Source organism: Bombus flavifrons, chromosome 8, assembly GCF_040668555.2.
Source record: "Bombus flavifrons isolate JBK064 chromosome 8, iyBomFlav1_principal, whole genome shotgun sequence".
NCBI classification, from domain to species: domain Eukaryota; kingdom Metazoa; phylum Arthropoda; class Insecta; order Hymenoptera; family Apidae; genus Bombus; species Bombus flavifrons.
Window position 1 is genome coordinate 7,703,573 of NC_138449.1, and position 107,676 is coordinate 7,811,248.

The 107,676-nt window shown below is 37.5% G+C and overlaps 1 protein-coding gene across 5 annotated transcripts; it reads right to left on the bottom strand.

Moving 5' to 3' along the window:
• Positions 1-1,379: 1,379 nt before the first annotated feature.
• On the bottom strand, positions 1,380-97,137 carry kn (EBF transcription factor knot). Of its 5 annotated transcripts, none has more exons than XM_069118552.1 (14): positions 96,066-97,137; positions 86,670-86,823; positions 80,956-81,019; positions 74,776-74,831; positions 65,201-65,274; positions 64,590-64,658; positions 14,264-14,345; positions 11,620-11,752; positions 7,648-7,802; positions 7,369-7,495; positions 6,601-6,903; positions 5,650-5,892; positions 5,071-5,308; positions 1,380-3,649 (listed from the first exon to the last, which is right to left on the bottom strand). In XM_069118552.1, exons 1-13 carry the CDS (start codon positions 96,134-96,136, stop codon positions 5,178-5,180), a joined length of 1,662 nt encoding a protein of 553 aa, XP_068974653.1. In that variant the 5' UTR covers positions 96,137-97,137; the 3' UTR covers positions 1,380-3,649; positions 5,071-5,177. The 5 variants fall into 5 exon arrangements, with proteins under 5 accessions (XP_068974653.1, XP_068974654.1, XP_068974655.1 ...); XM_069118551.1 differs by having other exon boundaries at positions 3,573-3,663; XM_069118553.1 differs by lacking the exon at positions 5,071-5,308.
• Between the last annotated feature and the right edge of the window lie 10,539 nt (positions 97,138-107,676).

The window sequence follows — 107,676 nt, forward strand, 5'->3', positions numbered from 1 at the left end:
TTTTTAAAGAATTTCCATAAAATTACTCCTTTTGTTTCTCTCTCTCTTTCTTTTCTGAGTGATCTCTCTCTTTTTAGATTCCAATTAGATCGAGCGCGACATGCCTCGTATAGAATTTTACGGGATCGCACGTGCCAAAAAAAAAAAAGTAAGCTGACTGCTCGTGGTGGATTGGTGGGTAGAAAGGACCATGCTTGTTTGTATCAGAGGATCGAAACAGCTGAGCGAGAAAGCCTATTAGTGTACTGAAATATAAAATGTACAACATAAAGGCACTTCAGCATTCAACGCTGTTAAAGTCTGCTTTATTTCTCACTTATTCAAACGATCCAATAGCAACGTTAATAATTAATTTAGGAACAGAAAACACTAATTATCGAAACAATAGACATAAAATGAGAAGATTGAGAAAATGATTTGCAGTTGTATTAATAATTAATCATCGAGCGTGCCGAGTGCGCCGAGTGTCGCTATATCGCACAGGAAATAATGGCAAACTGACGGATCCTCGATGAAAGAACGTGTTTTTGTAGGGGTTGGCACGGAAAGAAATATTGCAAGAAGAACGATTTCGTATTGTATCCACGTTGTAACGTTTGCAATGGGACACGTGGCTGCCATACCGCGTGCCACGTGTCGACCAATCTAAATCTAATAACACAAACAGCTTTACAATAACGCGCGCCGTACGCGCTACCGTTTGCTGGCCGAGGTAACAGGACACCATGTGAACTAATCGGACCGAAGTGGTCCTCGAGATCCTGTTTCGCTATTTGTTGATCCCGACGTGGTTTCTCCTGGGAGCTATGCCGATGCTCGCGGCGATTAAGTTGTTATTTCCATGTAATGCGATAATTATTATTAGATTGCTGGTTCTGATGCAATTCTATAATTTGCCAATAGAACGTAGATGGAAGTTTACTTCGCGAAATTAATTTTCACAAGATTTGATAAACGATTGGAAAAATTGCGAAGGAAACTAAGCTCCAAAATATGAAATAAATACGACTTTTTAAAGTGGACAATTTCATACAGTAATGTACGAAATTCAAAAATTAATTAAACATAAGAATAATGTTACTATATAAAATAGTAATATTAACTCAGCCAATGGAATAAAAATTGTAATCATTAGGCAAATATATTATTTTATAAAAATACACAATATTTTTTGTGTGTTTCAAAGATAATATTTCATCATAGGTTTATTAGAAAAATTACTATATTAAAAGTAATAACAATGTGATTACTTGTTTGTTCTTTTTAATAGTTGCCACTATTTAGAAAATTCCACACTAAATTCGCTAAATTAAATCGACGTAAGGGGAGTCACAAATAAATTTCGTATTGTTGATTTTAATTCTCAAAAATGTAAGTTTAATTTATTTTAATATACATCGACGAGTGTTTGTACGCGCGTATACATGCTCATGTGCGTTCGCATGCGTACAAGAACGACGCGCCATGTAAAAGATGATGACATTGTGTGATCGAACGAAAGTGATAATTAATATTATAATCAAGATCACAAGATTACAGAGCGTGTGTGGCTCCGGGACAAAGAGCGCGTCTTCCACAATGGAAGTCAGCTTGCCAAGTCGATATGCAAAAAGGAACTTTTTACAATAATAACTTTTAACGACATTCGTTTCAGAAGAAACAAACGATACGGTTTATGCTCGTAAACTGCTGCAAAATCTGAACTAATTGGAGATTTCAATTCTGCAACGGTACATGCTTCGTATACTTTCGTGAGATTCGTTTTCTGTGAAATTAGTTTTGGGCCGGCTTATCGAACGATTCAAATCAACTATACGTTTCTATACAATTGCTACGGACGAATCCAATTTTTAACGTTTTGTCCTAATTCATATCGTTATCCGTGATTTTCCATTCAGACATTCTAATCACCGTTTCTTTCTTTCTTCTTTCTTCATGAATACGAATCAGTATAAATGTACACGTTGGAAGAAAGAAGTTTTTTTTTTACCGATAGTAGAAATATCAATGGAAAACAGCTGGGAGTATTTATTTATTTATTATTACGATCACGCGGTCGATTTGCCCGTTAAAAGATTGGATCGCCAGCGTATTAATCAATATGAATAAAGCTATGACGCTCTACGATTATTTACATCTATATATAATAATTTTCGCCCTACAATCACGTTAATATCGTTTCGTTGGATTCCTGGAAATAGTTTTTATCTTTTTGTACATCGCAACAATATTTACAAGGAAATTTACAAATTACGAGTTAGACGTTACGCTACCTAGCCGATATTGGGTAGTCTCTTAAAACGTACGGGTAGGAAGATAAAATTTCAAACTCGAAAATGCTTTCTAAAACTATGATGTCTGTTATTCACTGATAAGCGATATGTCCGTCTAGTGGTGTCATTTTTATTTCCTAGACCCTCGTTAGCCTCTTTGCTTGCTTTGATATAAAATTGCTCAGCACCCTGTGAACGTCCCCGCCTGCGTATACTATTGCCTCTTCTGTAACTCTCGAACAACTAGGCGTTTATATCGTTAGAAACATCGTACTACAAAGTTGAAGAAAAACACCTTGAAAATACTTTGTCGCAAGTTTTACAACTTTTTTAATAATTTCGTATACGAGAGGAGACGCAGGGCAAAGGAGGTACTCGACTCTATCGATAAGAGTGATCTTTTCGTATCGAGATAGCTAGATTAAAAATAGCGATATCGGAGACACGAAAAGAGAATAGTCATTCGGCTGCTTTTCAGAAATGCAAATGAATCCTCCAAATTGCCATTTAATGTTACATTCTATGACAGAATAGAAACCTCGTTCCTCGAAACATCGATAGATGGATCGATCGATTATTCAAACCATCATTATTAATTGTAAATTCGATTACTAGAACAACACGTTACGATTCGTTTAAATAATCATGGTTTCACTTATTAAATAGCAATTTGGATGAGTTTCTGTTCCTTCTGTTCAAATAAATGTCAGATCAATTTCTATGTAGAATACAATTTTACGAGAAATAATTAGAAATATAAAAGAAATAATTTATTAGTTAAATATTATATCAGATATTTCTTAACAATGAAATGGATGTAATCGATTTCATTCTCTAAAAATTGTATTATACATGTGAACCGAACGACTATGTCAATAGATGAAGAAAACACCCCTATGTGCTTCGATATGTATCATTCCTTAACTTATTCGATCATCGTTAATGATAAAACGTTATCGATTTTTGTTTGCTCTGGTTTCGATATACTCTCACACTAAAACTGAATTCATCGCTCAGCTCCGACGAAAATCATTACACAGATGCTTCTCTGCGACGATTTCTTCTTCCGTTACGCGGCAACTGGAGAAAAGATAAAATGCGTGAATCGAGAGGACCGATTTCGATTCAAGAAAGCGATTGTCAATCGCGAATACGATGATTATCAGAATATCCAAATTCGTTGAAATCCTGCGCATCGATGGATGTCGCTTCCGTGAACATATAACCCCTCGATATTTTCGTCGGAGCTTACATCTCGTAACACTATTTGCCGTTCGACGAGAGCAACGGACTGGCGGCGTTTGAATATCCTTGACTGCAGGTGGGCAACATAAATGGATTCATGTTGAATGGTGAACCGACCACTTCTCCTAGTCCTGCAACATACCCACTGTCGGTTATATGTTAGTGTCATTCACTATAGCTTACAAGTTAAGAAGTAATTAATGAACTGGCGATTCGAAAACATGTCCCTTTTAAATTGTTCTGACATAACTATAAATGTGAAGATTTAACCGAAGCGCAATTATATGTTTAAGAAAAATTGAATCGAAAATATATACGGTCAGTCGCAAGAGATTATGTGTTTACACTCCTCTAATGCTATATATTAAAAAACAATACAAAGTTGGATTATAATATTTGAGTTGATTATAATATTTATAGAAAGAGATTTCTCTTGAATTAAATTCTTTATATTCGTTCAGCATGTTTTTCACGTTATTTTAAAATTACGCCTAAAGAATGTGTTCATTCGTTCGATTAAAATTTCCTTATTTATCCTCTTGCGCTTGGCAACGAAAATGGAGTTGATTAAAAGCGGAGACAGATCAATGCGAGGCCGGATAAGGGGAAGCATACTTTATAAAATCGTAATATGAAGTGCGTTCTGGAATCACCAGTTCAAGTAGAACAAATTAAATTATACCGGTATAGTTATTTAATTGTTTCTAGTGCTTGTAGTACTCTAATACTTTACTATATGTAGATAAATAAAATAGTAAAAAGTTTAAGGACAGTAGCAGTATAAATACGCAGAAATAAAATTGTAATTTAAATGTAAGAGATAATAAGAATAAATGTAGAGTAATTTTTTCATGCATGTCTCTGTTTAAGTAAATTTGATATCTGCATACTCTAATTGTAACTTATATGTATCATAGGGTTTAATAAACAGGAATAATTTTATATCGATGACTAGTGCTCATTACAAGGTGAAGGACTATATTTGGAACTTCGTGCTATGTCGCGTCGTTTGGACACGTGCCAACAAAACGACCGCTCTAACGACGCTAACGTTCATTGGTTAAGTGGCTTTCTTAACAATCGACGGCAATAAACGATATTATAACGTTTCGTCTACAAGGATATTCGCATATCACGATAATAATAAAGCTACGAGAAGTGTTTCACGCTTTCAGCAAATAATTTCATTTTGTAAATTTGTTTTAAAGTATTGAACAATAAATATCGAACAGTATAAAATTTAATACGAAGCGATCTTGAGAAAATTCTAGCCACTCTTATGATTTAGTACATAGTCATAGAATAATTTTAAAATTGATTAAATATTTGAAAAATTGCATAAAAAATTTCGAAGACCACATAAATTACATCCGAGTCATTGTTTATTGTCAAACATAAAAAATTCAAAGTAAAGATTCAGCTGAATATCTACATAATATATCTCATAATAATGATACATACAGAGGCAACTGAGACGTAATATCCAATTTAATGAAATCAAGGACGGGATAGGGATTATCAATTATTCATAAATGAACGTGTGTGTACATACATCCTCGAGTCTCGTCTCTCGTGCATGTTTCTCATAATTCTTTAATCGCAGTGCATAGGGTGGTTGTGATGGTGATGATGGTGGTTGTGATGGTGGACGGTTAGCGGTTACTGGGCGGCTGTGGCGAGGTGGTGCTGTGTGGACCAGTGCGGTGGGACTGAGGTGGTCGGTGGTCGTACTACTGGGGCGAACGCACTCCCATCCCCGGACGTATAGAAAATGCCATACTGTTCGTGCGCTAAAACGAAAATTTCACATAAGGGAAAATCATAAAGTGCGTGCGCCAGAACCATACGTATACGTAACAAGCGCATGCGTGCCATAGTTTCACGTGTACACAAATTCACACACAACATGCATATTAAATTACAGCTCGAAATGTATCGGGAAGGTACTTTTGTTAACTTTCTTTTCATTCGACCGGAATAAAATAGAATTTTCCATCACTCTGTTAGTACGGATACACGTTTCGAATTGTCGAGAAGTTACAAAAATCATGAAGCGGAATCGACAGGATTAAGTAAATAAAATTGGAAAATACAGAGACAAGGTTGATATCATCGAATGAGATATACTTACGCGATGTATAAAGAGTCGGGCTACCAGTGTACGGATTGGCTACCGAGTAACTTCCGTTTGTGCTGTGACTGTGAGGTGTGCTAGCCGAACTTCCGCAATAACCACCACCGGTCACGACTCCACGTGGACTCGCGCTACTGCTTTGCCTATAGGCATCGGCGCTGCCACCGACGCTTCCTCCGACGCTACCACCACCGCCACCTCCGCCTGCAGCACCGGCTCCTGTCGTCACGGAACTACCGTCTAGAAATAGAAACCTGCCCGTCAGACGAACTCGTCAGTATTTCATCATTCTGTTCATAGCGTCTTGCCTATTACACCCGAACGAGGAGGAGATGACTTATAACGGCGGATAAACGCGTTTATTTCGAGCTAATTTTAAGTTTCATATCGTGTTATCAATATCGAAGCAATTGGAGTCAATTCAATCGTTCTGTTGTACTTTGTATAATATGTATAATAGTATATGAAAGACGCTATTTAGACGTAGAGAAGTGTTATATATATTTCTATTTTGATGCTGTTTGTAGAAGAAGCTGAAGAAAAGAAAGAGAACAAGTTTAAAGCTAAAGAAATAGATTGGCTTTACGCGTCAGTACTCGATTAATTGTTTAGCAAATGATGTTGGGTCAAGTTATACATCGAATATTAAATGCGCAGAACTAGCTATACAAGTTCAATGAAACAGATAAGATTCGCGTTTGAGATCCCGCGTGGAACGGTGCAATAACTCATTATATGTACTTATTAAGAGATATTTTAATTTTGAATATGTTGTTCACCATATATATATATATATATATATATATAGACAATGTTAACTTCCGCAACAGATGCTATTTGTAATTAGCGTGACACGGTATCTTGCACCGCAATCGTTTCGCGTTTCTAATTGTTATAATGACTGTGTTATCGTGTGATCTAGACATAGAATATCGCTATAATACTTACCGTCTGTCCATTTCGCCGCGCTACCGTTTTCCTGTACTGTCACTGCAAGTTGTCCTGTGTACGAGTTGAACGCTGTTGCCGAACTAGATGTTGGTGGTGCAGGTGGATGGCCCGATCCTGGACTTCTAGGTGCTCCCGTAATTCCAGCGTTCCCGCTTCTCGGCATACTGTATAAGGCTTCTGCAAGATCCGCCGCCCTTTTTAATATGATTTCTTTTGGTAATTTTTCAGGATCTCCTGGATGACGTGGAATAAGTTTCTGTAACCTTTGGAAGCCGTAGTCGATCGTGGGTTCATTTAATGCTGAAAAGTGTGTCAAACTTTACATTAGTAATAATCTATAGGATCATATACGTAATTATAGCTTGTGCATTCATTTGTACTAATCTCTGTTAATTTCCAAGTTTTATGGAAAAAGGGCTCAGAAGTCAAAATAGTAAATCGAATAAATTACGTTGGAAGCTTCACAACTACAGAACTTTGTTTCTTTATGTTTATAAAATAAACCATAATGATCCATAATAATTCCAGGAAATATTCTGTCGTAATCTATTACACATATACGTATATTTAGGTACCATAGACCTATAGACCCTTTGTTCAGAAAGCTCTTTAGTTATCTTTCGCCTTTTACGTATTGATTGTGGTATTCATAATATGTATAAATATATATATGTGATATAAAATTTAATTATCATTTCTACCTACATTGGAACATAAATTATATGAATCTCTTATCTACATAAGTTATACAGTTATTATACTCACAAACATAAACAAATCTACCAGGTGCTCCTTTACAGAATTGTTTAGTTTTGTAGGATAACGTAACTTCAACGACGCCTGGTATCTGTCGTGGTGGAGTTTGTACTCTAATTGCGTTTGGTGTAATTAGCTGGAAGAAAAAAATAAATGAATGTGAAGCAAGATACGTATGTATGTATAGTGTAAGATATACATATATGTAATGTACATCTTGATATTTAGTTCAGTTACAAATTTTTTTCTATTCCAATTATCTTTGTTAAAACATAAAATTTTACATACCTCACTCCAAACCAACATCGACCCAAAAACGACTTGAAGTCCGTCGAAGAAGTTCTCTCCAATGATTATTACCGTGGATCCACCGGATGTCCAGCCTTCGTTTGGTGATATCGCTTTTATGCACGGTGTTTGAAGAGGTACAGGCGTATAGAGACCTGATTTTGCGGATACACAATATTATTAGTTTAACATATTGATATAATGATTACGTTTCGCTTTAAAATGTCAATATAATAACATTTATTGTCTTTCTTCAACGAGTATCCTACAACTTTTCGTATAGTTATACCTATATCATACATGTATAAACGACGTTGTTAAAGTTATTGTGACTTTGTGAAATTTGAAGTTAATTCCAGCGAAATATTGCTTTAAATTACACCTTTCTGCAGCGCCAGTGAAAATTATATGCAATGTTAATATCTTAACATTATAGTATGATTAGCCATTTACATTTGTATGCTTGTAGTGTTGCGCCATAGAATTATTCTAAGCATTAACATTCTAACTATGTATGACCTAATTTACTCTAAAATAGATTTTATGAAATGTATATACATATCAAATTTCTGTATACGGTAGAATCAAAATGCAAAATATATACATATATCAAGACGAATATTGTAGACTTGTACGTATTTATGTCAAATTTGGGAATGTAAAAATGCATAAAATGTACACAGGTAATAAAGAAAAACATATAAAGTTTCTAAAATATAGCGTTCTTTACAATATTTAATAGGATTGATAAAAACTCTTTACATAAATAAAAGTATAAAACAGTGTAATTATCACGTGCTGTACAAGAACAAATGATTTGTCAACTTATAAACGGAAGTGTAATATCGGTGTTATATTTGAAATCACGAAAACAATAAGAAATGATATACAAGAATGAAAAACTCGTAATAATGGAAGTTGAAAAATTACTCGAATACCTCCGATCGCACGGAGTAAGCTGAGACAGTTAGTTAGGGGGTGGGATACGGAAAATTATCTGAATATTCTGTTTATTCGGCCGAGGCCGCGTGGTAGATATATTTCCCGTGGCAGCGTGGCAAGGAGAAAGAGTAAGAGAAAGAGAAAGGGGAGGAAGCGGACAGGAGAAAGAGGCTGAGGGCTGGAGTGGCCGGAGAAGGGTTGTAACAAGAAGGAAAGGAGAGGGGGGCGATCGGGACGCTGGTGTCTCTGCTTGGAATTTATAACCCAATGATATCATTTTGTACCCCAGCGAAGCCAAGCCACCCCCGGTACCAACCCTGGCAGAGCGGAGCCACGGCAGAGTAGCTGACATCATGGTATATTGCTCCCAGTGATGCTCAAACAGTTTCCACCTCGAGTGCTTACGCTTCTGTATAAATCTTAAAAGGTTTAGGAGATCTTGACAGTGGACATGGTGTGTGTGATCTCAAAAAGTTAATGACTGTATTCCAGAAGTGGTTTACATTTTGGAAATTTAATAATAACGATACGATTATTCCTATCGACTATTAAATATTAATAAAAAGAATTAAAATTATTCGTACCTATTGTAGATAAAGATATTAATCGGCATTCTTATATTGCAATGTTTTGCACGTTTATACCGTCTGTTTGTAATAAAGTAGAAGAAAATTTAAGTACTCGAGGACAGTACAGCGTTAAAGAGTAGCAGTTTCCGTGTAAATGGAGATTCTTGAATGGGACAAAGGTATTTATTACATTCAATGTATAAGAAAGTCGTTAAACAGAGTCAGCGACGTTGGCAACCACCCTGCTGGAGAATTGTCGGGTGCGATGGCATGGGGTAGAAGAGTAGGAGGAGGTAAAGTGGTAAGAGGTAGAGGAGGGTTGAAAAGAGGGATTCTGTGGAGGAGGCCGGAACAAGCGTACCAACCCGGAATAAATAAAATCCCCCGTGCCACTAGCGAGTGGTAAGGGATGCTACCCTTACTACTCTTTCCTACTCTCTCGAGTTCCTCTTTTACCACGAAACCATGGCCAAAGTCGAAGACTCGTTGTACTCCAACACGTTCGGCCCGATTCTCTCTGATCACTGTGAGATCGCGCGATAACTTCGTTTACCCTGATAAAGACCCGCGAACTTCTGCAGAAAGAAATTGCTTTCACTTTCACCGCGAACGGCGTCATTAAGCCGATGTTTTATGGCCAAACTGCTTTCTCTTTACCTAGGCGACTCGCATAATTCATGCTCCTTAATTATCGTTTATATCTTTGTAAATAGAACCACGCAAACATATATATTCTAATATTTAATTAAATTTCATTCAGAAACTTTCCATGGTGTAATTAGAGAAAATACGATAGTAACAAATGGACTGCGGGTGCTTATGGAAAATTTAAAATTGTAATGAACGATGTTAGTTAGAGCTACTTCAGTGAAATAAAACGTAATTTCGATATTGGCGTAAGTAAATTTGGTAAACACTATCTTAGTGTTGCAGCTTTGACAGATCTAAACTCCGATTTCTAAAACGGATAGGAAAATTCGATTGTAGTTACGAGCTATCTTTTTGTCCGTTTCCTCTTTCTCTCTGATTTTGTCCTTTCAGCGCGTCTTCTCCTTTTGTCTCATCGGTATGCCTGTTTCAGCGTTTTGGGAGTTGCTCGCTAGGGAATTTGGAAAGAGTGCTAGCGGTATAGCGTCACAGCAGTTGCGAAAGCTGAGAGGATGAGATAGCATAAACTTAGAATTCACAAACCAACACCTCGCAGCAACCACTGCTAAAAGAGAGAAAGAGAAAGTGGGGAGAAAAGGAAGAAAAGAGAGGTCAATCCCGAGTTTCCTCTCCTTCTTTGTTCCCTTTTGTTCCTGTTCTACTTGTGTCTTTCCGCTTGATGGCAGCCAGCCCGGCAAAAAAAGAAACGAAAAGATACGGTAGGGTGGAAAGAAAGCTTGAAACCTGCGGAGAGGAGCGAGAAGAGAAACGGAGGAAATAAGAGCAATGGAGAAAGCACAGAGAGAAACGTGGTGGATCCCTCGTTTTCCCGCATCCCATTGATTTACATCTTGTCTTGGCGCAGCAAGGAAGAAAGGTTGGAAGAAGAAAGCTAGGAGAAGAGGAGAACGCGCGTAGTCAAGGGGTGGCCGCACGATATCAGCCGTTTGTATGCGCGACCGACGCCAAACTTTGCTGAATTGCCCTATGACTCCTTATATCCTATCCTCCGAGCATGCCCCTCCCTCTCCTCTTACGATTCCACCCTCTACTATGGCTCTCGAGTCGTTATACCGATCTCGAAGAAACCAACTCACCCCGCTACCGTACCCTTCCCTTTCATTCGAGAATTCCGTAAGGAAGGGAAACGCTGCTCGAACGCCCAGGATCTTCCAATTGTAAATGACGACTATAAATCGGTCGAAGAACTATCGTAAGATTACGTGTACGCGATTAATTGCGCGTCTCGTGTGGAATTTAATTCACTGTCATCTTATTTACATGTTCTACTTAAAGCAACATTTGATAAGTATTCATAGTTTGCAGGGATATCACTAAAAATTGTAATATTAATATTTAACGTTATTCGTATTCACATAAAGTTACAAGCCTTTCATATACTTTTATTATTTCTAGGCATATTACATTTTTTATAATCGTTGCAAATGAACTCTGTGATAAATCATACATTGCCATTAATCATAATGTATTCGTAAAAGAATGAAATATCTGAAATGATTGATCGTAAGTATTTAAGACGTCACCGCGATAAAGACGGATCGTTACAAAAGCTTTGCTTAAACTCGATTACCAGTGTTATATTATTTTAATTACGTATTGCAAGTACAATCACTTTCGTAATCGCACGTTATTATCATCTTCGTATAATATTACAGCAAATTAATAGCGTTCTGTATCGTACGAAATGCGACCTTAAAATTACACTTCCGTCGCGTTTGCTTAGTAAAAATCTATTTCTAATACGATGCTTTTACGCATCATTTACTTTACAATCGTAGTTCATGGTACTCACTGTTGTATTCACCAGGATCACTGGGATCCAATCGTTTCGTTCTACGTCCGTGTTTGCTGTTGTTGTGAACGAACATGTTGTCCGAGACGGCCAGTAGCGGTCCCTCCACTCCTACTTGCGTGGAAATGACCACCTGTTACGTTGAAATTCGTTGATATAAGATTTTACTTTAAAAAAATTAGTAAAATTATAACGTATATTTTTAATTCCATAAAATAATCCAAATTAATGGGACAGAGAAATTACATTCCCAAGATAATTTCGAATCTTACATAAGATGAAACATTTTTCTTGTTATTAAAAGAGGTCAAATTATCAACATTAATTTGTCTATCACAGATTAAAGAATTTCAACATCGCATTTAATTTTCATATCGTTTTTAGATTTACAATAATAAATATATAAATAAAAATAGATATCGAAGTTCTAGTTTCACGTCGTAATACAGATAAATTTTTAGTCTCCGGTATAGTTTAAAACATGTTAAGCCATCGTCAAATAGAACACAAAAGGGTGTGTATACAGAAACTATGTCGTACAACACGTTGCGTAATTTTATTTACGTATTATGTAAGTACAGTGCATGTATATGTTAATCATATCTCTTGCGAACAAGCAATGTAACCTGATTTACTACATTGCATTATGTGTATTCGCCATGCATTCCGTGACTCTCGTGACCCCCTATTTGCACGTATGATAGATACTATCGTACAAATGTATGAATATAATCTCATTAAAGCTGAGCCTTGGAATATGGTTGCCTCGTGTAAGCAACCTAGAGCATTGTAAGTACTATTAAATATTTTTCTTATTTAAATATTGCGTACTAATAAAAGGAAAATTCATTCTCATTAATTATAAAATTATCTTCTTTTAAAATAAATTTATAAAATATTAGTTGGAGAACCTTTACAAATATAATTATACAATAATTCTATTGATATGTGATGTGAATAATGTAACTTTATTGGTGACGTATGTATATTTCTTTCACTTCCATAATATAGAGAGCATACTTTTGCGAATGGAAGTTTAGACAAATTGAAACAAACCACGTGGTTAACCTCGAGTTTGCCGGATGCAAACAAGAGAACGATGATTTTCGGGAGAAAGTAGAAAGAACGTTTATAAAATCGACTGGGCGGTTGGTAAATGCCTGAAGTTTTGTCCTTCCGCAACTTCTCAACTTTCTTGGCTAGTTGGCTGTGGTACCTAGCGCGTAACGTCGTGCAAACTTGGCCAGCACAAGGGTGAGTATAACCTGGCTGCCCTTCGCCAGAGAAATTTTCAAGGAAACGGAAGGAGTACTGCTAAAATTTTAATTCGCTACGTCAAGTAATATGCAATTTCTAAACAAATTCGGTGAAATAATAAGCACTTTAACTTTGGTTTACCTTTGAGTGGTCGAATACAAAAATGAGTCCATGAAAAATTGAAAGACAAGGTTTGGAAATTATATAAAAAATATACATTGATATTATATAAAAAATAAATCATATTAAAGTTATCATAGGTGTAATATATTATACAATGCTTTTAGAATTTACAATTTTTTTTTTTCTTATATATATTTCTTTTATCGATAAAGTTGAAATCATCAGCATTTCAAGTCAAACTAACGTCGATTAATTATATTAATTGGCCAGAGGAACGAAGACGAGAAGACGAAAAATGTGTCGGAATAGCATGCCGGCGTATCGTTGTATAGTACGCCTAGAAATGCGTAGCTTCCACTTGGAAGCATTCTTTTTTAATTTCGAAAAAGAAAAGAAGAAGTTGGTCGAGGAGACAGCAATTTCCCGATGGTCGGCCATCGTCGGAAGTTGAGATCCCCATCCAAGAGACGTAATCCAAGGGGTTGGCAATTAGCTCAGCGCGGCATCAACCAACCCACCCCCGTATCCGTTCACCCATTCCACCCCCACCTCCGTATAACGGTCTCTCCTACTCACCGACAGCCGTATCTCGCCACCCCGTCCGTATCCATTTCCACAGACAAAAGGTAGAATTAAAAAATAAATTACCAAAAACTTTGCGCTCTGTCTTTTCGCCTTCTTCCATTGGTTCCGTCCGCCTTATCGCACGATTGTTACGTTCCCTTTCTGTTCAGCCACTTTGTAATCGAATAAAAGAGATTCGAGACGCGGAAGAAAATCTAACTGTTCACTAATTTCTTTCTCGCTCGGAAATAACATTTTATGCGTTCGGCTGCTTCTCGGATTTTTAATGTAAACGTTACTTAACAGTAATGAAATTACGAGTTTTTATTTTAGGGTAATGTTTAGGATTGATTCGTATCTGTGGTTTACTTGTGATTTATATGTGAAACTCGCGTACAATTAAAAGATTATTGTTATAAAAGTTCACGCTACATTAAAATATGAAAATTAAGTTACTGACGATTAAAGTATAAGGTTTGTACCTATGAAATGAAAATGAAGATATATAAGAAAATATATAATGCAAAGAAGACATTTCTATCCATATATTATACAGAAAAAGATCATTCAAATTCCTGAAGATTCACTGTTATATATTCATCAAATTTTTATCAAAAATTACGAATTTGACATTTTGACCACGCTGGCAATTTTTTCTTCTTAAGCGTTTCAATTAGCAAAAATTGATACGTTAACTTACTTGGAAGCGTCTCATATCACGTGGATTGCCGGCATTCTTAAGGCAGTTCTGGTTGCACTTGAGGAAGAACTTGAGGAAGAATCTGAAAGCAGAGGGGACCGGAGTTAAACGGTTGACAAGGTGCTTAACGCTCTTCGACGCCGAGAACTTAATTAGAACGCGAACTTGGCTGGAAAGTAAGTCTGAATATTGCATAAGCCAATCGTAAGCCCTGTTCTACTCGCCTCTATTATTCAGCATTTCTCTAGATTAAACCCCCAACCACGTGTTCTTCGACCTTTAGGACCGTACGGCATTGTATACTATGCCAACGTACGTGGCTACTGCGCCACTCTATCCAAAATGTCAGATCGCGTATTTTTATAAAAATATATTTTTTTGTAAATCAGTGTAAAAGCTTCGTTTTCGTTCTAAAATACAAAAACAGATATAACGTGTAATTGCAACATATTTCTGATCACCAAAATCAACGAATGTGTATTAAAGATACGAATGATTCGAAGAATAAAGAATTATAAAATAATATTAATCTATGTAAGTACATGAACAAGACGATGGTAACATACGGCTTCCAAAAGAAATTTAAAAAAGCTCACAGAACAAAAAGCAAATTTTAAGGCGAAAAGCCGACAATTCAATTTTCATGAATTATGTAGACTGTAGGGGAAATATTGAATTTGAGAAAATTTTTGTAGATGCGGGAATACTCGTGTTTGCATTGGTGAGAGTGAAAGGCAAAAGAAGAATTCGCTGAAGAGACAGAAAGAGCGAAATACGGAATATATTTGTGTTGGTAGACTGAGATAGATCGAGAGAGAATGGAGAAAACTCGTAGGAAACAATCAGGAGGACCGAGACGATGAAGAGTTCGACGGATGAAGGGGTAGTTTTCTGGGTGGCTGGTAGGCCTGTCCTCCCGTGGGACACCATTGTTATCCCCCTACGGACTGCGTCTATACGATCCGGGACTCCATCGAAAAATCAAACGCATACCTTCTAGTAGTGACGCCCGCTTTTTTCTTTCTCGTTTGCGCGAATCGTCCAAGCGAAACTGTAGGAGGAACTCGTCTGATTTCACTTCGTCGCCTCGATTCCTATCGATACCACGTTCCTTTCCTGTTCCTTTGTCTCCGCTATTTTCCGTGTTCTATATACGTTAAGAGATAAACAGAGGAATGAAAGACTGCATAGAACACAGTAAATGTCGGTTCGTTTAATTTTATGGACGCTGGAAGGAATAAAATCGTTTAGGTGTTGTGTTATATACGCGTGATCCATCGTCCTTATCGTTGCGTTGATTTATCTCGTGCCACGTCTCATCGTCTCTCGCGTCACCGTTCTTTTTATTTCCCATAAAATTGAAAGAAAATAGAGCAGCGGTAATAATAGTATAAATAACGTCTAGTATACAAGTTAATGAAGTCGGTAAACTACGTTGAAACACGCTTCGCCGTAAGTAATCATAATAGTGTAAACTTATCTTTTATTACACTTATTAAATTCGATTAACGCCATTTTGTAACATCTTGTATATGTTACTTGCTAACTTTTACAAAACTCATCTCTCTTCGTAATCTTTTTACGATTATTTCAAATACGTCCGTATATATACTACGTTATATACTCCAAAATGTCTATTGAAATTAGTGTGTAGTTCGAACAGCAAGGTTCTATTTGTAGATATATCTTCGTGCCGTACTAACAGAGCCGTCAATTCATTCCTCTTTGCGATATCGCACGCGCGCAGATAACGACAGCGTGAGCGCGCATTACACGTGGTCGGATTATCTAAACGACACTTTTATCGTCGGTTGCATGATCCAGAGCAAGTTGTCAACCGAGTGGAACGTTTGGCACGGAATCCATATAGTTGGAAAAGTGAAAAGTAAAAACGAAAACCGATCGGGAGATAGCCCTTGTTCGCGTAGTGAGTACGGAAGGGAAGTACTGCTGGCTGGATATAAAGAGAAAAGGCGGAGGAAGAACGGGAAGGGACGATATACAGAAAGAGAAAGGGAAAGAAACGTATCGATCTCCTGCTTCATGCTTTTCGTATCTATCCGTATTCATGGACTATGCTCTAGGTTCGTGTTAACGGTTACGTTCGGCCGCTCTTAGAACGCCGAGCGAATTTAATTTCGTTTACTCTTAGAGGACGTTAAGATCTTATCGAGATGCTGGATGGGTATTCAAAGCATTGTACTTTACCTTATCATCGTTGTGGATCTTGCTCTAAACACGATGTCTCTGTCGTGCCTGAGGCGCGGAAAACGACGACGCTTTCTAGTCTTTTGCAGATACGAATCCTATCGACCATACCTGTGTATACCTACGTTCCTGTAAAAGCGACATGAAAACGTCTAGCGTGTTAACGTTTTTAACGGGAAGGAGGATGACCAAGCAAGTTGTTTCGACCACGAGTGTTCTATTTTTCTTGTAGCTCGTAGTAACTGTTTGTTTATCGATTTATTAGATATTATGTACAATATTTTCTTTCTTCACGAGTCTAGCGATGAGAAGTACAATCAATCATATTTTAAACTCGACTAATAGACGTTAAGTCGTGTTATGGTTAGTGAAAGAAATATGAAGAGGTTTACGACTCTTTAGGGAATTCTATGCAGTAGAAGTGGAATGCAAGTAGACAAACACTTCATAATTAATTTTGTAGGTTGTGTACACGGTCCTTTTTGAATAGTATTTATAGTTTTACATATATATTGATATAGACTATAAAATATACATTGATACATCAATGATGAAAGTTATTTCTAACAATGTTTTTATTGTTCTTTTAGTGGTTTTCAGTTCTTTTTTTATATAAATATAATGCTAATAATTCTAAACGTGATATCTTATGTTTTTAATATTTTAGTTCGAATATTTATACAACGCGTACACTTATAATAAATTTAGTAATGAAATTTTCTCATTTCCTTTTTTTTAGCAGAAGCTTTATATTCCAATAAATAAAAAGACATCGGAGAAATAAAAATCATTCTTCTAAACATTTCGTGTAATGACTTCTTGTTGCATAGAATATACTCATACGTAACACTAATCATTCGCGACACCCTACGGTTCGTATTGACGTCTATCCATCCCTCCATTCTTTTTCCTTTTTAGAGTCGTTTTCTTCCACGCTCTCCTCGGAGTATTGGCTGTTAGGAGCTAATGGATTGCGTTACCGACTGATTCAAATGCGAACTGGATTTCATTCTAAGCTCGATGGGGCGACAGTATCGACGATGTTGTAACGCGAACACGAGCAAGAAGGGTGGAAAGGCCAGTTTCTTACAGGGGCTCAAACTCGATTTCGATCATCTATTAGATTTTTCTCCTTCAGCGATGCTTTCCGCGAGCTTGCGCCAGTTTTCGCGATAAAACCTATTCTGGATCGTCGCTTAACACAGCCGGGAGGTGTATTTTACGTCATTGAAACGTTTGATGGAGTTAAAGATCGTTTGTATCAACAGTGAAGATTTATATACTCTACAATAAATCACTTAACAAAATATATATATTCCTTAAAATACCCGAATGTCAATATTTTACAATTTAATACAAATACATATTAGAAATTGTAACTATTCGCTTGATCTTTAAAACATATATATTGTTCGAAGACGAAGATCTTTGACAAATCTGTATAATATAACGAATTCTTAAAGATAAAACAAAAATTGTCAGCCCAAATCCTTCTAAAAAATTTAGTTTAAAAACATTAAAAAATGTAAAAAGTAATGAGCAAAAACTCTTAACGTTAATATGCTCAGAAGTGGGATGATCAGTATCGTATGAACGTAAATATTATAGTTTCGTAATTAAAATGTTTTGTCAGTGAATGCGAGGAACGGATCGGTTGATTCTTGCTGTATTGGTCGTTGTTCGGTTGCTAACGAATTGACACGGAATAAAATATACAGAGGCCGACCAATTGAGAAATCATTCCCAACCTACCTTCCGATCTGTAGCATACCTTTCCGTTGCCTCTGCTAAAATGAAAATAAAACGCAGCAACGCGCAGCGGAAAGCGGAGGGTTGTATGCGATGGGGAGAAGGGGAGACAGAATGGCAACGGCGTGTAGCGAGAAACGTGCACCGTTCGCTGTTTCCAGTTTTACAGTATACAACTTCGCAACGTCGGGATGGATGAACGAACGAGCCAGAAAAAATAAACGACGTCAATGAAAAAAAAAGAGCTAAATATTGGAGGTTCGCGGTGAGAGGGAGAGGGAAAATGAAAGGAAGAGAGAGGCCAGGTAAACAGAACCGAATGAATTCAATCAAACCTTGCAGTAAATCATCGGCACTTGTGCAGCGGTTTGTTAATATTTCCCGTGTACCAATTAGCGATTTTTCTCACTATATTGAAGAGGATGCTTCTCTCTCGAAGAAAGTAATTTGTGTGGAAATATTTTCGAACCGAAAGATGTTTCGTGATATGTATTTATCGAAATGTAAGGGTGGAAAAATATGAGGATTACTAATATTGGACGATTTTGTTATTATAAAAGTAATATAGAACTGTAAACGCAATCTAATTAATTAAATATTCATTAAAACATTTTGTTTTTTATTATACTTTTATGTAATTTTGTATTAATCGTGTTGAATTATTATTAGATCGTAAGATATGAAATTTGAATTTCTCACAACGAACATGTAATTATTTTTCGATTTATTTACACGTTATCAACACGTACACGGGTGCTAAGGCGAAAATAGATGCCTTCTGATCTACTAAATATATTTCGACCAAGGGTGAATGGATATAGGGGGCTTACTTGGGGACTTACGCGTAATAGTTCCAAATAGGGTAGCATTACGCGTATCAGAAATCCATTTCCTCCTACGTTGGAAAATCTTTAATCATGTTTTCGGCTCCCTAAGTATAGCCCCTTTTTTGTTACCATAGAGCAGCGAATAATGTAATGTCAGGTCAGCGCGAAATTCAAGAACGTCACGTTTAATTCGCTCTCTCTGTTATTTCATTTCCTTTTTATTTTATAGCGAAGATAGTAAGTAATATTGCAAATTCTTACTTGATCCATTAAAGATTGTGTACAATAAATTGATAAAGTTAAACGATTTTTATGTCAAATAATTAAAAATTCATTTTGTAAAAAAATACAAGATATTTCATTGTTAACAATATTAATAAATATCTTGTTAATCGTTTTGAATGATTTTTGTAATTACAAATTTCTGTTTCTTCAAATTACAATTATTATTTGCAAAATATGTTATTTAGACGTGTCCTCTGAGGAAAACATATCGATAAAAATAAATTATTTTAGACGTTAATGAAAAATTCCACTGTGAGAGCCTCTAAGTCTCAGAGGAATATCAGTAAGAAATTCTGTCTGTTCAGTGGAATAGGAGGCGTGTTCGATAGAGTACTAATCACCTATCCAAACGACAAACCTCTACTCAGCAGTCGTATTAACAATGTATCTCGGTTCTAGGTACTCCTTAGGGATATCTTCATTACGTTCATTGTTACTAAGCTTTAAGAGAATTCACAATCTCATTATGGTACTAGATATTAGTTATCAGACTGTTGGTCCATTGAATCTGATCAGTCTTATACGTAGTCCGTCAAATAATGTACAATAAAGTAAAGCGTACGGATGAGGAATATGGGTTGTATCCACTGAAAAAGATGTTTCCATATTGTGGTTCAGCTTGATAAGATATAGGTCAATTGTGAAAATTGCGGTCTTACAATGAATATAGATACTAAATATGAGAATCAATATCATGTTTGTGATTTTTGAAAGCAATATCATCTTATGTGATAACAATAACAATAATAATGAGTTCACTGAGTATCCTATTTAACATGTTCATGCTACTCCATATCACTAACATCAAAGCCTTTAGGTAAAGAAGTTTATTTTTGAAAATGAAAGAAAATTTTCTAATTAAAATCCATAGATGTAAAAGCAGGAATACCTAAGAATTAAATTGAAGTAGCATTTAAATTCATTCGTAAGTCAGATAAACTGATTTCATATGGGTATTTTCTTCTTTAACATTTTCGTATTATTTCTGATGCTACATCGATGATATTAAAAATAAAGAAAAACATTCAGCGATAAACTACAAGATACAGGATAAAAGGAAAGGCCTGGAGAAAAGAAACGCATTTCCATTATCAAAAACATAGAAACGTACACACGTAGACACATAGATAGTACGTAACAATTTGCTATTTCTCTCTGAAAAAATACAGCGGTACACCGTTCGATTGGATATATTATTTTAGTAAGAAAACGCCCGGGAGTAATCGCAAGTGCATAATGCAGACGTGCAGAACGTCAATTAGTAAGAATGTATACGGAGGTCCGTAAGGCATAGGAAACCACCTAGAGCTGTATACCTTGCATACACCTTAACTGGGGTTAGTAAGGGGTTAGTAAGGTATCAGGGGATGCTTAATGTTTAACTAGCCTCCATTACGCCTCCTGCATTGGTCTTCTTGAAACCCCCCTCCCCCTTTGCATCGCCGTCATCCAGCATCCACCGACTCGTTCCTTCAGATCCTCTCTACAGGAAGTATTATAGATAGGAAACAGCTAAGAAGGATCATATGTAAGCTATCGGTTAAATTAGGAAATTATTGTCTGCCAATGAAAAGTTTATTTATATAGGTCATTTCCCAATTTTATATCGTCACCGATATAACTGTTTTGATTACAAAGTTATTGATATAAGTACGAGTTTATGGAATAGAGTTCGATTTTCTTTTTTTAAGGATACGTAAGTACAGTTATTCAGGAAAATATTTGAATACTTGGCATAGAAAATTTGTATTTGTAAAGTTTTCGAGTTTCGTTGACGCTGCAATAATATACACTATTAAGCTTATATTGGTGAATTTTGAAATGAATTCGATTAATAGTTACAAAACAGATACGTGTCAAAAGTGTGTATTAGGTTGTCCGCAAAGTTTTTTACAGACCCGTCTTTTACAACGATGCATCTTTATACAAACATGAAACCTCATCTGTCGAACGTTGTGATCTTTATTTTGATAGAACAAAATGGATCATACGTAATTCGATAAAATAATATAAAACGGATAATGTTGTGCATCCATTATTTCCTTATAAAACGAAAGAAACTTTTCGGACGACCTAATATATTGAATATACTCTTTAGCATACAATAATCTGTTCGTTCATAATAATTATATAAGTAATCTAAATGATCATTCTCTTAACTTCATCCTAGCATTATGTACATAATCAATTCCTTAACCATATTCTTTTAAGTATCAGATATTAAACATCACCGAAATAGTAAACGTATTACGTTTTATCAAGTAGAGTATTCTAGTGGACGTCACGGTGAAGCGAACATTAATTTAATTTACAGAAAAGTCAACATTTTAGACAAGCTGAGAAAATAATATGACATGACGTGTGAGCAGCATAGGACCGCAAGCCGGTCCTTATGATATCGCTGTTTAATTTTCTCTTACGAGAATGTCGACGTAAATAGGAGCCGGACTGAGAGTGCAAGTAGAATAAATTTACGCTCGAGCAGACAAGAAGTTATGAATGTCCTTAGATGCCTTCAGCCACGCTTTTTCTACACTAAATATTCAAAACGTACCACGTGATATCGATGAAAACGTTACTTTTTACAACCGGTTTTAAGTATCTTGTACATTTTACGAGATTCTGAAATTTTAAACTGTGAGATAGTGATGCTTGTGAAAAACATTGTTCGATTGACGATGATACCATATAGATTTTTTTATAGATTTCGAAAATATACTACGAAACTTACAAAAATATTTCTGAAAGAATGCTATTGGTGATTAATTTAGGAACTAGATTTATTTTTGTGGAAAACAGTCAAGGAACTTCAGGCGAGAATTTTCGTGACTTCGTCTATTAAAATATTTTTAAGTGAATCGATATATACAGTAAATAAAATAACTTCGTTATTATTCGTTCGTAACGAGGAAGGCACTTGTCAAGTTTGTCAACCTTTCAAATAATAATGGATTCTATTAGTCGAAAGCTATACTTATAACATAGTGGAGTCGACATTATAAAATATGATTATTTAATTAACCGATTCTACGAAAAGTGTTATCACAAAGTCCACAGCTTTATGATACTAATCAGATATAATTAAATATAATCATAAGAGTTATATATATATATTTATATAGATATAAATAGGTTAGATAAAAATTAGATATAATTCTTCTACAATGTAATCACAGACATCCTCCTCTTTAAAGTTATGTAATGTGATGAATATTCTGTTCAAAAACAGAAATATGAGATATTAGAATATCCTTTTGCTTCTCTGAAGAAAAACAAAGACGTAAAATGGTCCCCTTTGATGTGAATTCTTTAATTGTCCATAGCATCTTTATTGAATATTACGAATTTTATGTACTTTTCTGATTCATATAAAAAGGTTTATATAGTTCTATCTTCAATTAAATAGCGTTCCTTATAAGACTTGGAGTTCATGAGAAAAAGTATATTCGTCCGTCTTGTTGAAACATGGTTACGAAACCAAACACGGCTGTTAATCGACAGTCCCGATGTATTTTGTATTGGGACGGTCGTTTTCGTGTTTACAAAAGGAAATCAGGCGCCCGGCAATGTGTAAAGAGGGTAACTTAACCGAATTCCTGTCAGTAGTAAGAGAGAGTTCCGTTTACCTAAGTCCTAAGATGGGAGAAGCTAAGGCTATTCGGCAGGTACTACCAAGGTACTGCATAATTCATACGTAAGTAATACGTCTTACTAACTAGCATATCCCGAGCTAACGTACCCTGTCGTGGTTCTATGTTGTGTAGCCCATCCTCCCTCCTTGCTCCTTGTGCGTTTCACAGTCCCCTCGTCACGACAGCGAGATATCCCTAATGGCAGTCTATCATATTAGCTACAAGACGGCTTGAGAGGCCGGCTGCTGTAACTAGATTTGCTTTGCACCTATGGTACATCAACTGACGATTTACTATCTATCGCATAGTTACTGTTACATAATACGAATGTTAACACTAGTCACGTAAGTGACGTGACTGTTATGGAATTCGCAATGCGGTTTAATGTAAAGTTTTACTCTGCGTATATCGTGATTTCATACGAATTATGTTATCCTTAAAACGTATTCAATGAAAAGGAATTGCGTATCCGATGTAATTGTCTTCTTTATGTTTTTTCAATTGATCGTATAAATTTATAGAGATAATAAGGAAGGAATCGTATAAAAATAACAAATAATCTAATTTAACGTCGGATGTAAAAATATACAATAAATAATTGAATAGTTGAATAGTTTATAGAATTTGTAGATTATTGTATGTAATTCTTTTTTTACGTCATATAGTAGTAAAAATATGGTTTCCTTCAATTCAATCCAAATAGATTGAAAAGTTTTTTATTAAAAAATTTCAATTATCGAAATCACATCCGAATGATAAAATTTTTGTTATTGCAATTTAATTAACTACAGAAAGCATTATCAGTTTCTATAATTTCCACCCTTTGCAGATACGACTGTCCGAATGTTCCCACTGAGTAGAGGGCTAGCCGAAAATTGTTGAATTATGTCGTAATGCCTTAGGCGTACGCTGTCCGAGCAAGGCACGAGTCATTTCCATAAACGCATCAGAACCTCCACCAGCGTAAACTAACTTACCGCCGACGACGATTCGTACACGAACGTACGAGTGTGTCCGCGATTTATTAATGTCTGCATTTAGATACGGAGCCCCTGAGGGCTCGATGGGGATGGTTGGGACCCTCTCAAGTTGCTACTGTCAAATATCGACAAAAACGACCGTAAGTCGCGCATGCTCCGGCACACGTGTGTTCTTACCAAAGATAAAAATGTCACGCAAACCAAAAACATCCTGTACCGTGTGTTTCTAACAAGAAGAATTTCATGAACAGTATTTCTACGCCTCTTTAATAATGCTAGGTCAGGAACGAAGTGTCATATTTTATATTATATTCATACTCTTTTAAATATGATCGGATCGATATATTTTTAATAATTTAGACAAATTTGTTATATCTATATTTTACTCAGAGAAAGTCTCCACAAGTCAGACTGTATTTGTACTTCCATAAATTATTCAAGTTTCCATAAATCAGGTTGCATTTATGAAAATGGAGATATGAGAAAATGGGAGAAACGGCCAGTCAACTTCAATAACCATATAAAATTCATTACTGACAAACGATTTAGCGATACGTGTCTGGGTAAAGTAACACAGTGCTGTAGGTTTTCCGGAAGCTCGCTTAATCTCGGTTAACCTTGTTGCACGGTCATGGAGTTCGTCGTCGAAACAGCGAGGGGTAGGGGGTGAGGAAAGGGCTAAAATGTGATTTTAATATTCGCGGCCCCTTTGAGGAAACTCACGACTCTTCCTTAACAGGCTTACGGAGGGTACCCTGAACCTTGTCTACTCCCTCCCACGAGAACGGCATCCCGCTTTGAGAGGCACACCTAGTTTCAAACTCGGTAAAATCTGCAACTCTGTCTCGCTTGAGAACTTCTCTTTACCTTCCTTCGTTGACATTCAACCATTCTGATTTTATTGGATGCTTCGTACCAGCGGCTTGTTACGCTGCTTTTTTTATGTACATATACATCTTTACATTCATGTCTTTAGACATCAAACGTTTGCAAACTTATTACGAGCAAGATTAACTGAAAATTGGAAATAGAATAAAATCGCTATTATTTTCAGCGAAAACTGTCATCCTGGTCTCTCTTTGAATTAGATTTGTATTTCTGATAAAGAAGACAAGTATGAATATTTCTAGTATGGATTCTTCAGTAAGGCTCTCACCTAACAGACACAATGTGAGAGAAGAGAGAATGTTTCGTCCAAGATCTGCTAGTATGGACTCTTCAGTAAGAATATTTCTAAATTTAATCTAAATTGTCAGGATAAATACACCGAATTATCAAGTCGCCGGCAATGAAAGCTATAATCTATTGATTTCACGGCATGATAAAACTGTCCGTCATGAGCTACAAATCAATTTTAATCTACTGCAGAATTTATTGGGCCCAATACAATGATTTTAAAAACTCGATACTGAGAAAAATTCTGTAATATAATCTTGATTAGTCTAATGCAACGAGTAATTGTTATACTAATTAAAAAGATACTCTAAAGATTTGTCACTATAACGTACTCTCAATCATAAGTCGTATATACTTGCAAATATCCGACATGTATTCATACACGTTTACACTAACACCCTTGCGAAAGAAGGAATCTCGTGATGAAGGTTGTAAACCCTTCTGGCTCGGATCGAGATAAGGTCCCTGTGTATCCCGCGGACGATGGTTCACCGCGTTCCTTTGAAAACGATCGTTCTAACGAACGGGTACGTGGGTCAAAATCGCGCGCGACCAGAATAAACGAATTTTCAGAACGGAAGATGAGAGGGTGAAAAAAAAAGGTAAGCGACACGAAAGAGAAGACTTCTAGGTTATCGTCGACAGAGAAGTTTGGGAGGTTAGCAGTCGCCATGCTAGCAGGACATGGAAGCACGCAGGACACGACGCCGTGGCGGGCCGTACAGGGGTTGCCATGGTGATCTCATGGGGAGGGCATTCGCCCTCTCTCACCCTCACCCGACGAAGATAATGCCGCCTGCCTGCCTGCCTGCCTTTCTACCGATGTTGCTACCAACTGCCGCGATATCAGAAGCTCTGGCAATAAAGCAAACGTCCATGCTCGCACGGAAGTTTACGAGAGACCCGGTTTTCGAGTCGCGCGATTACGAGGCGACAACCTGCTCGATACTTCGTCTTTGTCTTCCAGACTGAAATTTCCTTCGGCGTTTCCGCATTCGAGAAATCACTTCTCCGTATCACGGCGACAAACGCCACGCCAGTAAATAACCCATGATTTGAAATTATGGATTTAGCTTGGAAATGTCATTCTTATCAATAAAAATTAAATGTAAAATTTTAATATTTCATATTAATCCTTGAAGGCTGTCGTGGGTAAAATTTCATCGCACACGTGAATTTCATTTTAATATTATTGTTCTGTAATAATAGCATTATAGTGTTACCTGTAATCACTAAAGATGATAACATTTTTATTTTCCTTGTAGCAAAAAATTCATATTGAGTCAGTAGAAAAATCGTACTAGAGAATATCTAATTGCATTTATTCGGTTGTAAAATAAAAAGATCAACTACGATTTCATCCCTGACGATATTAACGTTATTATACTCTAAATTAGGAAATAAATATACTATTTAAATTTCATATTATTTCATATTTAAATTTCATAATTCATACATATCTAGTAAAAATTGAATAATTTCATATCATCGTCATAACCTTTTCTCCGTGGAGGGTCTGTACGAGGTTTATTTTCTACATATTCTGTTGTAAATCTCCTATTTCACTCGCATCTCACTTTATAATTTTTCATTTTCACTTTCTTAATTATGAAATATTAAGGAGACGATACTTTTAAGTGTTAAAATACGTGATTAAATTCAAGCTGTAAATATCTTGACTTACATCACTATGATTTCAAGCTCTCCATATATGCCTTCTAATGTAAATCTACATAAAGTAATATTTGGTAGACTTCTCCAATAAATGTAATGAGTAAGTATCCCAATACTTATAGCCGGCAATGATCATCATGATAAAAATGAAGTTAAAAACACAATGGGAACTACTGTTCGAATAATTTAATGTAACGAGTTAATAGATAATTTGAATTACACTTAAACTTGAGCAGAAGCTGCAGTAACTTTCTTCGCTCTTGCTGCCGCCTAGTCGAACATTAAAACGTACGGGACACGGATGCTTCGACAAAGTGTCGTCGTATTTTTGGTTTACAGCGTCTGAAGGTTGCCGAGGAGAGACGTGGAATCGAGAGGAAGAAGGAGGCGGTCGGCGGTGTGAGGGAATACCTGAGCGCTTCAACGATTACGGGGGTGGAAAGTGGGTGGTTTGGTGGATACGGGGAGTGATACCAGTCCCAAAGGTGTCGTTACAATTAGACAGCGCTGCCAACTGCTACGGCCTCAACCGCTAAATAACTTACCGGTGCTGACAACCCGACCGCACACTGTTACCGCTCATTCTACCGCATACATTTAACTGTAAGTCTCCAAACTGTAAGTCCTTCCAATCATTGATGAGACTACTTCTTTCTTATTAAAACAAATATTCCTTTTAGAATACCTTTTATATAAAATAATTGGTATAGAATAATTCATATTAACCTGTTAACTGGAGAAGACAAATTAACTCGTCATTCAGATTGACAATCTTTTGGATATAATAATTCATTTACTTAAAGATCCCCTATTCTTTACGGATATAGGAATATAAAATATTTTTTTATTTGTGGCTATTACATTTCATTAACAATACCTTGGTGTAAATAGATGATTAAAAGCTATGATTGCAACAAAATTTCTCATTGATAAGTATGATTGTTTTTTTTTCAAAATGTGCTATATATCTGCTTTGAATATATGTAAATGTAATTCATTCACGAAGAAAATATAAAAAAAATTAGGACTGTACTTAGGGAGAAGGGACGCGTTGCGCTTGCGTCGACTGTTTAGAACTCGAATGCTGGTAGAAAGAGGTGACGAGGAGGTGAGGAGAAAGAGGATAGACCTCTGAAGGAGGAGGATGGGGTGTCCCTGGAGTATCGACTTGCCCCACGGGACTCGGCAGTCGATAGTCCCGTGGGATTCACGGTCTCTTTCTCGATCCTCTGAATTCTGATATTCTTTCTTCCTTCCACCTTCTTCTGTTCTTACAGTCTTTCTTTCCTCCTTTTTCTCGGAGCTCTCTTTGTTTCCCTTACGCAGTCCGAGTCAAGCCTCCATGGGTCACGGAGCCAAGGCGCTCGAGAAGAAATAAAAGGGCAGCGAAAGTAAAAAGTGATTTCATTTTGAAAATTCTTTAAGACAGTGGCTCTAAGATATTTATACATATTAAATAGTGGAAAATGTTTCAAGTGTTTTTAAAATTTGTGAACACATAAAAGTTATTACACATAAGTTATTACATTATATACTATAGTACCATTGGGTTACAATGAATTTCATTTTATGATTAAATATAAAATATATTTAAGGTAAAATATAAATTATAAAAGCAGTAACAGTAGATTCAAGAAATTTTTCGTTGTCTTTATAGATAACTATAGATATTTATAGATAGTAATTATACATGATTATAGGTAATTGATATTACAAAGCAGATATACTTGGGTAATATCTATAATGGAATTGTAACATAATTGCTTGTTAAAGAGTAAACTGTGGAAGCGATACGAATGTCAAATGATTATTGGATACTAAGCGTTAGAATTGCGGGTATAATACAGTAATCACTGATTGTGTTGATACGTAAATAGCAATAAATTCATACTATATTTTGACAGCACTATGCTGGTATGTACTCAATGAATTTACATGTGTTGTAAAATTGTTCCTTCATTGAATCTCGATTTAAATACACACGATATTTAGTTACGAGCGAATAATCGTAAGACAATATTACTATAAATACATATAAAATAAATTACCTCGAGGAAGTACAGACTTTTTAATATTGTATAAAAATCTATATTCTGTATCGTAGACGGTTTCACCTTCGTGCCTACGATCACCAACCCTCTTACAGTCTACCACCCTTGTACAAAAGGTTGCCTGCTCTGCCTCCGCCACCGAGAATTATCTGCGCAACTTACAACCCCTATTTTTTCCGTCTTCTCGCAGATTCTTCGTTCCCTTCCACGGAACGAAGGTTTTCAAGCTCGCGTACTAAAGTGGAAAATGAAAGTGAATCTCAAAACGTCACGTATCTTACGCATGTTGCAATCGTGTATCGCATGGAATACATTTTTTATTTCCCTCGTGAACTTATTACAAAATAGATTTTTATATAAACATTAGACTGCGGCTTTCATACATTTAAGGGTAATTTGAAAGTGGATGTAATAGATGGATATAACATACAAAAACGTATAAAGTATTCACACTATGAAACTTGTTGTAATATTCAGTAAATAAAACAATTGTCTATCGTAGTTCTATTTCTTCTAATACACTTATAAGAATATGAATTTGCATAAATATCTGTAGTTTAGTAATCATGAATTTGGTTCTTGCCTAGGATTAACTATGAAATTTTTATGAAATAACGCATGTTATTATATTACGTCGTAAGAAAAATTGTCAACTAAAGTTGAAAGAATTTGCTAATTGTGGCTATAAATTCTATAAATTTTCTTTCGTTATTCCATCTACGTTGAAAATTATGTTTTTTTAACTACATTTAGAGGACAACGTTGGCTGGAACAATTCAAGCAGTCGAAAGCCATCACGAAACGGTCTTCGCGTACATGTGTGGAGGACGCAGAGGTATTGGCACGTAGGGAAGCGTGGTACGATCGAAAGAAAGGAAAGAAGGCAGCCCCTCTCCGTTCGAGGGAAGATTCGAAGGGTGCGTAGGCAGCCCTCGCGGTTCTTCGGCTACCCTACCAACGTCCGTTTCATGCTGGAGTACGGAAATTCGCAAAATGTCCTGCCGTTCGGTAATATGTTACTCGGTTGTAGAAGTATCGTCCCGAACCACCCCCGAGTCCAGCCTAACCTTGTTCACGAAGGACAGAACTTTCGCCAGTAGGTCCACGAGGAGGAGGTCTCCAGAGACTTCCATTTTGACTCTGGGGATTAGGCGTGACTCCGCCCATTCGCAGCCAAAGTTTTGACCCTCGCTTGTTAGATAGAAGAGAAAAGCCACGAGATATTGATGACTTCCCTCTCTGTTTGAAAAGGAGAGCCAGAAAGAAGGAAACAAGAAAGAAGGACTAAAGTACGGAGAAGGTGCTCGAGGAACTACGTTGCAACCTCTTCTATAGCCGTACATATCGTCCTAGCAATGCTTTTCAGGATATATTCATGGTAGGATGAAGCGTTATTGTGCGAATACATCGTCATTACCTGAAATTGTTTGATCCTCGAGTGCTAAATGTAACGTTGTGTACGGGTTAATTGATATTGCTTCTCGCCCCAGTTACGTGATAAGATTTGTGATTGAACGCGTTTCTAAGTGGGTAATTGACATGGTGATCGTTCATCAACTGGATATGAGAACGCGCGCTATTCCTCAGATCTACAATTACGTTACACGCAATGTTGCAGATTAATTCATTTTCGTTCAGATAAGTAAACTTGAATTATAACTATGTTCTAAGGATGAGATAATTCTATAGTATTAGTAAAATAATTAAAAAATTTACATCTGCTTGAAATATGATAAATCATCGTAAATATGATTCCTATGATGACAAAGGAAATCTTTTGTCTTTTTTTTTTTTTTTCTTAAAGAACGATTATATTGATGTTTATCAATGGAGTAAGTAAAATGATAAAATCAAATTAACATGCCGCATATTTAGCTGCTTCGGTTGCTTCAGCCATGAACATGTGTTTTCTTTATTCGGTGGAACATTGTGTATAAAGCTTGTGTAAGGAGTGGCACAAAGTTTGGGGTTGGTCGGACAACGGCATCATAAGTCGGGAGCGGTTTGGGGGTTGGGTGGCGGTTGGGGTGGCAAGGGTCCCTGGAGGCAGCAGGCTAAATATATCCACCCCCGACAACCCTCGAGGGAGAATGTCAAGACAACATGGCCGACGCCCGTCATCCCACTAGCGACCCTATGTGTACACTAGTCCATGTTCGACCACCCTTATGCCTCAAGAACGTTCAAAGACTATGACATCGTTTCACTAGGCGTACCTATTTCGATCTTCACGGTTTATTCGTGTTCCTTTTACAATCGTTAATCACGTCCCACGCAATTCAACGTTACACACTGAAATCGAGTAACAATTTATTTCCACTCACGGTAAGTTCGAAGAATATTTTCCTTGTTTCTGCGAGCAGCGAGATTATGTTCTCGGGTCACGAATAAGTACAATCGTGGAGAAAGCCTCGTAAAAAAAGCACGTCGGAAGAATTTACATTATTACCCCCGAGAGCGTTTTAGGTAATCTCGGAATTCATCGTCGACAATCGGATTTCGAAAAAGCTTCAAAAGCAGTTCGATGTAGTTCGACGTAGACACCATAAACGATTGAGGGTCGGTCGGCGGTAACGCGTGGTAATTTTACGCGGGACGAAAGAAAAAGAGAGATAAGGATCGCGTGAGGAAGGTGAGCAAAGAAATATAGCAGAGATTAAAAGTTGCAAGGAGAAGGGACTAGGTTGTACGACGGGAAGAAAACTCGAGGAGAGTATCGCTAGTTGGGGAACAGGGAGAGGGTTGGCTTGAAATTAGCCACCCTCAGGATTACCCTGAATTAACAAATTGAAAAAAGTCACCTCCCCTCGAGCACCTCTTAAAGGAGCCCGTCTCGCCGGTCCGAAGATCGCGCTGTCCCGACTCCGGAGTTTGGCTTTCCTTGGCTTAAAGCACGATCCTTGCCGGGATATCGGACCAACAAATTCATGCAAATGCCACTTGGCTCCGCCGTACCTGCGATACGTACATCCTCTCTGTATCCTTTGTATGCCTGTATAGGTATAGCCGCTGGTACAGCGATAACGCCACTGTGACGTTATACACGATAGCTACGCGTCGATGTGTTTAAACCCGACGCCATGCGAACAAATTCACCATAAAGATTTTGACAAATTGCTCATCGAAGCATCGATTAATTAAATCACAAGAATAATGAAAATAGGATATAGCAGTGAAAGTTTATAGATGTGTCAGGATTAAATAAAAAAAAAAAAAAAAAAAAAATGATAAAGGTGTGTTTATTAAGAAATTACTATTATTGATCGTATAGATATATATAATAGACATTTTAGAAATACTAAGCTCTGGAAATCTGTTTGCATGTAGGTTTGTTTTGACAGCAATACGTACAGTGATTGTGACCGACAATCGATGTATAGAGCACTGTTGTACGAAACCTTTCCGCGGTACGTGCTGCGAGTACAGAATCTTTTTCGTGAGGCCAGCATGAAATAACTGCACCGGCGAATTGTCTGCATAAAATATTCAAAGGTAAGGTGAGGAACCAGTAAGATGGCTACGCGTACGGATACCCTTCGTATACCCAAGGCCGTTATACGTTCCAAAAAGTGCCGAGAGGCCAAGTTTTGTTCTCCCTCGATTTCCTTTCCTTTTACAGGTACACATTTCTTCGATGCGATCGACCTTCGTCAGACAGAAACAAATCCTGAGTCTAACATTTAATAGTTCTGTCTAGCACTGAAACTCGACAGTTTTTACCTATTTAAGATCATTATTTTTATCTCTATAGCTACTTTTTTATTGTGGAAGAATATATATTTGTTCGTGATTATTAAAACGCCTGTTCTAAAATCTTATACAAAACGTGATAATTGCCTTAGATTATTAGAAAAATTATTTTCGATCATTTATGCAAAATAATGATTCATAATACGTTAAAAATATTTATAAAAGATATCCGTAAGAGCTAAGGCCAAAAATAATCAATTACTATTTGTATATTGATGTCCACAATTTCTTTCACTTTTCGGTTTCTCAGAGATCTTTACAGGTTTGAGCTCGTTGCGTTTGTAAAGAATGCCGAAGTATACGTACAAGTCACCGACGAATTGTGAGAGTAATAGAACGATAGAAGAAGAGAGAATCAGAAGAATGGGAGGAGTGTGAGCGGCCGTAAAATCGGGTGTCGTTTGCGTTTTCTATTTAGCCATTTCAGATCAACTATCTCTGTTTTCCTTTATAGTCTCTTCTCTTTTGCTCGACCGCTATCGTCCCAGTAGACGAGCGACTCGAATTGAATTCCACGCGATACGGGTAGTTGGATTTACATGGATACTGAATGCGCACAAACCTCGACCACTGGACTTGCTTTCTTATAAGACTGCAGACTTCTTACTATCAACGTACCGATTGATATCGATCAATACACTGCAAATACAAATTCTATCGTATTTGAATCGCGCCGCGCCCTATTTTACATTCGAGAAAGTCGCGTATACGATTTGGATAAAAAATAATCCTATCGTAAATGTAGTATTTTCGTAAAAGTATAGGTTTGAAGTTCTGTGTGGATTATATATTTAAGAATAATATTATAAACTTCTAAATATCAGTATTTGTTATCTAATATTTAATACATGATTTAACACCATGTTGAATACATGATAAACACTTACAAATGTTATCTTTACATTTAAATTACTTCTATTAATACAATAGAAATAAATAATTTATTGTCTCACTGTTAATCTAAATGAAACGTTCCTTCAACAAGAAACAATACCTGTTTACTATATTAGATTCCGAATTTTTGACAGATAACAGAAAAACGTATATAATATATAAAAATATATAAAATATCCGAGATATAATGTACTGGTTACAGTATTTAGCAAGTAAAACAGTTTTCTACCTAGTTTTCATTTTTTAAATTGTATTCATAAATATCTAAATTTGCATAAATATCTGCAGTCTAATAATAGCTACTTTTTTCGAAACACGTGTACCGATTAACATCGAGCAACAACGAATTGTGTTTATCAATAATTACATGTAATATCGAAATTTCAAACTTGATCATTCCCCTTGGCATAAACATCCAAATTTAACGCAATATTCGTTTAATTTTTAATAACATAAAAACGCGACTAGGGAGATATATGAGGGAAGAAAGGAAAAGTGGCAAGTTCAGTTTGCTCCTTTTTCAGAGACGACATAGAGGTCTAGCGAGTCTTCGATTGCTACCTATATGCGAAGGGTGAACCTGTATGTAAGGATGCCTATCGGGAACGCCGTTTGCCGTACATTTATTGCCTCCGCCACCCTCCGCGCTTTCTCGGGGTTACGACGTTATATTTGATATTGGGTAGACTCCGTATACGTATCATTGGTGTCGTAAAACCTGCCGTAAATAATATTAAATAAATGTAATACGCTCAGTAAAATGCCACTTAGCTTCACTCGCTGAAGCTCTTCTGTTACGCGACATATCCCGCATATAGAAACTTTAATACTTTCGTTGCACCGAGAAAATAAAGGAACGATTCTTTAAAGAAAAAAGAAAGTTTTCTTCTTATTTCGAATACCAACTATAGAGGAGAGTTCGGTGCATCGTCCACAAGATGCTCATCTTTGATACAAGGAATACGAGCAAAATACTTTCCTCTTCTTTTCTTGTTGCTTTGGCTTATTCTATTTAGATAACGATAGACAGCAGACACAATCTGCGATTATGTGGTATCAAGTTTAAAAATATATTTGTACATATATAAGAATATTGTAGTCGAGATCATCTTGGTATAATAAAAATTGATTTTCATGAGATGTACGATTTTTTCATTTTAGAAATCAATAGAGTTAAACAAACACGGTTAAACATTTCATTATTAGTCGATATGCAGAAACCTGATTTTTTAATACGATCACAAATAACATATCGATGATATTATTGTCAATTGATAACATAAAAATAAGTTCCACATGGAGCGAAATTTTATCCATGGACTGTAAGAATTCATAGACGTTTTCCTCTTTCGAGATAGAACAAACTAAGGATACTATTACCGGTCATACGTCGATTCTCTCTTTAGTCCCGCACCGCGTCTACGATTTTAAATCATAGTTCGACAACTAAACGCATTCTATAATCCGGTCACGTTGTTGACGTACGATTTGAGAGCTCGTAACCAGAGCCGCTGGCAGCATTTTATCTTCGGTATCTCCTGTTACCGAGAGCCGAGACGCTTCGTAATTTCCAAGACACAATCATGTATTTCCATTTTCCATGAGATACGTCGGGTAGTGGCATACTCCGTTGCGAGGACCTTGCCAGTCCTCGAGCGCAGAGAGTTACGCCATTACATCTTCGGCATGAAGTAAGCGCTCGCTTAAGGACACGCATCGCCATAGACGTAACGATCCAACGGAAAAAATCGTGTTCCATCAAAACGTGTGCACGGTTGCTCGGTAGAGGACGCGGCTAAGTTTCCTTGTACATACGTACTGTCGACGAGAATACCGGTATTAACTGCGGATACGTTGTCGCTCGATTCGCCGAGGAAGGTTCGTACAAGCCTCCGGCTCGTCGTTAATTGCCGGTATAATTTGTAATTCGAGAAGCAGAAAGGAAGAGAGCAAAGTAGGAGAATGAAGAGTGGGATGGAAATAGAGTGATTGGCCAGCAGTTGGAAGGAGAAGAGAGAAAGAGTACCGTGGATACCGTGAGATAGAGGCAGAAAGTCGCTGGCTCTCTAAAGGAAACAAGCGTCGCGCTTGTCCCCCGAAAGGAAATGTCTTTTGAGCGAGGAACGAGAACCAGATCACGAGGACGAGCGGGGCGCCTGGCGTTTGCCTGACCCGTTGACCCGCCTCGGGCGTCTTTGTACTTGTCCTGTACCGACCGAGTATTTGTCACGACCCGTCAAAACCTCTCGACGAGCGTGAACCTTCGTCAGCTCGATCGTCTTTCCGCAATCTGCCGACCCGACCAGCCTTTCTGTATGGAACCTCGCGTCTCCCGCTGAGAAATTAGCTGTTAAGTGTTTTATGTATCCGGCACGCTACATGCACTGACACCACAGTCACGTGGCGTCTACAGTGATTTGTGGCGTGCGAGTGTTCCACGATTTTCAGCTATCGACCATGTCATATAAAACTGTTGATTGAAAACTGAGATAAATATATTATATCAATGAAGAAAATACTATTATTTGTTTTTTTATTTTGTTTCTTAATTGATTTAATAGATAATCTAGAAAACGAAAAAGTAGCCTATGTTAGTCTAAGTGGGAAAAATGAAAATGAAGCCTATTATCATTTATTAATATGAAAACTTGTATGCTATATAATTAAATAACAGACGAGTTCGTAGAACTTGTAAAAAATAGCAGTCGAATTTCTTTATGTTTATTTTCAAACTCTAGAACTTCGATAACGAACGATTACTAGAGTTAATTGGTTGCAACACTTTTAAAGCACTTGATCGAACACGAGCCTAACGACATCTATATTTCATTGCCACTGCTTTTTCGTGATTGGACATTAGTTACTTTTTCTCTGCTCTCTCCTTGTGCCCGCCCTCTTTTCCATTAAACAATACAGGCCTGGGAGGCAGAAGAGCAACCAGATCACTTCGCCAGATGCCATCTCCGAGTCGCCCACCGTGATAACGGACGATGGTTAAATGCCTCATAACTAACTCAATCTGGGTCTTTCTAATTAAATATCTATCGTTTAATTAAGAATGATTTACCGATGGCAGTCAGTCAGTCAGCCAGCCAGCCGACCAAGTTGCTAGTCAGACGAGCACTGCTTGTACCATTCGTTGCGTCTTGGCAATCAATGCAGGAATTATCCTCATTAGGTCGATTCTCAGTCCAGGTTCTCCGAGTTCGCTTCTACCCGCTCGCAAACTCGTACAAACGTCTCATTGCCGGATGAGTGAAAGAGAGAGAGAAGACAGGAGGACCGAAGAAAGAGTGCAAAGCATGAGGATGGCGATGGGAAGCAAGAAGAAGAAGAAAGAGTAGAAGAGAGAAGGGGGAAGGAGACATGGAAGTGGAGGATCAGGAGGAAGAGGAGAAGGACGAAGCAAGCTATTAGATCGAGAGCTGGTTGCGTGCAGCTCGAAGAAAAACTGGAAATCCGCGGCTGTTGACGGGCCGGGGGATCCCTGGGGGGACCAAGGGAGAGAACCCTGGGTTACCCAGGACCCTCTGTTCCCCCTGCTTTCCGCCTGACTCCTTTCCTCTGTTTGACAAAAAGGAGTCGCTGACTGCGAGTGACAACTTAGCGAGCCGGAGCTCACCTCGCCGTCCACCAGCTCGGCCACACACAGACCGTCCTCGCGATATGACACGTCTTTTCCTGCGATAGAATTCCTTCCGCGAAGGAAACGCTCGTTGGTGGAATCCTTTCGTCGAAAGAGATCCAATGCGACGCTTAATGATATCGTTGTACTGCAACAGGTTTGATAGCTCTTGTCAAATGTAATAGATCCGGTACGGCAAAACATTTACACGCTTTTTTCTACGCGATATGCAAACGAATTAGTGGGAGATTTATTGGTCTATCGTTTAGAGAATTTGTACTATTTTTAGTAATCGATATATATATCATGTACTTGATAAGATTGGAAGACAGATGTCTTCGTTAAATAACAAAATGCTGGAACATTAAATCAGATAAATTGGTCAATAGAAAAGATGCCATTCGACAATGTGACTATATTGCATATGGCATATTTTCGAAACGTAGAAAAACATTATATTTATTAATGTAACATCCGATAATGTAATGAACACTTTTTTTCAGTATATTCGTGAATTTTTATCTTGATAAATCTCATCATCATATTATTGGCATGTAACATTTGTTTCAAAATTATTGATATTATTACTCATATATCGTATTTGATTCGAAATGAGTGATCTGTACTAATGATCTCGACTAGTATCCGTCATTCATTGAAGTATGTTTATTAATTTTATGTGCCTATCGTCCATGTAGGCATAGAAAAATATAGGTAAGAGCAACTAACATGGCCATATGTTGCGCGTGAAAAGAGTTTGAGTTTACATTGCGACATCCAGTCGCCTTGGGCGACAAGGGTAGCGGGTGAAATGCATTTTATCCCCCTTCACTCGAATTTTGGATCCAAGTTCCCTTTTTACTTGTTTCTCCGTCCTTCTCTTGTACCGCTCTTCTGTATCTTCTTCCCTGCCTTTTTAGGCTACTATTGCCGCAAGAGCAACGGATAATGTTATTTCGATTTACATATATGTTCCGATCGTTCCTTCCACCAACTTCGATATAGTTATACCAGGCAATGCCATCGATATCAACATTTTGGCACTTTACTGATTTTTATTCTCGATTTATGTTCATTCAATAAGCCGATTGTGTTGCGTTTTCTTTGTGAATTCAATTTACTCTCTCTGATAGATTCATCGCTTGTTTCACAATTTGTTTAATATTTTCAAATTTTATTGGTATAACTTCAAACATATCCATAGACGTAAAAACTAATTTAAGGATGTCAAAATGCTCAATGAATGAGTAAATTCTCCATTAAGTTAATTCTCCTTGAACCATTTACATTAGCGTTGTATTTTTCTATTGGTAGAAGATTACTTAAATTTGAGGAAAATTAGAAAAATTCGTTATGCACATTCCCTAAACAGGGATAAGTTTCATCGATTATATATTATAACAAGTATTATACTTTGAATATTTTACATCTACGTATCCTGTGCATTCTGTTTATTTCTGTACTTTTAAATCTCTCACGGATGCAGAAGCACCGATAGTTTCATAACAAGAAATTAGAGCAAGATCTTACCAAGTCTGAAACTTTCGTAGCACGCAATCGACCGGTGATAGCGTTCGAAACATTCACGGTACCCAGTCTGATGATAATTCCATGCTGGTCGTTTGCTTATGGAGAGAGAATAGGAGTAAGTTTATCGAACCGAGATGCTGTACGGGCGCGAATATAGACATCCGACACACCCTAAGACCGAGATATCTGAGCACGACGGTGCATGCGAGGGTGCATACATTGTGTAGAGCCACCCTTCTTGACAACGACGCCCCAGTAACACCCCCCAAGAGCCAATAATACCGCGTACTAGCGGGCTACTACGACGGCTTATTATTTTCCTACGGCTCATCGAACCCAGTGTGCTTGCTATCAATTACAGGACATTCCACGCGCGACCCCCTTGCTGGACTTAGACGGATCAGCCTAACCAGAATCCCATCTGGTAAACTTTTACGTTATGCCCATTTAGCCACCACGATGACTATTCGACGGAGGATACGGGAAACGAGCTCCAAGGCGTCAATTTTACGGTTAACACGCGGACTGTTACGGTGAACATCGGTGACCCACATTTTACTAAATTTTTCTAGAATGATACAAATAAGTTGGATTTCAAGGATTAACAAATTTTCACCAATAATTTAGGTAATATCGTCGGAGAAAAGTGTGCAAATATGATATAGTATTTTGCAAAAATTAAATCTCTCGTGAATAATATTTAGAACTTGTCAATGCTTAATTTGAATATAACTATTACACAAATTTTGAATTTTTATATTTATATAATATATCTATCAATTGCACAAGAAGATAACTATTCCTTTTGATCATTAGTTTGCTATTGATTCATATATTTTAGTCAAATTCGTGTAAATCAATCCAAGTATTCACATGTTTATAAATTTATCACAGGGTAGTGTGATTAATGTTAAACAATGCATTCCAGTAACAAATCTACGTGCTCCACTGATATTATGCCGCATTTTTATGAGGCACCTTGTTTACAACGTTACGACACATGCGACATACCGCAAGTGAATATCTTAAAAAAGGTTAAGCGCGTTTCAATGATCTTATGGCCTTTATCATTAGTCAGACAAGGTCTTAGAATCAGGACAGCCATGTACACTCTAGAGAGTTTCGTAACTAGAATAAGGGGTGAAGTATCTGAGTGTACCTGATTTAATGATACGTTTATTTTATGGAACAACGTGCTTCGCATACTTCTGCACTTCTCTGATCGGTTCATTGATACAGGTTATAAAGAAATTCCCATTCTGAAGCACAGACGAGAAATTGTATATCCTGATGCGGCTTGTCAAACGTACTTACGGAATCTAGAATAATGTAATGCGTAGTACGCACAGGAAGATTTGATACCATCAAACTTGGGATAATCTTGAATCGCGAACGAATGATCGAAGCTACCTGCGCAGTAGGAAACCGGTTTCACGCGACACGATATTTTTTCGCTCCGCGCATCATCAATGCATCACGCCGTGAAGATTGACTGATTGAACGTAGTACAGAAGTTAAAGTCCTCTTTATTCGATCCTGTAGGCTCTTTTACAATTGAGTTTATAGAAATACGAATGTTATTAGAATAACATCAATCTTATTAACGTTAGAAGTATCAAGGTGATTTTTTAATTTTTTATGTTTAATTTGTAATTTTTTAAAACACTTGTACTGTCGCTCGAAGTAACTGAACCGTAATTTTTCATCCATATAAAGTTATTTAAGTGCAATAAAATTTGTACAACGCATAATACAGGAATTACGTTATCGCAAGATTGTAATTTGTAATTGAATGCTGATTGGTTAAAATGACACTGCAGCAAAGACCTAACGGCTACAATGTCAGGGAACGTTCGATTAGATTAGGGTGGATTAGCCAATCAAAAACTACAATACTGCGAACCCTCTACAACTAGTAGTGACATTTGATGCTGCAGGCACTCTATTAGATTTGCGCCGTAGTTAACGTGATACGGAATCGAATGATCCGAGTTCTCTCGAAACGATTTTCGGGAGCCAGTAGTTCTGCTATCGCTGAACGAAGTTGCGATTTAAACGCTTAAATTTCATACACGCCAGGGCAACCGTGTAATTGAATTCAGTGTTCTTGTATTACGGTCGAATTCATTTGGTTGAAATAATACAATCATATCTCATAAAAATCATACGAATGTCAAAACTCCAACCACAATCTATAGGATGCGTTCTAGTAATATTTTGTTACTCCAGTACGATGAACACGAATCGCAAGAAAGTATCATTTTAAAAATACACGTACAACGATATAAGGCTAATATATTAACATTTGAAAATACTATTAGTTGATTTTTTATTTCCGACAATATCGATAACATTTAAACTAATACAAAATTCCTAAGGTATTTTTCATTTTCATGATTATATGATTTTATAGATCATTTTATGAAAATGATCAGTTGCCTGACAATGTTAAAGGTGTGTAAAATAAATTGCGTAAAACTGCACGTATAAACAATATTTACAAGAAGAATCAAAAGGATTAACGAAGAATTAAAAAATACAAGCAAACAGCTGATTTTTCAAAGCAATGGTTTATCTTAAAAAGATTCATATCTTCACCCCTGTCATCTTATCCCAATCAAATTAGAACGTCCATCAAACGAATTATCCACACGTACGACAAACAATAATGCATAGTTTTTCCTTGCAGTTACTTCTACCATAACACAGCTGGTAATCGAAATTCTATTTTCTACGTTCCAATATCGAAAGCACAGAGAAAAAGTGCACGTAATCATAAAGATAAGCGAATCAATCGCTTGTTCCTCTAACAGCGTGTTATTACAGGACTGAAGCCTGGCTATTCCATGTTAGTAGTATCCTGTTGGTATACTATAATCCGAATTTTATGCCGGTACGTATACCGACGGACGTGTCTATCGAGGTTGATATCAAAAGCGAGCAGAAAAGGTGCGTGAAGGCGAACTGGCGTCACGCGACCTGCACGTTCGTTTACGCGGGTGTGGCGAGAATGAGTGGTAGCGAGCAATTATCTTCTTATCTGTTCCGTGCAACCACGATGGTACAACCCGATGCCACGAGCCAACGCCACCACGAAAGTCGTTTTCGCCACTGGTTTTTAACAGGACCTTTCCGGTCCGGAGAATTCGGCGCTTAAACCTTTGGCCGGTTTTCCGATTAACATGCTAATTGGCACGGCAACCCTTTAAACGGCCATTTCAAAAATTAGGGGATGCGATCTGGCTCTGGTTCAGGGAAGACGAACTGGCGCGGTTTCACGCACCGTTGCGGATCGAATTTTATCGCCGAGGTTTCAGCCGACCATGCTTTTTTTTCTTGGCAAAATGAGTTTCGCTAACGAGTTCCTTCTCCATTAAAATTAATGAACCTTTTTTTTTCTAAAGAGAAATTATGTGTTACATGCATGTAAAAATGGTGTGTGATTAATATGTTCATCTTTGGAGGTCATGTTTATAATCAATTAAGGGAATCTTGATAACAGGTTGATTGAGTGTGTAATAAGTAGGCCAGGGCAAGCAAAGCATAACAGCAAAGAGTATGTCATGTAAAGTAAGTTCAATCGATTTGTTTTGTGTGTATTTTTTTCCGTTATTGTACATTATATTTTCAGCTATATAGAAGATTAATTTGGGAATTGTTAATTTAAGTTTAAAAATTGAAATCTTGGACCTTGCTTTTAAAATGTAAAACATTTTATATAATATGCTTGTAATGAAGTAGAAGCTGAGAATAAAATTACAATAATATTTTATTAATCGAAATTTATTTATCAAACCATATATGGAAATTTCTAATGATTAATATCAGTGAAATTTCAAATGATTCATATTTTGTACAGTATCAACGAACTTTAACGAAATATAAATTTTGCAATATTCTATGAAGATGGAACTAAACCTATGCCATCTGTTCGAACTGCACGGCATGCTACGTTGTCAGTCATGTCCACCGTTCATTGACAACACATGTAGAGGGAAACTCAATCTTACAGGAAGATACCTAACACCGTTGACGCTACCCTCAACTACCCTGTGGGCAACAAAAGGGCAAAAACCGTATTCGTTCCTATCCCCTTTTGATGTGTTCGTCTCCTCCTTCCGAACGAACAATTAACTGAATTTGCATTATATCTCTATCGAATTACTAGATCCTTATTATCGATAAAATTGGCAATTTGACGGCGAGACCAATACGGACGTAGAAGTAGAGCGAGCCATGTGTTCGTTTCATGTCGAAGTTATTTCGTATTACTGCAATATATCCATTTGTAGCAATAGATCTATTTTGATATAATGTGAGAACATTAATATAATATAGTCACTTAGTTATTAGAGTTAGCGGAATTTTTTTGTTTACATACTAAAATTTTGTGACAGTCGCATAAAAATGCGTTTTCTTTTTTTTTTTTTTTATTAATATTGAGTACTTTTTCGGTTCTAAGAATTTTTATTTAGAGTAATTTTAAATCAGAATTCAAAAATTTTATATACTTACACATATTTTTTTATTTCATATACGTATATTGTACGTTTTACTATATATTACACTTTCATGTAATCGGTGCGATGATAAATGTGGAAGAGACGTATTTTTAAGTACATGACCAACATGAAATGTATTAAGAAAGAAATGATGTTCGCTTTCCATTGAAACGTAGATCATTTTTCCATTGTACTGTTTTCAATTAGGCACGATTTTTACAGTTCTGCGCGCTAGCAGCGGTAGCCAAAAAGTCCAATAGCAGAAGAGGGAACAACAGAGGGTAGCTAGACGATCGTAACGTTGGCAAAGTGTAATGGTGTAACTTGATACACGGGGTATACGCCCCTCTCGCACACGTCGTTCAACGAGCAATACCGCTATCGCCACCAGACGAGCCATGGCCAGCTTGTGCGTTCTGCATGCTCGTACGTGTATCTATGCGCTTCGAATTAGTCATGGAAAGGCAATTCCTGATAATAAAATAAGAGAGGAGCGTAACCGATTATCATGGTTAACGAGCGTCGCGAAATTATCGTAACGGCCTGTTTCGCGATTATCGGACAGCGCGATCGTTCGCGATTCTTCGTACGCTCCATTGTTTTCCCCTATATCGAGAGCTAGTTCGGTCGATAACGTTAGAAAGGGTGGTTAATTAGTCACGATTGGTGTCCGCATAATTTACGATCTGATGGCGTAAAGATAAAGATAGTGAATGGCATCGTAAGCGACCACTTTTTGTTAAGGGTTGATCAGGCTACGATAAACGTTCCAAACGATGTTACGCGTTCGTACATTTGATTGTTTCGATACTTTCAGTGCTAGAAAAGTTTGCGAATGTCAATTTTAAGAATCGAGTAGTCATAGAAAAATTTTAACGTTCCACTACGATATCATTCCCAAACAAGACTACACGTATACAGTATATTTGATTATCTTGATATTTCCAGCGTTATATATTTCACGCTCATATTTCAGTTTTACGTTTGTTTACTATCTTCAGTTATAAGTCATGACTGGTATCGGAAAGATTTATTTCAATTTAATTGGCATAATGACACTGCTAGTAACGATATTGAGCGACAAATCTATAGTTGGATTCCAAATCGACGCGTACAAATTTCCCTGTTCACTCGTGTACGTCTTACTGCCAGAGGCGTCGCCTTACTTTGGGTTACCCGGCACATTAACGATAATACATGCACATAGCTGCAACAAATGCCGCATAAACGATAGTGCGATCCACGTGGCAGCGTAGGCGCAGAAGGGCACAGATGGTCGCCCTAGGCACTTACCAGTTACCACCACCCCGCACATTGCCCCTTCGGTCAAAGGGATCTAAAGGGCCTTGGCTGGCCACTAACCGTATTTATTCACGGGGGTGACTGAATTTACCGAACAGTCGGAGGATAAGTCTTGCCTGGAGCACGAGAAGCGTCTTAACGCCACCAAGCCTTTCAGAAGTCGATCTAACATTCATCGACAAGCACGTTCAACCTCTTTGCTGTCTCTGTCACCGGGATGAGTGTTTTCATACACCTTTCGTTTAAGCCACTGACATTCTTACTCCGACATATAGGTGTATTCAATTACGATAATACGATGCATGCTGTGCGTATAATTTTAAAGATATACATCTTAATTTCAATGTTTATTATATGGGTCATATTTTCTTTACATAAACTGTACGATCAATGATTTGCAATTATTTTATATTAAAGGTATTAGTTTTCATCACATTGATTGCATAGAAATTGTTCGTATATATATTGTCTTTTATATTATACATATATGTCACAAATCTATTCTATATATATTTCGAAAAGAATTTAGTGAATTCCAGTGCTTAGTATTTAAATAAAAATAAAAGTCAACTGAACATATATATATATAGTTTGAATTTATTAAATATATTACTATGAATATAATTTTTCTTTTCGGAAAGTTGCATAAATATATAAAATTTATTAAATCTGCAAGTCAGCTGTTATTTAATAACGACAGGACGATAATCGTAGATATTAAAAGAAATATTTCTATAGTCTGACACGTTCTATCACGTGCTCTTTAGCCTCTCGATATATAAGTGCGCGTCAATGTATTGGTACACACACATGTGCACACGAAAACGAACACGTACCAGATCACCACCGGCAAGTGGTCAGAGCAACAGATAAGTTTGATTTATTTTAATTTCTCACCGGCAACGCAGCGGGCCTTTCATGGGGATTCCCTGTGCTCCTGTGAATTATTGCGAAGTTATTTTCTAGCTCGTATTGATTTACGACCGGGATTTCGGGGCATCGCGAACACTTTATCGTCATTACAGGTGGGCGAACAGGTGTACCGGGAGTTGAAAGAGTTGTCAATGTTTGCGAGAGAAATTTTTCAAAGAGCTGTGAATTTCGCGCCATTAACCAATGTGCCGTTTGAATTTGCTTATTGATGGAACTATTAGTAGTAGTATTTTTAAACATACGTGCTTTTTTTCAACGATAACAGTTTTTGGTAGCGAAAGTTTCAGACTGTTTCTGAGAACTAAAGTTTTTACTTAACGTGCGACGAAACAAGAAATATTTAATTATTAAAGTGATTTTCTATCAGCTGATCGTAATATGAATTATTAACGCAGGAGTCCTTTTCTTACAATAATTCAAATAAATAATTTTGTTCTAAAGAATGGAACACACCGTGATAATATTTTTAAATCCTCTTTTCAAAGACACGTACAATACACGTACAAGTATTTATACAATATTGCACACTTAGTTAGACAATTGCGGATGATTCAGTGAAATAACGCAGAGAACAATTTTTGGAAATAGATATACAGTGTATTTGTTGCTTGTAATATTGAAATTTATAGCCTATAACTCAAGTAGCGATAAATATTATGTTGTTTACTAGTTCAGTCAGTGACAATCATAATGAAAATTCAATACACAATACCGTTATCGTTTTTATAACACCAAAGAATAGTTTACACTCATGAATCACATTATACGTCATAGAGCGATGCGAACTTTCATAATTGAATATTTAGAACCGAATCGTTCTATTCATTAGCGACGTCAAATCGATTTTCAATCGCGGAATATAGCACCGTGTCGAAGACGTTAACGTAGTTTACAATGTAATAACGGTTTATCCGTTTTCGATGTAACGCAGTTAAGATCGCCTCGAATCAATATGAATTCGATTAAGGCATTTGGCGAGACCAAAATTCAACCAGGTAATTTAGTTGCTGTCTCTGTAATAGCAATCAACCGCGTTATGCACCGGTAAATGGAGAAGCTCGGAACTGAACGCGCGTATCGCTCGCGACTCGGTTAAATTCGATACATGATTAATTCGATGGATTCTCATTGTCAGTCGCGTATGAAACAGGGAACGCGCCGTTTCTTTCCTCCTTCAGGGCCTTAGTTTTCTTCGTAATCGTCTTGTCGTGCGCCATTTGGCAGGCAAAGTAAGCGGAGAATTAATCGGGACTTAATTACCAGGTTAGGCGGGTACTTGTTGCAGCAAAGCGGAGGCGTCTAGTGTACGCGGCGTGTTAGGGTGCCGTAGCGTAATAAGATTCCCTTTAATGGCATTACACGCCTCATTGGGACTTGCCAAGTCCGAAGTTTCCGCGACTTTACGCCGTGTTTGACTTAACCGGAAGTTACTACCTTTCGATCGGCCACTGTACGAACAAAGTCGAACCGAGGGGTTTAAGTCTCTTAACGGATTACGAGTTACCGACTAAATAAGTCTTAGGAACTTGTACCAGTATTTTACAAAAAGTATTAGCTTCGCTGAAGATATTTAGAAATCGAATATATTCCTGATATACAGTAATCTGATTCAAAGTATTTAAACACTCATAGAAATCTTCTGTGAACATATTATATGTGTTATATGGAGCAAGTTGAAATTTCATTAATACAAGATACTTTCAAATACTTTCGCAAGCCATTGCATACGTATATACGAGATGTTCTAATAATTCAAGTTTCTTTGTATATAATAATTGAAATTATAATTGAAAACATCGACCATTGCCTTATTTGCCAACAAAACGATTTATTAAATTCATAAGCGAAGTTACAATTGAAAAATATAAAACATTATGTGTATATCTTATGTACTTGTCATAATACAGAAGGTATTTGACGACCATATAAAAGCATCTAAGGATACAAAATTATGAAGCTTTTTTTGGAGCGAAACTCTATAAAAGTGAGTAATGTTCATTCCATGGAGATAAACTTCTCGGTTTGGACACGATCATCTCTTAATGATGTTTCTTCTTTCGATCGGAGAATTCGTATTTAATGCGATACTTCGATGGCATGAAATCGTTCTGGCGATGTTCGCTGAATTTAACGAAGCTAGTAAATCGAAAATCGTATTTGGACAATTGCGCGAAAAAGCATGTCAGTACGCTGATTAATTACGCCATCGAAGCGTGGTCGGATGAGTTGCAGCAGGCGTAAGAAAGGCATGTCGTCGATCGGTCAGCAATTAATTAAAGCGTCACTTGAATTTACAACGACTGCCGACTGCCCACCAACGAAGGCGATCAAAGCTTCATCTCGGCATTACGATCTGGCAGGCGGCTGTCGACAGGCGCGAAGAAGCCGCACACCGCGTCGATCCCGCGTTCGTTCTGATGGCTGACAAAAACTACCTGAACGAAAATCCAGGTGTCGAATCGCGCAGGAGGGACAGTTGGGACGCTCTAACCAACGAGACAGCCCGGCGTGACCATTGGTCCGGGAAACGACCTTAAGCGGCCCTTATCTGGATTCAGCGACCGTTCGTGAAATCTCCGTAGGAAGCCCGACGGGCCCGGCAAGAAACGTCCAACACACATTTAATAGCTTAATTTATAATTCTCGCCGCAAGAAAAAGATGCCCGGTGAAAGGGCAGAAGAGGGGGAAGACGGGGACGGACAGAGAGGCCGAGGCAAGGCGAAGCAAAACGCAAAGGGGGCGATAGAGATGAAGAATGGAAAAAGGGAAGAAAAAGGGGGGAGGCTGGATAAAGCTGGATCCATCGTATCTTCGTAAGAAGAAACGGCGAAGAGGGAAGAGATCGAAAGAAGCGCGAGGCAGAGAAACGGAGTCACCGAGAAAAACAAAGCCACGAAAAGAAAGAGGGAGAGAGGGAGATACAGAGATCGTGCGCCTAAGAAGAAGAAGCCGGTGGAAAGAAGTTAAAACGGAAGGAATGCCGACGCCGCCGCTTGCACCGATGGAAACGGTTCGACAATGCGGTGCGACGATCATGGACCTTTATATGGAGCGTCGTCCCCGTGGGTGGTCCCCCACAGGACGTCTTACCAGGCGTCATCCTGGATTCATCGGGACGATCGGCGCGTTGAGAACCACCGATCGCTAACCTAGAAGGCAGCGGAGAGTGAGATCGAGCTGCGACGCGCACTGAATCACTCATCGTGTGCTTAGTTGTCGTCGTTGTCGTTCGCGTCGTCCGTCGTCCGCCGTTCCGTCGTTCGTCGCTTGCCGATCAACCGTTCTCCGTACCGAAGAGGTTTACCAGAGGCGAGCTATTAACTCACGAGCACTGCTACCTTCTACTATTCTACAAGGCTACATTATTTACTACACCGCTACTTGTCCACGTAAAGTTATTATGGGACATCTCGGCACATGCTGCACTCCCTGTGTCTACTTCGATTTGAACAGATTGTTACGATCGGAATCTCGGTATCGTTAATCGCTGCTGTCAGACTTTTTGCCCACAGAAAACCAGGCGTCATCCTGGATTTAGAAGGAAATCGTTTCCTTCGATGGTTGGTCTTTTGGTCATTTACGTAGGTAATTCCATGACGTTCACGTGTTAACACGTGGACGAGTTTCTGGACGAAGCGACCGCGACTCTTGGACAGCTCCTTCGAGACGTCGATATTCAGCCGATCAACCGGACACGTGTTTTTTACTTATGTAAGACTGCTATTAGTTGAACGGACGGTTGGAGCCAACGACCGATGCTGCTCATTGCGAACCGGCCCCCAAGTTTCTCTTTCCTCTTTTCTCTTTCCAGCTTTGTTCGGGCGCGAGCGAACGCGCCAGTAGAACGACGTCAGGAAAGAAACAAGAGAGAGCAAGAAGGAACAAGGAAAGAAGAGAAATCCAACGAGCTGGCCGAAGCTATTCTCTGAAATCCGGCGATTCTTTCGGGCGTCTTCGGAGATGATATTTGCTCGGATCAATCCATATGGTCGCCATGGCAACCGGTTAGCCTGGCTTGTCCACCCCCGTCGTCCAAAGTCTGGAAAGCCGGCCGCCGGCCCAACGAATGGACGAATGGACTCGGGGGTGCGGTGCTGATGGCCGATGGTTCGAGGCAACTCGCGTTCCGCGAAGGGTGGACATTGCCTCCCGATATACTTTCCTTCCCGAGAATCTTTGCGTTCTTCTACCAATTCAATGAACGAAAATCTATATGTGTACACGTACGTATCTTCCGATCCCACTCACTCGCTCGTTTCTCTGGCCTACACGGATTAGATTGAACGAAACCCAATAGAACCAAATGTATTCATGAACCGTTGTTTACAAAACTGTCCACGTAGTTCTTTCGTCCCTATCTTTGGAGAATCTTTGTCCCTTCTTCTAACCACATTTCCTGGACCATTGTTGCAATGCCGGTAATGGCTTTTTATCGCGTCTTCGCACATTTGTATTTCTTTTCGTTTTCTTTTCCTTTTTCTTTTCAGATATTTAAACTTTTCAATAGCTTAACATATTAATACACTTTAATTATTTACAAAGAAGGAAAGCATTACAAATGTAATATTCTATGAATGCATAAAAGAAGTATTTATTCAAATTTGTATGTGAATAATTATTTTGTAGACCATCGAAATATTGCAGTTCTTCGATAAATGAATAAATAAGTTTAAGGCTTTAATATTTTACACTTTTTCAAGTTTATTTGCCAAGCATGAAAATCCGGAGCGGTGAAAAATTAAAGAATTGTTGAAAGAAATATAGAAATAGAATATTTAATTCTCTAATAGGATTAACCTAATTTCTAATTTTACAATGAAAAAATATTTCATTATTTTATAATGCAAAATATTTCTGCCCGTCAGTCGTTACCTCAAAAGATAAACTATCAATTTTACCAGGTTATTACACTATTTTCACTTCTAAATTACACTATTGTACAACAGTTTTTAGTCAACTAGATTATTCACTTTATATTCGAAAGAATCTTATCTAATATTGAGTATAAGAGTATAAGTAAAGATAATTAATAAGAGTATCAATTAAAATTCTTGAAAATATCTCTTGTAGAATATAGAGCGAAAAACTTATGCACGTGACTGTATATCACCTCATATTTCTAATGCTTGCGTTCGTATGAAAAACACTCCTCTTCCATGTCATTGGCAGCGTTAATGAGCGCCACTAATAGCATCGAGAAAAAGAGGAAGCATGAGCAGGACCTCGGTCGACTCGAATTTCGTCGAAGGAAACTAACTTCTGGTTATGCTCAAAATGAAATTAGGCAATACGGACGTCTTGAGAAACGTGAATGTATCTGAGATATGCGTCGACAGATGCGACAGGCTATCCTCGGCATCTACTGTCGTGAGAACCTCCGCGGGTATTCTACATGCAAATTTATAGAGATCCTTCGGACACCGGCGCTTCGAAGGGAGATGTATCCTCGAGGGACCAAAGACACCAGGACTAAGAGCGCTTCCTTGTACTGTCACTCTGCTCCGTTCGAATCAATCGCATAAATCTTGACGCATCGATCGTCCCTTTCGGTAACACGTTCGCCTACGAAAAATTCACTTGTCCGTGCTAGAACGTTCCAGAAAAATGGTAACGCCAAAATATCCTTGTTTCATACGAACCTGCGTGCACGTGAGAAAATATTCTCGTAATTTTGTGTAATATTCGAACGAGTAATATTTTTCAATAAATTTAATATTGGTTAACTTATTGAGTTTATTTTCCTAATGTTGAAGATGTCGGGATTTGTTCTTGCAACTGTGAAACTAATATGAATATCATATAAATTATACGATAATTTTAATTTTGTTATATCATTTCTGTTTTCGATAAAATTCCGGCAAATTACAAAATATGTATATGAGATGTATATTTAAATCCTACGTTGTAGAAGAAGGAAAATAGAAATAAGATTTTCTATAATACGATTGATTGAATCTATGAACGATAAAATTAAAAATAATGATATTACTTTTATCTAAAACATCGTTCACGTAAAATTCATAACAACTTAGCAAACAGATTTAGAATCTTTTGCGGCCCTTCTTCTTTCAAAAACCACTCCAAACCTTTCGTATAGATTTCGTATTTTCTTCGTGACTTATCTATGGTTTACAGGTCGATCCTCCGATCAACCACTTGTTGACACACGATCGGCATAACAGAGACATATGCAAGTTCCAAGAATTTGGAGGATAAATTTGTCGACATTCTGCACTGAATAAAAATGGCGCGAGGCAGCGAGCTTTAGTACGTGACGGATCGACGAGCGAGCGATACCGATCGAAAAAAGGCGTTCGAGGTCGACCGAGGAAGATTCCAGAGTTACGAACCCACGGGATCCGCAAGCAACAATCGCGCTTACTATTTTCATCCCGGTTTGAGTCCGGGCCGGGTAGGCTACTGCCCGAAGGGGGCTGCCAGGCGCACGATCCCGACGAGATAGAGCAGTGGATCATCATTAACCGGATGGTCGCAAAACCAGCGACGGCTGATTGACAGGCGCGCAAAGACTTCCCGTTTTTCCTAAACCTGCCTTTTAGTTCTCGGTACGGCGAAACCCTTCTGCGGAGCCGGGAGAACGATATACGTCGGCCGATGATGAAGGACAGATCAAACGGTGGGAGGAAAGGATTCCGAAGGGAAGGGGGTTCGTGGGGTGCCAAAGAAAGAGGAGGGTGCCTTAGCAGTTCCTCGGAGCTGATGGACAGCCAAGAGGCGCCAAGCTATGCCAGCTATTCGCCTCTTATTTTATGCTGTCTCCTCGACAATTTAACGAGCCTGTGTTTGTGCATGCAGCCACGCGTGTACGTGTTACGCCTGTGTGCTGCCAATAAACCGAGACGAATTCCAAGATACCGATCGACTACTTTGATATGTCGCTAGACTTCTGTACCGTCTACGATTCATTTTCGTGTAAATAGGTACACTATCCGTCAAAAATATCTGCAGGCTTACATACATATTTTCAACAAGACATAATTTGGTTACAAAATTATGAATGAATTGGATTGTAATGAGTTTGTCCTTGGTACAGCTACTTATGATAAAATGTTATAACACGATTGAATTGATTTTTAGAAATTAGTATGCAATAATATAAGAGTCTTATTTATAATTGTCATACCTGGAACCGTTTTGTTAGTTGAAAGGATCTTTATTATCAGGTCCTTTAATTTTAAAAAGGCGAGATAATCGAAAACAGAGACAACAGTCTATTAATCGTAAGCGAAAAAATCGTGAAGATTTATTCATTGAATTAGAAGTAGCTTGGTGCTCCGTCGGTGAAGGAGAAGTTCGTTTTTTGGGAGAAAGTAGGTACGGAGAAGTCGCGTGAATTGATCGTTCGAAGCGCGCGTTCAAGACCGAAGTACTTTGTAATCGTCCACCCTCGACCACCTTTTGCGACCACACGGAGGTCACGTACTGATCGATGCCGAGGTTATCGCAAACCGCATGACTCTTGTAATTTCAAATAGCACTTGATTCTTTATTGTTCATTAACTAATTTGCAAAACTAATATTTCTATCTGAATTCACATTTCTAATAAAAATGCGAATTAATTAATCAAACTCACCCTTTACTAGAATATTCATTTCACATTAGATTGTATAGTTCGAATAATTATTTAATTATTTATTATTATAAATATACAGTATGATATTTCGTAAACATAAAAAGAATAGAGTTCTGGCATTATAATTATCGAAACGTAGCTAACACTAACAAATATTTCAATTATAAAATTCGTCAAAATGGTAAATTTCAAATTTCTTTCTGCTACATTATAATAGAATATTTTTCTAGTGTCAAGAAACTGGAATAAAAACTTCCAACGCTATATACTCAATTCATTATGTCTTAACTACCCTTTGTTCAAAAGGTTATTCAACTGTTTATTCGATGATTAACAGCGTAATTGTACGAGCGTGAAAGCGTTGTCCGATAATCGGATGGACAGTTTGGTAGAAATCCTGATTGCCGAGAACAGATTTCGACAATAAGATGACACGGTTGTCTCATCGTATTACGCACGAGCCCAAAGCATTCGAGGCATTAGTGCGTGGCTGGTGTTTAGAGGCCCTAGAAAGTAATTGAGTTGGCCACGCGACTCTTGAAGTGGCTCCCTACCAACGCTACGAAGCGGGTTCCCTCCAGGCTCTTCTTCTCATTGGTAACCACCTGTTTTGAGCGGAACCCACTCTCTTTATTTCCCCCCTCTCTATCATTCTCTCTTTGTATCTCTCTCTTTCATTCTCCTCTACACGGGTACAGAAAAATACACACTCGTACACGCATTGGTTTGGCCACTTGAAATTCACGTTCTTCATTGTACGAAGAATTTGACATACGGCCGCTGGGCGCCACCGTTTTCCAACCCCTAAAATCATGCACCACCACTCTCTTACCAGTCGTCGTTGTCATTCTATTATAGCCCGCGCACGGATGCTCTCCGTGATCTGTTTGTTCGTTTTCTTTATCGAGATAAATAAGTCCTTCAGTGCGCTTGTGCGCTCCTTTCTAAATTGAATCCTATCAGTCGGAGTGTGGTAAGTCTATATTTGCTAAAAGGGTCTTTATATCTTTGATTAAGAAATTGGAACTTTTAAATATACACGTGGATTATATCCTGTTCTGTAGTATGTCTACCAGTGATATTTTTGCAATTAATTTTTTCTTTCTCAAGTATAGTTGTAAAACGAACAGATAACATTTACGAGTAGTAATAAGAAACACGTTAGAGAAACAGTACATAAATGAAATTTGTATTCTTAAAATTTGAAATTCTATTTGAAATTTGAAATTCATATTCTATGAAAAGACCACTCTATAAGAAGATATTAAGCTGGTCTACGATACTTCAGGTGATACTCAACATTCAACAAATTTATTAAATACGTCTACTTCTCTACTCATACAGTTCGCATTATCAGGCACAATATACTCTTAATATAAAGAATGACATTTACATTGTATTGGATGGTCATCGATGGAATACTCCTTTTACTTCAGTTTCGGAGGAGGCACCGTGACATCGTGAAATCTTAGTAGAAATAATAGAAGATAGGTTCGAGTAGAAGTAAGAGATCGATTCCGTAGAGCAAGAGGAGGAAGGTAAGGGTGGCAGCGTGGAGGACCGAATGCCATTTAGAGTCATCCACCGTGTCTCAATCTAGAGGCACCCTTCCAGGCATCGGCGAGCCGTGACGGTTGGCATCTGTTCTGCGGGCCGAGACCCCAACGAGGATGGCAGAAGCAACGCCAGCGGCAGCATATAACGCTACAAAATGCCAAGGGTCCCGTCAGAACGTCTATATGCACTAGAACGTTCAAAATGATCCTGCAAGCATCGCGCCACTACATGCTTTCTCGAATGATTTCACCTATCAATAAACTAGAGAGCACCGAATCGTTTTCTGAGTAATTGGTTGCTTGATCCCTGACTAACCGTGATTGAAAGGCAAGTACTATTGTTAACATAGGGTACAAACTCAAGGGGTGTTAATATGAGACGTTATTTTTCCCTAATTTTGTAAGAAGAAACAATGGAATTATGGATATAACCCTTTTATACAGATTCCTTTTTTCTCGTAAAAATTGATATCGATGGGGTGTTTAAATATGAAGAAAAGAACCTGATAAGTATCGTTTGTTCATCTGTTTTTGTTTTAACGTCGCTTAATGACTAATGTTAGTATTTTAGTAATGAATCTTCATTATTATTGCAAAGAAGATTTGACTACTATACTTACTTTTATTTGAAGAAAATGATTACAAACTTCTCTATTGATCTCCCAATAATTACAATACTCCTCCATTTATAACTAATGAAGGGAATTTGAACAATGGAATAACTGAACAAATTTGAGCTTGAATAATTTGAAACAATTCCTTTCTTACTATTCTTATACATTGAATGTAATTTGGTATAATTTGGAATAAACAAATCACAGTCAAAGTAAAATCTTAGATCGCATCGGATCTAAAAGAAAATCTGGAAATTCCTTCGGTTTTGGCAACGATGGCGGGAAGAAAACTGGAGAGCGACAGGAAGAAAAAGAGAATACCTCTGGTTTCTCGGAAGGTAGATCGATGGCGATTTTTCACTCACTTAGCTCGGCGCGCATCAATATGCATTAAGCTGATCGGTTCTCCCTATTGGCTTCTTCTCTTTAGGAGCAATAGGGACCAAAAACGTGAACGAAGAGAGAAAGCCAGAACGACGGAAAGAGGGTTATGCAAGAAGGACTATTCTTTCCTTCTTTCTACCCCTTTCTTCGACAACGTGGAGAGGGAATAAGAAACAAGCGCTGTGCGGGAAGCTGTTAAGATATTCTTCGAAAATAAGGATACCGTATCGAGGTAATTCTCGGTAGGTAGAATAACCGTAAGGAAATCGAGCCGAAGTCTCGGATACGACTAAGATTCCACGGGCTCTACGACACTCTTGGGTACGTTTTGGTATCTGTCTAGGCTCCTCTGTAGTCACGGCCCAGGATATGCTCGCCACTTTTCGTACAGACGGTGAGCCAATCAGCGTCCACTTGTGTCAAGACTTTTGAGAAGTTGCGAGTTTTCCAACGGAAACCATGCGATTCTCTCGATTCTAGTATTCCTATGGCCGGCTGATATCAGACGTCTTTAAATATCGTATTACTTTTATTTAAATTTGGAATACTTGCAGGATATAGTGATAGATTATTTAGTATTAAATTGTAGATATTTGTGCAATTTTTTTTTACCGGTTTATGTTGTTGAATACAGCTTTTTAAGCTTTTCGAAGGATTTCCTTAATACTTTCATTTTTTCCGAGAGTCTAGACAATTTTACGGAAATTGAAATATTTTGTAACATTCTCAGAAACTACTTTTTTATTAATCATGAAAACTCTTTTTGCATCTTTGTCTTATGCACTGAATTTCCATTATCTTCGCTACCTTGTACTATCCTATCATACCTTTTATACTTTGACAAAGCAGTATGTAAATTATGTTTTTCAATTATATATTTACGCAATTTTTCTGAGTTCTCTTACTACTTGGTCCTCAATGGATTAACGTTGTCGCTAGTTAAGTTTGTTATATACCATGTTTTACGTGTATCAAGCAAAGAACAATAATTTTTCACTTAACGTGCTGAAACTCGACTTCAATTCGCTCATACAAAGTTTAATCGTGATATTAATACATTACTGAAATCTTGAGAAACGTAGGGGTGAAAATGTATATTTCTACTGAGGTTGTATGACAAGATGCATTAAATGATTCGCATAAGCAATTCGAAAACCGATTCCACTGATACATAATGGATTGACAGGAGTTAGTTTAGCATAAGTTTTCCATTAGCAGGCTGAATAGATCGAGATATCGATAATATCCAATATAGATTCCAGTCGTATTTCGCGAGTGAAGCGTGTGTTTTAGGTGCCTTTCTCCTCTTCGGACTTGCCAGAAGGATCCCGCATACTTGTCGACAGAAACAAGCTATATTCCGTAAATTTTTTGGTGATTCGACTAATTGGACGAATTTACGAGGTAGCCAGTCCATCTTTGGCCCATAATACCTGTGATTCCTTTTATCTTGTAAATACCGAAACAGGAATCTCTCGGAATTTCTAAATTTTACGTTGAAGAAGAAGAGATGGTACCGACATCAATAGGATTGTAAGTCAATTGCGTAAAGTTTTAATTAAACATTGACGAGTATGTTTTGAGCAAAACTTTAGAACGTTGAAAAAGATGTATTTAAAGAAAAAGGATTGCATTAAAATATCTTTTCCACTATTTGGATCTTTGAACAGGGAACGAAATTTGGAAAATAAAAATATTCTCAATATTTTGTAGAATAGAAATCGCTTTACGAATTATTAAAAAAAATATTTATTAAGGTACACAGTCCTTTACGATTAAAATCTAAATTTGAATTTCATTCTTTTTTTTAAGTTCAAATTTTTAATACCATAGTCTAGTAGTTTTTCTAGAAATGAAGAAAAATTGGAAACTTCTGAAGTTTACATTTCTTAAAAATTTCGATATCTGTAAAAATGATGACTCAAACTGTTGTGTATTTACCTATAGACGTACCTCAATCGGAATAAAATTTCAGATATTAATTTAACACGGAATGTCCGTATTTAAAAAAAGGGATTTTGATAAATTATTTTTTCACTGTCTATGAATATGCAGAAAATGATTCTCGGTTTGCAAATCAAATTTTTTCATCTAATATCCATAAATTATTTCCTATTTACGGCTACTTTGATCAATTCATTTGATTCCTCGTGCGCAGCAATTATCGGCTGCAATTTTCTGGTTGGTAAAACCAAAAAATAATTAGCCGTGTAAATATACCGTTATTTATCCGACGATTTCCCGGCCGAGCGATCGGTCGTTCTTGTTTCTATAGAGGAGCGTGCACGCGCACTTTTATCCATTTATTTTAGGGGCATATCCAGAATGAAGGGTGTGATACCCCTACAATAGGGTCCCATATGCTTCGCGTATGAGAACGAGTACCACCATTGAGTGTGTTTTGATTTCTTTAATAGTCACGTCAGAAAATAGTACTTTTAGGACCAGTCAACTTGAAAAATGCTGAATAATGTAACTCGATTTGTTTTACCTTCCGACAGCTATGTATAGAGATACAAATTCCAACAATATTGCTCAATTGGAAGATTCTACGCTTCCATTTAATACACTTGGTATCTATAATGTTTTAGTGTTTAATATTTAAATTATAACATATATTTTAAGTATTTGAGAAATATTGGGTTCATTCCAATTTTTAAGGAATTTGGTTCACATGAAAGATCATATTGAAAAGTTTTTCGTCGAAAAACCTGAGAGGTTCTGGAAGGATGGAATATTCAAGTTGCGTGAAAGATGGAGGAAGGTTATGGAACAAAATGGCACCTATATAATTCAATGAATGTATATCGAATCGAAATGTAAATCGGAGCGAACTCTCCGGGCGACCCAATAGTTATTATAGAAATATAAAAAGAATCGTTACGATCTTTAAAATATATCCCAAAATACTGAAAGAAAACAAGCTTCGATCTTATTCTATTACCAATTCTTGATTTAACATTACTTTTGGTTTTTTTGTTACGCATATAATAATCTTTTAAACGCATTTCTCAATTCCTTTATTTAGAATTTAATTCTTGCCTATAACATTCGTAAAATATTATATCCAATTTTCAAAGGAACACAACGTAATTTTTTTATATTTTACGTATCATAATGTATTATGCAATTTTTCATATTTTGCGTGTTATAAAATTGATGCACATTTCTAATCCTTGAAACAAGCAGGAGGGATCCCTCGTTTTACAATATTTATGCCGATTCCGTAGCTCGTGGAACAGATTCGCTGATAAAACTCGTGTTTCTACATCTTAATTAGCACAACCAATGGCACCCGTGTAAAAATTGAAAGAAACAAGGGGCGTTGTTCGGCAGAAATAGTGGGTGAGTGAGATTTCCCACTGGATCGTTTGATTCGACCAATGAATAGCAAGCCCATTTCAGTATGCATCGCGTACGTCGTTCGCTTAATAAGTTTTCCTTATCGATGTGTGTCATCTACGAGCAGGCAACCAGAGACCCGTCATTATCGTCCCTATCTCGGTTGATAGTTTTCATCATTTCCATCCAAAGTAGCGGTGCACAGCACACACGCGGTACTTACTCGTTAGGTGGAACAGCATTAATGCTGCGTGGTCTAACATGTGTCGCTGATTGCACGCACTTTCACCTGATTAGCTTTTAACAGGACGTCAAAACGTTTTCGGTTTTTTTACGACGTCTGATATGTACAACCCGTGTTCCTTAATACGATTGTCATATTAATTACTTGTTTCTATCTTTTACGGCAATTTATAGCCCCTCATGAATGCGCATGATCTTTCTTTTATTGTTTTTAAAATAGTTCTGTCGTTCCATTCCATTACCACATTACATTCACATTCATACTTTTACGAATACAATCGGAGAAATGTAAATTAAATTATTATTTATTGTTCTTTAAAACGCAAGAGTTAGAAAATAATGTATCAGGAGCAAAAATGAAAGGGAACGATAAATATTTATGTCTATGTTTTCGTATTAATATCGGAACCTCGGTTCCAACGTTGAAAGAGTTTTCAGCATTCTGCAATAATGCTTGCGCCAGAAATTCTCTGACTGCCCTTGATATCGAGTCCATACTGATGGAGATTCGCGGCAAGGGTGCGAGACAACGTAGCACGATTCGGTCAAATCTGCATGCATTAACGCCACAAGCGCGACTGATTGACAATCCGTGTGTCATTGTGACGTCAGTCAAATCGCTCGAGCATCCTCGACCAATCGCAATCAATTAAGGTAACGATTGATTGTTACGCGTTTGGACTCGACGAAGGGAATATCGCGAGCCGGTATTTATGTGGATGATAGACGTGCCATTGAAAATCACAATATCGCCATCGACGAGGGACCAGCTTAAAGCTTCGTATATCTAAATGATCGTTTTTATAGCATCTTTTTCATATATCTATCTGATGTTCCTTCTTATTTTGTTTCTAACAAATAAACGCTGATATTTTATTTAGCGTTTATCACTTTCACTATTACTGTTTTATACGTCACGCCCAAGTAATGTGTTTGAAAATAAAATCCTAGTCAGGTTTATCTTTATCCTTATTAGGACATAGTTTGGAAGAAGCAAAGAAGTGGGCGGTGTATTAGAATAAATATTACTACATAAGATAAAGACACAATCAAATTTTTTGCCACAAAAAATAACACTTCACTTTCTATTTTTGCTTTCCAATCTTTCTTGCAAGAAATTAATTAATTTTCCATTATTTGATATTTTAATAATCAAAGTTCTGCTGTACTTATATTTCCTCAGTTCTCAGTGTTTTGACATTTGTCAAGACTCATCCATTACGCTCACCACGCCCGTAATGCTAAATTTCCTCGCCACGTATTTGGCCTTTCGAACAATTTCAAAATATACATATATCTTCCTGTTCACGATCGTAGTAGCGTTCATCGCGGTATTAATCGGGCAGGGTGGCATTTTCCCCGTGAAAAATTCAACCGTGTCGTCCCCTCGAAGGGACCATACGTCCAGGAAAACGAAACGATCGTCGTCGCGCGCCACCCGAAATGGAATCCGTCAAATTGACGGAGGGTATAGAGCGTCACGGCGCGCTGAGGGTCGCGCGAGCCTCGAACGAGCACAGAGAGGAAACGGTTGCAGTACGAACCGGAGGGCTATGATCGATGTCCCGAAATTAAGGGCTTGCCCGCCGAGCGAAATAAAGTTAACCAATCGGGCCAACGAATGGCCCGTTCGGTCGTTATTGGCTTTGGCAGTTCTGGTCCGAGTCGCGACGACCCGATGCCCGATTTTTTCACGCCGTCCCTTGTTTTTCGAGGGGGTCGCCGGGCTATGCCGATTGCAATTCGAGAAAGAGTGATATAGGGACGAGAGGCATCACGGTGAATCCAGGAACTGGTCGCGGATGGGGGAGAGGATTTTCGTAATTATGGAACGGCGTTGGTCCCCGGGGATTCGTCAGTCGACGGGAAAGCCCCTGGCTCTGTACGGCCACGACAATGCCATTTTAATTATGCATGTTAATTGGTTTCCGAGTCCGGCGTAATACCAGCTTCTCTAGGACTATTCTCGCGGTGCATCTCCTCTTCATGTTACTGATCGATGCGTTGTATTCATCGATCGACTGATCTATACTTGTTACTTTTACAGTGAAACTTACAGCGAGATAGGGTTATTTCGACCACCTAAGGTTTGGTTTATCTTACAATTTTAATTCAAATATAAATTATATACAGTATTATGCTGAATCGATATACATGTGTACGGATCAAAATCACAACGAAGATAAATTTTTCATATTAAATTTATTTGCGATTGAGAATAATTGAGAAGTCAATAAACATGTGGCGAAAAATATAACGTGAGGAGAAAAAAATGTACAACCTTCTGTGAATTTTTCCGAGAGAGAAATTATTGTGAACTTATGTACACTTGAGTTATTCGACGAAGTATTACAATTGGTCTTGGTTTTCTTGGTCTCTGATCGACTGTTCCCTTCAACGCTCCGTAAGGGAAAGTGATGGGGTGAAAAAATGGCCACGCTTCGATATAGGAATTGCTTTTGTTTTTTGTACTTTTTTTTTAGTGAGATATACACGATTGATGGGGGCTGCGTTGTACTTTCTGCACAGCTGAGTGAGCATGTCACAATCGACCAGGGCCGCCTCAATCAAAGTGGCATTGATACCCTTCGCTCCTTCTCTCGATCGGGCCCTCGCGCTCTCCATTGCGGTTTTGTTCGAGACCGAAAATCTATTAGCCTACCAACGTATATACACATATTTTCTACTACATACAGCAACTCTGTGTGAGAGAGAAACTGATTTTAATACCAACAAATACGAAAAACCATCATACGGGTTCAATTCCTGGCGAATTTATCTTCTAGAAAATGTACACGAAATATTGTTTACTCATATCGAGTGTAATATTTGCAGTCTATTCTTTATATATCTTTATATATGAAATATGATTTCTTCCGAACAACAAAACTCCGCACTTTTGAAAATTAAAACTATTTCATAGCACTGAAATATTTAAATAGCAAACGGATTAACCGCTGATGTAAAAACTACATATTAACAATTATCTGTACTTCAAAACATTCCCATTAAATCGTTGGAATTAAAATCTGTGACGAATAAGACACATGTAGTATAATTTGTATTAATTAACAATTTCTTGTAATCAAATATTTACGACCTTATTGTACTATGATTTAAAGAAATTCGAGAAATGATATTAATCTTAGACTTAAACACATTGATTTTAGATGGTAGCTTGAAATTTTTTCGTAAATATCACGAATACTGTCTATGGTAAATACATGATAAACATAATGCGCATGCTAAATGAATCTTCTAATTCTATAGTTCGTACATTTAGGTACTCTACGCCAGGCACGATCTACCACAAGCCAAGGTAAGAGACATAGTTTAGGGTGGCGCTCGATGTGACACGCGACCGCAACGTGGTTGTGCATTTACATTATATCGCGGTTTATACGATGTTACTTAGGTGCGTGCGTGCTGTGTATCGAAGCAACATTTTCGAGATTAATTTTTCTAATGCTTTCGTCAGACAAGTCTTGTTCCATTGGAAATTTATTGTGATACAACTAACACAGTAACATAGCCATCCTACCAGTTTTAATTAAACACGAAGTGGAAGTTGCCAAATTATTAAAAAAATCTCAAGACTATTGATAAATTGAACGGTATTTAGAATTATGGTTATAGATAATGATAGAAAATGTTTTGTTTAAATAATAATATACATCTTAGAGAACATTCGTTACGTATTCTTATCAATCGTAATCTTCTTTGTTAATATTAAATGATGGTAAGAGAATCGGAACCATTGTCTCGGTTATTTATAGTAACATTCACCTATTTTACTGCCAATATATTGACAAACTTTGTTTCAGTATCAATCTGTTGTTGCGAAGAGGGATCGCTTTTTCCTCGAAATTCCCAATATCAGATAAAACACTTTGATACCAGTTTCTCGAAATGCGCGAATAAGTATAAAATCCATTTTCCCAAGAACTATAAACAACACCTATGGCAGATCATTGCACTTAAATCCAGGCGGAGAAGGATTCGAAAACACTGCAAGCTGCAGAAAAATAGTTACGTGCAAGCCCAGTAGGCTTTGCCTGTCACCTATGTGTATCACATATCCTCCGAATAAGGATGAAAGCTCCGAGGCGACGTTGTATCGAAAACCGTAGGTTGAGCATCCCTGAGCACAAGATGTCCTCCTGAAGACTATCTCGGCCTTGGTCCCGCGGGAAACCTCTTCCTTCCTACCGTTCCTATCTCAGGACACTCTATAGCCTATTCAGATACCAGGCTCACCCTACTGCTACCATGTTAGCCAGCTTGTGAGGAAGAGAGAGAAAGAGAGAGAGAGAGAGAGGAGGGGGGAGACTGTTGAGCGAGAGAAGGGGCGAGAAAGGGATAGAAAGAGTGTCTCTGTATTTCCAAGGACAAGCAACACCATGTAGAACGTGGAGGAGGTATAAGTACGCCTGAGTATTCGAGTGCTCTTGTACCTTGCAGTCTCACCACACCTCGTAGGAAACGTATTTTGCAAGCCTAAATATCACGGGTTTCTAGTCTATGCGACGCTATCTTGCAAGTGGGTACCTTCGAGAAGGAGTTATCTGGCCCCTTATTTCGCAGATCGTTGAGAAGCATGATAGCAAGGGTGGCAAACTGATATCAGAGTCGTTGACGTCTCTATGAAATTCGACTGTATATGTATACACTACCATTCATAAGAATCCAGACACTTTGATCGATTTGTGGTAATCGTTTCTGAATTTGATCAAAATATACGAATTAATGATGGATTAATAATTTGAGGACTGAAAATCATCGCGGTGTTAGTCAAGATTCTGAGAGTCTGGATTTAGTCAGGTACTTCAAATTTTAGAGGTGTCATAAGGGTATACCATAAAGGGATGATAATCTCTTTAATTTCATAATTAATTACTTTACTTTCTGTCGCGATATGTTTTCATGGCTAGAAAAAGTATAATGAACTTTTTATAATAATAAATGAAGAACATTATTTTATGAAGACAAGAAACGGACTGAGCTAATTCATCAATTTTTCTTATGGTCTACCAGAAAGCCCCTTAAAAACACAGGGTGTTTTTATTCAATACTAAAAAGATACTGTCGTATGAATGAAAAATACTACTCATGTAATAAGTGTATCTTTCAGTTGAAAGATCGATAGTACTAATGTAAGTAAGATAATAAAGGCGAGTATTCTAGACACGGTGGCTTCGAATGTTAACTCTGTTGCGTTCTGTCATCATTCTAGGTTCAATTCTATTTTTTATTCTTAACAAATTTGTTAATTTTATGAAAATTATAAATTATAAAAGAATCATTTTTAATACCCATAGTTTCGTGTTCTATATGCGTATAAAATAATAAAAATCCTGCTGCTTACTAAAACGATATTAACGGATATAAAAGTTGGTGGATAGCAAGCACAATTAATAAAACTTCACGAAAACGATACGATTCGATTATATCCAAAACGATATTATCCACTCACCGATCGATGATAACAGGATCGCTTGGTGTTTCGTTTCGGTTTCCGCAGCTCTTCTTATCGCAACATCGACTACAACAAACAGAGTCAGGTGGATCAGAGACTAGTATGTCGCAATTTCCAAATATTTCTTTATTTATCCGTGGGGGATGCATTCTTTCTTCGACTCAATTCGGTGGGTCCAGAGGGTCAGAATTTTCGAGGTCGTCTAAAAACTATATAAACCCTTGGGACTTCGTAAGTTTGGGGGTGGAGAGTAGTCAGGCCGAAGTCCCATGGGTCAATGAGTCAGCCACCCCCAAAGAATGATTGCACCCCCGTGTGTCTCGTTACGTTTATGGTTTGCCACCGCAAGGGTGGCTGCATGCATGAGGAGTAGATTCTTTGCTCTTCTGCCGTACGTGTTTGCATACAGTTAGAATTGCCACTAAAGGATGAAAAGGTGTATCTTTAACAGAAACTCTCTGTAAAACTATCATTGCCGTGTCAAACAAATTAAAGTTAAAATATTTGCATATTTCAGATATACGATCAACGTTACCTTCATCTTTAAATGCACACTGTTATTTGAGATGATTGTTAAACGTTGATAACTATTATTAGAAAAAACTCACCTGCACATCACCTCGTGAGTAAGAAGAACCCTACACATTTCAGGATTTTTATCTTGTCCCTCATACATGATAGCCTGAAACAAAATGAAAATTATTTCAGAACGGTAATTACAATGGTATATGTGTACATAAATGGTGTATTTCACAATACAAGTTTAAATGATCGTTTGTTAATGTCTAATTTAGTATTAAAATAGTATAAAAATATGTGTTGTCAGGCATTTATTAGAATTCTGGCATGTACTTAAATTTCTATATTATACGTATAAATGGAAACCTATACAAAAAATAAAACATGTTAGAAAACTATCAGTAGGGACGCAAGTCGAGAAGGGACTATTTCCCCTAGAAATCGCTAAGCCATGGTCGGCTTAAGCAAATCCGTTAAGCTTCCTTCACGACCTTCTGATTGATTTTTATTTAATGATAACAAGTCGTTATCCTGTATTCATACACTTACAGTTGGGGATGAGTCGCGAATTAACCGCAGAATAATCGTGCATGGTTAGGTAATACATTTTTGATCTTGGTGAAATCCCTCAAACAGTAAGTAATATTTTGAAGGTATTGAAGTATCCTGTGTAAGGTAAGTAAAATAAACACAATATACAAACAAGCACTATGAATTAAGATGAGGTTACTGTGAAAATTGTTATTTTTTAATCGTATTTAAATGAAATTTTCTCAATGACTAAATTAATCATTTGACTAATATTCGCTTGATTCCATTAATTAAAATATAGAGCTATGATTACAGGATTCAATATACAGCAATGGCAAACGTAACGTGAATAAACCACAGAATGTAGGCGCATTACTATGTATCTTGCCAATGCTCAACCGCGCGAAAGCAAATTTCCCATTACGTTACAAATTCGAAGGGAAGTCAACTCTCGGACATTTGTATTTCTACGCGTCAGACACGTTAATCGTATCGCCGGTACGCGTAATTTATGCAGAAGTTGCTTCGTATTGCGTGTAACGACCTAAATTGCTGGAGTTTGCGAAGAAGCGATAAAATGTAAATACATTGAAATATAACGTTCTAGGGAATTGGTTATGTTGGCGTCAGTGGTCTCGGACTGCGAAAGCGGTTGAATAGCGAAGGATCCCCGTAACGATATCAAATACATTTCGCCTCGGCAGTTAGGTGTGACTTTCAGAACGGCATCAAATATTTATACGAACAAAATAACCGAATTGCAACGTAAACGAACCGCGATGGTTGTATACGCGGCGGAAGGTAAATCAGAGGAGAATCCCCCGCCGAAGTGGAAACGTCAGCCAGGGAAATAGAGGGGCAAAAATAAACACGGAAGAAAGAGGAAAGTGGATCGAGAAGTGAAAGAGGAAAAGTAGTATTCCTTCGAAGAGGAAAACGAAAGGAGGCGCATAAAACGTTTCGTGCCCTTCGGCCGTTTCGACTCCTAATCGTTGAACAGCATGCGATCTTATTTGTGTCGTGAATAATTAATACGAGTATCTACCTTGTACGCATTAACTCCGGTTCTAAAACACATAGGGTTATTAGTTGTAATTAGTTACTTAACGGAGTAACTATTTTCCTAAACCTTCGGTTAATATTGTGTTAAAATACAATTCCTTCTAATCGACATAATTGGTTTGCTAGAAGAGTGACGCAAGTAAGGAACGTAAACTTCTGTATAGATAAGTTTGAAATAGAAAGCTTGTAATCGATACTCGTTTGTTAGTCCATGCAGTGGAAAATTGTTAATTACTCAGCCGTGACAATATCTTTCCAGTTTTACAACTTTTATTTTCATATTTAAACAGAAAATTATAGCTCTCTTATGTGCAGTTAAAACTTTATGTATAGTATGATTTATCTCAATCAACATATCCGATTTTTAAACATATTTCGTCGTCATGCAATTTATTGCCGTTACTATACTAATTGGAAATAAATGCTACATTGGTAATAATATATCTGAGTGAACGTGAATGTAAAATATTTTCACTATAAAATATAGATACAGATAATATTTCAGTCCGTTATATAGCTTAATTTTTGGAGAATTAAAGACTGATCATGTATTTTGGCGATGGAAACAATAAATTGTTTAAAAATAGAGTTCACCCTATTAACTTTCTAAAAATACATTGACTATGAGAAATAAACAATGTATTTTGCAACCTCTATTATGGAAAAAAAAATAGAAATAAGATTCCTCAGAATATAGTAATCTGAATTTACGAGGACGCTTATTTATCCACATTTTTTTCTATACTGTGATTTGAAAATTAATATTATTTTAACAAACGTCTATCAATTCATAATTATAAATATTCCGATATTTAAAAAGGATAGATACCTAACGCTTATCCAATCTTGGGCATGCACATGTCATTCACGTGTAATAATCATTGTTTATACACGTAATGATCATTGGGTAGATCTTGTACACCTTCTGATACGACATGCGATATTATTTGCTCAGTAACCGTTGCCAGGTACGATACGTGTTGTTGATTTTACGTATCTATTCCACTTACAGACAATTTCGAGCAATTAGTTTTTACCGCGTTGCTTGTTCTCATGAACTACTAAGTTCTTGTTTGTTCTTATCGCTGTACAGGTCGACGATATCAATTATCGATCACGCACGTATCGAAATCGATCAATAGTTATGTTTTTGTTCTTCGAAAAACTACTTCGTGCAAGAACAAGGCGATAAAACTCTTTTTACAATCTTTTACTTTACAAATATTATTTGTGGCAACATTATGATATTCGTACAATACGAAGTGTCAAGAGTGAATATCTAATAATTTTTCAAGATATGGAAATCAAAATATTCGATACTCACTGATCCTTTCTCTCAAATCTCTTTTCTAGATTAGTCATTTTGATCGCTTATCACCACACGTTAATATTTCTTCGTTATAGATATGCAATAATCGCGTCGCTATGTACGAAATTTATTGGTTAATTCCGTCAGTCGATCGAATTTTGATAGTGTCATTCCATGTCAGTTAATATCGTCTCTAAATTAGATTGAAATCCAATTAGACTAGAAGCAATTGATTGGCTATTACTGACTTTACAATCGCGTAATTCCAAAGGAAATATTGTTAACATCACATTCTTTTTAGTATTAGATTTATCGCAAGATATTTATTGCAAACGTACACTTAGTCAAAATTTAGTATATTTACAGCATGAATAATACATATATAATAAATGTCAAAGTTTGTCCCACTAAATATCTGCTTGTTCAAACATTTCTATGACTATAGCAAAGTACTTATATGCTTGCAATAAATATCTTGTAATCTTTTTATACATATTCAAGTTTGTTTCAAACTTTGCTAATATAATCATGAAATTTCAAAATGTTTTGTATAATACAAATAATATATTCGAAAAATATTTCTGTAAGCGCTGAAATACTTTCGTGAGTCACTACATATCGTCAGATATCTTAAGGGATGGCTGGCTCAAGTCGAGAGAGTTTGCAAGTAATACTGTCAAATGAGTCGTCCTAGGGGTGCGACCAATCAGCATCAGTCCCTCGGAGGCCTTTCTTCCGTTCCCTCCTGGTCCCAGTAGAAACGTTTGGGCCTCCCCACTGCCATCCAATTCCCACGGGAATTACTTACGAAGGACTAATAGCGATAACACGCCAGTACTAACGATTTTTAAATTTATGACAGTGTGCGTTTACCTATGTGCCTGTTTCATTAAAGTGAAAGTAAATTATTCTATTATTTCGTTGCTATATCTTTTTAATGAATTAATTAATCTAACTTTTTAACAACTGAAATATAGTATGTTGTGCTGTATGTTAAATTATATGAAAATACTTAGATATGTGTAGTAAGTATTACGTATTTGTATTTTAAGATTGCTTTCATTTATCCTATTATTCTAATTTATGTTTATACATCTGTGAAAAGTTTAATTGCACCAAGATGAAGAGAACTATGCAAAAATATAGTTATACGAGAATAAGGGAATTGGCCTAATATCCCAAAATATATAAGTTTCCTAATAAAGTGATTATGATAAGATCTTTTTAATTGTTGGCATAAAAGCACAAAAATATATAAACCATCGCAAATGATATTGAAGAATGATTGCTATCTATCGGAACGACAGTTTTTGCACTTGGTAGTAAAACCATAACGTTATTCACGACGAGTACTCAAAAATGGCAATAGAACGAGGAAGAAAAGGAGTCGAGGAGGACGCAGATAAATACGAAGATAGTCATTCAAATCTGCCGTAATGATTTCCATCCTGAATCGATTCCAAAAGTCCCCTGGGATTCCCCCTCTATATCGGTTGTGCAACCCCTGTCGCCTGACGTATACACCACCGAACAACGTGCATACAATGTTACTTTCACCCCTGAAAAGAATGTTCATCGTTAGGGGACAGCTCTGCTCTCTTTCTCATCTTATCTGCCAAGGATTAACTTATCTCAAACTTATTATTTCCTTAATCTATAGTTAAATACTCATATTTCAGTATTATATACGTCCATCCGACGTTTAGAAGCTGATATCGATTCGTCTTGGTAATGTTTAATAATCGGAAGAAAAATAAGAAAAATACACTGTCCTGTAATCTTTAATCGCGAGTACTATATTCCTTTTGTCTTTTTCTCCTCTTTAGTAACATATGTTTTTAGCGTTAAAACTATCAAACTAGTCAAAACTCCGACTGGTATCAAATTTTGCTTCTTATAATTATTAAGAAATGGAAATATTAATGTTTCATCGTAATACAAAAAAATGATTACGTATGAAGAGTACAGGCGAGAAATATGATAAGTACAGGTTTACCGCTTTAATGACTTTGATGTTATTTAGTGATTATAAGAGTTTATTTTAATGTAACATAAGTAGGAAGTAGAACCTTTTAGTCATAGACAAATCCATAAAGTTTCGTGAAAAAACTAACAGCATACCTAATATCTGGAATATAATAGTCAACACTTTTGAAATCAATATTTTTGATGTAAATATTTTTAAAAGAATCGCATAACTAAATACCATAAAAAGACAACTTTAATAAAGCAGTTTCAGAAGCAATCGTAAAATTCAATAGCTTATCAGTCAATCGTATATTAATTTTATAATTGTAGAACAAGAAATCTGACTTAATATGTTATCGTCTATGTTCTTTATATAGTTACATAATACTTATTTATATAGTAATTCTAATCATCTGCGTACAACTCTTTCTAAGGTATATATTAAATATATCGGTAGCTTTGCTGTTAACGACGCGACGATGAAGATATTAGGTCGATATCGATAATAGATTTAAAGGAGCGAATACACAGAGAGCAGAGTACGAGTGTGATGTGCCACAGAATCCTTTCTCGATTCTTTTCTGAATTCCCGCGGGTAGTATTTCATAAAAAAGAAAAAAAAGGAGAGAAAAGGAAAGTTCCGACTGATCATCTCCAGCGGCGGATGGAAGTTGGAGCTTAAAAGGGTTAGGTACAATTTCCTGTTGTTCATTCATTTAAAATAACGATGGTACGCGGTTCGCTGCTTCCTCCATACCCGCGTCCTGTAAATGCTTTTTTATCCCCGGAACTAATTACAATTTAGCATTTTTAATCCTGCGAAAAAGCGCATTCCAGTTCTCCCACCTTTCTCGTTCCCTTTTCCTGGCCGGAAGTTCGTTCTCAAGCGCTTACAAACGTACGTTGTTAGCGCCATTCAGCCGCGGCTGCACGCTGCTCTTCTCTTTCTGTTAGAAGCTGCTCGTATTTTTCTGGAAATTTCAACGAGAAACGCACAGCAGTTCTCGACATCCTATATTTTTTTTTTCCTCTACTGCTGCTTTCTCGTCGAGAGTGCCTCCCCCGTACTCTCTGCCCGCTCCGCCAAGCGAAAGTAGATATAGATACCCGTACCTTGGCCAGGAGCGAAGAAATTGAAGAACAGCTTAAGGGTAGGAGGGCTTCGCCACGGGCTCAGCAGCCAGCTCGGTGTAGCCAATTATTGCGGATTTATAACCGACCACTTGATTCGGTCTCGAGCTAGTCGGCCGCATTTCCGAATTGGAATTTGTGAACCATAACTCGATCTTCAACTAGCAAATTTTTCTTCTCATAGACAAGAGAATTCACTGACTGTTTTCAACTTTGGACGGCTCTTTGAGTTACGCTTTGAGTTGCTTTATTTTATCAATTAGTACATCGCAGGAAATCTTGTTAGTAACGAACTCTTTTTAGTAAAATAAAGGATAAGGATTACTTTGATATAATATACAGTTAAAAAGTGGAACAGCCTATGTAGTCCAAATATATAAACCTTTCAGCAACACTTGACAAATCCATGAAGTTTCATGAGAAAAATTATCAATATACCTAATACCTAAATCAAGATTTTTTAGAGAGAGTTGAAACGAATATTTTTGATGTAAATATTTCCAAGAGATCTTTTATGAAAAAGATCTATTAACGATAAACTTGTATGATTGTCTAAAAAATATTGAAAGAAGAGAATGAATTTTTGGGTCAACTTCTACGTTTCAGTGCTATTTATGATTAAGCACTGTATTATTTGAATATTTATTAAAGTTTTACAAATATTTCATTCTGCGGTATAATAATATCAATTCAGAAACAAATAGAACGTACTTCACGCGAGTCATGAAAAGAAAATGTTTCTGTATCTGTTTCGCATTGTAAATAACGAAGGGTATCCAATAATCGTAGTGCTGTAATGATTTCCAGGTTTCTAACATAGTACTCTTTGTACAAACTAAATGTTACGTAACATTGTTGCTTTTTAAACCTTTAATCCAGAGAATTCTGGACGTTTGTTAATTTTGTAGGGCACGGTACGCAGTAAGAACACGTCAACCCAGATTTGCTAAACACTTCGTACGAGTTGTTTCGCGAAACTCCATACATGGACAGAGTAAATATATATATCGATTCTCGTGTCTGTATGTCTTCCTCTCGCTTTGGCAGAATGGAGGAGACGCGTTCAATCGAGGCTTTGATGTATAAATTGCAGCTTTCTCGTTTTCGATCCTACCTCCCCATCCAACTTTCTACTCCCTTTACTGGCACGATTCCTCCATAGAGACGGAAAGGGTATCCCGGCATCTATCACTTCCGCTTTTCTTTTCCTCGTGGACAATCGCTCCGGAGAACTATCGAGGCGTTTACTCCGTTCAAGATTCCGTTTCATTCTTTTACCAATGTTTCTACCAACTCTGCAGGTATCTGGCTACTTACATTTTTCACATTTTTCACATTTCTAGTAAGCCTAAGTTCGATAAATAATCGACAAACGGTTGTAATATAGATGCTTCAAAATTAAATCAAGATACACATTATTTTGTAATAATATAATTTGAGTTTCAGTGTAGAGATAATATTATACTCGAATATTATCATTTAAAATATTTCTGAGCGCATAGAAATCGTTTTATGAATAATTAATTTTAACGATCAATGACTACATGTATACATGCCTATTATTTCCCACAGGAAAATGAACAGTGATCTTTTCCAACCTTAATAAAATTGTTCCCGAGAAAGTTAAGTTACGAATCTCGTATAATTTCTTGCATAAATCGTTAAATCATCATAATGAAAAATTTCTTTATACTAATTCTATGTTATACTTTGTCGTTATAAAAACCGTTAAAAATATAAAAGATATATTTTATACGTTTTGGAAAACAGAAAATAAATTATTGCTATTCTATCTTCTATCAAGTTCATCTTTTTTCAAAAACTCTGTGCAAACACCGTTTCGTACTCTTTTAAACGTAGCTTAACGCACAGATCGGTCCCTGGTCCCTGAAAGATATTCAACCTGACGACGACTTGGATCCGATTAATAAAAGGAATGGATCGCGAATTGAAGAACGGTCTCTGCCGACGCAAGGCCACCGCGGCTTAGTAATTTAATCAGCTAAAACTAACATCAGCTCTGTTTCCCCAACCTTCCTCGTCCACGGCCGCCTCTTTCTTCTCCCTACTGCTCTTCTTACCTTCGTAACCGACCAACCCCAAGATGATTTAATCTGCTAAAATGGTGCAAGTACCTATAGATACTTAGAAGCTAGGGTCGCGAACACGAAACAAAATAATTCAAGAAAGTAGCTATACCTTTCCAGCAATAGACAAACAGCTTTGTACTACACTATGTAGTCTACTTTCTCTCTCTTTCTTTCTCTTCCCGATTTAGATTTCTAATTTCGAAATGTCTTCGATTCCCAGCAACTTGAATAAACCAACGAAACTCAACTCTAAATCAATCAAACTCAAAGCACATTTTGAAACGCGCTATAAATTCATATTCGTAGTAGTGATAAACTTTTGCACTTTCGAATATCAAGTCTATACCATCTCCTTTCTCTTGCAATAAATGCAAATATTACAGGCTCTCTTCTTATTTCTGCAATCCTTGCAGGTATCTTCTACGAAATATCCCGCACAATGTAATAATTACGAGAAATTTCTATAAGATGCAAACATTTTCGCGAATCAATGTAAGTGACATAGTAAGCTTCGTGTTACTCAAAGTTGATACGTCGATCAAAATCGCTAAGAAACGTTTACCAAGCATTTGTTTACACTTCTTTATCTGCTCGTACGATCTACCATTCAGCTGTTAGATATTGCACACGTCGCAGGCGAGAAACGCGATTCACGGGAAGCCATTGGTAGCCAAAAGAGCACCCTCGAACGCGCAAAGGCTTATCGTGCTCGGTGATCAGGCCTCGTATTTGCGTTTGTTCGAAGGTTATGATCCTTCTTTGCGCCCTATCACTGCGCAAGGATCTACGGCCCTGTGTACAGGGTCACAACACGTGGTTCGCGGACTATGCGCAGGGTTCGCCACGTGGCGCAGATAACAGGATGGGGCAGACGTGCGGCGGTCGCTGCTTTCCTGGAGGGGTAGGAATCAACCCCCCGGAAAATTAAGTGCTTGTAGCTCAGATGATAATACTCTCAGCGGCGGGAACGCGTCACTGCGACTATTTCGGAGGAGTTCCATCGCGCGGAAACGCCAACAGAGAGGAAAGACGCGCGACAACTTACGAATTGATCCTGCCGAAACACTGCCGTCAATTGCAATGGTATTAGAGTAAAATTATGGAATCCGATAGCAGTTTAAGCAGTTTGTCATAAATGACTATGACGTGAATAACAACGTGCAACATTATTTTATGAACGAAATCTGATCTTAATATTTGGTTTCTTTGCGAAGAGTTGTCTCGATGATGTAATTTCATGTTGCAAATACAGATACTTGAAGATAACGATATATTTGTTATACAGGCTTGATGTACACTTGGGTTGGTGTACATGGAATGTAGTTTCGTTTTCATCGTCAAAGGAGTAACCTAATAGTATATAATGTTTTTTGTTTCAACGATACTTAGATAATCTTAACGAGTCGATTTAGACTTTTAATGAAATTTGATACTTTCTCATAAATAAACATTCCTTCATCCTAAGAACTTTGTAAATGTCTTACATAAAACTTATATTTCTTACTTATATTACTTACTGTATGTAAGAAATGAAATGTGCGAAATCCAGACGAAAAAACATATCCATTCTCACCTGTTTCGTTGCAGAGTCGATGAGCCTCACGTAGATGTCCTGCACCTGCCTGACACCTGCAACAAGAGCCAGAAGATGTCACATTAACCAAAAACTTACAAACACGTGCAAAAATTTATACCTACGCATACTGCACACGATCCACACACACACACACACAAGGAACGAACGATAGACGATATTCGAAAATAATGAAAAAATAATCGAATTTGTTTTCCCTCAAATATCCACTTGAATACCAATGACACGCTGGTTTGGTTGACGATGTCAATGCATATTGCAATAGGTGTATGTATATAGAAGACAGAGGGTAGTAAATGCTCTTACAAGTTGAAAAGATAAATAGTTATGCCCTTTTTGGAACCGAAGACAGTTTCGAATAGTTTTTTTAAGCTTAATATAAAGACAACGCTGCTCTTTATTCAATTTACCCCGCGAGTTTTTCATGGATTCGGTAAGAAGGTCCATTAAGTTAAGAGCGTTGCGCGCAGGCATTTGCGACGGATGTGCATGGAATACGACGAATACGGAAACGAGTCCAAATTCTGACAAGTTCGGCGCCGCTGAAAGGGACTGTCCCAGAAAAACTTACATATTAAGGAGCATTTAAGGTGGACGACGAGGTAAGCGGCCTGATCGCATCCCCGGGGACGTATGCACAATCTCCGTTGTTTTTGCATGGACCCAGCCCGTACTTTGTACCAACGAGTACCGACCTCACCACGAGCGGATCGCTATGCAACGAGCCATTGCGGCAAGGCAAATTCTTGTACGTGTAGTGCGTTAATTATTTTTGCGACCTTAGAGTTTCGTCAGGATCGTCGTTCCCGCTGCTTCGCGGAACTTAGTGGCTGCCAGGTAAACATTGCGGAACACACGGCCAAAACTTGCTGAACTTCCGCGATGCGGACGTGTTTAATCGTCAAATATTCACGGATAACAAAATGTAACAAAACGACCATTTCGTTAGAACAATAACTTATTAAATTGAAGATAGCGTTTGTACGTATATGAAATATGTTATGATACTATTAAAGTGCAAAATTGTATTTTTCATAATATTGTTTGTTATACTGGACAGCATCTGTTTAGTTTTTATATTATAGTCAAGTCTTGGTAGGAATTTTTGGTATTTCAAGTATGACTCGATAATTAAGTTTTCCGAAATACGCTACGAATTCTTCTCATAATGAAAATCTTCTCGAATCATACACGTTTAGATACTTTTTCTAATTGTCCGACATTGAAATATATATCCTAATATTTATATACAGCAAACATTTTCATTGGGGAAGGTTAAGAAGATAGATACATATGTACGTTATATAAAACATAAAACGATGATTCCAATCGGTCAACAACCAATCTTTCAGATTCTTTATGTAACTTCCTTAAAAATGTCAAAAACTATAATCAGCAAGAACATTCGTTAACTTAACAGGAAATTTATTTGGCGAGATAATGAGAAGCAGCGTGTGCTCATTAAAATTTACGCGAATGACATTTTAATCATACAAAATTACAGCCATTAACGATAGCTTAATTTGTTATTACCTAGTTGGTAGGCCGGCTGCACGCAGTTTATTACCTCGAACAAGCAATTTTGTCGCGTGATCAAGCTTTCGTGTGTATTATACCGCGTTATTGCTATCCGTTATCGGTAGTCGAACTAGCTCCGATGCTTATATACACATTCCGCGGGTAGCAAGTTTTCGAAACAGTTTCTACCTTCCAGAGGGAACGGCAGGTAATCCCGGGGTGTATTTTGGACAGACACCCTCGTGGCTTCCGGCCTCGCGTGTCCGGTAAGCCAAGTAATCCCGACATAAGACTCCCAGACCCGGCGGCTACTACGGGAGCCAGACTCACGCCGCATAACGTTACCATGGATTACGATACTCCGGCCGAAACTAGCTCACAAATTACCTCGAGAAACCGTCGCAGCTTTACCGGAAGTTACTTGCACGCTCCGCCTGTTTGCCGGTTTCTATCTGGTGCGAGAGAGTAGCAATGTCAGGATTTCCAGCGTACAATGGAACGTCGATTATGCGAGCTGATTGGAAAACGCTCGAGCAAAGACGATCAATTGTTAGCCGTGTTTTGCAGGGATGAAACGATTTCTGTCATTAGAGCGGAATGCTAGCGGTTTCTACGATTTATTGCAGTTATGAGCTGCTCTCGTGGTGTCTTGTTTTTCAGGCCGCACAATCGCTCGCGATTTAACAGTCGGACATCGTACAATCGTGTTTCTGTTATTATCATTATCGTTAGTTTCTTGTCAAATTATTAAGAGCAGTGGGTCTCAGATCATTCGAGCTACTTTTTTTAAATTTCGTTCTTACGCAGTGCACTATTAAGTACTTGTTATTTGGCTTAGGTTGTCTTGTTTTATTTAATTCATTATAGCAAACTACCTGCAATTATCGTGGATATAAGTCTAGAAACGTGTTCCTTATTTATTTATATGCTTCATTTGATACTATATTTTAATAAATGATTGAAAGGATTATTATCACTTGACATACACGTATTTGTACTCAATGCATGAAACGTTTAAATGAAATTAATTGACGTTATCTAGCATCTATTAAACATAATATTTAATAATACGCACTAAATTATAAATCAATATAACCGATTATATTTTAAGCTAACTCTAGTTTATCATTTCAAAGAATACAGAGGAGTTTCTTTCGAAAAAATTTGTTTACATACTTCAGCTTTTTTTTTCTAGAACCTGTCGTTAAGTACCTACTCCAAACTTTTGCGTCGTCTCGATTCCTCGGACAGCAAGGAACGCGGCATCGTACAAAATGCGTTCGGTTCATCGGATAACGAAGATTGTCTCCATTCTCGATGCTCGGTATGTAAACAAGATGGTATAAAATCAGTCGACGAACGAGCGAATTCATTTATGCAAGTACGTCGATGCATCTTAAGGATGCACGATTACCAGCGCGACGCTGCGACATGCCACGTGAACGTACGTATACATTTATCACAGACATTGCGGCGACTCGTGATCATGCCTCGGACGACGACAATAAAGGCAAAAGATCAAGAAGAAGGTACGTAAGAAGCGGTATCGCGTGCTAAGTCCTGCTGAGAGGAGGCAGATAGATCCGTTCGTATTAGCATAACTAGGCAACCAACTTCAATGTGTACAAGAAGCCATTGAAGAAGCGGACACCACCCATTTTATTCCTTCGATCGGCATCCTTAATCAGCGGCGCTCTTATTACGAGCCGTTATATTCCGCGGTCCAACTACCTCGTTCGCTCTATTTGTACGTCTCTCTTTCTCTGAATGACATCTGCTTTTATACGTTCTTCTTCGTCTAACCTGCCGCGCCTCGTCCTGATCGTGAGCACCTTGCTCCATCTTAGAGGCGCAAGGACATCGGGAACGTCGAGCAGAAGGGAGACGGAGAACGAGAATGAAAGAAACCGAATGAAATGGAAGAGAGTTCGAAGGAAGGGAACGATCACAAAAAGAAGTAGAACCTGATATGGAGAAGCGCTGTCGTCACTTGAACGGTAGCCCCTGTGTTCCTCATTTATTATTTAATTATAGATTTATTGCTTGACCGACTGATCAGTGTTGCGACAATGTGCAGATTCGATTGTATGACAAACGGTCAGAGTGGAGAGGATGAAACGTTGCTGTGGCCGTGAGCTAGCGCCAATTTGTCTTCGTGATATAAAAGCTGCACCGTAAAGTATTTCGTGCATGAAACTTTTATAGAGTGCGTCTCGAGAGTCCGGACAGAAGACCGATCTCGGGAACGAGGCATAAATCAGAGCCGCGACGATTCGCCGATTCACTCTAAAGGACATAACCGGTACTTCGATAGAAGACGTATAGGCTCCGTTATATCGTAACGTTTGATTGCATCGCTTGCTTATTGGAAATCGTCATTGCCCTGATCTTTCACATTGTGCAACGTGTATATCTTATCGTAATTAGCATTTGAATCGGTTGTTGAAATTTTGCTGTATTATTTATATGCTGAATTTTTTATATTATCGTTGTATTTTACCTCATTTAACAAAATTACCAAAAACTTATTTGATAATATTACAGTAGAGATTTATTGTTCAAGTATATTATATGCATATTAGTTACGTAGAAACGGACCAAAATTGTGATTTATACAGTTGTGAATGTATCAATCAATACAATTAAAATAATTAAACAGTTAACATCTATCATTACACGATTCAGAAATTCCGAGAGTTTAAACCCAAAGGTATAAAATCGTTCTATAATATCGTATTCCATGTACAACAGCTAGTAATGCAACTAGTATTAAGCAACCATTCTGACTGCCTTTTAAGACAGCGAGTAGATGTTTCATCTCAAATCACATTCCGATATACAAATCGGCCTTACGATATAACGAAGAATTGTGTTTTCCAGGATGCTCAAGAAACTCTAAAGGGAAATCATATGATAGCAAATACTGGCAAAGACTTTGCCGATTATAGGCTGAACTATGAGTATCGTCGAACGAAAGTTCCAGAGAATAGGATAAAAGTAGGAGAGCTTGGGATCTACGATCCCGAAGGTGGCTATAAGTATTCTATAGGTTGCGATAGTTAGTTATTTCTTGTTTGCAATGTTGGCAACACGTTTTAGTGTCCATAGATGGCAGGGCGGCCCCTCAGTCAGTTCTGCCAACGCAAAAATCTCGCATTGATTGATCGGCTCGCAACAGCGGAGGCAAGAAGGCTGATGGTATGAGCCGCGGAAAAGAGAAAGGGGGACGGCCGGGAAAGGGGCAGGAAAGGGAATGGAAAAGAAACGAGGGGAAGATGCTCGCGAGAGAAAGAGCCATGAGAATCGACAAGAAATGAAGATAAAGAAAGCACCGGCGGAGGTTGACGTTGTTCTTGATGTACACAAGATGAAAAAACTCTGGAATGAAAGCCAGCAGATAGCGCCTTGCGGCTTTTTAATATGTTCATAATACGAGCACGTTTTTAAAGGGTCTCTCTGTTAGTTGGACCACCTCTAAATCATCGACTTCTTCTTCTCCCTTTTCTCTCCGTGTTCCTCTTTTCCTTCTTTCGTTCACGCACAGACGTTCGAACGCTTCTTCACGACGAAAACTGAACCCTTTTTGCCAAACCTGGGCCAGTGACATAAAATATGTCTTTGTTGCACTCGGGCCTCGAAAGTTCGTGAGCTTTTTAGCTGAGACACTGGGTGTCTGGCGGAATGTCGATGGCCTGTCATCGTCGCTTCGGATCGAATCGGGCTACTGCGTGGATCACTCTTCGAATACATGTTACGCGTTCACTGACTGACTTCTTTTTACACATCGTGGTCCTAAATCCGTGGTACAGTTGATGTCAGAAAAATTATATGGCTCAAAATATGACGAGAATCGAGAATAACAGTTATGTTGGAGGCTTCGCTTACAAGAAGATCTAGTTTGAAAACTTCTCAAGTACACAGGTAGTATTTGACTAATTTTTGACTGGATAGAATATGTACATAATCGACAGGAGAATTTTTTACACGCAGAAATAAGTCGAAAATGTAGAACAAAATTTGTTTGTTTAAGGCCTCGTTATGGAGAACTTTAAATACTATAGAATAAGAGAATTAAAATTCATTAAAAATCTTTTAATGAGGAAATCATTATGTTGGAGAGATAAATAATCTAACAATAAGTGATGAATTAACTCGTCTTCTCTGTTTAACTAAGTTTAAAATGCTTTTCGAATGGAGTAAGTGGAAGATTAATTGTAAATTGTTACGAAGAATATGGATATTTAACTAATAATAAAAAATAATAAACTAATTCTTCTAATTCATAGGATTTAAATAACTTTTCTATCACTTTAATATAAATGCTTTTAATCCAAAGATTTATACTTATTACCTGTTTCTTTCTAAATAAAATCCTGATTGTTTTTTCTCTGTTCATAAACTGCGCACTTTATTACTCTCTCGTATAATCTTTATTAAGTACTAGCTATACATATACATTACGGTTGACCCAATTCTTTAAATCTCACATTTCTCCAGCAATGAAATTTAAATCTACTTGGTTGATTTCGTAGTTGTGAGACTTTGATGTATGCACATTTTAAAAATACATAGTATACACCGCAATTTAGTATTCATAAATTGGTGCGATGAGTCATAATTAATATGGTTCGGTTTACTCACCGTTAGAATACAGCAGATGCAGGCTATATTGAATGCCATTGTTTGTCTTCTGACCTTCAGATTCCTAGAAACACACACGTAACATGATACTGTTATATGTCATTAAAAAACCTCTGTTTTGAATAAGTTAATTGAAGTGTGAAGTAAAATTTAATTGACATGACGTGACATTTAATGGTTACATTAAAACGAAGATTTCATCAATATTTATCATCATCAAATTGAAACGTGTCGTCGCCTTTTTAATCTTAAGGTCTACGACTAACCATTAATTCATTAAGGCGACACAAGCGAATTTCAATGTTAAATCTAGTTAATCTCGCTAAATTTCCTGCGTGTTTAAACCGTTTGAATCGAATGCAGTACGCGAAGGAACGGAGATTCAGTCCCGCGCGTTCTTCACACCCCGTTCTATTTTAATTAAGTGCACCGTGACGTAACTCTCGCGCTCGGTCTGCTCCACCTCACGCTAATTATTAATTTCTTGATGTGCCGGTAAGAGCCGTGCCATTACGTATGGCGTGCGATGCATAATTATCATCCTGCCCTGTTGACGAGTCATGCGTGCATCGTGCCATATGCCGCAGCCGCGGTAATGCATTTTCAACTATCTACCCCTGAAACACCCAGGACTCCAACCCCCCGTGTATCGTGGCCACGACATTTAGTCGTGCATACAATCTTTCAACCCGAGAACAACGATGAGTCCAATCGATATTATGGAAAATTAACATAATTACCTAGATCGAGTCTTTGGCTGTACGTTCAATACGATAATTCTACTCGATAATGATAATTCAAGTACGAGGAACGGTAGTTCTTTCTTTCATTTCAACGGAATATATTCGAATTACATAGATGCGTTAAACACGCTTGTGTTGAAAAGAATAAGAGCAACACAGAAAACTGTTGCTTGATCGCAATTAACATCAGAACTACCGACGATTGAAGTGTAAAATTTGTCACTTGTCACTTATCAAAGAAGTTAAAGTAAAATAACCTTTCAAATTTTGAATCATATAGCATAATGCATTTCAATTCTCGATTGTATTGTACTCTGAATTTAGAGTGGAAATAATACTAATATTCATCAAGACAGACATAGGATTCTTTCAGACTTCTTCACGCTATCTATATTTCTTCATTTAATGATAATTGGTAAACAATGATAATTTAAATCTGTCATAAATAGTGACGTGTAAACTATTTGAAATTGTTTGTTTAGCATGCTGAGAAATTAACTATACCTTTCCATCAACTTAATACATGGATACTCGTACAGGGTAATTACGCAAATGAAGTTAAATCGCGTACTCATGGTTTCGTTAAAACAGGCCGAGTATACGGTTGATTTTTCTATCGAAGCTTGATTACGGTACACTGGATAATCGTCGTTAGTTCGTCGGTAGATCGACATCATTCTTCCCTTTTTCCTCGAGCCGTGTGTACGCATTAAGCTCTTTCCTGTCACTGGCGTTCGTCGCGGCCATTAATCTTTAAATTCGCAAGCGCACGATGGACGTTAATCAGGTATATACGCAGGTCGTTCGATCCACGACTACTTTTTAATTAAACACGAATAAAAAGCGGATAGAACGGAGAACGAATGCGGAGACCCTGTATTTACGTAGGGCACCAGTTTCCGGGAACTGTACGCCTGCCATCGCGCTGACACGCTCTATTTACAGGCTTTTATGTCGCGTATTACTCACGATAGAAACGATAGACGGGTCAATCGACCCGATAGCCGAGCGACGCCACTTAAATAATTGGGCTTTGTGTAAAAATATGTAAATAGTTCCGTACCTCTTGAGGTGAAAGTTCCAGACTGGAAGGATCGAGGGTGAGAACAGGCATAAGTACGCTTAGGCACAAACGGCTACTCGACACCGGGGCTGATCTATGCTTGCGGTGCACGACCCTAATTAATAGGGAGGCTATGCAATGCAACTGTCCTGTTCATGTGAATTATACATATAGACGTGCTCTTACGGAGGATAGGGAGGAATGGAGATATCAAGATAACCAATGCAAATCGAAGTAAAGGAATAGAAAGTACACTTGTTCGCTGATTCACAAATGAATCGCTTTAATTACCTGTTTATAGTGGCTCACGAAAGTATTCGAAAGCTTGTTATTAAACCTTTAAATAATCGAAATATGCGTGTTAATCTTAAGATTTGGTAATAATATCATACCTCCTATAAGATACAAGTATCAAAATTATGTGTCTAAAAGTTGGAGCGAATCAGATAATATTAGTAGAAGTTACGAAACATTCATTGCAATGTATTTAATGTAATTAGTAGAAGTTACAAAACAATTTTTATTTCGCACACGACAATGTCTTCAAGCATACATCCAGAATCGTGAAAGAATAATTATTATATAACACACAGCGTGTGTTACATATGTTTCCACAAAGTCCGAATTTTAGTCCCATCGAACATTTGCGGGAAGAAATCTGTAAAAGATTGAAAAATTACGATGCAAGTTCGAAAGATATACTTAAGAAATTTTAGAAGTATGGAATTCTCTCGAATCTAAAATAACTGAAAAGCTTCTCCAAGCAATAATTGAAGCCAAAGAAGGCCCAAGTAAACATTAACATAAAATAAGGTAGGTATAATCAATACCGTTCGATTATTTTCGTAACCTTATTTTTATACAAATTACAATGAATGTTTCGTAACTTCTACATATGTTATCGGTACCATTTCAAATTTTAAATATACAATCTTGATACCTGTATCTTATAGCAGTTATAACATTGTTCTCAGATCTTAAGTCTAACACGCATACTCTAATTATTTTAATAATAAAAGCTTCAACAGCGAATGTTCGAATGCTTCCGTGAGCCACTGTATATGTTTCTTTCCACTATTTGCGAATAAATGTAGAGTATAGTTAGCGGAGTTCAATTTAGGCGAGAGTCTGAATTTGAGTTTAATCCAATTATTTATTTTCAAATGACTTCAATATTTTTAAATATTTTATACAATATTAGAACGTGAGTTTGTGAACGTTGTGGATTGTTAACGTTTAATGTCTCCGCAAGTACACGCTAAAATAAAAAACTAAAGTAAATTATCCTATCACTTATCATTTTTTTCATCTTGTTCCACGTGAAACTTACATCTTATTCCGTTAAGAAAATTGCTTCTTATTTATTCAACGCCTCTGTATGCTATTTCAACTTCTCGGTTTTAAATTCTATATCTCGATAATTTACACGCGTGTCGCAGTAATTTATCCTTATATCGAGAATCTGGATTTCTGTCATGCAGGTATCTGACATTTCGAATGTTGTATGATATATACAGGTAATCGATTGACGATGTACAAACTAGAAGCTTGTAATGGTTCTTCGCATGGTAGAGTGGCAGGAAGGGATATCCGACCATTCGCGTGATCGTCTGTCCGAACAGTATCTGCCAGTGTAGAGATTTCTTTTGCGCAAGAATGAGTGTGTGGCAGTAAGCTTTTCCTTAAACAGCTATACTAATTGACCAATAGAAAGTGGAGCTCTAACGATGACTGTGCTGACAATCGCGTCCCGCTCCAAACCGTTCGCACGAAGTCGTGACAACTCTTCGAACACGAGTCGAATGTCATTTCTCCCGATGATTCTAACCAGTACTCGATAACTGACAGAGACTAGTCTTCTCCGTAAAATCATAACCGGGATCATAAGCGACTCTTTACGTTAATTGAAAGATCACTCGAATGACAGGCTTTCATTATGAGGAAAAACGGGCAACCGGAAGTTGGCGATTGGAAAAAGAGATCCACTCGCAGGCATATTAAAAAGAACGCTCGATTCTATTTTTCTCACGTACAATATTAATCTATTAGATCTATCTCGTTAATAATGTGGTTTCTTAAAAGCTAAATTTAAAATCATTATTTAAAAGTTGAAATTGTTGAAGCGTAAAAGTGTTATATAGGTAAAATAGAAAGCTTGAAGCAGAAAAATGATGAATGATTGTAAAAATTTCAGGAGAATACATTAATTACCAATAGATGTTAATTATCTTTGGGATCGTATAATATAAAACGAAGAATAACCCTATTCCGCCCTTTGAATTATTTTTGACCGATTCTTATTTTTGCTACTCTTAGGAAACTTATTAAGTTTGAGGAAGATAAGAAAGAAATAAAAGAAAAAGAGAAATAACATTGCAAATCCAGGGAAATCGTTGTAAAAATGAATAAAATGCGGTAGTAAAATATTAGCAAGCGATTGTCATAGATCAATCACAACCTAGGACAACTGCGTACTCGCAAAAATCTGCATTTGTAATTGATTGCTCTTAATTAATACGCTCTTACATAAAAAAAACCGTACAGATTGAGGGAATGGAGCACGTATAATGACTTCATTTGCAGGCATTCTTGCCATTTCTTCGAATGCAATGAAAATAGATTAGATTGCTGGCACGGAAGCTAGAAATCACTCGAACACTGACGCTTTAAACCTAATAATTAACGTTTCATTAACGTTGTATTGTTACACAGAGGTTTATCATAAATTATTACGATAGTTTCTTTACTAATTTGGAGGAATTTTCCTAACTTATTTATAGATAGTTTCCTATCTTATTTATAGTATTTACAGTAGGTTAGGTTAGAAACCTAAACCAATCCTTTTCTTGCACATTAAGGTAACGAAATTATACTATGTCAAGCATAAACAAATGTCCATATCCTTTTGAGCAATTTATAGTTACATTTTATTCTAACGACAGAATAATTATTGAAAGGTACAATTAAACAGAAACATGACCGTGTTAAACCTAATTCAATTGTAAGACACTGACATAATCGAATAAAAGTTATTCGCTCGGCGAAATATTTGGAACGATAGAATGATTTAGTAACAAATGCTCAAAAAGATACGATCTGTGATAGAAAAGGGAGACGGGATGAACGAAAGAAAATGGAAAGCCCGGTTATTATTCGTAGGTTGCTCGGTTCGCGTGACAACATCGATGCTCTTACGATCGCGTCCGTCCATTTCTCACGCGGCCAATGGATTTTCGCCTGTCCGACTAATTGCTGGAAAAGCTGGAGGTGTATCCTGCCGACTATCGATATGTATACGTATAGGCGGAGCCGTTTAATATTTGACGTCGTCCCCGATGGAAACGGCAATTATCGAGATAAGCGTACGCTCGCACGATATTCCCTGATGTCATAAAGGTCCACCTCGCCTTTTTCCACTTAACCTCACGGGAAAACAGGGACTACGATGTGCATTGAAATTCCGAAGTTGTCACTCGACGCCATCACTTACTTTTCGAACCCGATACTGATGAATGATCTGCGATTTTTCATCGACTTTCGAAACTAACAAGACATAAATCTTATGCTACTCTGCCATTTTAAACTTATCTATCGTAACTTCTATATTGCATCTCATTGCAATGTTTATGAATTGAATATAATTTTGTAATTTATTTCCACTATTGATGATTCGTTAGAAGATAGTAAGATGAAATACAACAAATAAAAGTAGTATAGGCAACTATTCAATTTGTATTAGATATGAGAAAATGTCCTAATAGATGTCTACTTATGACAGGCAATGTATATATTTTTGTTTGCAATCACGATCACCCATATCAGAATTATTTAACAATCTTTGAATAAAAATATCTTTTTAGCAAAATATTAATTTAACACAAGTAATATGTCTTTATGAAAATAATTACCTGATCTTTTTCGACGAAACCCATGAAAGAAGTCCTCTCTATCTCGATCGGTTGGCCGTGTCGATCGTAAAGAGCGATCACAAAATGGAAGAAGTTACTTTTTCTCAAATTGCTTGGTGGTTGTTTCTCGAAGTGAGCTCTACCGACACCAACCCTGAAATTCACATATAATACAACCTTTATTACGCTGTTTAAATCACTGTTTAAATAATTACAACATATTACAATCGCGTTGAATTATTAACGAAAATTTTATTTCGCTTTTATATCCATATATTAGATCCTAAATATCAATAATCTCACGTATAACTACTTAAACATTGTCACGTTTTATTGTATATTTGTCTGTCAGGCTGCGCCACGTTAAAGTTGTTTATGTTTGATATTCATGATACTAATAACAGCATTTAATATTTTTAATAGTATTTAATGCTTTTACGATTCGGATAATTTAATCACATAGTGAATAATGTAAATTCCCTTTTCTCAAAAATTGTATTCAATAGCGATCTATCGAGTTAACCTTTCCATACTATATTCAGAAATCGCAAGTATTTCAGTACGATCACCGACTATGAAGAGTGCGCGTGCATTCGATGCCGCAAACGATGCATGTTACCAAATTCGGACGTCAGAAGTGAGATCCTCTATCGTAGGGTCAAATAGGTATGTCCTACTCGGCCTTGAATGCAATAAGAATGTCCAAACTGGTAGAGAGGAAAGACAAACGAGGCTGTCCGTGGGGGAGCGCGCAGGTGGCCTCAACGCCTTAAAATCCCATTAAGGTCTCATGTGCTGAGATTAGACCACCGGACTCCGATGCCATCTTTGAGTAATGGCACGGAAAGTCCCCTTTTCCATTGCACTACTTCGCATAATTCCCGCGCGTGACTACGTTCTGATTGATCCCATGGAACGTGACTTTTCACCAAGCTTTGCGCCACCATTCGTGACATCATGTCTCTTATTAATATTACTTCTGATGTTTACGAATTATCAGCCTGAATATGTAGGATATATTTTTTTAATATAATTGTAATTAATAATTTAACATAAGGCATTTAACGCATTAATTCAGTGGACTTTTTTTTAGAAAAGGAACAACGCATGAATACTGTTTGATTGTATAACACTATAAATTATTCGAAGGTTGTAATAACTACTGTAAGGAGTAAAATATCGTACAAACTGTATATACGCAAATTTTTTAATTTCTTCTTTATTGGACATAATTTCCTTGTTTAATACGTTTCAGTATATTATTAAATGTTTAGTGGTAACTCATAACATCATTATCGTAGTAAGCCAAGTACAAATACTAAAACTTTACTGGAATGTTTTATGTTTTTATGCAAACATATTTAACATTCTATCGTTTAAAACAAAAACTTTGTTAACGATTAATATTTTTGGAGAATGTAATAATTAATACTCCTTTATCAAGTCCATAGGGATTACATAAGTTACAAACGGTTGCGACACGATGGAAAATATTAAATTCATAAAATCGATTGTCACAGCATTATGGCTTTTTTAAAATTAACCTTTATTGGAGTCGCTCGTCGTTTGCTCTCTAATTATGTTCCGTCTGTATTCCCCCTCATATTGCGAGCGCTTCTCACTAAGCTATCTGTTTCCAAACCCCTTAGACATTAAATATAACCTCTATTTCCTGGTACAAATTTAAATTTACCAGGTTTTGCGTAAACGCGTAAATAATTCTATATCGCTGCCGAATCAAGGTACTGCTAATCCACGTGTCAATAAAGGTTATTACCATATTCTCGGAAATGTTAGAAACCTCCACATTAAACAACGTGCAAATAATCAAAATATAAAATAAAAGTAACAGTTAGACGTAACAAAAATTGTTTTCCCTCGAATTGAGTAAACTGTGGAAGTTCATGCTCATAACTGAAAAGACAAAACTTACTCTCTTTAACCGCTATTCATATCCTCTACACAAGATTATATCGATGGATAAAAATTTACTCTCATCCAAATCCTCGACGCTATAACCACGTGCAACAAATACCTCTAAAAATCGAAACAAAATATATTCACCCCCTCGCTATACAAAGTACGCTTTATAGCAAAATAACTAAAACTTTCAATCTCCCTTTTTCATGGTTTCAAATTTCAGATAAACACGCGCAGGAGGTTAAAAAAAATATAGTCGTCAATGAAGCGGCGCGATCCGTCGAAGCGCGACAAACGACAGGCGCGAAAGGGTTTTTAGGCTTGGTATGCGGGGGTCGGATAGATGTTGCATCGGTTAAAAACCGCCGCGGAGAAATCGCATTATCGGGTGGTGGCGTGGTTCGGGCACGCGGCATCGCGATCGCGGCTGTGGCTGCGGCGGCGGTGGCGGGCAGCGCGAAGCGATAAAACGGTCGCGGCGCGGGTGCGCGGAATGCCGCCGCGGCGCTCACTGCCATCAGAACGGACTCTCAGAGCGGAAAACTGAATCGACTGGACCGAAAATGAATAGCGGCAGTTTTGCAGCACATTTGCGAAATAAATGATGGTATCGGCGGTGCGTTTGTCACGGCAGGCGGTGGGATGTCGGTCTGCCGGCAGGCAGAGGAGGCAGAGCAAGAGGGAGGAGGATACAAGGGGTTCTCGCCAGTCAGGGGTGTTCGAGGGCGAGAAGGGGGGCTAGTGGTGAATCCCGATGCAGAGAGAAGAGAGGGTCTGCTGGAGGGAAGGAGGCCACTGGGGTGGCAGAGAGGCTGGGAGGGTTAGTGATGTACTGCCCGTGTCGATAATTATCGGTGGCTGATTAACCGGCCGCCGGTTCGCGCCCCATAACTCTCGACGTCCGATTATTTTGCCCCGTTTGCCATGCACCAATTCCTATGTAACGTGTAGGCACGTCCTACCGAGCCTTTACATTATCACCTGCGGTGCAATACTGTCGCACACCTTTTTCCAAACTATTGCGGATTGCGGCGCGCCACCGTTTCGCGGTTTCAAGATTATGCTCGTTAAAATAACAATAATATGCAAGTCCGGGAGACCACGTTGTTTTATTTCGCGGGTGGTACGTGGAGAGCCGCGCGGATGGGATTACTTTTATTGATAGTTTGTGTTTGGACTTTGCAACTTGTTAATATAACTGATTAGTATTTTATGCGATGCGACTGTGGGAATTCAATGAATTTTTTGTTTATATATTAGAAGGGGAGCAAAAGTTCGCATTGGTGCAATATATTTCCTATCTAATTTTGTCCACGCAGATAATCATAGATGGGATTTTATTAGTGATTGTAGTGCAGTATCAGACAATTATTTATGGAAGAACACTTTGAATTTAGCTCTGTCTGTTAGCAGGAAATTTTTACTTTCAAATACTGAAAACAGTACTTTTTATATTCATGCATTTAAAATATTAATTGTGTATATGGTTGGTATTCTGTTCAAATGTTATTTTACTTATTTATATTAAAGAGTGTTGTTAATGTGATAAGACTGTACTACAAATATTTTACATGTTAAATATTTTAAACATGTAGTATTAAAGTCTAATAATATTTATATAAAATAATAACAAGGAGCTTTTCAATAGTGTGCAAGATTTTCGGTGAAAAAAGCTGGCTAAATATAGAGAGACAAAAAAGAAACGCAACTGTCAACCGGGAAAATGGAATGCAGGGGTCGTGGTCATTTAACGGACCAGTATAATTATAATTGTATGGCGAGAGAACGCTTTACGCCAATATTCCTCTATTAAGCGGCTATTTTTCGCGTCGCTTCATATTCTCAACGTTTGCCGCGTGTATCCAACATTTCGGGGTTATTTTACTCACTCACGTGTCTACATTTTGCACAGAATGCGTAAGAAGAAATTAGAAAAAAAAGATGCAGAGGATGCACAAACATTACGTACAAAATATCCAAAGTACCTATTATTTAGTAGATCAGATAAATTTCAATTGCATATGCAGATTTGTATAACATATGAATTTGCACAAATACCTGCATTCTAATTATAATGCATACTTGGAATATTTCATTATATTTTTCAATATTACATATCTATTATCCGTAATATTTTTGTATATTTTTATATGTTTCGTATATTTCTGCAGACTTAAATTTCCCATAAATAAATGGACATCCGCAGCCTAATACATAGACTATATTTGGACCTATAAAGCTCACTTTAATCATCATAAATATGGCTGTATGTTTAGAAATTGATAGGCAATTTTGCATTAACAGGAACGTTTCTTCTTAAAGACGAATGCGTAACAACTTGAACGTTCCAGGCTACAGCAAGCGACACGGAGGTGATAATTACAGGCAGGATTGCCGGATTCCCGCAGCCGGAATTCTCCGGTACAATTTGCCACGCGCCCGCTTTCGGTTAGCAGATAACGTTCATCGGTGGCGGCGGGCGCAACGTGCCGCCTGCATTGCCTTCGGCCTCGAAGCACAGCGATCCCTGTCGCGTAACTTTTCTTTCTGCGACGACTGAAGTAACGCTACGATTCGATCGGCCGACAAAGATAACTCGATACTCGCCGCGCGCCAAATACGCAAATGAAGATGTAGGACGCGATAGGTGTCTTTCCGCGCGATACCAGTTTTTCCCTGCATCGTTGCGCCCATTGGTGTGCAGGGACGTTACAAATAGTTCTGCACTTAGGAAAACGCCAATTTAAGGAAAAGAGCTGTAGATGAAAAAAAACGTGCACGAAATAAGTAAACGAACAGTTTCTCTCCTCGAGAGCGAGATTATACGCCAAAAGATTGCGAGTTAAAAATCCAACGTAAACATGGCGAATCCGGTTTTCATTCGCGTGAAAACATTTCCACCAGTAACGAAGTGTTAGAAGATGGATATGTAGGTTAGTCAGTAAGTTACTCCCCTTTTCTACAAAAAGTATGAACGAATAAAGGATATCTGTTTACTGTTAGTTTGCAGTATATAGTTCCTCGGCATCTGCAAACATTTATCGTAATGAGAAATTAATTTACGATTTGCGTCTGATTTCCTGACATCGTTCGAACGCTGCAACGTTTAGTATGAACTAAATTATGAAATGAATAAATTATGAAAGTTATCTTGATCAGCCATGTATCTTTGTTCATTCAGAAAAGCACATGAAAATTGCATGATGACAGATCCGAATTATAAGGTGAATGTATTCGTGGTTTCTGTCCCCTGTACGGCAGAATTTGTACACGAGAATTGTGTAACTGCATGTACCTAAAAAGTCGTATTTATTATAGGACACTTTATATTTGATATATTGTAACATTGAAACTTAGTTGAAATTGACATCTAGTTTAAACTTATTATACATTAACAACAATATTGCACTCATATAGCTACCTAATGGTAACATGAGTTTTGACAAACTCACAATTATAGCTAGATTTATTTTTATAGATGCACATTAATTTTTACTATATAACACAATAACTACTATAATGTAGAAAACGATAGAGGATTAACGCAGTCTAATTTTAATGGAGGGCTGTAAGCAGATTTAAATATCAATTCATGAATGATGTTTAACTCTAGCAGCTGCTAGATCAATTCGAGTATCCATCTGATATTATAATTTGTGATTTCACTATATACGTGTATCCTTTCCACGCACGTTACATTGAAATGAGAAGAAATTTCAATTCTTTTTTTTCTCTTATCAGTAATTAAATTCTACTGTAAAGTTCCATTGGCGAAACGTACAGAAATTTTTGCTTTATCGGTCGCGGGGCAAATATTGACACGCTGGCAATTTGCAAACGCAGATCGTCGAATAATCGTCCGAGCTAGTCTATACTTTACATGCGAGCCGCAACCTATGCTATTTGCGCACAATGCATTACGGGCGAAATATGTGGATAATACGAACCCACGGATACGGTTACGAATTCGTGGATAAAGCAATCGCGGAGAATTACAATAAATCCGCAGTTAATGTATACCGCCGGGCGTTAGTTATTACGAGTTAGCCGAAGCGCAGTCTATTTACGCTTGCACCCAACGTGATTCATAATGCGCGCGGAGATAATGAGCAATTTGTAATATATCCGAATGTAATTCGCAACTAGCCAGCGTTACCGCGGATGCTGTTCAATTTAATGCCATATTTCACTGCCTCCTCTGACAAAAATTTATTAATTCGTTTACGACTGGGGATTTTATTGCAAACATCACAACTATAAAAAGATCACGCACACGAATTCGCCTGTTGGTCCTCTTTGCGTTTCATCGATTTGCAAATAAAAGTTACGTAATTAAAAATTCAAAAAAATGAAAAATTAATCTACGATAAAATATTCATTACAGTTATACTGCGCGAAAGAAAATGAAACGTTTTATAAAAAATTAATCCGCGATAGAATATTCATTAAAGTTAGTCCACGCACAAAAGAAAACGAAATGTTTCATAAAAGATTAATCCACGATAGAATATTCATTAAAGATGCACCTTAAAGAGTGTCAAAATGAACGTACGTATGGTAGTTTCGACGATACTCCTTCCTAACTTTTTACATAACTAAACTTTCGTGATTATATTACGCGCAAAACGTATTCACTGATTTGCGAAAGCAACAATTGCTCGCAAACTTTTTCTTCGTCGTATATTCCTTTTACTTTCATACCCGGAGTCACAGAGAAAGTCATTGTTTTTCCACGGACGACACAGCTCGTCCCTTCGTCGGGCGCGATGGTTTACTGCTTCATTAGGTGGGTAACTTTTTTAGGGGTTTTTAAAAAGCGTGAGAGTTTATGTCTGTTTGCTGGGAGTTTTAAAACAGTTTCGCCAAGCCCTCTCGCACCCTCTTTTTCGAGTCGGCGTACACCGCGTCTGTGTGTTATAACCGCTCTTCACCAAGGAAATGAAACTTTCCACGGTAAATTTGAACAGAAACGATTCCAACGCTTAACATTTTGTCTAAGCCACTTGTACCAACTGTGTTAGCGTTGTTTCAATTAAGTACCGGTTAAGAAAAGAATAGAGCTGACAAATACAATCTTTGTCAATTTATTATTGCAAGAAAGGATAGATATTGGATATAAACGAAATTTTCGTATTTGAACTTTTTTGAAGTTAAATTAATCGACTCAAGATTGTGTAAATTGCACGATTTCATTGTCTAAGTAAGTGGTCAATGTTCAACTTTTCGAAACAAGTATCTTAATCTCATAAGCTTATTTGAGAAGCTAACAAACTTACGCAGGAAGATGCATAAATAATCGTGAAGTACAAGGTAAATTTTTAAAAATAATATCTATCTACATGGATACCTACGTCATCACTTTTGCCTGCATTTCAATTTTTTACGCGCATTAAACAAGATGGTATCGAATTAATGTTGAAAATAATAGAAACAACGCGGACAAAATCACAGCGCGTATTTATCTGATTTGTCATTCTGTCGGTTCTGCTCTGTAAACCCGCGATTATAACAGGAATTATGTATCTTTTTGAATATTAAACCAGAAAGCAATTATGATTATCCAAGCGGATTAATAATAACGTATTCTTGAAACGAACTCTTAATTAAAACGTCTGAAAATATCCAAACTGTTTTTACAAAATATAAGTGTATCTATACATACAGTAATTACTGATATTTATATAAGTAAAGAAAATTCTTATATCAAATTTTCCTTATTTAAAAAATACCAAAAAATTACTACATCGCGGATATTTACGTGAATTCGTATTTTTGTTAAAATGGTAATAACAGTAGGACCTAAGCAGAGATTTCTTTTTCCCATTAAATATTGTAACGAATACTTTGAACATTTTATATTGTGCATTTTACATTCCATTTACATTCGATGCATTTCCATATACGCATAAAAATTCACAATCCACCAATCACTTGCATAAAGTTATAGATAGAACTCGTACTGGCGTGTTAAGCCGCAATAATTTTTCAGTTTTCCTTTCAGGCGCGGAAAGTCTGCGATAACCCGGAGGAAAAACGAACAGGTAGAAGAGGAAACGAGAGGAAGAGAGGAAAGCAAAAGGCGCTAAAATTCTCAATTACATTAACTCGATTCCGGTCGCCCACTCCCGTGTCACGCCACTTGGAAGGGGTTAGTTAAGAGAACCGCTATTGGATTAGCGAGCCCCCAACCCGGTCGGTTTACCTCCTCGAGTCCGCGTATCTGTACCTTCGTCGTTTGCACGTCGTACAAATCCCTTAAGCGAGGCTGCAATAAAGCACGGTTTATCGTTCGCCAAATGCAGCTACGTGTGAACCGCTTTGAAACGCTCCGCTTCCAAAGATAAACTGGATATTTGTTCGCGTGCCACGAAATACCGAGGCATTGTCGTTTCCTGATGACGCGTCGTAATTTGAAAGTCTTCAAATCCAACGATCAAGGGAAAGCTGGTGTAAAGCAATTTTTGCGATCTTTACTAATCGTACGTCGTAATGTTTTTTATCTGACGAAAATCTCATTGATATTCTCGATGTGCATACGAAGCGAGATTTTTAAAGGCAATTTTATAGGAGAAATATTGTAGTTTCAGCGATGGAGAAAGTAACATAGTTATAGTTACAGCGATTCAATGTTTCAGAATTGTTATTCGTTTTTTCTGTTTACTAGGAGTTTTGTGTAAATATTTCTTTAAATGATTCTGTGGAAAGTAAACGAAGCAACGACATTGCCGCTGTCCGACGGCATGCGACGACGTAATGGCGATTTATTTACGCTCTCTTTTTACTTGTTTTGGATAGATTTTACGGTTGAAGGTCGAACGTGCCTATTAAATCAATATTTTTAATTTCCTGCTACAATATCGTAAAATGGGTAACAAATAATACACAATGTGTACTCTACTTTTCAGCGACTTATCTCGCTGTTTAATCTACGCGATTATTTTTGTAGTAAATGTGCTTCTACAATAATTTGATTGCCCGCTATAAGGGAAGCAGAAAATATAGAAATCGATTTAGATATGCATACCAACGTTTTAGTTTATCAATAGATTCATCTTATGCATAGATTTTGATGAAAATTATACGTGTCAATAATCGTCATTCATTATATCAACAGAGAGTTATATAGTTCTATATACTATATACGTAGGACATACAAGCACCCCAATTTCGGACTGTACTTCAACATCGACTAAACTTTTATTCAACATTACCTAATGCAGTACAAAATAAAACGAACATATAAAATATTTCCTAATTTTATCGAGATAAAACGCCGAATATTTCTCTACCGTCGTTCACGTTTTTCTTCACAATTTCACTTACAACTTAACCTCCGTATATTTCCAAATCTTTATTTTCCACCAAAGAAAGGAGCATATCGCGAATCTGATCACCTTGTTTTTTACTTTCGTACTTTCGCTATATACAAGAGCGAACGATTTCAATGGGGAAAATAGAAAAAACGTAGGTACTCACGTTCCGTTGTCGGCAAGCGCGGGCTGTGGCCAAGCACGTGGCACGGGTTCCTCCTTGAGTATTTGCCTCATGTCCTGAGGCGCGAAAACGAGAGGCGCCCGCGGGTGGTGATGAGGCGGCGGCGGTGGTGGAGCTACACTCGCCCCGTACAGCTTACGTCCCCAGTGGCCTTCGAGTTCGACGGGGCTTCCGCCCCCGGTGGTAGCTCCCGTGCCACCCCCTGCGCCGAGTCCGAGCCATGGCGACCCCCCAGCACCCACGATCGTGGAGCTGGGCAGGAGACCGCTCCACTCGTCGGACCGCGTCGTGAGGCCGTACGGACTCTCCTGGGGCAACAGGCTTTCTCCTTCTCGTTGCCACCCTTCGCGAGAACCTTCTTCGCGGCTGATCGAGAGAGACCGTAACCTCTCGGTCAGAACGCTCCTCTCCACCGCCACGATTCTTCACGAGTGTGCATCAATCGAGTCGTTTGACCTCGATTCCTCGCGATTTCTCACCAATGCCCGTACCTATCTGAGAAACAGCCAACTTGTCACACCATTAAATCGGTAGCCGACCGCGTGTCGGCGCACATGTGTCCTTTTAATTCTATATCACGAGTTCGATCGACACTGCAAAGTGTTCTTTCCTTTTGTTTCACTGACCACTGTATATTTATTTACTCACTCGGCTTCCTTTACGAAAGTCTCACAGTCTTCTGTTCGTTACTGTCTGACTCTTCGTGATCCTCACTAAACTTCGTCACTCTCCATAGTCACTTACTATACGCGTGGCACGTACTTGGTAAACGATAAGTTGATAGAGATCGGTTTCCGAAGAGGATCTTCGATTCTCTGTTGTCAGTTCCTCGATCCGGGTCCCCAGCGTGTACGCGCGACTCCTCCGAGATCTTCGAACGATCCACTTGGGATGAAGAGATCGAGCCTGGATACGCGGCGAGCAGCGGTAATCTGAGTAGCGGGCGACGGCAGCGTGGTGCGTATATCGTCGACACGAAAGTGTCGGTAGGGTGACTCGTGACCAGAAGAGAGGTCCTTCGAGGTCCCCAGCCGCGCGTTGCTTCCCGTTACGGCGCCGCTTGTCGAATGTGTCAGGGCCGGCTCGAGCGGCGTGCCAGCGGGTCCCAACGGGGACGGGCCACCAGGTTCTCGGTGGGTGTGGCCGCCACGGATGCGGCGCAACGACCAGCCTGCCAACGACGCCTTGCCCATCCTCGATTTTCATCCAATCCACCGTCTCTTCGTCGACCAATCGCTATCGGCGTCCTTTTACGCTACCGACGCCCATCTCCAATTACCAAAGACGGTGGCGCCGCGACGGCCACGTCACGAGGCTGTCATTCCGGCGCGCGCCGTGGACGCTCAAGGCTGACATTGTGTTTCTCCTCCGTCTGAGACGACCTTCGAATCGCGATCAACGAATCGAATGATCGACGTACCCATTTTCGTCATTGAGATTCGGTCAATTGGTTGATTAATCGATGCTTAAGCCAGACGGATCGATCGGACAGGAATTATTTTTTATCTGATACACGAAAATCGTATCCGTTTGATTCCTTCTCGCGCATAGAGTTATCACGTATAGTACTTTTAGCGTAGATTTTAACAATTTAACGATCGTTGGAACAGTTTTTAAAATAGTTGACTTTTTTGAAAAATCCAAAAGCTCATCGAATGGCGCGAGATTTTAGTCGAAATATTGAAATTGGAGCAAACCGAACAAATTTTTGTTCGGAAGATACGTGCGGAACATACGTACGGAAGTGAACATACGAAGATCATGTCTAACTTTTTTACGAATCTTTTAAAATATTCGATTGAACTCGATATTTCCCATAGTAGCTCGAATAATTGCAATCAGTAAATATTTATTTTTATACAACAAAAATTTCATTTTATCAAATACAAAAAAACCTTCGCTCGATAGCGTCAAGTATCTACGTAGAAAAACACAACGTCTGCGAAGTGAATTTTTGCGCTCGACGCGTTCGTGCTTGACGCTCTATACATCACGGTCGACTGAAACGTCGTTTCGACACCTAGCGATCGAGATCGATCGAACTTTTGTCCAAATTTGGCGGTTTTCTTCATCGAGCGGTTTCTTTATCCCGTCGCGCGCTGTTTAGACGATCCGCCATCATGTAATGTACTTAGGAAATTCCGATCGGTGGTCGATTTACGCGACGACAAAACGCTGAAAAGAAGAAAGCATAATCGACGTAGCTGAAAAGAAAATCGCCGCAATGACTGGTGTCCTCCAAGTATTTGCAAGTTGGTATGCTGAAATAGGGCCCGATGGCAGAGCAGTCAGTGTCCTTTTCGGGAGAGACGTCGACGTCTGGCAAGGAAGCTATCCTGACGTGCAGACATTTAATGGCAAGTGCGTCACGTATCGCGAAGAAACACCTCACTCTGATGTGGAAGCTGCCTCGAACTCGCACCTAGCCTGCCCCAGTTTTTATCGAAGCGTAATCAAGTACGGGGAAATCCATGGTCTCTCCCTCAGGAGACCACCGCGAGGTTCACTAGCAACTGGTCTACCTGATCTTCGTCTTGTCAGGTTTAGCGTTCTCGGTAATTTTCTACACCTGGTTATCACTTGTCTTCGAAGGAATAAGCGTTCAAGGAAGATGTTGCTTTCGTCGGTTCTTACGCCCGTATCGAAGACCCACCATTTTCTGGTTCGTTAATTGTCAGTGACATCCTTAAGAAAAATCGTACATTGTACTATTTACCATAAGTGGAAGAGTGCTGATTGTCCGATTCCACAACCTGTTAATCGTATTTACGCTGTATTTGATTAGGTACAAGTCATTCAATGAAACATGCAATTTCTTTTTTCTGGATCTATACAGATTTGAGATAGATAGGTAGATTTAGAGGTTAGTTGAAACGAAAATTATGAAAATATAACCCTTAATTTTCTTAACGTATTGCAAATTATATACGCTACCAGCTATAAATGGTATTTGCCGATATTCATTGCAAAAATGCTTCTCATTGCGCTTATGTTTTATTTGCTTCATTATAGATTTGTTATTTCATTCGCGTCATACGTGAATACTTATCATCTTATGAATACATGAATATGAATGAATAAGGTAAAATTTATTAGAGTTTTCTGGTAAAAGTGACGAGTAGATGTGTACCTATGTGAAGTATTCTCAAATATAATGATTGAAGAAGGTACGAGAAGAATATTAATTATTATCTACTGTTCTAGCGAGAATGTAATGCTTCAAATGATTACCACGTATGAAATGATTCCGCGTGATTTAATTAAAAAATAAAAATTTGAATCATAACTAACTGAGTAGGTTGGAAGTTCTCAATTGACTGAAACGCTACGTAAATTTTGGTTTGCGTGACATCCTAGGCGGAAATGTAATTGTAGAATTTGTTTGAATAAATTTATGCGTTCGAGGGGACTGATCCTGGTAAATCGAGAATTTAAGAGGGATACCAGGAAGTTGGGTTTACAACGTTTCTCAATACCTACTCCTGTTTTTTTCGTCGGAAACCTATTACTTTTAAATTCGTTCTCGGGAAGATTCATGCTTGAGAGTCACTGCTTTAAGGGTGCGAGGTCTATCAAGTAAAGATAATGCGTTCTGTGTCGGGTAATTTGACTTCCCTCTTTCTTCCTCCATCACGATCTTTTCAAGTACCTACACCTTTTCGAAGGTTTTACATTCACAAGTGCCTCGTGTTCTAGACGAAAGCTTACACGTGGAACATCGTCAGAATATTGCCATTGATATTTCATCGTTATGATATAAACAAAAGATATTTTCTGAATTTCATTTCTCAACTACGCGATGAATGTTCAATTGCCAAGGAACAAATGACTTACTTGCGTCACAGACAGAGAGAGAGAGAGAGAGAGAGAAAGAGAGAGAGAGAGAGAAGGCACATAGAGTATGTTTTAAAACAGATAGAACATTTTTCCCATTCATTAGGTAATATAGTGTGTGATCATTTCTATATTAATTTATAATCTTCTTCGTTGCTAACTGTGAATTTGCAGAAAATAAGAAACGACATTACTTATGCGATGAGTTGTGAATTTTATGTCTGTGATGTTATACCTTGTATTGGTCGCTACATGAACAAAATTATGGAAATAGATAATTAAAATACTTGTAAAAGTTAACAGTAAATATCGAAGTGGCCTATAAAACAAGTGACACGAAATTGATCGTTTTATCGAAATTTATAAGACTTGCTACGGGTTGCGGATCTGTATACGAATGCCGATAGTGTCGCCTGTAAGTTGGGGGAAGTGACGCGTGCAAAGGATCTAAGATAAATGTACATCACATGGTAGGATAATGAAGTTTAATGAGGGTCTGCAGGCGTCATTATGAAGCGTTCGAAATGTGCGCGTGCCAAACCGGTTTCACTCTCTTCTCTTTTTTTTTTTTATTAAAAAGCTCGTCTCTCAGAGTCGTGATTCATGAGATCCCTCTCGGCTGCCCAACGGCCTGTAACATTGCCATCTTATGGCAACGACGCGAGTAGTCTAGAGTATGAGAGCCCATTTAGAAGTGGAGCTGCCGCTTTTTGCTTCTTGACTCTTTGATACGTGAAAAAAAAACCACTTCGTTCACTAACAAAAAATTTAATATCCACGTCGTACCGTTTCGTTCGAGCACTTTCGATTGCTATACATTCGATCTCACAAACATCTACTTCATTCCTGAAGCGACACATTACTTTTATCATCTACAAATCGTTGTGTCGACTTGAACGAGTATGTGTGCTTCCAATTTATGGACTATCCTAATTTGTATTTGATCTGTAATTAATCACATGAAATTTAAGATTTCATAATTTTCGTTACACACACATCAGACTGATAAACTGTGGTTTAGATTTCCTGAAGTAAAAATACATAAAACATTTTGAAATTAACGAAAGGAATAAATAGAGATTCGAGTAACCTGCAGTGGAGGGTCACGTAAGTGTGTACCTATAGGTTTCTTAAATATTCGGATAATCCAATTAACGGTGTCAACGCAGTTAAACGTCTCAATGATGTCAAATGAACATCACTCCATTGACCAAATCCAATTACAAATCAATGGGGTCGGCACATTTCGCATTACTATGGCTTGCTTTTGCGACGCACCCTAAGTCGCCTATGTGGAAACGTTCTGAGCCTATTACTAAGCTATGATAATATTTCGATTCTGGTTTCTATGTTTGTTCTACTGTACACACAACTTACAACTTATTCTGGCATATGTCGAGTTAAACGCAAAAGTGTCAATCTTCACCGACGCCGGCAGCTCGGTTTCTGGATTGAAATTTTGCGATTTTTTGGATAATTTTTATGATCATATACAATGTATTGTATTGTATGACTTGTATTAACAATGCGTGAATTTACTAAAAGCAATGTTCATTATCTTCTTATGCAATCAACAAATAAAGGATCGTATAAAATTTAAATCGTTTATTTAAAATTTTACTAATATAACATCAAAATTAAACACACGATTCGCCGAAATACTAAGATATCAATTCGTGTATTGTATATTAAGTTCTAAGAATAAATGTTCACAATATCCTATGTTAGAATATCCTATGATAGCTCCAATAAAGTAATAAAATCATTCTTGAGAAGAAAACATTTCCTGTTTCTCATTTTCTGATTAATTATCCACATACACAGTTAACTACGTATATCAATTGTTTTGTACCAAAGATACGATACTGTCTCAACAATTCAGATCAATTTCTTGCAACTCTATTACCATTAATAAATATATTTATTCTCTGAAAACTATATAACACGTTTTTTTTAAGTGAAGAGGAATAAGTCTTTTGTTTCTGCTAATTTTATTTTCCATTAAATAAAACCATTAACAGGAACTGAATATAATAGCTCTCGGTTAATAAAAATACGAAGTATCTGTAATTAAACGAAAATACAAGAAAAATAAAATAAAAACAGGAAGTATCTTTCCGCAGGGACAAAATTCAATCCCAGTTATCAAATATTCACGCCTCTCCGCTTACAAATGATCACTATCATCGTCCTGTTCCTGAGGACGATAATGTGTGCACTTGTCTTCGCCTTCCTAGTGACGGTGCGAGTTTTGCGTGCGATGTGGGGTTGGTTGGTTCTTTGAAACCTAACAGAGGCGTGTCCTACGAAGTGAACCACATTTGCCCCGTTGTAATACCATACATAGGTGAACCCTGGCAACGTTTCGCTGGTATATCCAGCAAAAGCAACGGGGGTCCTGCCAAAGATGTCCTGACATATGCGATGCTTATGTGGGGTGGCAGCCCTTAGGTTCACGAATTCGGAACATGTGCGTGGAGCCGAACTGTCCTGAATTCTATGACGGAGTTTGTTTGCAGTCACATGCGCGAATCGTGAAGTGGATGCATGATTATTTTTGTCTTCGCCGGGACGCCGAGGGCCATCAACCTGTCACTTGTTAAATGCATTTAGGAGTTCAATCTTCGATAAGCAGCATTTGGGAGCTGATTTTCAAGCACTGGCGACAAGCACAAGTTTTAAGCAGTGGTCGGTTTTATTGATTCTATTTGAGTGGTACGAACTAGGTTTTCTTCTAAAGTCTTGTTTATATTTGTCAAAAGTGTGATTTTCTATTTCACGTTTTCATCAAATATAACATATTAATTTTTGTAATGTATTTATATTGGATTTCTATTATGTAAATATCTGCATCACGTTCTTATTCAAAATGTATGTATAAATAAGAAGAAGTTCAATTGTAATAATATATGTACATTACTATAGAATAATAATACTATAATAATTACTATAGAATAGAATAATAATAAAATAATATAGATAATAGAATAAAAATACATAGATAAAATAAGTAGAATTGAATTGAGTAGTAAGTTCGTTTGCTTCTCACTAGCGTGTTTCCAAGGTCGTAATAAAAGTTGCATAAAGACTATAAAACAAGATATAAGATCTAAAAATCTTTCCTATAAAAGATAGAAATTTACAGCGAAACCAGACAAACAAATTACTTCTTGATTAGACTTATATGAAAGTAGTAACGCTTAAATGTTTCAAAAAATCGTGAATGTACTTATTACTCAATAGAAGCAGCTTAGATACAAATTGACTATCATTAAGAAAATAAATTGTTCATTATATATCTACAATTTTCCTATGCTTAAAATATAAAGCGCAAAGTAATATAAAATATAGTAACACCGTTTTTCCAAAAAAAAGTGTATCATTTGACGTACAAAAAATGAAACGACAACAAAGAGAACGCGGTAATAGATATATAGCATTCGTCTAGTTGGAAGTTCAGCATTTGGTATGACAATACGGCTGATCAGCGCATCGGTGCACGATTATAATGATAATACCGACCTCTGTTTCGGAAGGGGAGAAGGCGGGGGCGCGCAATGCCCCCTAAGGGGTGCTCAAGTTTTTCGGCTAAAGTTTTTGCTACGCAGATGCGCCTCCGGACGGGACCATTTATTAGCACGCCTATCCTGCTTGTATGCTCCCATTCAAAAGGTCTGGACAACAGGTTGTCGCGTCAACGTCATTAGCCACAGCGTTTTTGTTCCTATCCTTTTGGGGTTTATCTTTGTACTGATAACAAGCCCGAAACTTTTCGATTAATCCTTCTCTCCAGAAAATAATCTGGAAGCATTATCCGATTTTAGAAGTGTCTGATATAACTGGCCAAGGTACAACTTGAGATTTGTGCAAAATTTTACGAATATAAAGCGTAGAAGAGATGAAATATTTGTTTGGAATTTTTAACACATTGTGTAATATCGTAGAATAGCTTTGATTGGAGATCGGCTGAAATTAGAAAACACCGTGTACGTCGTCCTTTGTGGTTTGTTTACATCTAAGAGCGCCTATGTGACTAAAGTGACCTAGTTCTTGCAGAGGTATGAGAAAAACGATAAACAGCGTTAGAACGAAAGACGATTTCGGTTTTCAAGGAGAGGTGACGGAGAGGTCAGAGTATGCGAGTCGAAAAGCGAGTGTGTTGCGAAGAGCAGAGTTGATCGAGACGTCGAAGCATAGAGTCGTTAGAGTTGAGTTGTGATTGTTGTCGAGTGTTAGAGTTGCTAGTGAGAGAGAGAGAGAGAGAGAGTTACCAAACAGTTGTCAAGTTATTTGATGTAAATACAAGCGTTGCATTTAGTTTTCCCGTCAATCAAACATCGTCTTTTCTGTCTAACTAATATCTGTATTTTCAATCCATTATTAATAAATTATAATTAATCGGGAAAAATTACATCTTTAATATATATTCCGATATTACAATTGAAATGTTGTATAAAAAATTGAATAGAAATGAATACAAGTTCATGTTGAAATAGATATGAATATTTAGGAAGAGACAACGAACGATTAAGAAAATTATATTTGTAGTAGTTTATAGAAAGACAATAAATTAGAAGGTCGCATTTAATTAATGAATATTGATTTAAGCAATTACATGCATTATTAAACCGCGTATTTAATTATAATTGGATAACGTATTTATTGCGTCATTTATTCAAGTGTATGTATTTATATTAATAAGCAATGTGAAGTAACGCGTACGCTTCATATAAATGTTTTTATATAAAAATAAGTTTATACAATGAACACAGTATATCTTTGATTTAGTCATTAATTAGCGATTATTATAATAATATATAATTACATATGATCTCTATCATAGCCGTCCATAATTATACATGAAGTTCTAAATGCTTCTTTTGTTAAAAAAATTGAATGCTAAAAACAGCAACAAGATTTTATTTTTTAATATTATGTAATTTAATAGATATTGTATATCATACATCTCATTAGAAATATATAGCTAAAATGCTAACGAAGAAAAAGATGCACACCTACTGATTAGATGTGTAAATTTACGTATAAAGGACGATATGTTGCTTTGATGAACGCAAAAGATGATTTCACATCAGATAGGATATCTAAAAATATAGAAAATTTCTATATATTTTGTCGTAGTTGGAGAAAACACTTCATGATTTATTCTATACAGATCGGCGGACATAGAACCGCAACCGCAAGTAAACCCCTCCTGCTAGGATCGAGGACGCGTCTGTTTCCATAAACCAAATTATTTTTATATCCAGGGATCTACGTTACCGTGAATTAGTGATAAGCTGGTACGGTCACTCGATACGTTGCTGACCATTCTGCGATCCCTATGACATATATATGTATATGTATAAGTGGATAGAACCAGCTGAACCACAGTTGCCATTTTTCCATTTTCTTTCAATACCCATAATGCGAGAGATTTATTTCACTTCCCTTTCTCTATAAGATCTTATTCATCATTTCTCTTTCTCTTACTAACGATATGTTTGGAACGTGCTTTTACTTACAAAGTTTACGAGATGGAAAATGAGCAGAAAGGGCAATGTTGTTTAACAATTTAATGTAATGGATAAAAGTAATCTGTGCGAAAGAATACCACAGAAAGAATTATATTTGGCAAGAACAATGAACAGATATAATATATAACATACCAATCTTCAAGTGTATCTAATCATTAAGAAACTTCTCGTTTAAAAAGAAACATATATTTGCTTGAGATCAAAAATGTTGTACTATGTCCTGTGATCCATATATTAATTACTACTGAGTTTGACTGATAGAGGAACAAGTGGATGAATTTGTAATAGAAAAATATATTGAAATAAATACAGGTATAAGTATAAGTACAGGTATAGTGTATGCTGATCCACGTCCTCACTCTTTCAGTGTTACAATACGATAGAAAGTAATACAGAGCACGTTCATATATTTATAGCAAAGGACATTACCAAAAAATTTAACCTTGGTGTGTAACTTTAGCTGAAGGCTACAAGAAATAGGAATAGAAATGTACTTATAACACCTTTATTTCTAAACCTGGTAACCCACAACATTTCTATTCATCAGCACAATAATACGGGTCTCTCTTTGTTTTGAATTGTTTGTTTCAATAAATTCTATTCTTTTCGTAGCAGAAGTGTCCAGGTCATGGGTATACAAAAGAAAAATTGTAGAATTTTTCTTCAAGTAATTACTTCAACAATTATAATTATATTTATATGTTATAGAATATCCAAACAGTGTTTAAATATTTAATACGTAATTAAATATATTAACCAATATCGAAATAAACAGTCGATTACATGTTCCAAACGTACAAAAAAATATCACATATCGACATGTGTAATGCACGTATCTATCGTCTACTACACCGATTGCCTTATTGAACGTAATACTCATCTGTGAAATGACAATATGTACGGTCCCGTTAGAGGTTTCGTAGGATAGCAATCGACATCGCCACTAAGTACTACGAATTACCACTGACCCTGTACATTGCCGATTTCATTGGAGGTTCGCCGAGGGGGTGGAAGTTAGCCGATCGTTTTGGGGATGAACGCGGGGAATTCGGCCAGTTAGCCAAAGTGTAACGATGCATCCAGGTCGAGAAATCGTTCCGGAGAGAGACGATACGGTGTTACGGGGATGGAGAATGCGGCAGTCGAAGATAGGACACCCACGAGGGCCGTAGGGACACGCTCTGACTTCACTGCGTACTGCAAAGATTACCAAAAGTGTAACTTACTCCGCATAGTTACCTTTTGATGCGCTATTAACTGCTTCTGGTAATCTGCACGTGATACAAGGAATTATGTTGAGAAAAACATTTTTAACGCACACATACACACACACATTTCAACCTTATATAGATAAAATATACTTTGATATACGTAACGTCTTTGTATAAATTTTGACGTAAAAATATCCAAAGAACAAGGAATGATTCCGCGATATTTTCTTCGGAAAAAGGAAGCGATATATTTCGATACCCTACTTGTAAAATATTACACGCTATAATACTTACAAGATGTCAGTTACGCAGAAGCCAAAATCGTCAACTCGATCGAGGTTGTTTGATATTTGAAAAATGAATTAATCACGAATTCGAAATAGAATTGATCAGTTGACTTTCAAGTGGCTCGTATAAGTTTATTACCCATGTCAATTTGTAGTAAATTATTTTTAACAGATAACTCCATCGATCATATATGCATTTGTTGTATATAGGAAAAATGTAATATTTTATACAGAAAATATGTTTCTCACTATTCTCATTATCTACTTTCTTTATTATAACTCTGATATACCACTCATACCATGTCCATCAAAATACTGAACAAAATTGAAGTCTCCTAATAAATATATAACGAATAATCTAGTAAGTACCCGAGGATTAATGATCGGTATACTACAAATCGTGCCTTTGTCAGAAATATTCTTATACACTCCGTCTTCCTTCCTTATCCGGAATGACTGGCTAAACTTCTGGCCAAGGGTCTAACAGAATTAGCAGGCGATGCCATTCGCCACAGACGATCGACGGCTAATTCATAGATGATACTTGCGTGCTAACGTACGGATCATTAAGTTTTCACGATCGTGCGTTCGTATATATGGAGAAAAGTTGGCGAAAGGCACGAGACAAGCATTACCAAATACGCCTAAGCCACGCACGAAGTCGAACCGAAGAAGAAGAAGAAGACAGGAAAGAAGTGGAAGGACGAAAAACAAAACGGTGGTGAAA

Bases quoted from the DNA above. Each gene is read 5' to 3' on its own strand.
- kn (XM_069118552.1), bottom strand. From the start codon at position 96,136: ATGAGGCAAATACTCAAGGAGGAACCCGTGCCACGTGCTTGGCCACAG. The intron at 64,659-65,200 runs GTGAGTTTTTTC...TGTTTGTTGTAG, and splicing joins ACTCACGAGGTGATGTGCAG to TCGATGTTGCGATAAGAAGA. The intron at 5,309-5,649 runs GTAAGTATATCT...TTTTCGTTTTAG, and splicing joins CCCGACTCTTTATACATCGC to CGCACGAACAGTATGGCATT.